The sequence below is a fragment of the Macaca fascicularis genome, chromosome 13, assembly GCF_037993035.2.
Source record: "Macaca fascicularis isolate 582-1 chromosome 13, T2T-MFA8v1.1".
In the NCBI taxonomy this organism is placed as follows: domain Eukaryota; kingdom Metazoa; phylum Chordata; class Mammalia; order Primates; family Cercopithecidae; genus Macaca; species Macaca fascicularis.
In genome coordinates, this window is record NC_088387.1 from 25,119,034 (window position 1) to 25,263,212 (window position 144,179).

A 144,179-nucleotide genomic window follows, 5' to 3' on the forward strand; every position below is an offset into this window, starting at 1 on the left:
ATAACAAAGAGAAAGAAGCTTTCTGAGAAACTTCTTTGTGTTCTCTGAAATCATCTAACAGAGTTACAGCTTCCCCTCAAGAAGCCTTTCACTAAGACAGTTCTTGTGGAATTGGTAAAGGGATATTTGGAAGCCCATAGAGGGCTATGGTGAAAAAGGAAATATCCTCAGATGAAATCTGGAAAGAATCTTTCTGAGAAACTGCTTAGTGTTCTGTTAATTCATCTCACAGAGTTACATCTGTATTTCGTGGATCTCTTTGCTAGCCTTATTTCTGTGGAATCTGAAAACAGATATTTCGGATCCCTTGTAAGACTATAGGGCCAAAGGAAATATCCTCCGATAACAAAGAGAAAGAAGCTGTCTGAGAAACTTCTTTGTGTTCTGTGAAATCATCTCACAGAGTTACAGCTTTCCCCTCAAGAAACCTTTCGCTAAGACAGTTCTTGTGGAATTGGCAAAATGATATTTGGAAGCCCATAGAGGGCTATGGTGAAAAAGAAAATATCCTCAGATGAAATATGGAAAGAAGCTTTCTGAGAAACTGCTTAGTGTTCTGTTAATTCATCTCACAGAGTTACATCTGTATTTCATGGATCTCTTTGCTAGCCTTATTTCTGTGGAATCTGAGAACAGATATTTCGGATCCCTTGGAAGACTATAGGGCCAAAGGAAATATCCTCCGATAACAAAGAGAAAGAAGATTTCTGAGAAACTTCTTTGTGTTCTGTGAAATCATCTCACAGAGTTACAGCTTTCCCCTCAAGAAGCCTTTCGCTAAGACAGTTCTTGTGGAATTGGCAAAGTGACATTTGGAAGCCCATAGAGGGCTATGGTGAAAAAGGAAATATCCTCAGAGGAAATCTGGAAAGAAGCTTTCTGAGAAACTGCTTAGTGTTCTGTTAATTCATCTCACAGAGTTACATCTCTATTTCTTGGATCTCTTTGCTCGCCTTATTTCTGTGGAATCTGAGACCAGATATTTCGGATCCCTTGGAAGACTATAGGGCCAAAGGAAATATCCTCCGATAACAAAGAGAAAGAAGCTTTCTGAGAAACTTCTTTGTGTTCTCTGAAATCATCTCACAGAGTTACAGCTTTCCCCTCAAGAAGCCTTTCGCTAAGACAGTTCTTGTGGAATTGGCAAAGGGATATTTGGAAGCCCATAGAGGGCTATGGTGAAAAAGGAAATATCCTCAGATGAAATCTGGAAAGAAGCTTTCTGAGAAACTGCTTAGTGTTCTGTTAATTCATCTCACAGAGTTACATCTGTATTTCGTGGATCTCTTTGCTAGCCTTATTTCTGTGGAATCTGAAAACAGATATTTCGGATCCCTTGTAAGACTATAGGGCCAAAGGAAATATCCTCCGATAACAAAGAGAAAGAAGCTTTCTGAGAAACTTCTTTGTGTTCTGTGAAATCATCTCACAGAGTTACAGCTTTCCCCTCAAGAAGCCTTTCGCTAAGACAGTTCTTGTGGAATTGGCAAAGTGATATTTGGAAGCCCATAGAGGGCAACGGTGAAAATGGAAATATCTACAGATGAAATCTGGAAAGAAGCTTTCTGAGAAACTGCTTAGTGTTCTGTTAATTCATCTCACAGAGGTACATCTGTATTTCGTGGATCTCTTTGCTAGCCTTATTTCTGTGGAATCTGAGAACAGATATTACGGATCCCTTGGAAGACTATAGGGCCAAAGGAAATATCCTCTGATAACAAAGAGAAAGAAGCTTTCTGATAAACTTCTTTGTGTTCTGTGAAATCATCTCACAGAGTCACAGCTTTCCCCTCAAGAAGCCTTTCGCTAAGACAGTTCCTGTGGAATTGGCAATGTGATATTTGGAAGCCCATAGAGGACAACGGTGAAAATGGAAATATCCTCAGATGAAATCTGGAAAGAAGCTTTCTGTGAAACTGCTTAGTGTTCTGTTAATTCATCTCACAGAGTTACATCTCTATTTCGTGGATCTCTTTGCTAGCCTTATTTCTGTGGAATCTGAGAACAGATATTTCGGATCCCTTGGAAGACTATAGGGCCAAAGGAAATATCCTCCGATAACAAAGAGAAAGAAGCTTTCTGAGAAACTTCTTTGTGTTCTGTGAAATCAACTCACAGAGTTACAGCTTTTCCCTCAAGAAGCCTTTCGATAAGACAGTTCTTGTGGCATTTGCAAAGTGATATTTGGAAGCCCATAGAGGGCTATGGTGAAAAAGGAAATATCCTCAGATGGAATCTGGAAAGAAGCTTTCTGAGAAACTGCTTAGTGTTCTGGTAATTCATCTCACAGAGTTACATCTGGATTTCTTGGATCTCTTTGCTAGCCTTATTTCTGTGGAATCTGAGAACAAATATTTCGGATCCCTTTGAAGACTATAGGGCCAAAGGAAATATCCTCCGATAACAAAGAGAAAGAAGCTTTATGAGAAACTTCTTTGTGTTCTGTGAAATCATCTCACAGAGTTACAGCTTTCCCCTCAAGAAGCCTTTCGCTAAGACAGTTCTTGTGGAATTGGCAAAGTGATATTTGGAAGCCCATAGAGGGCTATGGTGAAAAAGGAAATATCCTCAGAGGAAATCTGGAAAGAAGCTTTCTGAGAAACTGCTTAGTGTTCTGTTAATTCGTCTCACAGAGTTACATCTCTATTTCTTGGATCTCTTTGCTCGCCTTATTTCTGTGGAATCTGAGACCAGATATTTCGGATCCCTTGGAAGACTATAGGGCCAAAGGAAATATCCTCCGATAACAAAGAAAAAGAAGCTTTCTGAGAAACTTCTTTGTGTTCTCTGAAATCATCTATCAGAGTTACAGCTTTCCCCTCAAGAAGCCTTTCACTAAGACAGTTCTTGTGGAATTGGCAAAGGGATATTTGGAAGCCCATAGAGGGCTATGGTGAAAAAGGAAATATCCTCAGATGAAATCTGGAAAGAAGCTTTCTGAGAAACTGCTTAGTGTTCTGTTAATTCATCTCACAGAGTTACATCTGTATTTCGTGGATCTCTTTGCTAGCCTTATTTCTGTGGAATCTGAAAACAGATATTTCGGATCCCTTGTAAGACTATAGGGCCAAAGGAAATATCCTCCGATAACAAAGAGAAAGAAGCTTTCTGAGAAACTTCTCTGTGTTCTGTGAAATCATCTCACAGAGTTACAGCTTTCCCCTCAAGAAGCCTTTCGCTAACACAGTTCTTGTGGAATTGGCAAAGTGATATTTGGAAGCCCATAGAGGGCAACGGTGAAAATGGAAATATCTACAGATGAAATCTGGAAAGAAGCTTTCTGAGAAACTGCTTAGTGTTCTGTTAATTCATCTCACAGAGTTACATCTGTATTTCGTGGATCTCTTTGCTAGCCTTATTTCTGTGGAATCTGAGAACAGATATTACGGAATCCTTGGAAGACTATAGGGCCAAAGGAAATATCCTCCGATAACAAAGAGAAAGAAGCTTTCTGAGAAACTTCTTTGTGTTCTGTGAAATCATCTCACAGAGTCACAGCTTTCCCCTCAAGAAGCCTTTCGCTAAGACAGTTCCTGTGGAATTGGCAATGTGATATTTGGAAGCCCATAGAGGACAAAGGTGAAAATGGAAATATCTTCAGATGAAATCTGGAAAGAAGCTTTCTGTGAAACTGCTTAGTGTTCTGTTAATTCATCTCACAGAGTTACATCTGTATTTCGTGGATCTCTTTGCTAGCCTTATTTCTGTGGAATCTGAGAACAGATATTTCGGATCCCTTGTAAAACTATAGGGCCAAAGGAAATATCCTCCGATAACAAAGAGAAAGAAGCTTTCTGAGAAACTTCTTTGTGTTCTGTGAAATCATCTCACAGAGTTACAGCTTTCCCCTCAAGAAGCCTTTCGCTAAGACAGTTCTTGTGGAATTGGCAAAATGATATTTGGAAGCCCATAGAGGGCTATGGTGAAAAAGAAAATATCCTCAGATGAAATATGGAAAGAAGCTTTCTGAGAAACTGCTTAGTGTTCTGTTAATTCATCTCACAGAGTTACATCTGTATTTCGTGGATCTCTTTGCTAGCCTTATTTCTGTGGAATCTGAGAACAGATATTTCGGATCCCTTGGAAGACTATAGGGCCAAAGGAAATATCCTCCGATAAAAAAGAGAAAGAAGATTTCTGAGAAACTTCTTTGTGTTCTGTGAAATCATCTCACAGAGTTACAGCTTTCCCCTCAAGAAGCCTTTCGCTAAGACAGTTCTTGTGGAATTGGCAAAGTGACATTTGGAAGCCCATAGAGGGCTATGGTGAAAAAGGTAATATCCTCAGAGGAAATCTGGAAAGAAGCTTTCTGAGAAACTGCTTAGTGTTCTGTTAATTCATCTCACAGAGTTACATCTCTATTTCTTGGATCTCTTTGCTCGCCTTATTTCTGTGGAATCTGAGACCAGATATTCGGATCCCTTGGAAGACTATAGGGCCAAAGGAAATATCCTCCGATAACAAAGAGAAAGAAGCTTTCTGAGAAACTTCTTTGTGTTCTCTGAAATCATCTCACAGAGTTACAGCTTTCCCCTCAAGAAGCCTTTCGCTAAGACAGTTCTTGTGGAATTGGCAAAGGGATATTTGGAAGCCCATAGAGGGCTATGGTGAAAAAGGAAATATCCTCAGATGAAATCTGGAAAGAAGCTTTCTGAGAAACTGCTTAGTGTTCTGTTAATTCATCTCACAGAGTTACATCTGTATTTCGTGGATCTCTTTGCTAGCCTTATTTCTGTGGAATCTGAAAACAGATATTTCGGATCCCTTGTAAGACTATAGGGCCAAAGGAAATATCCTCCGATAACAAAGAGAAAGAAGCTTTCTGAGAAACTTCTTTGTCTTCTGTGAAATCATCTCACAGAGTTACAGCTTTCCCCTCAGGAAGCCTTTCGCTAAGACAGTTCTTGTGGAATTGGCAAAGTGATATTTGGAAGCCCATAGAGGGCAACGGTGAAAATGGAAATATCTACAGATGAAATCTGGAAAGAAGCTTTCTGAGAAACTGCTTAGTGTTCTGTTAATTCATCTCACAGAGTTACATCTGTATTTCGTGGATCTCTTTGCTAGCCTTATTTCTGTGGAATCTGAGAACAGATATTACGGATCCCTTGGAAGACTATAGGGCCAAAGGAAATATCCTCTGATAACAAAGAGAAAGAAGCTTTCTGATAAACTTCTTTGTGTTCTGTGAAATCATCTCACAGAGTCACAGCTTTCCCCTCAAGAAGCCTTTCGCTAAGACAGTTCCTGTGGAATTGGCAATGTGATATTTGGAAGCCCATAGAGGACAACGGTGAAAATGGAAATATCCTCAGATGAAATCTGGAAAGAAGCTTTCTGTGAAACTGCTTAGTGTTCTGTTAATTCATCTCACAGAGTTACATCTGTATTTCGTGGATCTCTTTGCTAGCCTTATTTCTGTGGAATCTGAGAACAGATATTTCGGATCCCTTGGAAGACTATAGGGCCAAAGGAAATATCCTCCGATAACAAAGAGAAAGAAGCTTTCTGAGAAACTTCTTTGTGTTCTGTGAAATCAACTCACAGAGTTACAGCTTTTCCCTCAAGAAGCCTTTCGATAAGACAGTTCTTGTGGAATTTGCAAAGTGATATTTGGAAGCCCATAGAGGGCTATGGTGAAAAAGGAAATATCCTCAGATGGAATCTGGAAAGAAGCTTTCTGAGAAACTGCTTAGTGTTCTGTTAATTCATCTCACAGAGTAACATCTGTATTTCTTGGATCTCTTTGCTAGCCTTATTTATGTGGAATCTGAGACCAGATATTACGGATCCCTTGGAAGACTATAGGGCCAAAGGAAATATCCTCTGATAACAAAGAGAAAGAAGCTTTCTGATAAACTTCTTTGTGTTCTGTGAAATCATCTCACAGAGTCACAGCTTTCCCCTCAAGAAGCCTTTCGCTAAGACAGTTCCTGTGGAATTGGCAATGTGTTATTTGGAAGCCCATAGAGGACAACGGTGAAAATGGAAATATCCTCAGATGAAATCTGGAAAGAAGCTTTCTGTGAAACGGCTTAGTGTTCTGTTAATTCATCTCACAGAGTTACATCTGTATTTCGTGGATCTCTTTGCTAGCCTTATTTCTGTGGAATCTGAGAACAGATATTTCGGATCCCTTGGAAGACTATAGGGCCAAAGGAAATATCCTCCGATAACAAAGAGAAAGAAGCTTTCTGAGAAACTTCTTTGTGTTCTGTGAAATCAACTCACAGAGTTACAGCTTTTCCCTCAAGAAGCCTTTCGCTAAGACAGTTCTTGTGGAATTGGCAAAGTGATATTTGGAAGCCCATAGAGGGCAACGGTGAAAATGGAAATATCTACAGATGAAATCTGGAAAGAAGCTTTCTGAGAAACTGCTTAGTGTTCTGTTAATTCATCTCACAGAGTTACATCTGTATTTCGTGGATCTCTTTGCTAGCCTTTTTTCTGTGGAATCTGAGAACAGATATTACGGATCCCTTGGAAGACTATAGGGCCAAAGGAAATATCCTCTGATAACAAAGAGAAAGAAGCTTTCTGATAAACTTCTTTGTGTTCTGTGAAATCATCTCACAGAGTCACAGCTTTCCCCTCAAGAAGCCTTTCGCTAAGACAGTTCCTGTGGAATTGGCAATGTGATATTTGGAAGCCCATAGAGGACAACGGTGAAAATGGAAATATCCTCAGATGAAATCTGGAAAGAAGCTTTCTGTGAAACTGCTTAGTGTTCTGTTAATTCATCTCACAGAGTTACATCTGTATTTCGTGGATCTCTTTGCTAGCCTTATTTCTGTGGAATCTGAGAACAGATATTTCGGATCCCTTGGAAGACTATAGGGCCAAAGGAAATATCCTCCGATAACAAAGAGAAAGAAGCTTTCTGAGAAACTTCTTTGTGTTCTGTGAAATCAACTCACAGAGTTACAGCTTTTCCCTCAAGAAGCCTTTCGCTAAGACAGTTCTTGTGGAATTGGCAAAGTGATATTTGGAAGCCCATAGAGGGCAACGGTGAAAATGGAAATATCTACAGATGAAATCTGGAAAGAAGCTTTCTGAGAAACTGCTTAGTGTTCTGTTAATTCATCTCACAGAGTTACATCTGTATTTCGTGGATCTCTTTGCTAGCCTTATTTCTGTGCAATCTGAGAACAGATATTACGGATCCCTTGGAAGACTATAGGGCCAAAGGAAATATCCTCTGATAACAAAGAGAAAGAAGCTTTCTGATAAACTTCTTTGTGTTCTGTGAAATCATCTCACAGAGTCACAGCTTTCCCCTCAAGAAGCCTTTCGCTAAGACAGTTCCTGTGGAATTGGCAATGTGATATTTGGAAGCCCATAGAGGACAACGGTGAAAATGGAAATATCCTCAGATGAAATCTGGAAAGAAGCTTTCTGTGAAACTGCTTAGTGTTCTGTTAATTCATCTCACAGAGTTACATCTCTATTTCGTGGATCTCTTTGCTAGCCTTATTTCTGTGGAATCTGAGAACAGATATTTCGGATCCCTTGGAAGACTATAGGGCCAAAGGAAATATCCTACGATAACAAAGAGAAAGAAGCTTTCTGAGAAACTTCTTTGTGTTCTGTGAAATCAACTCACAGAGTTACAGCTTTTCCCTCAAGAAGCCTTTCGATAAGACAGTTCTTGTGGAATTTGCAAAGTGATATTTGGAAGCCCATAGAGGGCTATGGTGAAAAAGGAAATATCCTCAGATGGAATCTGGAAAGAAGCTTTCTGAGAAACTGCTTAGTGTTCTGTTAATTCATCTCACAGAGTTACATCTGTATTTCTTGGATCTCTTTGCTAGCCTTATTTCTGTGGAATCTGAGAACAGATATTTCGGATCCCTTGGAAGACTATAGGGCCAAAGGAAATATCCTCCGATAACAAAGAGAAAGAAGCTTTCTGAGAAACTTCTTTGTGTTCTGTGAAATCATCTCACAGAGTTACAGCTTTCCCCTCAAGAAGCCTTTCGCTAAGACAGTTCTTGTGGAATTGGCAAAATGATATTTGGAAGCCCATAGAGGGCTATGGTGAAAAAGAAAATATCCTCAGATGAAATATGGAAAGAAGCTTTCTGAGAAACTGCTTAGTGTTCTGTTAATTCATCTCACAGAGTTACATCTGTATTTCGTGGATCTCTTTGCTAGCCTTATTTCTGTGGAATCTGAGAACAGATATTTCGGATCCCTTGGAAGACTATAGGGCCAAAGGAAATATCCTCCGATAACAAAGAGAAAGAAGATTTCTGAGAAACTTCTTTGTGTTCTGTGAAATCATCTCACAGAGTTACAGCTTTCCCCTCAAGAAGCCTTTCGCTAAGACAGTTCTTGTGGAATTGGCAAAGTGACATTTGGAAGCCCATAGAGGGCTATGGTGAAAAAGGAAATATCTTCAGAGGAAATCTGGAAAGAAGCTTTCTGAGAAACTACTTAGTGTTCTGTTAATTCATCTCACAGAGTTACATCTCTATTTCTTGGATCTCTTTGCTCGCCTTATTTCTGTGGAATCTGAGACCAGATATTTCGGATCCCTTGGAAGACTATAGGGCCAAAGGAAATATCCTCCGATAACAAAGAGAAAGAAGCTTTCTGAGAAACTTCTTTGTGTTCCCTGAAATCATCTCACAGAGTTACAGCTTTCCCCTCAAGAAGCCTTTCGGTAAGACAGTTCTTGTGGAATTGGCAAAGGGATATTTAGAAGCCCATAGAGGGCTATGGTGAAAAAGGAAATATCCTCAGATGAAATCTGGAAAGAAGCTTTCTGAGACTCTGATTAGTGTTCTGTTAATTCATCTCACAGAGTTACATCTGTATTTCGTGGATCTCTTTGCTAGCCTTATTTCTGTGGAATCTGAGAAGAGATATTTCGGAACCCTTGGAAGACTATAGGGCCAAAGGAAATATCCTCCGATAACAAAGAGAAAGAAGATTTCTGAGAAACTTCTTTGTGTTCTGTGAAATCATCTCACAGAGTTACAGCTTTCCCCTCAAGAAGCCTTTCGCTAAGATAGTTCTTGTGGAATTGGCAAAGTGACATTTGGAAGCCCATAGAGGGCTATGGTGAAAAAGGAAATATCCTCAGAGGAAATCTGGAAAGAAGCTTTCTGAGAAACTGCTTAGTGTTCTGTTAATTCATCTCACAGAGTTACATCTCTATTTCTTGGATCTCTTTGCTCGCCTTATTTCTGTGGAATCTGAGACCAGATATTTCGGATCCCTTGGAAGACTATAGGGCCAAAGGAAATATCCTCCGATAACAAAGAGAAAGAAGCTTTCTGAGAAACTTCTTTGTGTTCTCTGAAATCATCTCACAGAGTTACAGCTTTCCCCTCAAGAAGCCTTTCGCTAAGACAGTTCTTGTGGAATTGGCAAAGGGATATTTGGAAGCCCATAGAGGGCTATGGTGAAAAAGGAAATATCCTCAGATGAAATCTGGAAAGAAGCTTTCTGAGAAACTGCTTAGTGTTCTGTTAATTCATCTCACAGAGTTACATCTGTATTTCGTGGATCTCTTTGCTAGCCTTATTTCTGTGGAATCTGAAAACAGATATTTCGGATCCCTTGTAAGACTACAGGGCCAAAGGAAATATCCTCCGATAACAAAGAGAAAGAAGCTTTCTGAGAAACTTCTTTCTGTTCTGTGAAATCATCTCACAGAGTTACAGCTTTCCCCTCAAGAAGCCTTTCGCTAAGACAGTTCTTGTGGAATTGGCAAAGTGATATTTGGAAGCCCATAGAGGGCAACGGTGAAAATGGAAATATCTACAGATGAAATCTGGAAAGAAGCTTTCTGAGAAACTGCTTAGTGTTCTGTTAATTCATCTCACAGAGTTACATCTGTATTTCGTGGATCTCTTTGCTAGCCTTATTTCTGTGGAATCTGAGAACAGATATTTCCGATCCCTTGGAAGACTATAGGGCCAAAGGAAATATCCTCCGATAACAAAGAGAAAGAAGATTTCTGAGAAACTTCTTTGTGTTCTGTGAAATCATCTCACAGAGTTACAGTTTTTCCCTCAAGAAGCCTTTCGCTAAGACAGTTCTTGTGGAATTGGCAAAGTGATATTTGGAAGCCCATAGAGGGCTATGGTGAAAAAGGAAATATCCTCAGAGGAAATCTGGAAAGAAGCTTTCTGAGAAACTGCTTAGTGTTCTGTTAATTCATCTCACAGAGTTACATCTGTATTTCGTGGATCTCTTGGCTAGCCTTATTTCTGTGGAATCTGAGAAGAGATATTTCGGAACCCTTGGAAGACTATAGGGCCAAAGGAAATATCCTCCGATAACAAAGAGAAAGAAGCTTTCTGAGAAACTTCTTTGTGTTCTGTGAAATCATCTCACAGAGTTACAGCTTTCCCCTCAAGAAGCCTTTCGCTAAGACAGTTCTTGTGGAATTGGCAAAGTGATATTTGGAAGCTCATAGAGGGCTACGGTGAAAAAGGAAATATCCTCAGATGAAATCTGGAAAGAAGCTTTCTGAGAAACTGCTTAGTGTTCTGTTAATTCATCTCACAGAGTTACATCTGTATTTCGTGGATCTCTTTGCTAGCCTTATTTCTGTGGAATCTGAGAACAGATATTTCCGATCCCTTGGAAGACTATAGGGCCAAAGGAAATATCCTCCGATAACAAAGAGAAAGAAGATTTCTGAGAAACTTCTTTGTGTTCTGTGAAATCATCTCACAGAGTTACAGTTTTTCCCTCAAGAAGCCTTTCGCTAAGACAGTTCTTGTGGAATTGGCAAAGTGATATTTGGAAGCCCATAGAGGGCTATGGTGAAAAAGGAAATATCCTCAGAGGAAATCTGGAAAGAAGCTTTCTGAGAAACTGCTTAGTGTTCTGTTAATTCATCTCACAGAGTTACATCTCTATTTCGTGGATCTCTTGGCTAGCCTTATTTCTGTGGAATCTGAGACCAGATATTTAGGATCCCTTGGAAGATATAGGGCCAAAGGAAATATCCTCCGATAACAAAGAGAAAGAAGCTTTCTGAGAAACTTCTTTGTGTTCTGTGAAATCATCTCACAGAGTTACAGCTTTCCCCTCAAGAAGCCTTTCGCTAGGACAGTTCTTGTGGAATTTGCAAAGTGATATTTGGAAGCGCATAGAGGGCAATGGTGAAAAAGGAAATATCCTCAGATGGAATCTGGAAAGAAGCTTTCTGAGAAACTGCTTAGTGTTCTGGTAATTCATCTCACAGAGTTACATCTGTATTTCGTGGATCTCTTTGCTAGCCTTATTTCTGTGGAATCTTAGAACAAATATTTCGGATCCCTTGGAAGACTATAGGGCCAAAGGAAATATCCTCCGATAACAAAGAGAAAGAAGCTTTATGAGAAACTTCTTTGTGTTCTGTGAAATCATCTCACAGAGTTACAGCTTTCCCCTAAAGAAGCCTTTCGCTAAGACACTTCTTGTGGAATTGGCAAAGTGATAATTGGAAGCCCATAGAGGGCTATGGTGAAAATGGAAATAACCTCAGATGAAATCTGGAAAGAAGCTTTCTGAGAAACTGCTTAGTGTTCTGTTAATTCATCGCACAGAGTTACATCTGTATTTCGTGGATCTCTTTGCTAGCCTTATTTCTGTGGAATCTGACAACAGATATTTCGGATCACTTGGAAAACTATAGGGCCAAAGGAAATATCCTCCGATAACAAAGGGAAAGAAGGTTTCTGAGAAACTTCTTTGTGTTCTGTGAAATCATCTCACAGAGTTACAGCTTTCCCCTCAAGAAGCCTTTCGCTAAGACAGTTCTTGTGGAATTGGCAAAGTGATATTTGGAAGCCCATAGAGGGCTATGGTGAAAAAGGAAATATCCTCAGATGAAATCTGGAAAGAAGCTTTCTGAGAAACTGCTTAGTGTTCTGTTAATTCATCTCACAGAGTTACATCTGTATTTCGTGGATCTCTTTGCTAGCGTTATTTCTGTGGAATCTGAGGACAGATATTTCGGATCCCTTGGAAGACTATTGGGCCAAAGGAAATATCCTCCGATAACAAAGAGAAAGAATCTTTCTGAGAAACTTCTTTGTGTTCTGTGAAATCATCTCACAGAGTTACAGCTTTCCCCTCAAGAAGCCTTTCGCTAAGACAGTTCTTGTGGAATTGGCAAAGTGATATTCGGAAGCCCATAGAGGGCTATGGTGAAAATGGAAATATCCTCAGAGGAAATCTGGAAAGAAGCTTTCTGAGAAACTGCTTAGTGTTCTGTTAATTCATCTCACAGAGTTACATCTGTATTTCGTGGATCTCTTTGCTAGCCTTATTTCTGTGGAATCTGAAAAGAGATATTTCGGAACCCTTGGAAGACTATAGGGCCAAAGGAAATATCCTCCGATAACAAAGAGAAAGAAGCTTTCTGAGAAACTTCTTTGTGTTCTGTGAAATCATCTCACAGAGTTACAGCTTTCCCCTCAAGAAGCCTTTCGCTAAGACAGTTCTTGTGGAATTGGCAAAGTGATATTTGGAAGCCCATAGAGGTCTATGGTGAAAAAGGAAATATCCTCAGGTGAAATCTGGATAGAAGCTTTCTGAGAAACCGCTTAGTGTTTTGTTAATCATCTCACAGAGTTACATCTGTATTTCGTGGATCTCTTTGCTAGCCTTATTTCTGTGGAATCTGAGAACAGATATTTCGGATCCCTTGGAAGACTATAGGGCCAAAGGAAATATCTTCCGATAACAAAGAGAAAGAAGCTTTCTGAGAAACTTCTTTGTGTTCTGTGAAATCATCTCACAGAGTTACAGCATTCCCCTCAAGAAGCCTTACGCTAAGACAGTTCTTGTGGAATTGGCAAAGTGATATTTGGAAGCCCTTAGAGGGCTATGGTGAAAAAGGAAATATCCTCAGATGAGATCTGGAAAGAAGCTTTCTGAGAAACTGCTTAGTGTTCTGTTAATTTATCTCACAGAGTTACATCTGTATTTCGTGGATCTCTTTGCTAGCCTTATTTCTGTGGAATCTGAGAACAGATGTTTCGGATCCCTTGGAAGACTATAGGGCCAAAGGAAATATCCTCCGATAACAAAGAGAAAGAAGCTTTCTGAGAAACTTCTTTGTGTTCTGTGAAATCATCTCACAGAGTTACAGCTTTCCCCTCAAGATGCCTTTCGCTAAGACAGTTCTTGTGGAATTGGCATAGTGATATTTGGAAGCCCTTAGAGGGCTATGGTGAAAAAGGAAACATCCTCAGATGAAATATGGAAAGAAGCTTTCTGAGAAACTGCTTAGTGTTCTGTTAATTCATCTCACAGAGTTACATCTGTATTTCGTGGATCTCTTTGCTAGCCTTATTTCTGTGGAATCTGAGAACAGATATTTCGGATCTCTTGGAAGACTATAGGGCCAAAAGAAATATCCTCCGATAACAAAGAGAAAGAAGATTTCTGAGAAACTTCTTTGTGTTCTGTGAAATCATCTCACAGAGTTACAGCTTTCCCCTCAAGAAGCCTTTCGCTAAGACAGTTCTTGTGGAATTGGCAAAGTGATATTTGGAAGCCCATAGAGGGCAACGGTGAAAATGGAAATATCTACAGATGAAATCTGGAAAGAAGCTTTCTGAGAAACTGCTTAGTGTTCTGTTAATTCATCTCACAGAGTTACATCTGTATTTCGTGGATCTCTTTGCTAGCCTTATTTCTGTGGAATCTGAGAACAGATATTTCGGATCCCTTTGAAGACTATGGGCCAAAGGAAATATCCTCCGATAACAAAGAGAAAGAAGCTTTCTGAGAAACTTCTTTGTGTTCTGTGAAATCATCTCACAGAGTTACAGCTTTCCCCTCAAGAGCCTTTCGCTAAGACAGTTCTTGTGGAATTGGCAAAATGATATTTGGAAGCCCATAGAGGGCTATGGTGAAAAAGAAAATATCCTCAGATGAAATATGGAAAGAAGCTTTCTGAGAAACTGCTTAGTGTTCTGTTAATTCATCTCACAGAGTTACATCTGTATTTCGTGGATCTCTTTGCTAGCCTTATTTCTGTGGAATCTGAGAACAGACATTTCGGATCCCTTTGAAGACTATAGGGCCAAAGGAAATATCCTCCGATAACAAAGAGAAAGTAGATTTCTGAGAAACTTCTTTGTGTTCTGTGAAATCATCTCACAGAGTTACAGCTTTCCCCTCAAGAAGCCTTTCGCTAAGACAGTTCTTGTGGAATTGGCAAAGTGATATTTGGAAGCCCATAGAGGGCAACGGTGAAAATGGAAATATCTACAGATGAAATCTGGAAAGAAGCTTTCTGAGAAACTGCTTAGTGTTCTGTTAATTCGTCTCACAGAGTTACATCTGTATTTCGTGGATCTCTTTGCTAGACTTATTTCTGTGGAATCTGAGAACAGATATTACGGATCCCTTGGAAGACTATAGGGCCAAAGGAAATATCCTCCGATAACAAAGAGAAAGAAGCTTTCTGATAAACTTCTTTGTGTTCTGTGAAATCATCTCACAGAGTCACAGCTTTCCCCTCAAGAAGCCTTTCGCTAAGACAGTTCCTGTGGAATTGGCAATGTGATATTTGGAAGCCCATAGAGGACAACGGTGAAAATGGAAATATCCTCAGATGAAATCTGGAAAGAAGCTTTCTGTGAAACTGCTTAGTGTTCTGTTAATTCATCTCACAGAGTTACATCTGTATTTCGTGGATCTCTTTGCTAGCCTTATTTCTGTGGAATCTGAGAACAGATATTTCGGATCCCTTGGAAGACTATAGGGCCAAAGGAAATATCCTCCGATAACAAAGAGAAAGAAGCTTTCTGAGAAACTTCTTTGTGTTCTGTGAAATCAACTCACAGAGTTACAGCTTTTCCCTCAAGAAGCCTTTCGATAAGACAGTTCTTGTGGAATTTGCAAAGTGATATTTGGAAGCCCATAGAGGGCTATGGTGAAAAAGGAAATATCCTCAGATGGAATCTGGAAAGAAGCTTTCTGAGAAACTGCTTAGTGTTCTGGTAATTCATCTCACAGAGTTACATCTGTATTTCTTGGATCTCTTTGCTAGCCTTATTTCTGTGGAATCTGAGAACAAATATTTCGGATCCCTTTGAAGACTATAGGGCCAAAGGAAATATCCTCTGATAACAAATAGAAAGAAGCTTTATGAGAAACTTCTTTGTGTTCTGTGAAATCATCTCACAGAGTTACAGCTTTCCCCTCAAGAAGCCTTTCGCTAAGACAGTTCTTGTGGATTTGGCAAAGTGATAATTGGAAGCCCATAGAGGGCTATGGTGAAAAAGGAAATATCCTCAGATGAAATCTGGAAAGAAGCTTTCTGAGAAACTGCTTAGTGTTCTGTTAATTCATCTCACAGAGTTACATCTGTATTTCGTGGATCTCTTTGCTAGCCTTATTTCATTGGAATCTGAGAACAGATATTTCGGATCCCTTGGAAGACTATAGGGCCAAAGGAAATATCCTCCGATAACAAAGAGAAAGAAGCTTTCTGAGAAACTTCCTTGTGTTCTGTGAAATCATCTCACAGAGTTACAGCTTTCCCCTCAAGAAGCCTTTCGCTAAGACAGTTCTTGTGGAATTGGCAAAGTGATATTTGGAAGCCCATAGAGGGCTATGGTGAAAAAGGAAATATCCTCAGATGAAATATGGAAAGAAGCTTTCTGAGAAACTGCTTAGTGTTCTGTTAATTCATCTCACAGAGTTACATCTGTATTTCGTGGATCTCTTTGCTAGCCTTATTTCTGTGGAATCTGAAAACAGATATTTCGGATCCCTTGTAAGACTATAGGGCCAAAGGAAATATCCTCCGATAACAAAGAGAAAGAAGCTTTCTGAGAAACTTCTTTGTGTTCTGTGAAATCATCTCACAGAGTTACAGCTTTCCCCTCAAGAAGCCTTTCGCTAAGACAGTTCTTGTGGAATTGGCAAAGTGATATTTGGAAGCCCATAGAGGGCAACGGTGAAAATGGAAATATCTACAGATGAAATCTTGAAAGAAGCTTTCTGAGAAACTGCTTAGTGTTCTGTTAATTCATCTCACAGAGTTACATCTGTATTTCGTGGATCTCTTTGCTAGCCTTATTTCTGTGGAATCTGAGAACAGATATTACGGAATCCTTGGAAGACTATAGGGCCAAAGGAAATATCCTCTGATAACAAAGAGAAAGAAGCTTTCTGAGAAACTTCTTTGTGTTCTGTGAAATCATCTCACAGAGTCACAGCTTTCCCCTCAAGAAGCCTTTCGCTAAGACATTCCTGTGGAATTGGCAATGTGATATTTGGAAGCCCATAGAGGACAACGGTGAAAATGGAAATATCTTCAGATGAAATCTGGAAAGAAGCTTTCTGTGAAACTGCTTGGTGTTCTGTTAATTCATCTCACAGAGTTACATCTGTATTTCGTGGATCTCTTTGCTAGCCTTATTTCTGTGGAATCTGAGAACAGATATTTCGGATCCCTTGGAAGACTATAGGGCCAAAGGAAATATCCTCCGATAACAAAGAGAAAGAAGCTTTCTGAGAAACTTCTTTGTGTTCTGTGAAATCATCTCACAGAGTTACAGCTTTCCCCTCAAGAAGCCTTTCGCTAAGACAGTTCTTGTGGAATTGGCAAAATGATATTTGCAAGCCCATAGAGGGCTATGGTGAAAAAGAAAATATCCTCAGATGAAATATGGAAAGAAGCTTTCTGAGAAACTGCTTAGTGTTCTGTTAATTCATCTCACAGAGTTACATCTGTATTTCGTGGATCTCTTTGCTAGCCTTATTTCTGTGGAATCTGAGAACAGATATTTCGGATCCCTTGGAAGACTATAGGGCCAAAGGAAATATCCTCCGATAACAAAGAGAAAGAAGATTTCTGAGAAACTTCTTTGTGTTCTGTGAAATCATCTCACAGAGTTACAGCTTTCCCCTCAAGAAGCCTTTCGCTAAGACAGTTCTTGTGGAATTGGCAAAGTGACATTTGGAAGCCCATAGAGGGTTGTGGTGAAAAAGGAAATATCCTCATAGGAAATCTGGAAAGAAGCTTTCTGAGAAACTGCTTAGTGTTCTGTTAATTCATCTCACAGAGTTACATCTCTATTTCTTGGATCTCTTTGCTCGCCTTATTTCTGTGGAATCTGAGACCAGATATTTCGGATCCCTTGGAAGACTATAGGGCCAAAGGAAATATCCTCCGATAACAAAGAGAAAGAAGCTTTCTGAGAAACTTCTTTGTGTTCTCTGAAATCATCTCACAGAGTTACAGCTTTCCCCTCAAGAAGCCTTTCGCTAAGACAGTTCTTGTGGAATTGGCAAAGGGATATTTGGAAGCCCATAGAGGGCTATGGTGAAAAAGGAAATATCCTCAGATGAAATCTGGAAAGAAGCTTTCTGAGAAACTGCTTAGTGTTCTGTTAATTCATCTCACAGAGTTACATCTGTATTTCGTGGATCTCTTTGCTAGCCTTATTTCTGTGGAATCTGAAAACAGATATTTCGGATCCCTTGTAAGACTATAGGGCCAAAGGAAATATCCTCCGATAACAAAGAGAAAGAAGCTTTCTGAGAAACTTCTTTGTCTTCTGTGAAATCATCTCACAGAGTTACAGCTTTCCCCTCAAGAAGCCTTTCGCTAAGACAGTTCTTGTGGAATTGGCAAAGTGATATTTGGAAGCCCATAGAGGGCAACGGTGAAAATGGAAATATCTACAGATGAAATCTGGAAAGAAGCTTTCTGAGAAACTGCTTAGTGTTCTGTGAATTCGTCTCACAGAGTTACATCTGTATTTCGTGGATCTCTTTGCTAGCCTTATTTCTGTGGAATCTGAGAACAGATATTACGGATCCCTTGGAAGACTATAGGGCCAAAGGAAATATCCTCTGATAACAAAGAGAAAGAAGCTTTCTGATAAACTTCTTTGTGTTCTGTGAAATCATCTCACAGAGTCACAGCTTTCCCCTCAAGAAGCCTTTCGCTAAGACAGTTCCTGTGGAATTGGCAATGTGATATTTGGAAGCCCATAGAGGACAACGGTGAAAATGGAAATATCCTCAGATGAAATCTGGAAAGAAGCTTTCTGTGAAACTGCTTAGTGTTCTGTTAATTCATCTCACAGAGTTACATCTGTATTTCGTGGATCTCTTTGCTAGCCTTATTTCTGTGGAATCTGAGAACAGATATTTCGGATCCCTTGGAAGACTATAGGGCCAAAGGAAATATCCTCCGATAACAAAGAGAAAGAAGCTTTCTGAGAAACTTCTTTGTGTTCTGTGAAATCAACTCACAGAGTTACAGCTTTTCCCTCAAGAAGCCTTTCGATAAGACAGTTCTTGTGGAATTTGCAAAGTGATATTTGGAAGCCCATAGAGGGCTATGGTGAAAAAGGAAATATCCTCAGATGGAATCTGGAAAGAAGCTTTCTGAGAAACTGCTTAGTGTTCTGGTAATTCATCTCACAGAGTTACATCTGTATTTCTTGGATCTCTTTGCTAGCCTTATTTCTGTGGAATCTGAGAACAAATATTTCGGATCCCTTTGAAGACTATAGGGCCAAAGGAAATATCCTCCGATAACAAAGAGAAAGAAGCTTTATGAGAAACTTCTTTGTGTTCTGTGAAATCATCTCACAGAGTTACAGCTTTCCCCTCAAGAAGCCTTTCGCTAAGACAGTTCTTGTGGATTTGGCAAAGTGATAATTGGAAGCCCATAGAGGGCTATGGTGAAAAAGGAAATATCCTCAGATGAAATCTGGAAAGAAGCTTTCTGAGAAACTGCTTAGTGTTCTGTTAATTCATCTCACTGAGTTACATCTGTATTTCGTGGATCTCTTTGCTAGCCTTATTTCTGTGGAATCTGAGAACAGATATTTCGGATCCCTTGGAAGACTATAGGGCCAAAGGAAATATCCTCCGATAACAAAGAGAAAGAATCTTTCTGAGAAACTTCTTTGTGTTCTGTGAAATCATCTCACAGAGTTACAGCTTTCCCCTCAAGAAGCCTTTCGCTAAGACAGTTCTTGTGGAATTGGCAAAGTGATATTCGGAAGCCCATAGAGGGCTATGGTGAAAATGGAAATTTCCTCAGAGGATATCTGGAAAGAAACTTTCTGAGAAACTGCTTAGTGTTCTGTTAATTCATCTCACAGAGTTACATCTGTATTTCGTGGATCTCTTTGCTAGCCTTATTTCTGTGGAATCTGAGAAGAGATATTTCGGAACCCTTGGAAGACTATAGGGCCAAAGGAAATATCCTCCGATAACAAAGAGAAAGAAGCTTTCTGAGAAACTTCTTTGTGTTCTGTGAAATCATCTCACAGAGTCACAGCTTTCCCCTCAAGAAGCCTTTCGCTAAGACAGTTCTTGTGGAATTGGCAAAGTGATATTTGGAAGCCCATAGAGGTCTATGGTGAAAAAGGAAATATCCTCAGGGGAAATCTGGATAGAAGCTTTCTGAGAAACCGCTTAGTGTTTTGTTAATCATCTCACAGAGTTACATCTGTATTTCGTGGATCTCTTTGCTAGCCTTATTTCTGTGGAATCTGAGAACAGATATTTCGGATCCCTTGGAAGACAATAGGGCCAAAGGAAATATCTTCCGATAACAAAGAGAAAGAAGCTTTCTGAGAAACTTCTTTGTGTTCTGTGAAATCATCTCACAGAGTTACAGCTTTCCCCTCAAGAAGCCTTACGCTAAGACAGTTCTGGTGGAATTGGCAAAGTGATATTTGGAAGCCCTTAGAGGGCTACGGTGAAAAAGGAAATATCCTCAGATGAGATCTGGAAAGAAGCTTTCTGAGAAACTGCTTAGTGTTCTGTTAATTCATCTCACAGAGTTACATCTGTATTTCGTGGATCTCTTTGCTAGCCTTATTTCTTTGGAATCTGAGAACCGATATTTCGGATCCCTTGGAAGACTATAGGGCCAAAGGAAATATCCTCCGATAACAAAGAGAAAGAAGCTTTCTGAGAAACTTCTTTGTGTTCTGTGAAATCATCTCACAGAGTTACAGCTTTCCCCTCAAGAAGCCTTTCACTAAGACAGTTCTTGTGGAATTGGCAAAGTGATATTTGGAAGCCCATAGAGGGCTATGGTGAAAAAGGAAATATCCTCAGATGAAATATGGAAAGAAGCTTTCTGAGAAACTGCTTAGTGTTCTGTTAATTCATCTCACAGAGTTACATCTGTATTTCGTGGATCTCTTTGCTGGCCTTATTTCTGTGGAATCTGAAAACAGATATTTCGGATCCCTTGTAAGACTATAGGGCCAAAGGAAATATCCTCTGATAACAAAGAGAAAGAAGCTTTCTGAGAAACTTCTTTGTGTTCTGTGAAATCATCTCACAGAGTTACAGCTTTCCCCTCAAGAAGCCTTTCGCTAAGACAGTTCTTGTGGAATTGGCAAAGTGATATTTGGAAGCCCATAGAGGGCAACGGTGAAAATGGAAATATCTACAGATGAAATCTGGAAAGAAGCTTTCTGAGAAACTGCTTAGTGTTCTGTTAATTCGTCTCACAGAGTTACATCTGTATTTCGTGGATCTCTTTGCTAGCCTTATTTCTGTGGAATCTGAGAACAGATATTACGGAATCCTTGGAAGACTATAGGGCCAAAGGAAATATCCTCTGATAACAAAGAGAAAGAAGCTTTCTGAGAAACTTCTTTGTGTTCTGTGAAATCATCTCACAGAGTCACAGCTTTCCCCTCAAGAAGCCTTTCGCTAAGACAGTTCCTGTGGAATTGGCAATGTGATATTTGGAAGCCCATAGAGGACAACGGTGAAAATGGAAATATCTTCAGATGAAATCTGGAAAGAAGCTTTCTGTGAAACTGCTTGGTGTTCTGTTAATTCATCTCACAGAGTTACATCTGTATTTCGTGGATCTCTTTGCTAGCCTTATTTCTGTGGAATCTGAGAACAGATATTTCGGATCCCTTGGAAGACTATAGGGCCAAAGGAAATATCCTCCGATAACAAAGAGAAAGAAGCTTTCTGAGAAACTTCTTTGTGTTCTGTGAAATCATCTCACAGAGTTACAGCTTTCCCCTCAAGAAGCCTTTCGCTAAGACAGTTCTTGTGGAATTGGCAAAATGATATTTGCAAGCCCATAGAGGGCTATGGTGAAAAAGAAAATATCCTCAGATGAAATATGGAAAGAAGCTTTCTGAGAAACTGCTTAGTGTTCTGTTAATTTATCTCACAGAGTTACATCTGTATTTCGTGGATCTCTTTGCTAGCCTTATTTCTGTGGAATCTGAGAACAGATATTTCGGATCCCTTGGAAGACTATAGGGCCAAAGGAAATATCCTCCGATAACAAAGAGAAAGAAGATTTCTGAGAAACTTCTTTGTGTTCTGTGAAATCATCTCACAGAGTTACAGCTTTCCCCTCAAGAAGCCTTTCGCTAAGACAGTTCTTGTGGAATTGGCAAAGTGACATTTGGAAGCCCATAGAGGGCTGTGGTGAAAAAGGAAATATCCTCAGAGGAAATCTGGAAAGAAGCTTTCTGAGAAACTGCTTAGTGTTCTGTTAATTCATCTCACAGAGTTACATCTCTATTTCTTGGATCTCTTTGCTCGCCTTATTTCTGTGGAATCTGAGACCAGATATTTCGGATCCCTTGGAAGACTATAGGGCCAAAGGAAATATCCTCCGATAACAAAGAGAAAGAAGCTTTCTGAGAAACTTCTTTGTGTTCTCTGAAATCATCTCACAGAGTTACAGCTTTCCCCTCAAGAAGCCTTTCGCTAAGACAGTTCTTGTGGAATTGGCAAAGGGATATTTGGAAGCCCATAGAGGGCTATGGTGAAAAAGGAAATATCCTCAGATGAAATCTGGAAAGAAGCTTTCTGAGAAACTGCTTAGTGTTCTGTTAATTCATCTCACAGAGTTACATCTGTATTTCGTGGATCTCTTTGCTAGCCTTATTTCTGTGGAATCTGAAAACAGATATTTCGGATCCCTTGTAAGACTATAGGGCCAAAGGAAATATCCTCCGATAACAAAGAGAAAGAAGCTTTCTGAGAAACTTCTTTGTCTTCTGTGAAATCATCTCACAGAGTTACAGCTTTCCCCTCAAGAAGCCTTTCGCTAAGACAGTTCTTGTGGAATTGGCAAAGTGATATTTGGAAGCCCATAGAGGGCAACGGTGAAAATGGAAATATCTACAGATGAAATCTGGAAAGAAGCTTTCTGAGAAACTGCTTAGTGTTCTGTTAATTCGTCTCACAGAGTTACATCTGTATTTCGTGGATCTCTTTGCTAGCCTTATTTCTGTGGAATCTGAGAACAGATATTACGGATCCCTTGGAAGACTATAGGGCCAAAGGAAATATCCTCTGATAACAAAGAGAAAGAAGCTTTCTGATAAACTTCTTTGTGTTCTGTGAAATCATCTCACAGAGTCACAGCTTTCCCCTCAAGAAGCCTTTCGCTAAGACAGTTCCTGTGGAATTGGCAATGTGATATTTGGAAGCCCATAGAGGACAACGGTGAAAATGGAAATATCCTCAGATGAAATCTGGAAAGAAGCTTTCTGTGAAACTGCTTAGTGTTCTGTTAATTCATCTCACAGAGTTACATCTGTATTTCGTGGATCTCTTTGCTAGCCTTATTTCTGTGGAATCTGAGAACAGATATTTCGGATCCCTTGGAAGACTATAGGGCCAAAGGAAATATCCTCCGATAACAAAGAGAAAGAAGCTTTCTGAGAAACTTCTTTGTGTTCTGTGAAATCAACTCACAGAGTTACAGCTTTTCCCTCAAGAAGCCTTTCGATAAGACAGTTCTTGTGGAATTTGCAAAGTGATATTTGGAAGCCCATAGAGGGCTATGGTGAAAAAGGAAATATCCTCAGATGGAATCTGGAAAGAAGCTTTCTGAGAAACTGCTTAGTGTTCTGGTAATTCATCTCACAGAGTTACATCTGTATTTCTTGGATCTCTTTGCTAGCCTTATTTCTGTGGAATCTGAGAACAAATATTTCGGATCCCTTTGAAGACTATAGGGCCAAAGGAAATATCCTCCGATAACAAAGAGAAAGAAGCTTTATGAGAAACTTCTTTGTGTTCTGTGAAATCATCTCACAGAGTTACAGCTTTCCCCTCAAGAAGCCTTTCGCTAAGACAGTTCTTGTGGAATTGGCAAAGTGATATTCGGAAGCCCATAGAGGGCTATGGTGAAAATGGAAATTTCCTCAGAGGATATCTGGAAAGAAACTTTCTGAGAAACTGCTTAGTGTTCTGTTAATTCATCTCACAGAGTTACATCTGTATTTCGTGGATCTCTTTGCTAGCCTTATTTCTGTGGAATCTGAGAAGAGATATTTCGGAACCCTTGGAAGACTATAGGGCCAAAGGAAATATCCTCCGATAACAAAGAGAAAGAAGCTTTCTGAGAAACTTCTTTGTGTTCTGAGAAATCATCTCACAGAGTTACAGCTTTCCCCTCAAGAAGCCTTTCGCTAAGACAGTTCTTGTGGAATTGGCAAAGTGATATTTGGAAGCCCATAGAGGTCTATGGTGAAAAAGGAAATATCCTCAGGTGAAATCTGGATAGAAGCTTTCTGAGAAACCGCTTAGTGTTTTGTTAATCATCTCACAGAGTTACATCTGTATTTCGTGGATCTCTTTGCTAGCCTTATTTCTGTGGAATCTGAGAACAGATATTTCGGATCCCTTGGAAGACTATAGGGCCAAAGGAAATATCTTCCGATAACAAAGAGAAAGAAGCTTTCTGGGAAACTTCTTTGTGTTCTGTGAAATCATCTCACAGAGTTACAGCTTTCCCCTCAAGAAGCCTTACGCTAAGACAGTTCTTGTGGAATTGGCAAAGTGATATTTGGAAGCCCTTAGAGGGCTATGGTGAAAAAGGAAATATCCTCAGATGAGATCTGGAAAGAAGCTTTCTGAGAAACTGCTTAGTGTTCTGTTAATTCATCTCACAGAGTTACATCTGTATTTCGTGGATCTCTTTGCTAGCCTTATTTCTTTGGAATCTGAGAACAGATATTTCGGATCCCTTGGAAGACTATAGGGCCAAAGGAAATATCCTCCGATAACAAAGAGAAAGAAGCTTTCTGAGAAACTTCTTTGTGTTCTGTGAAATCATCTCACAGAGTTACAGCTTTCGCCTCAAGAAGCCTTTCGCTAAGACAGTTCTTGTGGAATTGGCAAAGTGATATTTGGAAGCCCATAGAGGGCTATGGTGAAAAAGGAAATATCCTCAGATGAAATCTGGAAAGAAGCTTTCTGAGAAACTGCTTAGTGTTCTGTTAATTCATCTCACAGAGTTACATCTGTATTTCGTGGATCTCTTTGCTAGCCTTATTTCTGTGGAATCTGAGAACAGATATTTCGGATCCCTTTGAAGACTATAGGGCCAAAGGAAATATCCTCCGATAACAAAGAGAAAGAAGCTTTCTGAGAAACTTCTTTGTTTTCTGTGAAATCATCTCACAGAGTTACAGCTTTCCCCTCAAGAAGCTTTTCGCTAAGACAGTTCTTGTGGAATTGGCAAAATGATATTTGGAAGCCCATAGAGTGCTATGGTGAAAAAGAAAATATCCTCAGATGAAATATGGAAGGAGGCTTTCTGAGAAACTGCTTAGTGTTCTGTTAATTCATCTCACAGAGTTACATCTGTATTTCGTGGATGTCTTTGCTAGCCTTATTTCTGTGGAATCTGAGAACAGATATTTCGGATCCCTTGGAAGACTATAGGGCCAAAGGAAATATCCTCCGATAACAAAGAGAAAGAAGATTTCTGAGAAACTTCTTTGTGTTCTGTGAAATCATCTCACAGAGTTACAGCTTTCCCCTCAAGAAGCCTTTCGCTAAGACAGTTCTTGTGGAATTGGCAAAGTGACATTTGGAAGCCCATAGAGGGCTATGGTGAAAAAGGAAATATCCTCAGAGGAAATCTGGAAAGAAGCTTTCTGAGAAACTGCTTAGTGTTCTGTTAATTCATCTCACAGAGTTACATCTATATTTCTTGGATCTCTTTGCTCGCCTTATTTCTGTGGAATCTGAGACCAGATATTTCGGATCCCTTGGAAGACTATAGGGCCAAAGGAAATATCCTCCGATAACAAAGAGAAGGAAGCTTTCTGAGAAACTTCTTTGTGTTCTCTGAAATCATCTCACAGAGTTACAGCTTTCCCTTCAAGAAGCCTTTCGCTAAGACAGTTCTTGTGGAATTGGCAAAGGGATATTTGGAAGCCCATAGAGGGCTATGGTGAAAAAGGAAATATCCTCAGATGAAATCTGGAAAGAAGCTTTCTGAGAAACTGCTTAGTGTTCTGTTAATTCATCTCACAGAGTTACATCTGTATTTCGTGGATCTCTTTGCTAGCCTTATTTCTGTGGAATCTGAAAACAGATATTTCGGATCCCGTGTAAGACTATAGGGCCAAAGGAAATATCCTCCGATAACAAAGAGAAAGAAGCTTTCTGAGAAACTTCTTTGTGTTCTGTGAAATCATCTCACAGAGTTACAGCTTTCCCCTCAAGAAGCCTTTCGCTAAGACAGTTCTTGTGGAATTGGCAAAGTGATATTTGGAAGCCCATAGAGGGCAACGGTGAAAATGGAAATATCTACAGATGAAATCTGGAAAGAAGCTTTCTGAGAAACTGCTTAGTGTTCTGTTAATTCATCTCACAGAGTTACATCTCTATTTCTTGGATCTCTTTGCTCGCCTTATTTCTGTGGAATCTGAGACCAGATATTTCGGATCCCTTGTAAGACTACAGGGCCAAAGGAAATATCCTCCGATAACAAAGAGAAAGAAGCTTTCTGAGAAACTTCTTTGTGTTCTGTGAAATCATCTCACAGAGTTACAGCTTTCCCCTCAAGAAGCCTTTCGCTAAGACAGTTCTTGTGGAATTGGCAAAGTGATATTTGGAAGCCCATAGAGGGCAACGGTGAAAATGGAAATATCTACAGATGAAATCTGGAAAGAGGCTTTCTGAGAAACTGCTTAGTGTTCTGTTAATTCATCTCACAGAGTTACATCTGTATTTCGTGGATCTCTTTGCTAGCCTTATTTCTGTGGAATCTGAGAACAGATATTTCGGATCCCTTGGAAGACTATAGGGCCAAAGGAAATATCCTCCGATAACAAAGAGAAAGAAGCTTTCTGAGAAACTTCTTTGTGTTCTGTGAAATCAACTCACAGAGTTACAGCTTTTCCCTCAAGAAGCCTTTCGATAAGACAGTTCTTGTGGAATTTGCAAAGTGATATTTGGAAGCCCATAGAGGGCTATGGTGAAAAAGGAAATATCCTCAGATGGAATCTGGAAAGAAGCTTTCTGAGAAACTGCTTAGTGTTCTGGTAATTCATCTCACAGAGTTACATCTGTATTTCTTGGATCTCTTTGCTAGCCTTATTTCTGTGGAATCTGAGAACAAATATTTCGGATCCCTTTGAAGACTATAGGGCCAAAGGAAATATCCTCCGATAACAAAGAGAAAGAAGCTTTATGAGAAACTTCTTTGTGTTCTGTGAAATCATCTCACAGAGTTACAGCTTTCCCCTCAAGAAGCCTTTCGCTAAGACAGTTCTTGTGGAATTGGCAAAGTGATATTCGGAAGCCCATAGAGGGCTATGGTGAAAATGGAAATTTCCTCAGAGGATATCTGGAAAGAAACTTTCTGAGAAACTGCTTAGTGTTCTGTTAATTCATCTCACAGAGTTACATCTGTATTTCGTGGATCTCTTTGCTAGCCTTATTTCTGTGGAATCTGAGAAGAGATATTTCGGAACCCTTGAAGACTATAGGGCCAAAGGAAATATCCTCCGATAACAAAGAGAAAGAAGCTTTCTGAGAAACTTCTTTGTGTTCTGTGAAATCATCTCACAGAGTTACAGCTTTCCCCTCAAGAAGCCTTTCGCTAAGACAGTTCTTGTGGAATTGGCAAAGTGATATTTGGAAGCCCATAGAGGTCTATGGTGAAAAAGGAAATATCCTCAGGTGAAATCTGGATAGAAGCTTTCTGAGAAACCGCTTAGTGTTTTGTTAATCATCTCACAGTGTTACATCTGTATTTCGTGGATCTCTTTGCTAGCCTTATTTCTGTGGAATCTGAGAACAGATATTTCGGATCCCTTGGAAGACTATAGGGCCAAAGGAAATATCTTCCGATAACAAAGAGAAAGAAGCTTTCTGGGAAACTTCTTTGTGTTCTGTGAAATCATCTCACAGAGTTACAGCTTTCCCCTCAAGAAGCCTTACGCTAAGACAGTTCTTGTGGAATTGGCAAAGTGATATTTGGAAGCCCTTAGAGGGCTATGGTGAAAAAGGAAATATCCTCAGATGAGATCTGGAAAGAAGCTTTCTGAGAAACTGCTTAGTGTTCTGTTAATTCATCTCACAGAGTTACATCTGTATTTCGTGGATCTCTTTGCTAGCCTTATTTCTGTGGAATCTGAGAACAGATATTTCGGATCCCTTTGAAGACTATAGGGCCAAAGGAAATATCCTCCGATAACAAAGAGAAAGAAGCTTTCTGAGAAACTTCTTTGTTTTCTGTGAAATCATCTCACAGAGTTACAGCTTTCCCCTCAAGAAGCCTTTCGCTAAGACAGTTCTTGTGGAATTGGCAAAATGATATTTGGAAGCCCATAGAGTGCTATGGTGAAAAAGAAAATATCCTCAGATGAAATATGGAAGGAGGCTTTCTGAGAAACTGCTTAGTGTTCTGTTAATTCATCTCACAGAGTTACATCTGTATTTCGTGGATGTCTTTGCTAGCCTTATTTCTGTGGAATCTGAGAACAGATATTTCGGATCCCTTGGAAGACTATAGGGCCAAGGGAAATATCCTCCGATAACAAAGAGAAAGAAGATTTCTGAGAAACTTCTTTGTGTTCTGTGAAATCATCTCACAGAGTTACAGCTTTCCCCTCAAGAAGCCTTTCGCTAAGACAGTTCTTGTGGAATTGGCAAAGTGACATTTGGAAGCCCATAGAGGGCTATGGTGAAAAAGGAAATATCCTCAGAGGAAATCTGGAAAGAAGCTTTCTGAGAAACTGCTTAGTGTTCTGTTAATTCATCTCACAGAGTTACATCTATATTTCTTGGATCTCTTTGCTCGCCTTATTTCTGTGGAATCTGAGACCAGATATTTCGGATCCCTTGGAAGACTATAGGGCCAAAGGAAATATCCTCCGATAACAAAGAGAAGGAAGCTTTCTGAGAAACTTCTTTGTGTTCTCTGAAATCATCTCACAGAGTTACAGCTTTCCCTTCAAGAAGCCTTTCGCTAAGACAGTTCTTGTGGAATTGGCAAAGGGATATTTGGAAGCCCATAGAAGGCTATGGTGAAAAAGGAAATATCCTCAGATGAAATCTGGAAAGAAGCTTTCTGAGAAACTGCTTAGTGTTCTGTTAATTCATCTCACAGAGTTACATCTGTATTTCGTGGATCTCTTTGCTAGCCTTATTTCTGTGGAATCTGAGAACAGATATTTCGGATCCCTTGGAAGACTATAGGGCCAAAGGAAATATCCTCCGATAACAAAGAGAAAGAAGCTTTCTGAGAAACTTCTTTGTGTTCTGTGAAATCAACTCACAGAGTTACAGCTTTTCCCTCAAGAAGCCTTTCGATAAGACAGTTCTTGTGGAATTTGCAAAGTGATATTTGGAAGCCCATAGAGGGCTATGGTGAAAAAGGAAATATCCTCAGATGGAATCTGGAAAGAAGCTTTCTGAGAAACTGCTTAGTGTTCTGGTAATTCATCTCACAGAGTTACATCTGTATTTCTTGGATCTCTTTGCTAGCCTTATTTCTGTGGAATCTGAGAACAAATATTTCGGATCCCTTTGAAGACTATAGGGCCAAAGGAAATATCCTCCGATAACAAAGAGAAAGAAGCTTTATGAGAAACTTCTTTGTGTTCTGTGAAATCATCTCACAGAGTTACAGCTTTCCCCTCAAGAAGCCTTTCGCTAAGACAGTTCTTGTGGAATTGGCAAAGTGATATTCGGAAGCCCATAGAGGGCTATGGTGAAAATGGAAATTTCCTCAGAGGATATCTGGAAAGAAACTTTCTAAGAAACTGCTTAGTGTTCTGTTAATTCATCTCACAGAGTTACATCTGTATTTCGTGGATCTCTTTGCTAGCCTTATTTCTGTGGAATCTGAGAAGAGATATTTCGGAACCCTTGAAGACTATAGGGCCAAAGGAAATATCCTCCGATAACAAAGAGAAAGAAGCTTTCTGAGAAACTTCTTTGTGTTCTGAGAAATCATCTCACAGAGTTACAGCTTTCCCCTCAAGAAGCCTTTCGCTAAGACAGTTCTTGTGGAATTGGCAAAGTGATATTTGGAAGCCCATAGAGGTCTATGGTGAAAAAGGAAATATCCTCAGGTGAAATCTGGATAGAAGCTTTCTGAGAAACCGCTTAGTGTTTTGTTAATCATCTCACAGAGTTACATCTGTATTTCGTGGATCTCTTTGCTAGCCTTATTTCTGTGGAATCTGAGAACAGATATTTCGGATCCCTTGGAAGACTATAGGGCCAAAGGAAATATCTTCCGATAACAAAGAGAAAGAAGCTTTCTGGGAAACTTCTTTGTGTTCTGTGAAATCATCTCACAGAGTTACAGCTTTCCCCTCAAGTAGCCTTTCGCTAAGACAGTTCTTGTGGAATTGGCAAAATGATATTTGGAAGCCCATAGAGTGCTATGGTGAAAAAGAAAATATCCTCAGATGAAATATGGAAGGAGGCTTTCTGAGAAACTGCTTAGTGTTCTGTTAATTCATCTCACAGAGTTACATCTGTATTTCGTGGATGTCTTTGCTAGCCTTATTTCTGTGGAATCTGAGAACAGATATTTCGGATCCCTTGGAAGACTATAGGGCCAAAGGAAATATCCTCCGATAACAAAGAGAAAGAAGATTTCTGAGAAACTTCTTTGTGTTCTGTGAAATCATCTCACAGAGTTACAGCTTTCCCCTCAAGAAGCCTTTCGCTAAGACAGTTCTTGTGGAATTGGCAAAGTGACATTTGGAAGCCCATAGAGGGCTATGGTGAAAAAGGAAATATCCTCAGAGGAAATCTGGAAAGAAGCTTTCTGAGAAACTGCTTAGTGTTCTGTTAATTCATCTCACAGAGTTACATCTATATTTCTTGGATCTCTTTGCTCGCCTTATTTCTGTGGAATCTGAGACCAGATATTTCGGATCCCTTGGAAGACTATAGGGCCAAAGGAAATATCCTCCGATAACAAAGAGAAGGAAGCTTTCTGAGAAACTTCTTTGTGTTCTCTGAAATCATCTCACAGAGTTACAGCTTTCCCTTCAAGAAGCCTTTCGCTAAGACAGTTCTTGTGGAATTGGCAAAGGGATATTTGGAAGCCCATAGAGGGCTATGGTGAAAAAGGAAATATCCTCAGATGAAATCTGGAAAGAAGCTTTCTGAGAAACTGCTTAGTGTTCTGTTAATTCATCTCACAGAGTTACATCTGTATTTCGTGGATCCCTTTGCTAGCCTTATTTCTGTGGAATCTGAAAACAGATATTTCGGATCCCGTGTAAGACTATAGGGCCAAAGGAAATATCCTCCGATAACAAAGAGAAAGAAGCTTTCTGAGAAACTTCTTTGTGTTCCGTGAAATCATCTCACAGAGTTACAGCTTTCCCCTCAAGAAGCCTTTCGCTAAGACAGTTCTTGTGGAATTGGCAAAGTGATATTTGGAAGCCCATAGAGGGCAACGGTGAAAATGGAAATATCTACAGATGAAATCTGGAAAGAAGCTTTCTGAGAAACTGCTTAGTGTTCTGTTAATTCATCTCACAGAGTTACATCTCTATTTCTTGGATCTCTTTGCTCGCCTTATTTCTGTGGAATCTGAGAACAGATATTTCGGATCCCTTGTAAGACTACAGGGCCAAAGGAAATATCCTCCGATAACAAAGAGAAAGAAGCTTTCTGAGAAACTTCTTTGTGTTCTGTGAAATCATCTCACAGAGTTACAGCTTTCCCCTCAAGAAGCCTTTCGCTAAGACAGTTCTTGTGGAATTGGCAAAGTGATATTTGGAAGCCCATAGAGGGCAACGGTGAAAATGGAAATATCTACAGATGAAATCTGGAAAGAGGCTTTCTGAGAAACTGCTTAGTGTTCTGTTAATTCATCTCACAGAGTTACATCTGTATTTCGTGGATTTCTTTGCTAGCCTTATTTCTGTGGAATCTGAGAACAGATATTTCGGATCCCTTGGAAGACTATAGGGCCAAAGGAAATATCCTCCGATAACAAAGAGAAAGAAGCTTTCTGAGAAACTTCTTTGTGTTCTGTGAAATCAACTCACAGAGTTACAGCTTTTCCCTCAAGAAGCCTTTCGATAAGACAGTTCTTGTGGAATTTGCAAAGTGATATTTGGAAGCCCATAGAGGGCTATGGTGAAAAAGGAAATATCCTCAGATGGAATCTGGAAAGAAGCTTTCTGAGAAACTGCTTAGTGTTCTGGTAATTCATCTCACAGAGTTACATCTGTATTTCTTGGATCTCTTTGCTAGCCTTATTTCTGTGGAATCTGAGAACAAATATTTCGGATCCCTTTGAAGACTATAGGGCCAAAGGAAATATCCTCCGATAACAAAGAGAAAGAAGCTTTATGAGAAACTTCTTTGTGTTCTGTGAAATCATCTCACAGAGTTACAGCTTTCCCCTCAAGAAGCCTTTCGCTAAGACAGTTCTTGTGGAATTGGCAAAGTGATATTCGGAAGCCCATAGAGGGCTATGGTGAAAATGGAAATTTCCTCAGAGGATATCTGGAAAGAAACTTTCTGAGAAACTGCTTAGTGTTCTGTTAATTCATCTCACAGAGTTACATCTGTATTTCGTGGATCTCTTTGCTAGCCTTATTTCTGTGGAATCTGAGAAGAGATATTTCGGAACCCTTGAAGACTATAGGGCCAAAGGAAATATCCTCCGATAACAAAGAGAAAGAAGCTTTCTGAGAAACTTCTTTGTGTTCTGAGAAATCATCTCACAGAGTTACAGCTTTCCCCTCAAGAAGCCTTTCGCTAAGACAGTTCTTGTGGAATTGGCAAAGTGATATTTGGAAGCCCATAGAGGTCTATGGTGAAAAAGGAAATATCCTCAGGTGAAATCTGGATAGAAGCTTTCTGAGAAACCGCTTAGTGTTTTGTTAATCATCTCACAGAGTTACATCTGTATTTCGTGGATCTCTTTGCTAGCCTTATTTCTGTGGAATCTGAGAACAGATATTTCGGATCCCTTGGAAGACTATAGGGCCAAAGGAAATATCTTCCGATAACAAAGAGAAAGAAGCTTTCTGGGAAACTTCTTTGTGTTCTGTGAAATCATCTCACAGAGTTACAGCTTTCCCCTCAAGAAGCCTTTCGCTAAGACAGTTCTTGTGGAATTGGCAAAGTGATATTTGGAAGCCCTTAGAGGGCTATGGTGAAAAAGGAAATATCCTCAGATGAGATCTGGAAAGAAGCTTTCTGAGAAACTGCTTAGTGTTCTGTTAATTCATCTCACAGAGTTACATCTGTATTTCGTGGATCTCTTTGCTAGCCTTATTTCTTTGGAATCTGAGAACAGATATTTCGGATCCCTTGGAAGACTATAGGGCCAAAGGAAATATCCTCCGATAACAAAGAGAAAGAAGCTTTCTGAGAAACTTCTTTGTGTTCTGTGAAATCATCTCACAGAGTTACAGCTTTCGCCTCAAGAAGCCTTTCGCTAAGACAGTTCTTGTGGAATTGGCAAAGTGATATTTGGAAGCCCATAGAGGGCTATGGTGAAAAAGGAAATATCCGCAGATGAAATCTGGAAAGAAGCTTTCTGAGAAACTGCTTAGTGTTCTGTTAATTCATCTCACAGAGTTACATCTGTATTTCGTGGATCTCTTTGCTAGCCTTATTTCTGTGGAATCTGAGAACAGATATTTCGGATCCCTTTGAAGACTATAGGGCCAAAGGAAATATCCTCCGATAACAAAGAGAAAGAAGCTTTCTGAGAAACTTCTTTGTTTTCTGTGAAATCATCTCACAGAGTTACAGCTTTCCCCTCAAGAAGCCTTTCGCTAAGACAGTTCTTGTGGAATTGGCAAAATGATATTTGGAAGCCCATAGAGTGCTATGGTGAAAAAGAAAATATCCTCAGATGAAATATGGAAGGAGGCTTTCTGAGAAACTGCTTAGTGTTCTGTTAATTCATCTCACAGAGTTACATCTGTATTTCGTGGATGTCTTTGCTAGCCTTATTTCTGTGGAATCTGAGAACAGATATTTCGGATCCCTTGGAAGACTATAGGGCCAAAGGAAATATCCTCCGATAACAAAGAGAAAGAAGATTTCTGAGAAACTTCTTTGTGTTCTGTGAAATCATCTCACAGAGTTACAGCTTTCCCCTCAAGAAGCCTTTCGCTAAGACAGTTCTTGTGGAATTGGCAAAGTGACATTTGGAAGCCCCTAGAGGGCTATGGTGAAAAAGGAAATATCCTCAGAGGAAATCTGGAAAGAAGCTTTCTGAGAAACTGCTTAGTGTTCTGTTAATTCATCTCACAGAGTTACATCTATATTTCTTGGATCTCTTTGCTCGCCTTATTTCTGTGGAATCTGAGACCAGATATTTCGGATCCCTTGGAAGACTATAGGGCCAAAGGAAATATCCTCCGATAACAAAGAGAAGGAAGCTTTCTGAGAAACTTCTTTGTGTTCTCTGAAATCATCTCACAGAGTTACAGCTTTCCCTTCAAGAAGCCTTTCGCTAAGACAGTTCTTGTGGAATTGGCAAAGGGATATTTGGAAGCCCATAGAGGGCTATGGTGAAAAAGGAAATATCCTCAGATGAAATCTGGAAAGAAGCTTTCTGAGAAACTGCTTAGTGTTCTGTTAATTCATCTCACAGAGTTACATCTGTATTTCGTGGATCTCTTTGCTAGCCTTATTTCTGTGGAATCTGAAAACAGATATTTCGGATCCCGTGTAAGACTATAGGGCCAAAGGAAATATCCTCCGATAACAAAGAGAAAGAAGCTTTCTGAGAAACTTCTTTGTGTTCTGTGAAATCATCTCACAGAGTTACAGCTTTCCCCTCAAGAAGCCTTTCGCTAAGACAGTTCTTGTGGAATTGGCAAAGTGATATTTGGAAGCCCATAGAGGGCAACGGTGAAAATGGAAATATCTACAGATGAAATCTGGAAAGAAGCTTTCTGAGAAACTGCTTAGTGTTCTGTTAATTCATCTCACAGAGTTACATCTGTATTTCGTGGATCTCTTTGCTAGCCTTATTTCTGTGGAATCTGAGAACAGATATTTCGGATCCCTTTGAAGACTATAGGGCCAAAGGAAATATCCTCCGATAACAAAGAGAAAGAAGCTTTCTGAGAAACTTCTTTGTTTTCTGTGAAATCATCTCACAGAGTTACAGCTTTCCCCTCAAGAAGCCTTTCGCTAAGACAGTTCTTGTGGAATTGGCAAAATGATATTTGGAAGCCCATAGAGTGCTATGGTGAAAAAGAAAATATCCTCAGATGAAATATGGAAGGAGGCTTTCTGAGAAACTGCTTAGTGTTCTGTTAATTCATCTCACAGAGTTACATCTGTATTTCGTGGATCTCTTTGCTAGCCTTATTTCTGTGGAATCTGAGAACAGATATTTCGGATCCCTTGGAAGACTATAGGGCCAAAGGAAATATCCTCCGATAACAAAGAGAAAGAAGATTTCTGAGAAACTTCTTTGTGTTCTGTGAAATCATCTCACAGAGTTACAGCTTTCCCCTCAAGAAGCCTTTCGCTAAGACAGTTCTTGTGGAATTGGCAAAGTGACATTTGGAAGCCCATAGAGGGCTATGGTGAAAAAGGAAATATCCTCAGAGGAAATCTGGAAAGAAACTTTCTGAGAAACTGCTTAGTGTTCTGTTAATTCATCTCACAGAGTTACATCTATATTTCTTGGATCTCTTTGCTCGCCTTATTTCTGTGGAATCTGAGACCAGATATTTCGGATCCCTTGGAAGACTATAGGGCCAAAGGAAATATCCTCCGATAACAAAGAGAAGGAAGCTTTCTGAGAAACTTCTTTGTGTTCTCTGAAATCATCTCACAGAGTTACAGCTTTCCCTTCAAGAAGCCTTTCGCTAAGACAGTTCTTGTGGAATTGGCAAAGGGATATTTGGAAGCCCATAGAGGGCTATGGTGAAAAAGGAAATATCCTCAGATGAAATCTGGAAAGAAGCTTTCTGAGAAACTGCTTAGTGTTCTGTTAATTCATCTCACAGAGTTACATCTGTATTTCGTGGATCTCTTTGCTAGCCTTATTTCTGTGGAATCTGAAAACAGATATTTCGGATCCCGTGTAAGACTATAGGGCCAAAGGAAATATCCTCCGATAACAAAGAGAAAGAAGCTTTCTGAGAAACTTCTTTGTGTTCTGTGAAATCATCTCACAGAGTTACAGCTTTCCCCTCAAGAAGCCTTTCGCTAAGACAGTTCTTGTGGAATTGGCAAAGTGATATTTGGAAGCCCATAGAGGGCAACGGTGAAAATGGAAATATCTACAGATGAAATCTGGAAAGAAGCTTTCTGAGAATCTGCTTAGTGTTCTGTTAATTCATCTCACAGAATTACATCTCTATTTCTTGGATCTCTTTGCTCGCCTTATTTCTGTGGAATCTGAGACCAGATATTTCGGATCCCTTGTAAGACTACAGGGCCAAAGGAAATATCCTCCGATAACAAAGAGAAAGAAGCTTTCTGAGAAACTTCTTTGTGTTCTGTGAAATCATCTCACAGAGTTACAGCTTTCCCCTCAAGAAGCCTTTCGCTAAGACAGTTCTTGTGGAATTGGCAAAGTGATATTTGGAAGCCCATAGAGGGCAACGGTGAAAATGGAAATATCTACAGATGAAATCTGGAAAGAAGCTTTCTGAGAAACTGCTTAGTGTTCTGTTAATTCATCTCACAGAGTTACATCTGTATTTCGTGGATCTCTTTGCTAGCCTTATTTCTGTGGAATCTGAGAACAGATATTACGGATCCCTTGGAAGACTATAGGGCCAAAGGAAATATCCTCTGATAACAAAGAGAAAGAAGCTTTCTGAGAAACTTCTTTGTGTTCTGTGAAATCATCTCACAGAGTTACAGCTTTCCCTCAAGAAGCCTTTCGCTAACACAGTTCTTTTGGAATTGGCAATGTGATATTTGGAAGCCCATACAGGACAACGGTGAAAATGAAAATATCTTCAGATGAAATCTGTAAAGAAGCTTTCTGTGAAACTGCTTAGTGTTCTGTTAATTCATCTCACAGAGTTACATCTGTATTTCGTGGATCTCTTTGCTAGCCTTATTTCTGTGGAATCTGAGAAGAGATATTTCGGAACCCTTGGAAGACTATAGGGCCAAAGGAAATATCCTCCGATAACAAAGAGAAATAAGCTTTCTGAGAAACTTCTTTGTTTTCTGTGAAATCATCTCACAGAGTTACAGCTTTCCCCTCAAGAAGCCTTTCGCTAAGACAGTTCTTGTGGAATTGGCAAAGTGATATTTGGAAGCCCATAGAGGGCTATGGTGAAAAAGGAAATATCCTCAGATGAAATCTGGAAAGAAGCTTTCTGAGAAACTGCTTAGTGTTCTGTTAATTCATCTCACAGAGTTACATCTGTATTTCGTGGATCTCTTTCCTAGCCTTATTTCTGTGGAATCTGAAAACAGATATTTCGGATCCCTTGTAAGAGTACAGGGCCAAAGGAAATATCCTCCGATATCAAAGAGAAAGAAGCTTTCTGAGAAACTTCTTTGTGTTCTGTGAAATCATCTCACAGAGATACAGCTTTCCCCTCAAGAAGCCTTTCGCTAAGACAGTTCTTGTGGAATTGGCAAAGTGATATTTGGAAGCCCATAGAGGGCAACGGTGAAAATGGAAATATCTACAGATGAAATCTGGAAAGAAGCTTTCTGAGAAATTGCTTAGTGTTCTGTTAATTCATCTCACAGAGTTACATCTGTATTTCGTGGATCTCTTTGCTAGCCTTATTTCTGTTGAATCTGAAAACAGATATTTCGGATCCCTTTGAAGACTATAGGGCCAAAGGAAATATCCTCCGATAAGAAAGAGAAAGAAGCTTTCTGAGAAACTTCTTTGTGTTCTGTGAAATCATCTCACAGAGTTACAGCTTTCCCCTCAAGAAGCCTTTCGCTAAGACAGTTCTTGTGGATTTGGCAAAGTGATATTTGGAAGCCCATAGAGGGCTACGGTGAAAAAGGAAATATCCTCAGATGAAATCAGGAAAGAAGCTTTCTGAGAAACTGCTTAGTGTTCTGTTAATTCATCTCACAGAGTTACATCTGTATTTCGTGGATCTCTTTGCTAGCCTTATTTCTGTGGAATCTGAGAACAGATATTTCGGATCCCTTTGAAGACTATAGGGCCAAAGGAAATATCCTCCGATAACAAAGAGAAAGAATCTTTCTGAGAAACTTCTTTGTGTTCTGTGAAATCATCTCACAGAGTTACAGCTTTCCCCTCAAGAAGCCTTTCGCTAAGACAGTTCTTGTGGAATTGGCAAAGTGATATTCGGAAGCCCATAGAGGGCTATGGTGAAAATGGAAATTTCCTCAGAGGAAATCTGGAAAGAAGCTTTCTGAGAAACTGCTTAGTGTTCTGTTAATTCATCTCACAGAGTTACATCTGTATTTCGTGGATCTCTTTGCTAGCCTTATTTCTGTGGAATCTGAGAAGAGATAATTCGGAACCCTTGGAAGACTATAGGGCCAAAGGAAATATCCTCCGATAACAAAGAGAAAGAAGCTTTCTGAGAAACTTCTTTGTGTTCTGTGAAATCATCTCACAGAGTTACAGCTTTCCCCTCAAGAAGCCTTTCGCTAAGACAGTTCTTGTGGAATTGGCAAAGTGATATTTGGAAGCCCATAGAGGGCTACGGTGAAAAAGGAAATATCCTCAGGTGAAATCTGGATAGAAGCTTTCTGAGAAACCGCTTAGTGTTTTGTTAATCATCTCACAGAGTTACATCTGTATTTCGTGGATCTCTTTGCTAGCCTTATTTCTGTGGAATCTGAGAACAGATATTTCGGATCCCTTGGAAGACTATAGGGCCAAAGGAAATATCTTCCGATAACAAAGAGAAAGAAGCTTTCTGAGAAACTTCTTTGTGTTCTGTGAAATCATCTCACAGAGTTACAGCTTTCCCCTCAAGATGCCTTACGCTAAGACAGTTCTTGTGGAATTGGCAAAGTGATATTTGGAAGCCCTTAGAGGGCTATGGTGAAAAAGGAAATATCCTCAGATGAGATCTGGAAAGAAGCTTTCTGAGAAACTGCTTAGTGTTCTGTTAATTTATCTCACAGAGTTACATCTGTATTTCGTGGATCTCTTTGCTAGCCTTATTTCTGTGGAATCTGAGAACAGATGTTTCGGATCCCTTGGAAGACTATAGGGCCAAAGGAAATATCCTCCGATAACAAAGAGAAAGAAGCTTTCTGAGAAACTTCTTTGTGTTCTGTGAAATCATCTCACAGAGTTACAGCTTTCCCCTCAAGAAGCCTTTCGCTAAGACAGTTCTTGTGGAATTGGCAAAGTGATATTTGGAAGCCCATAGAGGGCTATGGTGAAAAAGGAAATATCCTCAGATGAAATCTGGAAAGAAGCTTTCTGAGAAACTGCTTAGTGTTCTGTTAATTCATCTCACAGAGTTACATCTGTATTTCGTGGATCTCTTTGCTAGCCTTATTTCTGTGGAATCTGAGAACAGATATTTCGGATCCCTTGGAAGACTATAGGGCCAAAAGAAATATCCTCCGATAACAAAGAGAAAGAAGATTTCTGAGAAACTTCTTTGTGTTCTGTGAAATCATCTCACAGAGTTACAGCTTTCCCCTCAAGAAGCCTTTCGCTAAGACAGTTCTTGTGGAATTGGCAAAGTGACATTTGGAAGCCCCTAGAGGGCTATGGTGAAAAAGGAAATATCCTCAGAGGAAATTTGGAAAGAAGCTTTCTGAGAAACTGCTTAGTGTTCTGTTAATTCATCTCACAGAGTTACATCTGTATTTCGTGGATCTCTTTGCTAGCCTTATTTCTGTGGAATCTGAGAACAGATATTTCGGATCCCTTGGAAGACTATAGGGCCAAAGGAAATATCCTCCGATAACAAAGAGAAAGAAGATTTCTGAGAAACTTCTTTGTGTTCTGTGAAATCATCTCACAGAGTTACAGCTTTCCCCTCAGGAAGCCTTTCGCTAAGACAGTTCTTGTGGAATTGGCAAAGTGACATTTGGAAGCCCATAGAGGGCTATGGTGAAAAAGGAAATATCCTCAGAGGAAATCTGGAAAGAAGCTTTCTGAGAAACTGCTTAGTGTTCTGTTAATTCATCTCACAGAGTTACATCTCTATTTCTTGGATCTCTTTGCTCGCCTTATTTCTGTGGAATCTGAGAACAGATATTTTGGATCCCTTGGAAGACTATAGGGCCAAAGGAAATATCCTCCGATAACAAAGAGAAAGAAGCTTTCTGAGAAACTTCTTTGTGTTCTCTGAAATCATCTCACAGAGTTACAGCTTTCCCCTCAAGAAGCCTTTCGCTAAGACAGTTCTTGTGGATTTCGCAAAGTGATATTTGGAAGCCCATAGAGGGCTATGGTGAAAAAGGAAATATCCTCAGATGAAATCTGGAAAGAAGCTTTCTGAGAAACTGCTTAGTGTTCTGTTAATTCATCTCACAGAGTTACATCTGTATTTCGTGGATCTCTTTGCTAGCCTTATTTCTGTGGAATCTGAGAACAGATATTTCGGATCCCTTGGAAAACTATATGGCCAAAGGAAATATACTCCGATAACAAAGAGAAAGAATCTTTCTGAGAAACTTCTTTGTGTTCTGTGAAATCATCTCACAGAGTTACAGCTTTCCCCTCAAGAAGCCTTTCGCTAAGACAGTTCTTGTGGAATTGGCAAAGTGATATTCGGAAGCCCATAGAGGGCTATGGTGAAAATGGAAATTTCCTCAGAGGAAATCTGGAAAGAAGCTTTCTGAGAAACTGCTTAGTGTTCTGTTAATTCATCTCACAGAGTTACATCTGTATTTCGTGGATCTCTTTGCTAGCCTTATTTCTGTGGAATCTGAGAAGAGATATTTCGGAACCCTTGGAAGTCAATAGGGCCAAAGGAAATATCCTCCGATAACAAAGAGAAAGAAGCTTTCTGAGAAATTTCTTTGTGTTCTCTGAAATCATCACACAGAGTTACAGCTTTCCCCTCAAGAAGCCTTTCGCTAAGACAGTTCTTGTGGAATTGGCAAAGTGATATTTGGAAGCCCATAGAGGTCTATGGTGAAAAAGGAAATATCCTCAGATGAGAACTGGAAAGAAGCTTTCTGAGAAACTGCTTAGTGTTCTGTTAATTTATCTCACAGAGTTACATCTGTATTTCGTGGATCTCTTTGCTAGCCTTATTTCTGTGGAATCTGAGAACAGATATTTCGGTTCCCTTGGAAGACTATAGGGCCAAAGGAAATATCCTCCGATAACAAAGAGAAAGAAGCTTTCTGAGAAACTTCTTTGTGTTCTGTGAAATCATCTCACAGAGTTACAGCTTTCCCCTCAAGAAGCCTTTCGCTAAGACAGTTCTTGTGGAATTGGCAAAGTGATATTTGGAAGCCCATAGAGGGCTATGGTGAAAAAGGAAATATCCTCAGAAGAAATATGGAAAGAAGGTTTCTGAGAAAGTGCTTAGTGTTATGTTAATTCATCTCACAGAGTTACATCTGTATTTCGTGGATCTCTTTGCTAGCCTTATTTCTGTGGAATCTGAGAACAGATATTTCGGATCCCTTGGAAGACTATAGGGCCAAAAGAAATATCCTCCGACAACAAAGAGAAAGAAGATTTCTGAAAAACTTCTTTGTGTTCTGTGAAATCATCTCACAGAGTTACAGCTTTCCCCTCAAGAAGCCTTTCGCTAAGACAGTTATTGTGGAATTGGCAAAGTGACATTTGGAAGCCCATAGAGGGCTATGGTGAAAAAGGAAATATCCTCAGAGGAAATCTGGAAAGAAGCTTTCTGAGAAACTGCTTAGTGTTCTGTTAATTCATCTCACAGAGTTACATCTCTATTTCTTGGATCTCTTTGCTCGCCTTATTTCTGTGGAATCTGAGACCAGATATTTCGGATCCCTTGGAAGACTATAGGGCCAAAGGAAATATCCTCCCATAACAAAGAGAAAGAAGCTTTCTGAGAAACTTCTTTGTGTTCTCTGAAATCATCTCACAGAGTTACAGCTTTCCCCTCAAGAAGCCTTTCGCTAAGACAGTTCTTGTGGAATTGGCAAAGGGATATTTGGAAGCCCATAGAGGGCTATGGTGAAAAAGGAAATATCCTCAGATGAAATCTGGAAAGAAGCTTTCTGAGAAACTGCTTAGTGTTCTGTTAATTCATCTCACAGAGTTACATCTGTATTTCGTGGATCTCTTTCCTAGCCTTATTTCTGTGGAATCTGAAAACAGATATTTCGGATCCCTTGTAAGACTACAGGGCCAAAGGAAATATCCTCTGATAACAAAGAGAAAGAAGCTTTCTGAGAAACTTCTTTCTGTTCTGTGAAATCATCTCACAGAGTTACAGCTTTCCCCTCAAAAAGCCTTTCGCTAAGACAGTTCTTGTGGAATTGGCAAAGTGATACTTGGAAGCCCATAGAGGGCAACGGTGAAAATGGAAATATCTACAGATGAAATCTGGAAAGAAGCTTTCTGAGAAACTGCTTAGTGTTCTGTTAATTCATCTCACAGAGTTACATCTGTATTTCGTGGATCTCTTTGCTAGCCTTATTTCTGTGGAATCTGAGAACAGATATTTCGGATCCCTTGGAAGACTGTAGGGACAAAGGAAATATCCTCCGATAACAAAGAGAAAAAAGATTTCTGAGAAACTTCTTTGTGTTCTGTGAAATCATCTCACAGAGTTACAGCTTTCCCCTCAAGAAGCCTTTCGCTAAGACAGTTCTTGTGGAATTGGCAAAGTGACATTTGGAAGCCCATAGAGGGCTATGGTGAAAAAGGAAATATCCTCAGAGGAAATCTGGAAAGAAGCTTTCTGAGAAACTGCTTAGTGTTCTGTTAATTCATCTCACAGAGTTACATCTCTATTTCTTGGATCTCTTTGCTCGCCTTATTTCTGTGGAATCTGAGACCAGATATTTCGGATCCCTTGGAAGACTATAGGGCCAAAAGAAATATCCTCCGATAACAAAGAGAAAGAAGCTTTCTAAGAAACTTCTTTGTGTTCTCTGAAATCATCTCACAGAGTTACAGCTTTCCCCTCAAGAAGCCTTTCGCTAAGACAGTTCTTGTGGAATTGGCAAAGGGATATTTGGAAGCCCATAGAGGGCTATGGTGAAAAAGGAAATATCCTCAGATGAAATCTGGAAAGAAGCTTTCTGAGAAACTGCTTAGTGTTCTGTTAATTCATCTCACAGAGTTACATCTGTATTTCGTGGATCTCTTGCTAGTCTTATTTCTGTGGAATCTGAAAACAGATATTTCGGATCCCTTGTAAGACTATAGGGCCAAAGGAAATATCCTCCGATAACAAAGAGAAAGAAGCTTTCTGAGAAACTTCTTTGTGTTCTGTGAAATCATCTCACAGAGTTACAGCTTTCCCCTCAAGAAGCCTTTCGCTAAGACAGTTCTTGTGGAATTGGCAAAATGATATTTGGAAGCCCATAGAGTGCTACGATGAAAAAGAAAATATCCTCAGATGAAATATGGAAAGAAGCTTTCTGAGAAACTGCTTAGTGTTCTCTTAATTCATCTCACAGAGTTACATCTGTATTTCGTGGATCTCTTTGCTAGCCTTATTTCTGTGGAATCTGAGAACAGATATTTCGGATCCCTTGGAAGACTATAGGGCCAAAGGAAATATCCTCCGATAACAAAGAGAAAGAAGATTTCTGAGAAACTTCTTTGTGTTCTGTGAAATCATCTCACAGAGTTACAGCTTTCCCCTCAAGAAGCCTTTCGCTAAGACAGTTCTTGTGGAATTGGCAAAGTGATATTTGGAAGCCCATAGAGGGCTACGGTGAAAAAGGAAATATCCTCAGAGGAAATCTGGAAAGAAGGTTTCTGAGAAACTGCTTAGTGTTCTGTTAATTCATCTCACAGAGTTACATCTCTATTTCTTGGATCTCTTTGCTCGCCTTATTTCTGTGGAATCTGAGACCAGATATTTCGGATCCCTTGGAAGACTATAGGGCCAAAGGAAATATCTTCCGATAACAAAGAGAAAGAAGCTTTCTGAGAAACTTCTTTGTGTTCTCTGAAATCATCTCACAGAGTTACAGCTTTCCACTCAAGAAGCCTTTCGCTAAGACAGTTCTTGTGGAATTGGCAAAGCGATATTTGGAAGCCCATAGAGGGCTATGGTGAAAAAGGAAATATCCTCAGATGAAATCTGGAAAGAAGCTTTCTGAGAAAATGCTTAGTGTTCTGTTAATTCATCTCACAGAGTTACATCTGTATTTCGTGGATCTCTTTGCTAGCCTTATTTCTGTGGAATCTGAAAACAGATATTTCGGATCCCTTGTAAGGCTACAGGGCCAAAGGAAATATCCTCCGATAAAAAAGAGAAAGAAGCTTTCTGAGAAACTTCTTTCTGTTCTGTGAAATCATCTCACAGAGTTACAGCTTTCCCCTCAAGAAGCCTTTCGCTAAGACAGTTCTTCTGGAATTGGCAAAGTGATACTTGGAAGCCCATAGAGGGCAACGGTGAAAATGGAAATATCTACAGATGAAATCTGGAAAGAAGCTTTCTGAGAAACTGCTTAGTGTTCTGTTAATTCATCTCACAGAGTTACATCTGTATTTCGTGGATCTCTTTGCTAGCCTTATTTCTGTGGAATCGGAGAACAGATATTTCGGATCCCTTGGAAGACTGTAGGGCCAAAGGAAATATCCTCCGATAACAAAGAGAAAAAAGATTTCTGAGAAACTTCTTTGTGTTCTGTGAAATCATCTCACAGAGTTACAGCTTTCCCCTCAAGAAGCCTTTCGCTAAGACAGTTCTTGTGGAATTGGCAAAGTGACATTTGGAAGCCCATAGAGGGCTATGGTGAAAAAGGAAATATCCTCAGAGGAAATCTGGAAAGAAGCTTTCTGAGAAACTGCTTAGTGTTCTGTTAATTCATCTCACAGAGTTACATCTCTATTTCTTGGATCTCTTTGCTCGCCTTATTTCTGTGGAATCTGATACCAGATATTTCGGATCCCTTGGAAGACTATAGGGCCAAAGGAAATATCCTCCGATAACAAAGAGAAAGAAGCTTTCTGAGAAACTTCTTTGGTTCTCTGAAATCATCTCACAGAGTTACAGCTTTCCTCTCAAGAAGCCTTTCGCTAAGACAGTTCTTGTGGAATTGGCAAAGGGATATTTGGAAGCCCATAGAGGGCTATGGTGAAAAAGGAAATATCCTCAGATGAAATCTGGAAAGAAGCTTTCTGAGAAACTGCTTAGTGTTCTGTTAATTCATCTCACAGAGTTACATCTGTATTTCGTGGATCTCTTGCTAGCCTTATTTCTGTGGAATCTGAAAACAGATATTTCGGATCCCTTGTAAGACTATAGGGCCAAAGGAAATATCCTCCGAAAACAAAGAGAAAGAAGCTTTCTGAGAAACTTCTTTGTGTTCTGTGAAATCATCTCACAGAGTTACAGCTTTCCCCTCAAGAAGCCTTTCGCTAAGACAGTTCTTGTGGAATTGGCAAAGTGATATTTGGAAGCCCATAGAGGTATATGGTGAAAAAGGAAATATCCTCAGGTGAAATCTGGATAGAAGCTTTCTGAGAAACCGCTTAGTGTTTTGTTAATCATCTCACAGAGTTACATCTGTATTTCGTGGATCTCTTTGCTAGCCTTATTTCTGTGGAATCTGAGAACAGATATTTCGGATCCCTTGGAAGACTATAGGGCCAAAGGAAATATCTTCCGATAACAAAGAGAAAGAAGCTTTCTGAGAAACTTCTTTGTGTTCTGTGAAATCATCTCACAGAGTTACAGCTTTCCCCTCAAGATGCCTTACGCTAAGACAGTTCTTGTGGAATTGGCAAAGTGATATTTGGAAGCCCTTAGAGGGCTATGGTGAAAAAGGAAATATCCTCAGATGAGATCTGGAAAGAAGCTTTCTGAGAAACTGCTTAGTGTTCTGTTAATTTATCTCACAGAGTTACATCTGTATTTCGTGGATCTCTTTGCTAGCCTTATTTCTGTGGAATCTGAGAACAGATGTTTCGGATCCCTTGGAAGACTATAGGGCCAAAGGAAATATCCTCCGATAACAAAGAGAAAGAAGCTTTCTGAGAAACTTCTTTGTGTTCTGTGAAATCATCTCACAGAGTTACAGCTTTCCCCTCAAGAAGCCTTTCGCTAAGACAGTTCTTGTGGAATTGGCAAAGTGATATTTGGAAGCCCATAGAGGGCTATGGTGAAAAAGGAAATATCCTCAGATGAAATCTGGAAAGAAGCTTTCTGAGAAACTGCTTAGTGTTCTGTTAATTCATCTCACAGAGTTACATCTGTATTTCGTGGATCTCTTTGCTAGCCTTATTTCTGTGGAATCTGAGAACAGATATTTCGGATCCCTTGGAAGACTATAGGGCCAAAAGAAATATCCTCCGATAACAAAGAGAAAGAAGATTTCTGAGAAACTTCTTTGTGTTCTGTGAAATCATCTCACAGAGTTACAGCTTTCCCCTCAAGAAGCCTTTCGCTAAGACAGTTCTTGTGGAATTGGCAAAGTGACATTTGGAAGCCCCTAGAGGGCTATGGTGAAAAAGGAAATATCCTCAGAGGAAATTTGGAAAGAAGCTTTCTGAGAAACTGCTTAGTGTTCTGTTAATTCATCTCACAGAGTTACATCTGTATTTCGTGGATCTCTTTGCTAGCCTTATTTCTGTGGAATCTGAGAACAGATATTTCGGATCCCTTGGAAGACTATAGGGCCAAAGGAAATATCCTCCGATAACAAAGAGAAAGAAGATTTCTGAGAAACTTCTTTGTGTTCTGTGAAATCATCTCACAGAGTTACAGCTTTCCCCTCAGGAAGCCTTTCGCTAAGACAGTTCTTGTGGAATTGGCAAAGTGACATTTGGAAGCCCATAGAGGGCTATGGTGAAAAAGGAAATATCCTCAGAGGAAATCTGGAAAGAAGCTTTCTGAGAAACTGCTTAGTGTTCTGTTAATTCATCTCACAGAGTTACATCTCTATTTCTTGGATCTCTTTGCTCGCCTTATTTCTGTGGAATCTGAGAACAGATATTTCGGATCCCTTGGAAGACTATAGGGCCAAAGGAAATATCCTCCGATAACAAAGAGAAAGAAGCTTTCTGAGAAACTTCTTTGTGTTCTCTGAAATCATCTCACAGAGTTACAGCTTTCCCCTCAAGAAGCCTTTCGCTAAGACAGTTCTTGTGGAATTGGCAAAGGGATATTTGGAAGCCCATAGAGGGCAACGGTGAAAATGGAAATATCTACAGATGAAATCTGGAAATAAGCTTTCTGAGAAACTGCTTAGTGTTCTGTTAATTCATCTCACAGAGTTACATCTGTATTTCGTGGATCTCTTTGCTAGCCTTATTTCTGTGGAATCTGAGAACAGATATTACGGATCCCTTGGAAGACTATAGGGCCAAAGGAAATATCCTCTGATAACAAAGAGAAAGAAGCTTTCTGAGAAACTTCTTTGTGTTCTCTGAAATCATCTCACAGAGTCACAGCTTTCCCCTCAAGAAGCCTTTCGCTAAGACAGTTCCTGTGGAATTGGCAATGTGATATTTGGAAGCCCATAGAGGACAACGGTGAAAATGGAAATATCCTCAGATGAAATCTGGAAAGAAGCTTTCTGTGAAACTGCTTAGTGTTCTGTTAATTCATCTCACAGAGTTACATCTGTGTTTCGTGGATCTCTTTGCTAGCCATATTTCTGTGGAATCTGATAACAGATATTTCGGATCCCTTGGAAGACTATAGGGCCAAAGGAAATATCCTCCGATAACAAAGAGAAAGAAGCTTTATGAGAAACTTCTTTGTGTTCTGTGAAATCATCTCACAGAGTTACAGCTTTCCCCTCAAGAAGCCTTTCGCTAAGACAGTTCTTGTGGATTTCGCAAAGTGATATTTGGAAGCCCATAGAGGGCTATGGTGAAAAAGGAAATATCCTCAGATGAAATCTGGAAAGAAGCTTTCTGAGAAACTGCTTAGTGTTCTGTTAATTCATCTCACAGAGTTACATCTGTATTTCGTGGATCTCTTTGCTAGCCTTATTTCTGTGGAATCTGAGAACAGATATTTCGGATCCCTTGGAAAACTATATGGCCAAAGGAAATATCCTCCGATAACAAAGAGAAAGAATCTTTCTGAGAAACTTCTTTGTGTTTTGTGAAATCATCTCACAGAGTTACAGCTTTCCCCTCAAGAAGCCTTTCGCTAAGACAGTTCTTGTGGAATTGGCAAAGTGATATTCGGAAGCCCATAGAGGGCTATGGTGAAAATGGAAATTTCCTCAGAGGAAATCTGGAAAGAAGCTTTCTGAGAAACTGCTTAGTGTTCTGTTAATTCATCTCACAGAGTTACATCTGTATTTCGTGGATCTCTTTGCTAGCCTTATTTCTGTGGAATCTGAGAAGAGATATTTCGGAACCCTTGGAAGTCAATAGGGCCAAAGGAAATATCCTCCGATAACAAAGAGAAAGAAGCTTTCTGAGAAACTTCTTTGTGTTCTCTGAAATCATCACACAGAGTTACAGCTTTCCCCTCAAGAAGCCTTTCGCTAAGACAGTTCTTGTGGAATTGGCAAAGTGATATTTGGAAGCCCTTAGAGGTCTATGGTGAAAAAGGAAATATCCTCAGATGAGAACTGGAAAGAAGCTTTCTGAGAAACTGCTTAGTGTTCTGTTAATTTATCTCACAGAGTTACATCTGTATTTCGTGGATCTCTTTGCTAGCCTTATTTCTGTGGAATCTGAGAACAGATATTTCGGTTCCCTTGGAAGACTATAGGGCCAAAGGAAATATCCTCCGATAACAAAGAGAAAGAAGCTTTCTGAGAAACTTCTTTGTGTTCTGTGAAATCATCTCACAGAGTTACAGCTTTCCCCTCAAGAAGCCTTTCGCTAAGACAGTTCTTGTGGAATTGGCAAAGTGATATTTGGAAGCCCATAGAGGGCTATGGTGAAAAAGGAAATATCCTCAGAAGAAATATGGAAAGAAGGTTTCTGAGAAACTGCTTAGTGTTATGTTAATTCATCTCACAGAGTTACATCTGTATTTCGTGGATCTCTTTGCTAGCCTTATTTCTGTGGAATCTGAGAACAGATATTTCGGATCCCTTGGAAGACTATAGGGCCAAAAGAAATATCCTCCGACAACAAAGAGAAAGAAGATTTCTGAAAAACTTCTTTGTGTTCTGTGAAATCATCTCACAGAGTTACAGCTTTCCCCTCAAGAAGCCTTTCGCTAAGACAGTTATTGTGGAATTGGCAAAGTGACATTTGGAAGCCCATAGAGGGCTATGGTGAAAAAGGAAATATCCTCAGAGGAAATCTGGAAAGAAGCTTTCTGAGAAACTGCTTAGTGTTCTGTTAATTCATCTCACAGAGTTACATCTCTATTTCTTGGATCTCTTTGCTCGCCTTATTTCTGTGGAATCTGAGACCAGATATTTCGGATCCCTTGGAAGACTATAGGGCCAAAGGAAATATCCTCCCATAACAAAGAGAAAGAAGCATTCTGAGAAACTTCTTTGTGTTCTCTGAAATCATCTCACAGAGTTACAGCTTTCCCCTCAAGAAGCCTTTCGCTAAGACAGTTCTTGTGGAATTGGCAAAGGGATATTTGGAAGCCCATAGAGGGCTATGGTGAAAAAGGAAATATCCTCAGATGAAATCTGGAAAGAAGCTTTCTGAGAAACTGCTTAGTGTTCTGTTAATTCATCTCACAGAGTTACATCTGTATTTCGTGGATCTCTTTCCTAGCCTTATTTCTGTGGAATCTGAAAACAGATATTTCGGATCCCTTGTAAGACTACAGGGCCAAAGGAAATATCCTCTGATAACAAAGAGAAAGAAGCTTTCTGAGAAACTTCTTTCTGTTCTGTGAAATCATCTCACAGAGTTACAGCTTTCCCCTCAAAAAGCCTTTCGCTAAGACAGTTCTTGTGGAATTGGCAAAGTGATACTTGGAAGCCCATAGAGGGCAACGGTGAAAATGGAAATATCTACAGATGAAATCTGGAAAGAAGCTTTCTGAGAAACTGCTTAGTGTTCTGTTAATTCATCTCACAGAGTTACATCTGTATTTCGTGGATCTCTTTGCTAGCCTTATTTCTGTGGAATCTGAGAACAGATATTTCGGATCCCTTGGAAGACTGTAGGGACAAAGGAAATATCCTCCGATAACAAAGAGAAAAAAGATTTCTGAGAAACTTCTTTGTGTTCTGTGAAATCATCTCACAGAGTTACAGCTTTCCCCTCAAGAAGCCTTTCGCTAAGACAGTTCTTGTGGAATTGGCAAAGTGACATTTGGAAGCCCATAGAGGGCTATGGTGAAAAAGGAAATATCCTCAGAGGAATTCTGGAAAGAAGCTTTCTGAGAAACTGCTTAGTGTTCTGTTAATTCATCTCACAGAGTTACATCTCTATTTCTTGGATCTCTTTGCTCGCCTTATTTCTGTGGAATCTGAGACCAGATATTTCGGATCCCTTGGAAGACTATAGGGCCAAAAGAAATATCCTCCGATAACAAAGAGAAAGAAGCTTTCTAAGAAACTTCTTTGTGTTCTCTGAAATCATCTCACAGAGTTACAGCTTTCCCCTCAAGAAGCCTTTCGCTAAGACAGTTCTTGTGGAATTGGCAAAGTGATATTTGGAAGCCCATAGAGGGCTACGGTGAAAAAGGAAATATCCTCAGAGGAAATCTGGAAAGAAGGTTTCTGAGAAACTGCTTAGTGTTCTGTTAATTCATCTCACAGAGTTACATCTCTATTTCTTGGATCTCTTTGCTCGCCTTATTTCTGTGGAATCTGAGACCAGATATTTCGGATCCCTTGGAAGACTATAGGGCCAAAGGAAATATCCTCCGATAACAAAGAGAAAGAAGCTTTCTGAGAAACTTCTTTGTGTTCTCTGAAATCATCTCACAGAGTTACAGCTTTCCACTCAAGAAGCCTTTCGCTAAGACAGTTCTTGTGGAATTGGCAAAGCGATATTTGGAAGCCCATAGAGGGCTATGGTGAAAAAGGAAATATCCTCAGATGAAATCTGGAAAGAAGCTTTCTGAGAAAATGCTTAGTGTTCTGTTAATTCATCTCACAGAGTTACATCTGTATTTCGTGGATCTCTTTGCTAGCCTTATTTCTGTGGAATCTGAAAACAGATATTTCGGATCCCTTGTAAGGCTACAGGGCCAAAGGAAATATCCTCCGATAAAAAAGAGAAAGAAGCTTTCTGAGAAACTTCTTTCTGTTCTGTGAAATCATCTCACAGAGTTACAGCTTTCCCCTCAAGAAGCCTTTCGCTAAGACAGTTCTTCTGGAATTGGCAAAGTGATACTTGGAAGCCCATAGAGGGCAACGGTGAAAATGGAAATATCTACAGATGAAATCTGGAAAGAAGCTTTCTGAGAAACTGCTTAGTGTTCTGTTAATTCATCTCACAGATTTACATCTGTATTTCGTGGATCTCTTTGCTAGCCTTATTTCTGTGGAATCTGAGAACAGATATTTCGGATCCCTTGGAAGACTGTAGGGCCAAAGGAAATATCCTCCGATAACAAAGAGAAAAAAGATTTCTGAGAAACTTCTTTGTGTTCTGTGAAATCATCTCACAGAGTTACAGCTTTCCCCTCAAGAAGCCTTTCGCTAAGACAGTTCTTGTGGAATTGGCAAAGTGACATTTGGAAGCCCATAGAGGGCTATGGTGAAAAAGGAAATATCCTCAGAGGAAATCTGGAAAGAAGCTTTCTGAGAAACTGCTTAGTGTTCTGTTAATTCATCTCACAGAGTTACATCTCTATTTCTTGGATCTCTTTGCTCGCCTTATTTCTGTGGAATCTGATACCAGATATTTCGGATCCCTTGGAAGACTATAGGGCCAAAGGAAATATCCTCCGATAACAAAGAGAAAGAAGCTTTCTGAGAAACTTCTTTGTGTTCTCTGAAATCATCTCACAGAGTTACAGCTTTCCCCTCAAGAAGCCTTTCGCTAAGACAGTTCTTGTGGAATTGGCAAAGGGATATTTGGAAGCCCATAGAGGGCTATGGTGAAAAAGGAAATATCCTCAGATGAAATCTGGAAAGAAGCTTTCTGAGAAACTGCTTAGTGTTCTGTTAATTCATCTCACAGAGTTACATCTGTATTTCGTGGATCTCTTGCTAGCCTTATTTCTGTGGAATCTGAAAACAGATATTTCGGATCCCTTGTAAGACTATAGGGCCAAAGGAAATATCCTCCGATAACAAAGAGAAAGAAGCTTTCTGAGAAACTTCTTTGTGTTCTGTGAAATCATCTCACAGAGTTACAGCTTTCCCCTCAAGAAGCCTTTCGCTAAGACAGTTCTTGTGGAATTGGCAAAGTGATATTTGGAAGCCCTTAGATTGCTAGGGTGAAAAAGGAAATATCCTCAGAGGAAATCTGGAAAGAAGCTTTCTGAGAAACTGCTTAGTGTTCTGTTAATTCATCTATCAGAGTTACATCTGTATTTCGCGGATCTCTTTGCTAGCCTTATTTCTGTGGAATTTGAGAACAGATATTTCGGATCCTTTGGAAGACTATAGGGCCTAAGGAAATATCCTCCGATAACAAAGAGAAAGAAGCTTTCTGAGAAACTTCTTTGTGTTTTGTGAAATCATTTCACAGAGTTACAGCTTTCCCCTCAAGAAGCCTTTCGCTAAGACAGTTCTTGTGGAATTGGCAAAGTGATATTCGGAAGCCCATAGAGGGCTATGATGAAAAAGGAAATATGCTCAGATGAAATCTGGAAAGAAGCTTTCTGAGAAACTGCTTAGTGTACTGTTAATTCATCTCACAGAGTTACATCTGTATTTCGTGGATCTCTTTGCTAGCCTTATTTCTGTGGAATCTGAGAACAGATATTTCGGATCCCTTGGAAGACTATAGGGCCAAAGGAAATATCCTCAGATAACAAAGAGAAAGAAGCTTTCTGAGAAAGTTCTTTGTGTTCTGTGAAATCATCTCACAAAGTTACAGCTTTCCCCTCAAGAAGCCTTTCGCTAAAACAGTTCTTGTGGAATTGGCAAATTGATATTTGGAAGCCCATAGAGGGCTATGGTGAAAAAGGAAATATCCTCAGATGAAATCTGGAAAGAAGCTTTCTGAGAAACTGCTTAGTGTTCTGTTAATTCATCTCACAGAGTTACATCTGTATTTCGTGGATCTCTTTGCTAGCCTTATTTCTGTGTAATCTGAGAACAGATATTTCGGATCCTTTTGAAGACTATAGGGCCAAAGGAAATATCCTCCGATAACAAAGAGAAAGAAGATTTCTGAGAAACTTCTTTGTGTTCTGTGAAATCATCTCACAGAGTTACAGCTTTCCCCTCAAGAAGCCTTTCGCTAAGACAGTTCTTGTGGAATTGGCAAAGTGATATTTGGAAGCCCATAGAGGGCTATGGTGAAAAAGGAAATATCCTCAGATGAAATCTGGAAAGAAGCTTTCTGAGAAACTCCTTAGTATTCTGTTAATTCATCTCACAGCGTTACATCTGTATTTCGTGGATGTCTTTGCTAGCTTTATTTCTGTTTAATCTGAGAACAGATATTTCGGATCCCTTGGAAGACTATAGGGACAAAGGAAATATCCTCCGATAACAAAGAGAAAGAAGCTCTGAGAAACTTCTTTGTGTTCTGTGAAATCAACACACAGAGTTACAGCTTTCCCCTCAAGAAGCCTTTCGCTAAGACAGTTCTTGTGGAATTGGCAAAGTGATATTTGGAAGCCCATAGAGGGCTATGGTGAAAAAGGAAATATCCTCAGAGGAAATCTGGAAAGAAGCTTTCTGAGAAACTGCTTAGTGCTCTGTTAATTCATCTCACAGAGCTACATCTGTGTTTCGTGGATCTCTTTGCTAGCCTTATTTCTGTGGAATCTGAAAACAGATATTTCGGATCCCTTGGAAGACTATAGGGCCAAAGGAAATATCCTCCGATAACAAAGAGAAAGAAGCTTTCTGAGAAACTTCTTTGTGTTCTGTGGAATCACCTCACAGAGTTACAGCTTTCCCCTCAAGAAGCCTTTCACTAGGACAGTTCTTGTGGAATTGGCAAAGTGATATTTGGAAGCCCATAGAGGGCTATGGTGAAAAAGGAAATATCCTCAGATGAAATCTGGAAAGAAGCTTTCTGAGAAACTGCTTAGTGTTCTGTTAATTCATCTCACAGAGTTACATCTGTATTTCGTGGATCTCTTTGCTAGCCTTATTTCTGTGGAGTCTGAGAACAGATATTTTGGATCCCATTGAAGACAATAGGGCCAAAGGAAATATCCTCCGATAACAAAGAGAAAGAAGCTTTCTGAGAAACTTCTTTGTGTTCTGTGAAATCATCTCAGAGAGTTACAGCTTTTCCCTCAAGAAGCCTTTCGCTAAGACAGTTCTTGTGGAATTGGCAAAGTGATATTTGGAAGCCCATAGAGGGCTATGGTGAAAAAGGAAATATCCTCAGAAGAAATATGGAAAGAAGCTTTCTGAGAAACTGCTTAGTGTTCTGTTAATTCAACTCACAGAGTTACATCTGTATTTCGTGGATCTCTTTGCTAGCCTTATTTCTGTGGAATCTGAGAACAGATATTTCGGATCCCTTGTAAGACTATAGGGCCAAAGGAAATATCCTCCGATAAAAAAGAGAAAGAAGCTTTCTGAGAAACTTCTTTGTGTTCTGTGGAATCACCTCACAGAGTTACAGCTTTCCCCTTAAGAAGCCTTTCACTAGGACAGTTCTTGTGGAATTGGCAAAGTGATATTTGGAAGCCCATAGAGGGCTATGGTGAAAAAGGAAATATCCTCAGATGAAATCTGGAAAGAAGCTTTCTGAGAAACTGCTTAGTGTTCTGTTAATTCATCTCACAGAGTTACATCTGTATTTCGTGGATCTCTTTCCTAGCCTTATTTCTGTGGAATCTGAGAACAGATATTTCGGATCCCTTTGAAGACAATAGGGCCAAAGGAAATATCCTCCGATAACAAAGAGAAAGAAGCTTTCTGAGAAACTTCTTTGTGTTCTGTGAAATCATCTCAGAGAGTTACAGTTTTCCCCCAAGAAGCCTTTAGATAAGACAGTTCTTGTGGAATTGGCAAAGTGATATTTGGAAGCCCATAGTGGGCTATGGTGAAAAAGGAAATATCCTCAGATGAAATATGGAAAGAAGCTTTCTGAGAAACTGCTTAGTGTTCTGTTAATTCAACTCACAGAGTTACATCTGTATTTCGTGGATCTCTTTGCTAGCCTTATTTCTGTGGAATCTGAGAACAGATATTTCGGATCCCTTGGAAGACTATAGGGCCAAAGGAAATATCCTCCGATAACAAAGAGAAAGAAGATTTCTGAGAAACTTCTTTGTGTTCTGTGAAATCATCTCACAGAGTTACAGCTTTCCCCTCAAGAAGCCTTTCGCTAAGACAGTTCTTGTGGAATAGGCAAAGTGATATTTGGAAGCCCATAGAGGGCTATGGTGAAAAAGGAAATATCCTCAGAGGAAATCTGGAAAGCTTTCTGAGAAACTGCTTAGTGTTCTGTTAATTCATCTCACAGAGTTACATCTCTATTTCGTGGATCTCTTTGCTAGCCTTATTTCTGTGGAATCTGAGACCAGATATTTCGGATCCCTTGGAAGACTATAGGGCCAAAGGAAATATCCTCTGATAACAAAGAGAAAGAAGCTTTCTGAGAAAGTTCTTTGTGTTCTCTGAAATCATCTCACAGAGTTACAGCTTTCCCCTCAAGAAGCCTTTCGCTAAGACAGTTCTTGTGGAATTGGCAAGGTGATATTTGGAAGCCCATAGAGGGCTATGGTGAAAAAGGAAATATCCTCAGATGAAATCTGGAAAGAAGCTTTCTGAGAAACTGCTTAGTGTTCTGTTAATTCATCTCACAGAGTTACATCTGTATTTCGTGGATCTCTTTCCTAGCCTTATTTCTGTGGAATCTGAAAACAGATATTTCGGATCCCTTGTAAGACTACAGGGCCAAAGGAAATATCCTCTGATAACAAAGAGAAAGAAGCTTTCTGAGAAACTTCTTTCTGTTCTGTGAAATCATCTCACAGAGTTACAGCTTTCCCCTCAAAAAGCCTTTCGCTAAGACAGTTCTTGTGGAATTGGCAAAGTGATACTTGGAAGCCCATAGAGGGCAACGGTGAAAATGGAAATATCTACAGATGAAATCTGGAAAGAAGCTTTCTGAGAAACTGCTTAGTGTTCTGTTAATTCATCTCACAGAGTTACATCTGTATTTCGTGGATCTCTTTGCTAGCCTTATTTCTGTGGAATCTGAGAACAGATATTTCGGATCCCTTGGAAGACTGTAGGGACAAAGGAAATATCCTCCGATAACAAAGAGAAAAAAGATTTCTGAGAAACTTCTTTGTGTTCTGTGAAATCATCTCACAGAGTTACAGCTTTCCCCTCAAGAAGCCTTTCGCTAAGACAGTTCTTGTGGAATTGGCAAAGTGACATTTGGAAGCCCATAGAGGGCTATGGTGAAAAAGGAAATATCCTCAGAGGAAATCTGGAAAGAAGCTTTCTGAGAAACTGCTTAGTGTTCTGTTAATTCATCTCACAGAGTTACATCTCTATTTCTTGGATCTCTTTGCTCGCCTTATTTCTGTGGAATCTGAGACCAGATATTTCGGATCCCTTGGAAGACTATAGGGCCAAAAGAAATATCCTCCGATAACAAAGAGAAAGAAGCTTTCTAAGAAACTTCTTTGTGTTCTCTGAAATCATCTCACAGAGTTACAGCTTTCCCCTCAAGAAGCCTTTCGCTAAGACAGTTCTTGTGGAATTGGCAAAGGGATATTTGGAAGCCCATAGAGGGCTATGGTGAAAAAGGAAATATCCTCAGATGAAATCTGGAAAGAAGCTTTCTGAGAAACTGCTTAGTGTTCTGTTAATTCATCTCACAGAGTTACATCTGTATTTCGTGGATCTCTTGCTAGTCTTATTTCTGTGGAATCTGAAAACAGATATTTCGGATCCCTTGTAAGACTATAGGGCCAAAGGAAATATCCTCCGATAACAAAGAGAAAGAAGCTTTCTGAGAAACTTCTTTGTGTTCTGTGTAATCATCTCACAGAGTTACAGCTTTCCCCTCAAGAAGCCTTTCGCTAAGACAGTTCTTGTGGAATTGGCAAAATGATATTTGGAAGCCCATAGAGTGCTACGATGAAAAAGAAAATATCCTCAGATGAAATATGGAAAGAAGCTTTCTGAGAAACTGCTTAGTGTTCTCTTAATTCATCTCACAGAGTTACATCTGTATTTCGTGGATCTCTTTGCTAGCCTTATTTCTGTGGAATCTGAGAACAGATATTTCGGATCCCTTGGAAGACTATAGGGCCAAAGGAAATATCCTCCGATAACAAAGAGAAAGAAGATTTCTGAGAAACTTCTTTGTGTTCTGTGAAATCATCTCACAGAGTTACAGCTTTCCCCTCAAGAAGCCTTTCGCTAAGACAGTTCTTGTGGAATTGGCAAAGTGATATTTGGAAGCCCATAGAGGGCTACGGTGAAAAAGGAAATATCCTCAGAGGAAATCTGGAAAGAAGGTTTCTGAGAAACTGCTTAGTGTTCTGTTAATTCATCTCACAGAGTTACATCTCTATTTCTTGGATCTCTTTGCTCGCCTTATTTCTGTGGAATCTGAGACCAGATATTTCGGATCCCTTGGAAGACTATAGGGCCAAAGGAAATATCCTCCGATAACAAAGAGAAAGAAGCTTTCTGAGAAACTTCTTTGTGTTCTCTGAAATCATCTCACAGAGTTACAGCTTTCCACTCAAGAAGCCTTTCGCTAAGACAGTTCTTGTGGAATTGGCAAAGCGATATTTGGAAGCCCATAGAGGGCTATGGTGAAAAAGGAAATATCCTCAGATGAAATCTGGAAAGAAGCTTTCTGAGAAAATGCTTAGTGTTCTGTTAATTCATCTCACAGAGTTACATCTGTATTTCGTGGATCTCTTTGCTAGCCTTATTTCTGTGGAATCTGAAAACAGATATTTCGGATCCCTTGTAAGGCTACAGGGCCAAAGGAAATATCCTCCGATAAAAAAGAGAAAGAAGCTTTCTGAGAAACTTCTTTCTGTTCTGTGAAATCATCTCACAGAGTTACAGCTTTCCCCTCAAGAAGCCTTTCGCTAAGACAGTTCTTCTGGAATTGGCAAAGTGATACTTGGAAGCCCATAGAGGGCAACGGTGAAAATGGAAATATCTACAGATGAAATCTGGAAAGAAGCTTTCTGAGAAACTGCTTAGTGTTCTGTTAATTCATCTCACAGATTTACATCTGTATTTCGTGGATCTCTTTGCTAGCCTTATTTCTGTGGAATCTGAGAACAGATATTTCGGATCCCTTGGAAGACTATAGGGCCAAAGGAAATATCCTCCGATAACAAAGAGAAAGAAGCTTTCTGAGAAACTTCTTTGTGTTCTCTGAAATCATCTCACAGAGTTACAGCTTTCCCCTCAAGAAGCCTTTCGCTAAGACAGTTCTTGTGGAATTGGCAAAGGGATATTTGGAAGCCCATAGAGGGCTATGGTGAAAAAGGAAATATCCTCAGATGAAATCTGGAAAGAAGCTTTCTGAGAAACTGCTTAGTGTTCTGTTAATTCATCTCACAGAGTTACATCTGTATTTCGTGGATCTCTTGCTAGCCTTATTTCTGTGGAATCTGAAAACAGATATTTCGGATCCCTTGTAAGACTATAGGGCCAAAGGAAATATCCTCCGATAACAAAGAGAAAGAAGCTTTCTGAGAAACTTCTTTGTGTTCTGTGAAATCATCTCACAGAGTTACAGCTTTCCCCTCAAGAAGCCTTTCGCTAAGACAGTTCTTGTGGAATTGGCAAAGTGATATTTGGAAGCCCTTAGATTGCTAGGGTGAAAAAGGAAATATCCTCAGAGGAAATCTGGAAAGAAGCTTTCTGAGAAACTGCTTAGTGTTCTGTTAATTCATCTCACAGAGTTACATCTGTATTTCGTGGATCTCTTTGCTAGCCTTATTTCTGTGGAATCTGAGAACAGATATAACGGATCCCTTGGAAGACTATAGGGCCAAAGGAAATATCCTACGATAACAAAGAGAAAGAAGCTTTCTGAGAAACTTCTTTGTGTTCTGTGAAATCATCTCACAGAGTTACAGCTTTCCCCTCAAGAAGCCTTACCCTAAGACAGTTCTTGTGGAATTGGCAAAGTGATATTTGGAAGCCCATAGAGGGCTATGGTGAAAAAGGAAATATCCTCAGAGGAAATCTGGAAAGAAGCTTTCTGAGAAACTGCTTAGTGTTCTGTTAATTCATCTATCAGAGTTACATCTGTATTTCGCGGATCTCTTTGCTAGCCTTATTTCTGTGGAATTTGAGAACAGATATTTCGGATCCTTTGGAAGACTATAGGGCCTAAGGAAATATCCTCCGATAACAAAGAGAAAGAAGCTTTCTGAGAAACTTCTTTGTGTTTTGTGAAATCATTTCACAGAGTTACAGCTTTCCCCTCAAGAAGCCTTTCGCTAAGACAGTTCTTGTGGAATTGGCAAAGTGATATTCGGAAGCCCATAGAGGGCTATGATGAAAAAGGAAATATGCTCAGATGAAATCTGGAAAGAAGCTTTCTGAGAAACTGCTTAGTGTACTGTTAATTCATCTCACAGAGTTACATCTGTATTTCGTGGATCTCTTTGCTAGCCTTATTTCTGTGGAATCTGAGAACAGATATTTCGGATCCCTTGGAAGACTATAGGGCCAAAGGAAATATCCTCAGATAACAAAGAGAAAGAAGCTTTCTGAGAAAGTTCTTTGTGTTCTGTGAAATCATCTCACAAAGTTACAGCTTTCCCCTCAAGAAGCCTTTCGCTAAAACAGTTCTTGTGGAATTGGCAAATTGATATTTGGAAGCCCATAGAGGGCTATGGTGAAAAAGGAAATATCCTCAGATGAAATCTGGAAAGAAGCTTTCTGAGAAACTGCTTAGTGTTCTGTTAATTCATCTCACAGAGTTACATCTGTATTTCGTGGATCTCTTTGCTAGCCTTATTTCTGTGTAATCTGAGAACAGATATTTCGGATCCTTTTGAAGACTATAGGGCCAAAGGAAATATCCTCCGATAACAAAGAGAAAGAAGATTTCTGAGAAACTTCTTTGTGTTCTGTGAAATCATCTCACAGAGTTACAGCTTTCCCCTCAAGAAGCCTTTCGCTAAGACAGTTCTTGTGGAATTGGCAAAGTGATATTTGGAAGCCCATAGAGGGCTATGGTGAAAAAGGAAATATCCTCAGATGAAATCTGGAAAGAAGCTTTCTGAGAAACTCCTTAGTATTCTGTTAATTCATCTCACAGCGTTACATCTGTATTTCGTGGATGTCTTTGCTAGCTTTATTTCTGTTTAATCTGAGAACAGATATTTCGGATCCCTTGGAAGACTATAGGGCCAAAGGAAATATCCTCCGATAACAAAGAGAAAGAAGCTCTGAGAAACTTCTTTGTGTTCTGTGAAATCAACTCACAGAGTTACAGCTTTCCCCTCAAGAAGCCTTTCGCTAAGACAGTTCTTGTGGAATTGGCAAAGTGATATTTGGAAGCCCATAGAGGGCTATGGTGAAAAAGGAAATATCCTCAGAGGAAATCTGGAAAGAAGCTTTCTGAGAAACTGCTTAGTGCTCTGTTAATTCATCTCACAGAGTTACATCTGTGTTTCGTGGATCTCTTTGCTAGCCTTATTTCTGTGGAATCTGAAAACAGATATTTCGGATCCCTTGGAAGACTATAGGGCCAAAGGAAATATCCTCCGATAACAAAGAGAAAGAAGCTTTCTGAGAAACTTCTTTGTGTTCTGTGGAATCACCTCACAGAGTTACAGCTTTCCCCTCAAGAAGCCTTTCACTAGGACAGTTCTTGTGGAATTGGCAAAGTGATATTTGGAAGCCCATAGAGGGCTATGGTGAAAAAGGAAATATCCTCAGATGAAATCTGGAAAGAAGCTTTCTGAGAAACTGCTTAGTGTTCTGTTAATTCATCTCACAGAGTTACATCTGTATTTCGTGGATCTCTTTGCTAGCCTTATTTCTGTGGAATCTGAGAACAGATATTTTGGATCCCTTTGAAGACAATAGGGCCAAAGGAAATATCCTCCGATAACAAAGAGAAAGAAGCTTTCTGAGAAACTTCTTTGTGTTCTGTGAAATCATCTCAGAGAGTTACAGCTTTTCCCTCAAGAAGCCTTTCGCTAAGACAGTTCTTGTGGAATTGGCAAAGTGATATTTGGAAGCCCATAGAGGGCTATGGTGAAAAAGGAAATATCCTCAGAAGAAATATGGAAAGAAGCTTTCTGAGAAACTGCTTAGTGTTCTTTTAATTCAACTCACAGAGTTACATCTGTATTTCGTGGATCTCTTTGCTAGCCTTATTTCTGTGGAATCTGAGAACAGATATTTCGGATCCCTTGTAAGACTATAGGGCCAAAGGAAATATCCTCCGATAAAAAAGAGAAAGAAGCTTTCTGAGAAACTTCTTTGTGTTCTGTGGAATCAACTCACAGAGTTACAGCTTTCCCCTTAAGAAGCCTTTCACTAGGACAGTTCTTGTGGAATTGGCAAAGTGATATTTGGAAGCCCATAGAGGGCTATGGTGAAAAAGGAAATATCCTCAGATGAAATCTGGAAAGAAGCTTTCTGAGAAACTGCTTAGTGTTCTGTTAATTCATCTCACAGAGTTACATCTGTATTTCGTGGATCTCTTTCCTAGCCTTATTTCTGTGGAATCTGAGAACAGATATTTCGGATCCCTTTGAAGACAATAGGGCCAAAGGAAATATCCTCCGATAACAAAGAGAAAGAAGCTTTCTGAGAAACTTCTTTGTGTTCTGTGAAATCATCTCAGAGAGTTACAGCTTTTCCCCCAAGAAGCCTTTAGATAAGACAGTTCTTGTGGAATTGGCAAAGTGATATTTGGAAGCCCATAGTGGGCTATGGTGAAAAAGGAAATATCCTCAGATGAAATATGGAAAGAAGCTTTCTGAGAAACTGCTTAGTGTTCTGTTAATTCAACTCACAGAGTTACATCTGTATTTCGTGGATCTCTTTGCTAGCCTTATTTCTGTGGAATCTGAGAACAGATATTTCGGATCCCTTGGAAGACTATAGGGCCAAAGGAAATATCCTCCGATAACAAAGAGAAAGAAGATTTCTGAGAAACTTCTTTGTGTTCTGTGAAATCATCTCACAGAGTTACAGCTTTCCCCTCAAGAAGCCTTTCGCTAAGACAGTTCTTGTGGAATAGGCAAAGTGATATTTGGAAGCCCATAGAGGGCTATGGTGAAAAAGGAAATATCCTCAGAGGAAATCTGGAAAGCTTTCTGAGAAACTGCTTAGTGTTCTGTTAATTCATCTCACAGAGTTACATCTCTATTTCGTGGATCTCTTTGCTAGCCTTATTTCTGTGGAATCTGAGACCAGATATTTCGGATCCCTTGGAAGACTATAGGGCCAAAGGAAATATCCTCTGATAACAAAGAGAAAGAAGCTTTCTGAGAAACTTCTTTGTGTTCTCTGAAATCATCTCACAGAGTTACAGCTTTCCCCTCAAGAAGCCTTTCGCTAAGACAGTTCTTGTGGAATTGGCAAGGTGATATTTGGAAGCCCATAGAGGGCTATGGTGGAAAAGGAAATATCCTCAGATGAAATCTGGAAAGAAGCTTTCTGAGAAACTGCTTAGTGCTCTGTTAATTCATCTCACAGAGTTACATCTGTGTTTCGTGGATCTCTTTGCTAGCCTTATTTCTGTGGAATCTGAAAACAGATATTTCGGATCCCTTGGAAGACTATAGGGCCAAAGGAAATATCCTCCGATAACAAAGAGAAAGAAGCTTTCTGAGAAACTTCTTTGTCTTCTGTGAAATCATCTCACAGAGTTACAGCTTTCCCCTCAAGAAGCCTTTCGCTAAGACAGTTCTTGTGGAATTGGCAAAGTCATATTTGGAAGTCCATAGAGGGCTATGGTGAAAATGGAAATATCCTCAGATGAAATCTGGAAAGAAGCTTTCTGAGAAACTGCTTAGTGTTCTGTTAATTCATCTCACAGAGTTACATCTGTATTTCGTGGATCTCTTTGCTAGCCTTATTTCTGTGGAATCTGAGAACAGATATTTCGGATCACTTGGAAAACTATAGGGCCAAAGGAAATATCCTCCGATAACAAAAGGAAGGAAGCTTTCTGAGAAACTTCTTTGTGTTCTGTGAAATCATCTCACAGAGTTACAGCTTTCCCCTCAAGAAGCCTTTCGCTAAGACAGTTCTTGTGGAATTGGCAAAGTGATATTTGGAAGCCCATAGAGGGCTATGGTGAAAAAGGAAATATCCTCAGATGAAATCTGGAAAGAAGCTTTCTGAGAAACTGCTTAGTGTTCTGTTCATTCATCTCACAGAGTTACATCTGTATTTCGTGGATCTCTTTGCTAGCCTTATTTCTGTGGAATCTGAGAACAGATATTTCGGATCCCTTGGAAAACTATAGGGCCAAAGGAAATATCCTCCGATAACAAAGGGAAAGAAGCTTTCTGAGAAACTTCTTTGTGTTCTGTGTAATCATATCACAGAGTTACAGCTTTCCCCTCAAGAAGCCTTTCGCTAAGACAATTCTTGGGGAATTGGCAAAGTGATATATGGAAGCACATAGAGGGCTCTGGTGAAAAAGGAAATATCCTCAGATGAAATCTGGAAAGAAGCTCTCTGGGAAACTGCTTTGTGTTCTGTTAATTCGTCTTACAGAGTTACATGTGTATATCGTGGATCTCTTTGCTAGCCTCATATCTGTGGAATCGGAGATCAGATATTTCGGATCCCTTGGAAGACTATAGGGCCAAAGGAAATATCCTCCGATAACAAAGAGAAAGAAGCTTTGTGAGAAACTTCTTTGTGTTCTGTGAAATCATCTCACAGAGTTACAGCTTTCCCCTCAAGAAGCCTCTCGCTAAGACAGTTCTTGTGGAATTGGCAAAGTGATATTTGGAAGCCCATAGAGGGCTATGGTGAAAAAGGAAATATCCTCAGATGAAATCTGGAAAGAAGCTTTCTGAGAAACTGCTTAGTGTTCTTTTAATTCACCTCACAGAGTTACATCTGTATTTCGTGGATCTCTTTGCTAGCCTTATTTCTGTGGAATCTGAGAACAGATATTTCGGATCCCTTGGAAGACTATAGGGCCAAAGGAAATATCCTCCGATAACAAAGAGAAAGAAGCTTTCTGAGAAACTTCTTTGTGTTCTGTGAAATCATCTCACAGAGTTACAGCTTTCCCCTCAAGAAGCCTTTCGCTAAGACAGTTCTTGTGGAATTGGCAAAGTGATATTTGGAAGCCCAAAGAGGGCTATGCTGAAAATGGAAATATCCTCAGATGAAATCTGGAAAGAAGCTTTCTGAGAAACTGCTTAGTGTTCTGTTAATTCATCTCACAGAGTTACATCTGTATTTCGTGGATCTCTTTGCTAGCCTTATTTCTGTGGAATCTGAGAACAGATATTTCGGATCACTTGGAAAACTATAGGGCCAAAGGAAATATCCTCCGATAACAAAGGGAAAGAAGCTTTCTGAGAAACTTCTTTGTGTTCTGTGAAATCATCTCACAGAGTTACAGCTTTCCCCTCAAGAAGCCTTTCGCTAAGACAATTCTTGGGGAATTGGCAAAGTGATATATGGAAGCACATAGAGGGCTCTGGTGAAAAAGGAAATATCCTCAGGTGAAATCTGGAAAGAAGCTTTCTGAGAAACTGCTTAGTGCTCTGTTAATCATCTCACAGAGTTACATCTGTATTTCGTGGATCTCTTTGCTAGCCTTATTTCTGTGGAATCTGAGAACAGATATTTCGGATCCCTTGGAAGACTATAGGGCCAAAGAAAATATCCTCCGATAACAAGGAGAAAGAAGCTTTCTGAGAAACTTCTTTGTGTTCTGTGAAATCATCTCACAGAGTTACAGCTTTCCCCTCAAGAAGCCTTTCGCTAAGACAGTTCTTGTGGAATTGGCAAAGTGATATTTGGAAGCCCATAGAGGGCTAAGGTGAAAAAGGAAATATCCTCAGATGAAATCTGGAAAGAAGCTTTCTGAGAAACTGCTTAGTGTTCTGTTAATCCATCTCACAGAGTTACATCTGTATGTCGTGGATCTCTTTGCTAGCCTTATTTCTGTGGAATCTGAGAACAGATATTTCGGATCCCTTGGAAGACTATAGGGCCAAAGGAAATATCCTCCGATAACAAAGAGAAAGAAGCTTTCTGAGAAACTTCTTTGTGTTCTGTGGAATCACCTCACAGAGTTACAGCTTTCCCCTCAAGAAGCCTTTCACTAGGACAGTTCTTGTGGAATTGGCAAAGTGATATTTGGAAGCCCATAGAGGGCTATGGTGAAAAAGGAAATATCCTCAGATGAAATCTGGAAAGAAGCTTTCTGAGAAACTGCTTAGTGTTCTGTTAATTCATCTCACAGAGTTACATCTGTATTTCGTGAATCTCTTTGCTAGCCTTATTTCTGTGGAATCTGAGAACAGATATTTTGGATCCCTTTGAAGACAATAGGGCCAAAGGAAATATCCTCCGATAACAAAGAGAAAGAAGCTTTCTGAGAAACTTCTTTGTGTTCTGTGAAATCATCTCAGAGAGTTACAGCTTTTCCCTCAAGAAGCCTTTCGCTAAGACAGTTCTTGTGGAATTGGCAAAGTGATATTTGGAAGCCCATAGAGGGCTATGGTGAAAAAGGAAATATCCTCAGAAGAAATATGGAAAGAAGCTTTTTGAGAAACTGCTTAGTGTTCTGTTAATTCAACTCACAGAGTTACATCTGTATTTCGTGGATCTCTTTGCTAGCCTTATTTCTGTGGAATCTGAGAACAGATATTTCGGATCCCTTGTAAGACTATAGGGCCAAAGGAAATATCCTCCGATAACAAAGAGAAAGAAGCTTTCTGAGAAACTTCTTTGTGTTCTGTGGAATAACCTCACGGAGTTACAGCTTTCCCCTTAAGAAGCCTTTCACTAGGACAGTTCTTGTGGAATTGGCAAAGTGATATTTGGAAGCCCATAGAGGGCTATGGTGAAAAAGGAAATATCCTCAGATGAAATATGGAAAGAAGCTTTCTGAGAAACTGCTTAGTGTTCTGTTAATTCATCTCACAGAGTTACATCTGTATTTCCTGGATCTCTTTCCTAGCCTTATTTCTGTGGAATCTGAGAACAGATATTTCGGATCCCTTTGAAGACAATAGGGCCAAAGGAAATATCCTCCGATAACAAAGAGAAAGAAGCTTTCTGAGAAACTTCTTTGTGTTCTGTGAAATCATCTCAGAGAGTTACAGCTTTTCCCTCAAGAAGCCTTTAGCTAAGACAGTTCTTGTGGAATTGGCAAAGTGATATTTGGAAGCCCATAGAGGGCTACGGTGAAAAAGGAAATATCCTCAGATGAAATATGGAAAGAAGCTTTCTGAGAAACTGCTTAGTGTTCTGTTAATTCAACTCACAGAGTTACATCTGTATTTCGTGGATCTCTTTGCTAGCCTTATTTCTGTGGAATCTGAGAACAGATATTTTGGATCCCTTGGAAGACTATAGGGCCAAAGGAAATATCCTCCGATAACAAAGAGAAAGAAGATTTCTGAGAAACTTCTTTGTGTTCTGTGAAATCATCTCACAGAGTTACAGCTTTCCCCTCAAGAAGCCTTTCGCTAAGACAGTTCTTGTGGAATAGGCAAAGTGATATTTGGAAGCCCATAAAGGGCTATGGTGAAAAAGGAAATATCCTCAGAGGAAATCTGGAAAGCTTTCTGAGAAACTGCTTAGTGTTCTGTTAATTCATCTCACAGAGTTACATCTCTATTTCGTGGATCTCTTTGCTAGCCTTATTTCTGTGGAATCTGAGACCAGATATTTCGGATCCCTTGGAAGACTATAGGGCCAAAGGAAATATCCTCTGATAACAAAGAGAAAGAAGCTTTCTGAGAAACTTCTTTGTGTTCTCTGAAATCATCTCACAGAGTTACAGCTTTCCCCTCAAGCAGCCTTTCGCTAAGACAGTTCTTGTGGAATTGGCAAGGTGATATTTGGAAGCCCATAGAGGGCTATGGTGAAAAAGGAAATATCCTCAGATGAAATCTGGAAAGAAGCTTTCTGAGAAACTGCTTAGTGCTCTGTTAATTCATCTCACAGAGTTACATCTGTGTTTCGTGGATCTCTTTGCTAGCCTTATTTCTGTGGAATCTGAAAACAGATATTTCGGATCCCTTGGAAGACTATAGGGCCAAAGGAAATATCCTCCGATAACAAAGAGAAAGAAGCTTTCTGAGAAACTTCTTTGTGTTCTGTGAAATCATCTCACAGAGTTACAGCTTTCCCCTCAAGAAGCCTTTCGCTAAGACAGTTCTTGTGGAATTGGCAAAGTCATATTTGGAAGTCCATAGAGGGCTATGGTGAAAATGGAAATATCCTCAGATGAAATCTGGAAAGAAGCTTTCTGAGAAACTGCTTAGTGTTGTGTTAATTCATCTCACAGTGTTACATCTGTATTTCGTGGATCTCTTTGCTAGCCTTATTTCTGTGGAATCTGAGAACAGATATTTCGGATCACTTGGAAAACTATAGGGCCAAAGGAAATATCCTCCGATAACAAAAGGAAGGAAGCTTTCTGAGAAACTTCTTTGTGTTCTGTGAAATCATCTCACAGAGTTACAGCTTTCCCCTCAAGAAGCCTTTCGCTAAGACAGTTCTTGTGGAATTGGCAAAGTGATATTTGGAAGCCCATAGAGGGCTATGGTGAAAAAGGAAATATCCTCAGATGAAATCTGGAAAGAAGCTTTCTGAGAAACTGCTTAGTGTTCTGTTCATTCATCTCACAGAGTTACATCTGTATTTCGTGCATCTCTTTGCTAGCCTTATTTCTGTGGAATCTGAGAACAGATATTTCGGATCCCTTGGAAAACTATAGGGCCAAAGGAAATATCCTCCGATAACAAAGGGAAAGAAGCTTTCAGAGAAACTTCTTTGTGTTCTGTGAAATCATATCACAGAGTTACAGCTTTCCCCTCAAGAAGCCTTTCGCTAAGACAATTCTTGGGGAATTGGCAAAGTGATATATGGAAGCACATAGAGGGCTCTGGTGAAAAAGGAAATATCCTCAGATGAAATCTGGAAAGAAGCTCTCTGGGAAACTGCTTTGTGTTCTGTTAATTCGTCTTACAGAGTTACATGAGTATATCGTGGATCTCTTTGCTAGCCTCATATCTGTGGAATCGGAGATCAGATATTTCGGATCCCTTGGAAGACTATAGGGCCAAAGGAAATATCCTCCGATAACAAAGAGAAAGAAGCTTTGTGAGAAACTTCTTTGTGTTCTGTGAAATCATCTCACAGAGTTACAGCTTTCCCCTCAAGAAGCATCTCGCTAAGACAGTTCTTGTGGAATTGGCAAAGTGATATTTGGAAGCCCATAGAGGGCTATGGTGAAAAAGGAAATATCCTCAGATGAAATCTGGAAAGAAGCTTTCTGAGAAACTGCTTAGTGTTCTTTTAATTCACCTCACAGAGTTACATCTGTATTTCGTGGATCTCTTTGCTAGCCTTATTTCTGTGGAATCTGAGAACAGATATTTCGGATCCCTTGGAAGACTATAGGGCCAAAGGAAATATCCTCCGATAACAAAGAGAAAGAAGCTTTCTGAGAAACTTCTTTGTGTCTGTGAAATCATCTCACAGAGTTACAGCTTTCCCCTCAAGAAGCCTTTCGCTAAGACAGTTCTTGTGGAATTGGCAAAGTGATATTTGGAAGCCCAAAGAGGGCTATGCTGAAAATGGAAATATCCTCAGATGAAATCTGGAAAGAAGCTTTCTGAGAAACTGCTTAGTGTTCTGTTAATTCATCTCACAGAGTTACATCTGTATTTCGTGGATCTCTTTGCTAGCCTTATTTCTGTGGAATATGAGAACAGATATTTCGGATCACTTGGAAAACTATAGGGCCAAACTAAATATCCTCCGATAACAAAGGGAAAGAAGCTTTCTGAGAAACTTCTTTGTGTTCTGTGAAATCATCTCACAGAGTTACAGCTTTCCCCTCAAGAAGCCTTTCGCTAAGACAATTCTTGGGGAATTGGCAAAGTGATATATGGAAGCACATAGAGGGCTCTGGTGAAAAAGGAAATATCCTCAGGTGAAATCTGGAAAGAAGCTTTCTGAGAAACTGCTTAGTGCTCTGTTAATCATCTCACAGAGTTACATCTGTATTTCGTGGATCTCTTTGCTAGCCTTATTTCTGTGGAATCTGAGAACAGATATTTCGGATCCCTTGGAAGACTATAGAGCCAAAGAAAATATCCTCCGATAACAAGGAGAAAGAAGCTTTCTGAGAAACTTCTTTGTGTTCTGTGAAATCATCTCACAGAGTTACAGGTTTCCCCTCAAGTAGCCTTTCGCTAAGACAGTTCTTGTGGAATTGGCAAAGTGATATTTGGAAGCCCATAGAGGGCTAAGGTGAAAAAGGAAATATCCTCAGATGAAATCTGGAAAGAAGCTTTCTGAGAAACTGCTTAGTGTTCTGTTAATCCATCTCACAGAGTTACATCTGTATTTCGTGGATCTCTTTGCTAGCCTTATTTCTGTGGAATCTGAGAACAGATATTTCGGATCCCTTGGAAGACTATAGGGCCAAAGGAAATATCCTCCGATAACAAAGAGAAAGAAGCTTTCTGAGAAACTTCTTTGTGTTCTGTGGAATCACCTCACAGAGTTACAGCTTTCCCCTCAAGAAGCCTTTCACTAGGACAGTTCTTGTGGAATTGGCAAAGTGATATTTGGAAGCCCATAGAGGGCTATGGTGAAAAAGGAAATATCCTCAGATGAAATCTGGAAAGAAGCTTTCTGAGAAACTGCTTAGTGTTCTGTTAATTCATCTCACAGAGTTACATCTGTATTTCGTGAATCTCTTTGCTAGCTTTATTTCTGTGGAATCTGAGAACAGATATTTTGGATCCCTTTGAAGACAATAGGGCCAAAGGAAATATCCTCCGATAACAAAGAGAAAGAAGCTTTCTGAGAAACTTCTTTGTGTTCTGTGAAATCATCTCAGAGAGTTACAGCTTTTCCCTCAAGAAGCCTTTCGCTAAGACAGTTCTTGTGGAATTGGCAAAGTGATATTTGGAAGCCCATAGAGGGCTATTGTGAAAAAGGAAATATCCTCAGAAGAAATATGGAAAGAAGCTTTCTGAGAAACTGCTTAGTGTTCTGTTAATTCAACTCACAGAGTTACATCTGTATTTCGTGGATCTCTTTGCTAGCCTTATTTCTGTGGAATCTGGGAAGAGATATTTCGGATCCCTTGTAAGACTATAGGGCCAAAGGAAATATCCTCCGATAACAAAGAGAAAGAAGCTTTCTGAGAAACTTCTTTGTGTTCTGTGGAATCACCTCACAGAGTTACAGCTTTCCCCTTAAGAAGCCTTTCACTAGGACAGTTCTTGTGGAATTGGCAAAGTGATATTTGGAAGCCCATAGAGGGCTATGGTGAAAAAGGAAATATCCTCAGATGAAATCTGGAAAGAAGCTTTCTGAGAAACTGCTTAGTGTTCTTTTAATTCACCTCACAGAGTTACATCTGTATTTCGTCGATCTCTTTGCTAGCCTTATTTCTGTGGAATCTGAGAACAGATATTTCGGATCCCTTGGAAGACTATAGGGCCAAAGGAAATATCCTCCGATAACAAAGAGAAAGAAGCTTTCTGAGAAACTTCTTTGTGTTCTGTGAAATCATCTCACAGAGTTACAGCTTTCCCCTCAAGAAGCCTTTCGCTAAGACAGTTCTTGTGGAATTGGCAAAGTGATATTTGGAAGCCCAAAGAGGGCTATGCTGAAAATGGAAATATCCTCAGATGAAATCTGGAAAGAAGCTTTCTGAGAAACTGCTTAGTGTTCTGTTAATTCATCTCACAGAGTTACATCTGTATTTCGTGGATCTCTTTGCTAGCCTTATTTCTGTGGAATATGAGAACAGAAATTTCGGATCACTTATAAAACTATAGGGCCAAAGGAAATATCCTCCGATAACAAAGGGAAAGAAGCTTTCTGAGAAACTTCTTTGTGTTCTGTGAAATCATCTCGCAGAGTTACAGCTTTCCCCTCAAGAAGCCTTTCGCTAAGACAATTCTTGGGGAATTGGCAAAGTGATATATGGAAGCCCATAGAGGGCTGTGGTGAAAAAGGAAATATCCTCAGGTGAAATCTGGAAAGAAGCTTTCTGAGAAACTGCTTAGTGCTCTGTTAATCATCTCACAGAGTTACATCTGTATTTCGTGGATCTCTTTGCTAGCCTTATTTCTGTGGAATCTGAGAACAGATATTTCGGATCCCTTGGAAGACTATAGGGCCAAAGGAAATATCCTCCGATAACAAGGAGAAAGAAGGTTTCTGAGAAACTTCTTTGTGTTCTGTGAAATCATCTCACAGAGTTACAGCTTTCCCCTCAAGAAGCCTTTCGCTAAGACAGTTCTTGTGGAATTGGCAAAGTGATATTTGGAAGTCCATAGAGGGCTATGGTGAAAATGGAAATATCCTCAGATGAAATCTGGAAAGAAGCTTTCTGAGAAACTGCTTAGTGTTCTGTTAATTCATCTCACAGAGTTACATCTGTATTTCGTGGATCTCTTTGCTAGCCTTATTTCTGTGGAATCTGAGAACAGATATTTCGGATCACTTGGAAAACTGTAGGGCCAAAGGAAATATCCTCCGATAACAAAAGGAAGGAAGCTTTCTGAGAAACTTCTTTGTGTTCTGTGAAATCATCTCACAGAGTTACAGCTTTCCCCTCAAGAAGCCTTTCGCTAAGACAGTTCTTGTGGAATTGGCAAAGTGATATTTGGAAGCCCATAGAGGGCTATGGTGAAAAAGGAAATATCCTCAGATGAAATCTGGAAAGAAGCTTTCTGAGAAACTGCTTAGTGTTCTGTTCATTCATCTCACAGAGTTACATCTGTATTTCGTGGATCTCTTTGCTAGCCTTATTTCTGTGGAATTTGAGAACAGATATTTCGGATCCCTTGGAAGACTATAGGGCCAAAGGAAATATCCTCCGATAACAAAGAGAAAGAAGATTTCTGAGAAACTTCTTTGTGTTCTGTGAAATCATCTCACAGAGTTACATTTTTCCCCTCAAGAAGCCTTTCGCTAAGACAGTTCTTGTGGAATTGGCAAAGTGATATTTGGAAGCCCATAGAGGGCTAGGGTGAAAAAGGAAATATCCTCAGAGGAAATCTGGAAAGAAGCTTTCTGAGAAACTGCTTAGTGTTCTGTTAATTCATCTCACAGAGTTACATCTTTATTTCGTGGATCTCTTTGCTAGCCTTATTTCTGTGGAATCTGAGAACAGATATTACGGATCCCTTGGAAGACTATAGGGCCAAAGGAAATATCCTCCGATAACAAAGAGAAAGAATCTTTCTAAGAAACTTCTTTGTGTTCTGTGAAATCATCTCACAGAGTTACAGTTTTCCCCTCAAGAAGCCTTTCGCTAAGACAGTTCTTGTGGAATTGGCAAAGTGATATTTGGAAGCCCATAGAGGGCTAGGGTGAAAAAGGAAATATCCTCAGAGGAAATCTGGAAAGAAGCTTTCTGAGAAACTGCTTAGTGTTCTGTTCATTCATCTCACAGAGTTACATCTGTATTTCGTGGATCTCTTTGCTAGCCTTATTTCTGTGGAATCTGAGAACAGATATTTCGGATCACTTGGAAAACTGTAGGGCCAAAGGAAATATCCTCCGATAACAAAAGGAAGGAAGCTTTCTGAGAAACTTCTTTGTGTTCTGTGAAATCATCTCACAGAGTTACAGTTTTCCCCTCAAGAAGCCTTTCGCTAAGACAGTTCTTGTGGAATTGGCAAAGTGATATTTGGAAGCCCATAGAGGGCTATGGTGAAAAAGGAAATATCCTCAGATGAAATCTGGAAAGAAGCTTTCTGAGAAACTGCTTAGTGTTCTGTTCATTCATCTCACAGAGTTACATCTGTATTTCGTGGATCTCTTTGCTAGCCTTATTTCTGTGGAATTTGAGAACAGATATTTCGGATCCCTTGGAAGACTATAGGGCCAAAGGAAATATCCTCCGATAACAAAGAGAAAGAAGATTTCTGAGAAACTTCTTTGTGTTCTGTGAAATCATCTCACAGAGTTACATTTTTCCCCTCAAGAAGCCTTTCGCTAAGACAGTTCTTGTGGAATTGGCAAAGTGATATTTGGAAGCCCATAGAGGGCTAGGGTGAAAAAGGAAATATCCTCAGAGGAAATCTGGAAAGAAGCTTTCTGAGAAACTGCTTAGTGTTCTGTTAATTCATCTCACAGAGTTACATCTTTATTTCGTGGATCTCTTTGCTAGCCTTATTTCTGTGGAATCTGAGAACAGATATTTCGGATCCCTTGGAAGACTATAGGGCCAAAGGAAATATCCTCCGATAACAAAGAGAAAGAAGCTTTCTGAGAAACTTCTTTGTGTACTGTGAAATCATCTGACAGAGTTACAGCGCTCCCCTCAAGAAGCCTTTCGCTAAGAGAGTTCTTGTGGAATTGGCAAAGTGATATTTGGAAGCCCATAGACGGCTATGTTGAAAAAGGAAATATCCTCAGATGAAATCTGGAAAGAAGCTTTCTGAGAAACTGCTTAGTGTTCTGTTAATTGATCTAACAGAGTTACGTCTGTATTTCGTGAATCTCTTTGCTAGCCTTATTTCTGTGGAATCTGAGAACAGATATTTCGGATCCCTTGGAAGACTATAGGGCGAAAGGAAATATCCTCCGATAACAAAGAGAAAGAAGCTTTCTGAGAAATTTCTTTGTGTTCTGTGAAATCATCTCACAGAGTTACAGCTTTCCCCTCAAGAAGCCTTTCGCTAAGACAGTTCTTGTGGAATTGGCAAAGTGATATTTGGAAGCCCATAGAGGGCTACGGTGAAAAAGGAAATATCCTCAGATGAAATCTGGAAAGAAGCTTTCTGAGAAACTGCTTAGTGTTCTGTTAATTCATCTCACAGAGTTTTATCTGTATTTCGTGGATCTCTTACTAGCCCTATTTCTGTGGAATCTGACAACACATATTTCGGATCCCTTGGAAGAATATAGGGCCAAAGGAAATAGCCTCCGATAACAAAGAGAAAGAAGCTTTCTGAGAAACTTCTTTGTGTTCTGTGAAATCATCTCACAGAGTTACAGCTTTCCCCTGAAGAGGCCTTTCGCTAAGAGAGTTCTTGTGGAATTGGCAAAGTGATATTTGGAAGCCCATAGAGGGCTACGGTGAAAAAGGAAATATAGTCAGATGAAATCTGGAAAGAAGCTCTCTGAGAAACTGCTTAGTGTTCTGTTAATTCATCTCACGGAGTTACATCTGTATTTCGTGGATCTCTTTGCTAGCCTTATTTCTGTGGAATCTGAGAACAGATATTTCGGATCCCTTGGAAGACTCTAGGGCCAAAGAAAATATCCTCCGATAACAAAGAGAAAGAAACTTTCTGAGCAACTTCTTTGTGTTCTGTGAAATCATCTCACAGAGTTACAGATTTCGCCTCAAGAAGCCTTTCGCTAAGACAGTTCTTGTGGAATTGGCAAAGTGATATTTGGAAGCCCATAGAGGGCTATGGTGAAAAAGGAAATATCCTCAGATGAAATCTGGAAAGAAGCTTTCTGAGAAACTGCTTAGTGTTCTGTTAATTCATCTCACAGAGTTACATCTGTATTTCGTGGATCTCTTTGCTAGCCTTATTTCTGTGGAATCTGAGAACAGATATTTCGGATCCCTTGAAAGACTATAGGGCCAAAGGAAATATCCTCCGATAACAAAGAGAAAGAAGTTTTCTGGGAAACTTCTTTGTGTTCTGTGAAATCATCTCACAGAGTTACAGCTTTCCCCTCAAGAAGCCTTTCGCTAAGACAGTTCTTGTGGAATTGGCAAAGTGATATTTGGAAGCCCATAGAGGGCTATGGTGAAAAAGGAAATATCCTCAGATGAAATCTGAAAAAAGCTTTCTGAGAAACTGCTTAGTGTTCTGTTAATTCATCTCACGGAGTTACATCTGTATTTCGTGGATCTCTTTGCTAGCCTTACTTCTGTGGAATCTGAGAACAGATATTTCGGATCCCTTGGAACACTATAGGGCCAAAGGAAATATCCTCCGATAACAAAGAGAAAGAAGCTTTCTGAGAAATTTCTTTGTGTTCTGTGAAATCATCTCACAGAGTTACAGCTTTCCCCTCAAGAAGCCTTTCGCTAAGACAGTTCTTGTGGAATTGGCAAAGTGATATTTGGAAGCCCATAGAGGGCTACGGTGAAAAAGGAAATATCCTCAGATGAAATCTGGAAAGAAGCTTTCTGAGAAACTGCTTAGTGTTCTGTTAATTCATCTCACAGAGTTTTATCTGTATTTCGTGGATCTCTTACTAGCCCTATTTCTGTGGAATCTGACAACACATATTTCGGATCCCTTGGAAGAATATAGGGCCAAAGGAAATAGCCTCCGATAACAAAGAGAAAGAAGCTTTCTGAGAAACTTCTTTGTGTTCTGTGAAATCATCTCACAGAGTTACAGCTTTCCCCTGAAGAGGCCTTTCGCTAAGAGAGTTCTTGTGGAATTGGCAAAGTGATATTTGGAAGCCCATAGAGGGCTACGGTGAAAAAGGAAATATAGTCAGATGAAATCTGGAAAGAAGCTTTCTGAGAAACTGCTTAGTGTTCTGTTAATTCATCTCACAGAGTTACATCTGTATTTCGTGGGTTTCTTTGCTAGCCTTATTTCTGTGGAATCTGAGAACAGATATTTCGGATCCCTTTGAAGACTATAGGGCCAAAGGAAATATCCTCCGATAACAAAGAGAAAGAAGCTTTCTGATAAACTTCTTTGTGTTCTGTGAAATCATCTCACAGAGTTACAGCTTTCCCCTGAAGAAGCCTTTCGCTAAGACAGTTCTTGTGGAATTGGCAAAGTGATATTTGGACGCCCATAGAGGGCTGTGGTGAAAAAGGAAATATCCTCAGATGAAATCTGGAAAGAAGCTTTCTGAGAAACTGCTTAGTGTTCTGTTAATTCATCTCACAGAGATACATCTGTATTTCGTGGATCTCTTTGCTAGCCTTTTTTCTGTGGAATCTGACAACAGATATTTCGGATCCCTTGGAAGACTATTGGGCCAAAGGAAATATCCTCCGATAACAAAGAGAAAGAAACTTTCTGAGAAACTTCTTTGTGTTCTGTGAAATCATCTCACAGAGTTACACCTTTCCCCTCAAGAAGATTTTTGCTAAGACAGTTCTTGTGGAATTGGCAAAGTGATATTTGGAAGCCCATTGATGGCTATGGTGAAAAAGGAAATGTCCTCAGATGAAATCTGGAAAGAAGCTTTCTGAGAAAATACTTAGTGTTCTGATAATTCATCTCACAGAGTTACATCTGTATTTCATGAATCTCTTTACTAGCCTTATTTCTGTGGAATCTGAGAAGAGATATTTCGGATCCCTTGGAAGACTTTAGGGCCAAAGGAAATATCCTCCAATAACAAAGAGAAAGAAGCTTTCTGAGAAACTTCTTTGTGTTCTGTGAAATCATCTCACAGAGTTACAGGTTTCCCCTCAAGAAGCCTTTCGCTAAGACAGTTCTTGTGGAATTGGCAAAGTGATATTTGGAAGCCCATAGAGGGCTACGGAGAAAAAGAAAATATCCTCAGATGAAATCTGGAAAGAAGCTTTCTGAGAAACTGCTTAGTGTTCCGTTAATTCATCTCACAGAGTTACATCTGTATTTCGTGGATCTCTTTGCTAGCCTTATTTCTGTGGAATCTGAGAACGGATATTTCGGATCCCTTGGAAGACTATAGGGCCAAAGGAAATATCCTCCGATAACAAAGAGAAAGAAGCTTTCTGAGAAACTTCTTTGTGTTCTGTGAAATCATCTCACAGAGTTACAGCCTTCCCCTCAAGAAGCCTTTCGCTAAGACAGTTCTTGTGGAATTCGCAAAGTGATATTTGGAAGCCCATAGAGGGCTGTGATTAAAATGGAAACATCCTCAGATGAAATCTGGAAAGAAGCTTTCTGAGAAACTACTTAGTGTTCCGTTAATTCATCTCACAGAGTTACATCTGTATTTCGTGGATCTCTTTGCTAGTCTTATTTCTGTGGAATCTGAGAACAGATATTTCGGATCCCTTGGAAGACTATAGGGCCAAAGGAAATATCCTCCGATAACAAAGAGAAAGAATCCTTCTGAGAAACTTCTTTGTGTTCTGTGAAATCATCTCACCGAGTTACAGCTTTCCCCTCAAGAGGCCTTTCGGTAAGAGAGTTCTTATGGAATTGGCAAAGTGATATTTGGAAGCCCATAGAGGGCTACGGTGAAAAAGAAAATATCCTCAGATGAAATCTGGAAAGAAGCTTTCTGAGAAACTGCTTAGTGTTCTGTTAATTCATCTCACAGAGTTACATCTGTATTTCGTGGATCTCTTTGCTAGCCTTATTTCTGTGGAATCTGAGAACAGATATTTCGGATCCCTTGGAAGACTATAGGGCCAAAGGAAATATCCTCCGATAACAAAGAGAAAGAAGCTTTCTGAGAAACTTCTTTGTGTTCTGTGAAATCATCTCACAGAGTTACAGCCTTCCCCTCAAGAAGCCTTTCGCTAAGACAGTTCTTGTGGAATTCGCAAAGTGATATTTGGAAGCCCTTAGAGGGCTGTGATTAAAATGGAAATATCCTCAGATGAAATCTGGAAAGAAGCTTTCTGAGAAACTGCTTAGTGTTCTGTTAATTCATCTCACAGAGTTACATCTGTATTTCGTGGATGTCTTTGCTAGCCTTATTTCTGTGGAATCTGAGAACAGATATTTCGGATCTCTTGGAAGTCTATAGGGCCAAAGGAAATATCCTCCGATAACAAAGAGAAAGAAGCTTTCTGAGAAACTTCTTTGTGTTCTGTGAAATCATGTGACAGAGTTACAGCGTTCCCCTCAAGAAGCCTTTCGCTAAGAGAGTTCTTGTGGAATTGGCAAAGTGATATTTGTACGCCCATAGAGGGCTATGGTGAAAAAGGAAATATCCTCAGATGAAATCTGGAAAGAAGCTTTCTGAGAAACTGCTTAGTGTTCTGTTAATTCATCTCACAGAGTTACATCTGTATTTCGTGAATCTCTTTGCTAGCCTTATTTCTGTGGAATCTGAGAACAGATATTTCGGATCCCTTGCAACACTATAGGGCCAAAGGAAATATCCTCCGATAACAAAGAGAAAGAAGCTTTCTGAGAAATTTCTTTGTGTTCTGTGAAATCATCTCACAGAGTTACAGCTTTCCCCTCAAAAAGCCTTTCGCTAAGACAGTTCTTGTGGAATTGGCAAAGTGATATTTGGAAGCCCATAGAGGGCTACGGTGAAAAAGGAAATATCCTCAGAGGAAATCTGGAAAGAAGCTTTCTGAGAAACTGCTTAGTGTTCTGTTAATTCATCTCACAGAGTTACATCTGTATTTCGTGGATCTCTTTGCTAGCCCTATTTCTGTGGAATCTGACAACAGATATTTCGGATCCCTTGGAAGACTATAGGGCCAAAGGAAATATCCTCCGATAACAAAGAGAAAGAAGCTTCCTGAGAAACTTCTTTGTGTTCTGTGAAATCATCTCACAGAGTTACAGCTTTCCCCTCAAGAGGCCTTTCGCTAAGACAGTTCTTGTGGAATTGGCAAAGTGATATTTGGAAGCCCATAGAGGGCTACGGTGAAAAAGGAAATATAGTCAGATGAAATCTGGAAAGAAGCTCTCTGAGAAACTGCTTAGTGTTCTGTTAATTCATCTCACAGAGTTACATCTGTATTTCGTGGATCTCTTTGCTAGCCTTATTTCTGTGGAATCTGAGAACAGATATTTCGGATGCCTTGGAAGAATATAGGGCCAAAGGAAAAATCCTCCGATAACAAAGAGAAAGAAGCTTTCTGAGAAACTTCTTTGTGTTCTGTGAAATCATCTCACAGAGTTACAGCTTTCCCCTCAAGAAGACTTTCACTAAGACAGTTCTTGTGGAATTGGCAAAGTGATATTTGGAAGCCCATAGAGGGCTATGGTGAAAAAGGAAATATCCTCAGATGAAATCTGGAAAGAAGCTTTCTGAGAAACTGAGTAGTGTTCTGTTAATTCATCTCACAGAGTTACATCTGTATTTCGTGGGTCTCTTTGCTAGCCTTATTTCTGTGGAATCTGAGAACAGATATTTCGGATCCCTTTGAAGACTATAGGGCCAAAGGAAATATCCTCCGATAACAAAGAGAAAGAAGCTTTCTGAGAAACTTCTTTGTGTTCTGTGAAATCATCTCACAGAGTTACACCTTTCCCCTCAAGAAGATTTTTGCTAAGACAGTTCTTGTGGAATTGGCAAAGTGATATTTGGAAGCCCATTGATGGCTATGGTGAAAAAGGAAATATCCTCAGATGAAATCTGGAAAGAAGCTTTCTGAGAAAATACTTAGTGTTCTGATAATTCATCTCACAGAGTTACATCTGTATTTCATGAATCTCTTTACTAGCCTTATTTCTGTGGAATCTGAGAAGAGATATTTCGGATCCCTTGGAAGACTATAGGGCCAAAGGAAATATCCTCCGATAACAAAGAGAAAGAAGCTTTCTGAGAAACTTCTTTGTGTTCTGTGAAATCATCTAACAGAGTTACAGGTTTCCCCTCAAGAAGCCTTTCGCTAAGACAGTTCTTGTGGAATTGGCAAAGTGATATTTGGAAGCCCATAGAGGGCTACGGAGAAAAAGAAAATATCCTCAGATGAAATCTGGAAAGAAGCTTTCTGAGAAACTGCTTAGTGTTCCGTTAATTCATCTCACAGAGTTACATCTGTATTTCGTGGATCTCTTTGCTAGCCTTATTTCTGTGGAATCTGAGAACGGATATTTCGGATCCCTTGGAAGACTATAGGGCCAAAGGATATATCCTCCGATAACAAAGAGAAAGAAGCTTTCTGAGAAACTTCTTTGTGTTCTGTGAAATCATCTCACAGAGTTGCAGCCTTCCCCTCAAGAAGCCTTTCGCTAAGACAGTTCTTGTGGAATTCGCAAAGTGATATTTGGAAGCCCATAGAGGGCTGTGATTAAAATGGAAACATCCTCAGATGAAATCTGGAAAGAAGCTTTCTGAGAAACTACTTAGTGTTCCGTTAATTCATCTCACAGAGTTACATCTGTATTTCGTGGATCTCTTTGCTAGTCTTATTTCTGTGGAATCTGAGAACAGATATTTCGGATCCCTTGGAAGACTATAGGGCCAAAGGAAATATCCTCCGATAACAAAGAGAAAGAATCCTTCTGAGAAACTTCTTTGTGTTCTGTGAAATCATCTCACCGAGTTACAGCTTTCCCCTCAAGAGGCCTTTCGGTAAGAGAGTTCTTATGGAATTGGCAAAGTGATATTTGGAAGCCCATAGAGGGCTACGGTGAAAAAGAAAATATCCTCAGATGAAATCTGGAAAGAAGCTTTCTGAGAAACTGCTTAGTGTTCTGTTAATTCATCTCACAGAGTTACATCTGTATTTCGTGGATCTCTTTGCTAGCCTTATTTCTGTGGAATCTGAGAACAGATATTTCGGATCCCTTGGAAGACTATAGGGCCAAAGGAAATATCCTCCGATAACAAAGAGAAAGAAGCTTTCTGAGAAACTTCTTTGTGTTCTGTGAAATCATCTCACAGAGTTACAGCCTTCCCCTCAAGAAGCCTTTCGCTAAGACAGTTCTTGTGGAATTCGCAAAGTGATATTTGGAAGCCCTTAGAGGGCTGTGATTAAAATGGAAATATCCTCAGATGAAATCTGGAAAGAAGCTTTCTGAGAAACTGCTTAGTGTTCTGTTAATTCATCTCACAGAGTTACATCTGTATTTCGTGGATCTCTTTGCTAGCCTTATTTCTGTGGAATCTGACAACAGATATTTCGGATCCCATGGAAGACTATAGGGCCAAAGGAAATATCCTCCGATAATAAAGAGAAAGAAGCTTTCTGAGAAATTTCTTTGTGTTCTGTGAAATCATCTCACAGAGTTACAGCTTTCCCCTCAAGAAGCCTTTCGCTAAGACAGATCTTGTGGAATTGGCAAAGTGATATTTGAACGCCCTTAGAGGGCTATGGTGAAAAAGGAAATATCCGCAGATGAAATCTGGAAAGAAGCTTTATGAGAAACTGCTTAGTGTTCTGTTAATTCATCTCACATAGTTACATCTGTATTTCGTGGATCTCTTTGCTAGCCTTATTTCTGTGGAATCTGAGAACAGATATTTCGGATCCCTTGGAAGACTATAGGGCCAAAGGAAATATCCTCTGATAACAAAGAGAAAGAAGCTTTCTGAGAAACTTCTTTGTGTTCTGTGAAATCATCTCACAGAGTTACAGCCTTCCCCTCAAGAAGCCTTTCGCTAAGACAGTTCTTGTGGAATTGGCAAAGTGATATTTGGAAGCCCATAGAGGGCTATGGTGAAAAAGGAAATATCCTCAGATGAAATCTGGAAAGAAGCTTTCTGAGAAACTGATTAGTGTTCTGTTAATTCATCTCACAGAGTTACATCTGTATTTCGTGGATCTCTTTGCTAGCCTTATTTTTGTGGAATCTGAGAACAGATATTTCGGATCCCTTTGAAGACTATAAGGCCAAAGGAAATATGCTCCGATAACAAAGAGAAAGAAGCTTTCTGAGAAACTTCTTTGTGTTCTGTGAAATCATCTCACAGAGTTACAGCTTTCCCCTCAAGAAGCCTTTCGCTAAGACAGTTCTTGTGGAATTGGCAAAGTGATATTTGAACGCCCTTAGAGGGCTATGGTGAAAAAGGAAATATCCGCAGATGAAATCTGGAAAGAAGCTTTCTGAGAAACTGCTTAGTGTTCTGTTAATTCATCTCACAGAGTTACATCTGTATTTCGTGGATCTCTTTGCTAGCCTTATTTCTGTGGAATCTGAGAACAGATATTTCGGATCCCTTGGAAGACTATAGGGCCAAAGGAAATATCCTCTGATAACAAAGAGAAAGAAGCTTTCTGAGAAACTTCTTTGTGTTCTGTGAAATCATCTCACAGAGTTACAGCCTTCCCCTCAAGAAGCCTTTCGCTAAGACAGTTCTTGTGGAATTGGCAAAGTGATATTTGGAAGCCCATAGAGGGCTATGGTGAAAAAGGAAATATCCTCAGATGAAATCTGGAAAGAAGCTTTCTGAGAAACTGCTTAGTGTTCTGTTAATTCATCTCAGAGAGTTACATCTGTATTTCGTGGATCTCTTTGCTAGCCTTATTTCTGTGGAATCTGAGAACAGATATTTCGGATCCCTTTGAAGACTATAGGGCCAAAGGAAATATCCTCCAATAACAAAGAGAAAGAAGCTTTCTGAGAAATTTCTTTGTGATCTGTGAAATCATCTCACAGAGTTACAGCTTTCCCCTCAAGAAGCCTTTCGCTAAGACAGTTCTTGTGGAATTGGCAAAGTGATATTTGAACGCCCTTAGAGGGCTATGGTGAAAAAGGAAATATCCGCAGATGAAATCTGGAAAGAAGCTTTCTGAGAAACTGCTTAGTGTTCTGTTAATTCATCTCACAGAGTTACATCTGTATTTCCTGGATCTCTTTGCTAGCCTTATTTCTGTGAAATCTGACAACAGATATTTCGGATCCCATGGAAGACTATAGGGCCAAAGGAAATATCCTCCGATAACAAAGAGAAAGAAGCTTTCTGAGAAATTTCTTTGTGTTCTGTGAAATCATCTCACAGAGTTACAGCTTTCCCCTCAAGAAGCCTTTCGATAAGACAGATCTTGTGGAATTGGCAAAGTGATATTTGAACGCCCTTAGAGGGCTATGGTGAAAAAGGAAATATCCGCAGATGAAATCTGGAAAGAAGCTTTCTGAGAAACTGCTTAGTGTTCTGTTAATTCATCTCACAGAGTTACATCTGTATTTCGTGGATCTCTTTGCTAGCCTTATTTCTGTGGAATCTGAGAACAGATATTTCGGATCCCTTGGAAGACTATAGGGCCAAAGGAAATATCCTCCGATAACAAAGAGAAAGAAGCTTTCTGAGAAACTTCTTTGTGTTCTGTGAAATCATCTCACAGAGTTACAGCTTTCCCCTAAAGAGGCCTTTCTCTAAGAGAGTTCTTATGGAATTGGCAAAGTGATATTTGGAAGCCCATAGATGGCTACAGTGAAAAAGAAAATATCCTCAGATGAAATCTGGAAAGAAGCTTTCTGACAAACTGCTTAGTGTTCTGTTAATTCATCTCACAGAGTTACATCTGTATTTCGTGGATCTCTTTGCTAGCCTTATTTCTGTGGAATCTGAGAACAGATATTTCGGATCGCTTGGAAGACTATAGGGCCAAAGGAAATATCCTCCGATAACAAAGAGAAAGAAGCTTTCTGAGAAACTTCTTTGTGTTCTGTGAAATCATCTCATAGAGTTACAGCCTTCCCCTCAAGAAGCCTTTCGCTAAGACAGTTCTTGTGGAATTCGCAAAGTGATATTTGGAAGCCCTTAGAGGGCTGTGATTAAAATGGAAATATCCTCTGATGAAATCTGGAAAGAAGCTTTCTGAGAAACTGCTTAGTGTTCCGTTAATTCACTCAAAGAGTTACATCTGTATTTCGTGGATCTCTTTGCTAGCCTTATTTCTGTGGAATCTGAGAACAGATATTTCGGATCCCTTGGAAGACTATAGGGCCAAAGGAAATATCCTCCGATAACAAAGAGAAAGAAGCTATCTGAGAAACTTCTTTGTGTTCTGTGAAATCATCTCACAGAGTTACAGCTTTCCCCTCAAGAGGCCTTTCTCTAAGAGAGTTCTTATGGAATTGGCAAAGTGATATTTGGAAGCCCATAGAGGGCTACGGTGAAAAAGAAAATATCCTCAGATGAAATCTGGAAAGAAGCTTTCTGACAAACTGCTTAGTGTTCTGTTAATTCATCTCACAGAGTTACATGTGTATTTCGTGGATCTCTTTGCTAGCCTTATTTCTGTGGAATCTGAGAACAGATATTTCGGATCGCTTGGAAGACTATAGGGCCAAAGGAAATATCCTCCGATAACAAAGAGAAAGAAGCTTTCTGAGAAACTTCTTTGTGTTCTGTGAAATCATCTCATAGAGTTACAGCCTTCCCCTCAAGAAGCCTTTCGCTAAGACAGTTCTTGTGGAATTCGCAAAGTGATATTTGGAAGCCCTTAGAGGGCTGTGATTAAAATGGAAATATCCTCTGATGAAATCTGGAAAGAAGCTTTCTGAGAAACTGCTTAGTGTTCCGTTAATTCACTCAAAGAGTTACATCTGTATTTCGTGGATCTCTTTGCTAGCCTTATTTCTGTGGAATCTGAGAACAGATATTTCGGATCCCTTGGAAGACTATAGGGCCAAAGGAAATATCCTCCGATAACAAAGAGAAAGAAGCTATCTGAGAAACTTCTTTGTGTTCTGTGAAATCATCTCACAGAGTTACAGCTTTCCCCTCAAGAGGCCTTTCTCTAAGAGAGTTCTTATGGAATTGGCAAAGTGATATTTGGAAGCCCATAGAGGGCTACGGTGAAAAAGAAAATATCCTCAGATGAAATCTGGAAAGAAGCTTTCTGACAAACTGCTTAGTGTTCTGTTAATTCATCTCACAGAGTTACATGTGTATTTCGTGGATCACTTTGCTAGCCTTATTTCTGTGGAATCTGAGAACAGATATTTCGGATCGCTTGGAAGACTATAGGGCCAAAAGAAATATCCTCCGATAACAAAGAGAAAGAAGCTTTCTGATAAATTTCTTTGTGTTCTGTGAAATCATCTCACAGAGTTACAGCTTTCCCCTCAAGAAGCCTTTCGCTAAGACAGATCTTGTGTAATTGGCAAAGTGATATTTGAACGCCCTTAGAGGGCTATGGTGAAAAAGGAAATATCCGCAGATGAAATCTGGAAAGAAGCTTTCTGAGAAACTGCTTAGTGTTCTGTTAATTCATCTCACAGAGTTACATCTGTATTTCGTGGATCTCTTTGCTAGCCTTATTTCTGTGGAATCTGAGAACAGATATTTCGGATCCCTTGGAAGACTATAGGGCCAAAGGAAATATCCTCTGATAACAAAGAGAAAGAAGCTTTCTGAGAAACTTCTTTGTGTTCTGTGAAATCATCTCACAGAGTTACAGCCTTCCCCTCAAGAAGCCTTTCGCTAAGACAGTTCTTGTGGAATTGGCAAAGTGATATTTGGAAGCCCATAGAGGGCTATGGTGAAAAAGGAAATATCCTCAGATGAAATCTGGAAAGAAGCTTTCTGAGAAACTGATTAGTGTTCTGTTAATTCATCTCACAGAGTTACATCTGTATTTCGTGGATCTCTTTGCTAGCCTTATTTTTGTGGAATCTGAGAACAGATATTTCGGATCCCTTTGAAGACTATAAGGCCAAAGGAAATATGCTCCGATAACAAAGAGAAAGAAGCTTTCTGAGAAACTTCTTTGTGTTCTGTGAAATCATCTCACAGAGTTACAGCTTTCCCCTCAAGAAGCCTTTCGCTAAGACAGTTCTTGTGGAATTGGCAAAGTGATATTTGAACGCCCTTAGAGGGCTATGGTGAAAAAGGAAATATCCGCAGATGAAATCTGGAAAGAAGCTTTCTGAGAAACTGCTTAGTGTTCTGTTAGTTCATCTCACAGAGTTACATCTGTATTTCGTGGATCTCTTTGCTAGCCTTATTTCTGTGGAATCTGAGAACAGATATTTCGGATCCCTTGGAAGACTATAGGGCCAAAGGAAATATCCTCTGATAACAAAGAGAAAGAAGCTTTCTGAGAAACTTCTTTGTGTTCTGTGAAATCATCTCACAGAGTTACAGCCTTCCCCTCAAGAAGCCTTTCGCTAAGACAGTTCTGGTGGAATTGGCAAAGTGATATTTGGAAGCCCATAGAGGGCTATGGTGAAAAAGGAAATATCCTCAGATGAAATCTGGAAAGAAGCTTTCTGAGAAACTGCTTAGTGTTCTGTTAATTCATCTCACAGAGTTACATCTGTATTTCGTGGATCTCTTTGCTAGCCTTATTTCTGTGGAATCTGAGAACAGATATTTCGGATCCCTTTGAAGACTATAGGGCCAAAGGAAATATCCTCCAATAACAAAGAGAAAGAAGCTTTCTGAGAAATTTCTTTGTGATCTGTGAAATCATCTCACAGAGTTACAGCTTTCCCCTCAAGAAGCCTTTCGCTAAGACAGTTCTTGTGGAATTGGCAAAGTGATATTTGAACGCCCTTAGAGGGCTATGGTGAAAAAGGAAATATCCGCAGATGAAATCTGGAAAGAAGCTTTCTGAGAAACTGCTTAGTGTTCTGTTAATTCATCTCACAGAGTTACATCTGTATTTCCTGGATCTCTTTGCTAGCCTTATTTCTGTGAAATCTGACAACAGATATTTCGGATCCCATGGAAGACTATAGGGCCAAAGGAAATATCCTCCGATAACAAAGAGAAAGAAGCTTTCTGAGAAATTTCTTTGTGTTCTGTGAAATCATCTCACAGAGTTACAGCTTTCCCCTAAAGAAGCCTTTCGATAAGACAGATCTTGTGGAATTGGCAAAGTGATATTTGAACGCCCTTAGAGGGCTATGGTGAAAAAGGAAATATCCGCAGATGAAATCTGGAAAGAAGCTTTCTGAGAAACTGCTTAGTGTTCTGTTAATTCATCTCACAGAGTTACATCTGTATTTCGTGGATCTCTTTGCTAGCCTTATTTCTGTGGAATCTGAGAACAGATATTTCGGATCCCTTGGAAGATTATAGGGCCAAAGGAAATATCCTCCGATAACAAAGAGAAAGAAGCTTTCTGAGAAACTTCTTTGTGTTCTGTGAAATCATCTCACAGAGTTACAGCCTTCCCCTCAAGAAGCCTTTCGCTAAGACAGTTCTTGTGGAATTCGCAAAGTGATATTTGGAAGCCCATAGAGGGCTGTGATTAAAATGGAAACATCCTCAGATGAAATCTGGAAAGAAGCTTTCTGAGAAACTACTTAGTGTTCCGTTAATTCATCTCACAGAGTTACATCTGTATTTCGTGGATCTCTTTGCTAGTCTTATTTCTGTGGAATCTGAGAACAGATATTTCGGATCCCTTGGAAGACTATAGGGCCAAAGGAAATATCCTCCGATAACAAAGAGAAAGAATCCTTCTGAGAAACTTCTTTGTGTTCTGAGAAATCATCTCACAAAGTTACAGCCTTCCCCTCAAGAAGGCTTTCGCTAAGACAGTTCTTGTGGATTTCGCAAAGTGATATTTGGAAGCCCTTAGAGGGCTATGGTGAAAAAGGAAATATCCTCAGTTGAAATCTGGAAAGAAGCTTCCTGAGAAACTGATTAGTGTTCTGTTAATTCATCTCACAGAGTTACATCTGTATTTCGTGGATCTCTTTGCTAGCCTTATTTCTGTGGAATCTGAGAACAGATATTTCGGATCCCTTTGAAGACTATAAGGCCAAAGGAAATATCCTCCGATAACAAAGAGAAAGAAGCTTTCTGAGAAACTTCTTTGTGTTCTGTGAAATCATCTCACAGAGTTACAGGTTTCCCCTCAAGAAGCCTTTCGCTAAGACAGTTCTTGTGTAATTGGTAAAGTGATATTTGGAAGCCCATAGAGGGCTATGGTGAAAAAGGAAATATCCTCAGATGAAATCTGGAAAGAAGCTTTCTGAGAAACTGCTTAGTGTTCTGTTAATTCATCTCACAGAGTTACATCTGTATTTCGTGGATCTCTTTGCTAGCCTTATTTCTGTGGAATCTGAGAACAGATATTTCGGATCTCTTGGAAGTCTATAGGGCCAAAGGAAATATCCTCCGATAACAAAGAGAAAGAAGCTTTCTGAGAAACTTCTTTGTGTTCTGTGAAATCATGTGACAGAGTTACAGCGTTCCCCTCAAGAAGCCTTTCGCTAAAAGAGTTCTTGTGGAATTGGCAAAGTGATATTTGTACGCCCATAGAGGGCTATGGTGAAAAAGGAAATATCCTCAGATGAAATCTGGAAAGAAGCTTTCTGAGAAACTGCTTAGTGTTCTGTTAATTCATCTCACAGAGTTACATGTGTATTTCGTGAATCTCTTTGCTAGCCTTATTTCTGTGGAATCTGAGAACAGATATTTCGGATCCCTTGCAACACTATAGGGCCAAAGGAAATATCCTCCGATAACAAAGAGAAAGAAGCTTTCTGAGAAATTTCTTTGTGTTCTGTGAAATCATCTCACAGAGTTACAGCTTTCCCCTCAAGAAGCCTTTCGCTAAGACAGTTCTTGTGGAATTGGCAAAGTGATATTTGGAAGCCCATAGAGGGCTACGGTGAAAAAGGAAATATCCTCGGAGGAAATCTGGAAAGAAGCTTTCTGAGAAACTGCTTAGTGTTCTGTTAATTCATCTCACAGAGTTACATCTGTATTTCGTGGATCTCTTTGCTAGCCCTATTTCTGTGGAATCTGACAACAGATATTTCGGATCCCTTGGAAGACTATAGGGCCAAAGGAAATATCCTCCGATAACAAAGAGAAAGAAGCTTTCTGAGAAACTTCTTTGTGTTCTGTGAAATCATCTCACAGAGTTACAGCTTTCCCCTCAAGAGGCCTTTCGCTAAGACAGTTCTTGTGGAATTGGCAAAGTGATATTTGGAAGCCCATAGAGGGCTACGGTGAAAAAGGAAATATAGTCAGATGAAATCTGGAAAGAAGCTCTCTGAGAAACTGCTTAGTGTTCTGTTAATTCATCTCACAGAGTTACATCTGTATTTCGTGGATCTCTTTGCTAGCCTTATTTCTGTGGAATCTGAGAACAGATATTTCGGATGCCTTGGAAGAATATAGGGCCTAAGGAAAAATCCTCCGATAACAAAGAGAAAGAAGCTTTCTGAGAAACTTCTTTGTGTACTGTGAAATCATCTCACAGAGTTACAGCTTTCCCCTCAAGAAGACTTTCACTAAGACAGTTCTTGTGGAATTGGCAAAGTGATATTTGGAAGCCCATAGAGGGCTATGGTGAAAAAGGAAATATCCTCAGATGAAATCTGGAAAGAAGCTTTCTGAGAAACTGAGTAGTGTTCTCTTAATTCATCTCACAGAGTTACATCTGTATTTCGTGGGTCTCTTTGCTAGCCTTATTTCTGTGGAATCTGAGAACAGATATTTCGGATCCCTTTGAAGACTATAGGGCCAAAGGAAATATCCTCCGATAACAAAGAGAAAGAAGCTTTCTGAGAAACTTCTTTGTGTTCTGTGAAATCATCTCACAGAGTTACACCTTTCCCCTCAAGAAGATTTTTACTAAGACAGTTCTTGTGGAATTGGCAAAGTGATATTTGGAAGCCCATTGATGGCTATGGTGAAAAAGGAAATATCCTCAGATGAAATCTGGAAAGAAGCTTTCTGAGAAAATACTTAGTGTTCTGATAATTCATCTCACAGAGTTACATCTGTATTTCATGAATCTCCTTACTAGCCTTATTTCTGTGGAATCTGAGAAGAGATATTTCGGATCCCTTGGAAGACTATAGGGCCAAAGGAAATATCCTCCGATAACAAAGAGAAAGAAGCTTTCTGAGAAACTTCTTTGTGTTCTGTGAAATCATCTCACAGAGTTACAGGTTTCCCCTCAAGAAGCCTTTCGCTAAGACAGTTCTTGTGGAATTGGCAAAGTGATATTTGGAAGCCCATAGAGGGCTACGGAGAAAAAGAAAATATCCTCAGATGAAATCTGGAAAGAAGCTTTCTGAGAAACTGCTTAGTGTTCCGCTAATTCATCTCACAGAGTTACATCTGTATTTCGTGGATCTCTTTGCTAGCCTTATTTCTGTGGAATCTGAGAACGGATATTTCGGATCCCTTGGAAGACTATAGGGCCAAAGGAAATATCCTCCGATAACAAAGAGAAAGAAGCTTTCTGAGAAACTTCTTTGTGTTCTGTGAAATCATCTCACAGAGTTACAGCCTTCCCCTCAAGAAGCCTTTCGCTAAGACAGTTCTTGTGGAATTCGCAAAGTGATATTTGGAAGCCCATAGAGGGCTGTGATTAAAATGGAAACATCCTCAGATGAAATCTGGAAAGAAGCTTTCTGAGAAACTACTTAGTGTTCCGTTAATTCATCTCACAGATTTACATCTGTATTTCGTGGATCTCTTTGCTAGTCTTATTTCTGTGGAATCTGAGAACAGATATTTCGGATCCCTTGGAAGACTATAGGGCCAAAGGAAATATCCTCCGATAACAAAGAGAAAGAATCCTTCTGAGAAACTTCTTTGTGTTCTGTGAAATCATCTCACCGAGTTACAGCTTTCCCCTCAAGAGGCCTTTCGGTAAGAGAGTTCTTATGGAATTGGCAAAGTGATATTTGGAAGCCCATAGAGGGCTACGGTGAAAAAGAAAATATCCTCAGATGAAATCTTTAAAGAAACTTTCTGAGAAACTGCTTAGTGTTCTGTTAATTCATCTCACAGAGTTACATCTGTATTTCGTGGATCTCTTTGCTAGCCTTATTTCTGTGGAATCTGAGAACAGATATTTCGGATCCCTTGGAAGACTATAGGGCCAAAGGAAATATCCTCCGATAACAAAGAGAAAGAAGCTTTCTGAGAAACTTCTTTGTGTTCTGTGAAATCATCTCACAGAGTTACAGCCTTCCCCTCAAGAAGCCTTTCGCTAAGACAGTTCTTGTGGAATTCGCAAAGTGATATTTGGAAGCCCTTAGAGGGCTGTGATTAAAATGGAAATATCCTCAGATGAAATCTGGAAAGAAGCTTTCTGAGAAACTGCTTAGTGTTCTGTTAATTCATCTCACAGAGTTACATCTGTATTTCGTGGATCTCTTTGCTAGCCTTATTTCTGTGGAATCTGACAACAGATATTTCGGATCCCATGGAAGACTATAGGGCCAAAGGAAATATCCTCCGATAACAAAGAGAAAGAAGCTTTCTGAGAAATTTCTTTGTGTTCTGTGAAATCATCTCACAGGGTTACAGCTTTCCCCTCAAGAAGCCTTTCGCTAAGACAGATCTTGTGGAATTGGCAAAGTGATATTTGAACGCCCTTAGAGGGCTATGGTGAAAAAGGAAATATCCGCAGATGAAATCTGGAAAGAAGCTTTATGAGAAACTGCTTAGTGTTCTGTTAATTCATCTCACATAGTTACATCTGTATTTCGTGGATCTCTTTGCTAGCCTTATTTCTGTGGAATCTGAGAACAGATATTTCGGATCCCATGGAAGACCATAGGGCCAAAGGAAATATCCTCTGATAACAAAGAGAAAGAAGCTTTCTGAGAAACTTCTTTGTGTTCTGTGAAATCATCTCACAGAGTTACAGCCTTCCCCTCAAGAAGCCTTTCGCTAAGACAGTTCTTGTGGAATTGGCAAAGTGATATTTGGAAGCCCATAGAGGGCTATGGTGAAAAAGGAAATATCCTCAGATGAAATCTGGAAAGAAGCTTTCTGAGAAACTGATTAGTGTTCTGTTAATTCATCTCACAGAGTTACATCTGTATTTCGTGGATCTCTTTGCTAGCCTTATTTTTGTGGAATCTGAGAACAGATATTTCGGATCCCTTTGAAGACTATAAGGCCAAAGGAAATATGCTCCGATAACAAAGAGAAAGAAGCTTTCTGAGAAACTACTTTGTGTTCCGTGAAATCATCTCACAGAGTTACAGCTTTCCCCTCAAGAAGCCTTTCGCTAAGACAGTTCTTGTGGAATTGGCAAAGTGATATTTGAACGCCCTTAGAGGGCTATGGTGAAAAAGGAAATATCCGCAGATGAAATCTGGAAAGAAGCTTTCTGAGAAACTGCTTAGTGTTCTGTTAATTCATCTCACAGAGTTACATCTGTATTTCGTGGATCTCTTTGCTAGCCTTATTTCTGTGGAATCTGAGAACAGATATTTCGGATCCCTTGGAAGACTATAGGGCCAAAGGAAATATCCTCTGATAACAAAGAGAAAGAAGCTTTCTGAGAAACTTCTTTGTGTTCTGTGAAATCATCTCACAGAGTTACAGCCTTCCCCTCAAGAAGCCTTTCGCTAAGACAGTTCTTGTGGAATTGGCAAAGTGATATTTGAACGCCCTTAGAGGGCTATGGTGAAAAAGGAAATATCCTCTGATGAAATCTGGAAAGAAGCTTTCTGAGAAACTGCTTAGTGTTCTGTTAATTCATCTCACAGAGTTACATCTGTATTTCCTGGATCTCTTTGCTAGCCTTATTTCTGTGAAATCTGACAACAGATATTTCGGATCCCATGGAAGACTATAGGGCCAAAGGAAATATCCTCCGATAACAAAGAGAAAGAAGCTTTCTGAGAAATTTCTTTGTGTTCTGTGAAATCATCTCACAGAGTTACAGCTTTACCCTCAAGAAGCCTTTCGATAAGACAGATCTTGTGGAATTGGCAAAGTGATATTTCAACGCCCTTAGAGGGCTATGGTGAAAAAGGAAATATCCGCAGATGAAATCTGGAAAGAAGCTTTCTGAGAAACTGCTTAGTGTTCTGTTAATTCATCTCACAGAGTTACATCTGTATTTCGTGGATCTCTTTGCTAGCCTTATTTCTGTGGAATCTGAGAACAGATATTTCGGATCCCTTGGAAGACTATAGGGCCAAAGGAAATATCCTCCGATAACAAAGAGAAAGAAGCTTTCTGAGAAACTTCTTTGTGTTCTGTGAAATCATCTCACAGAGTTACAGCTTTCCCCTAAAGAGGCCTTTCTCTAAGAGAGTTCTTATGGAATTGGCAAAGTGATATTTGGAAGCCCATAGATGGCTACGGTGAAAAAGAAAATATCCTCAGATGAAATCTGGAAAGAAGCTTTCTGACAATCTGCTTAGTTTTCTGTTATCATCTCACAGAGTTACATCTGTATTTCGTGGATCTCTTTGCTAGCCTTATTTCTGTGGAATCTGAGAACAGATATTTCGGATCGCTTGGAAGACTATAGGGCCAAAGGAAATATCCTCCGATAACAAAGAGAAAGAAGCTTTCTGAGAAACTTCTTTGTGTTCTGTGAAATCATCTCACAGAGTTACAGCCTTCCCCTCAAGAAGCCTTTCGCTAAGACAGTTCTTGTGGAATTCGCAAAGTGATATTTGGAAGCCCATAGAGGGCTGTGATTAAAATGGAAACATCCTCAGATGAAATCTGGAAAGAAGCTTTCTGAGAAACTGCTTAGTGTTCCGTTAATTCATCTCACAGAGTTACATCTGTATTTCGTGGATCTCTTTGCTAGCCTTATTTCTGTGGAATCTGAGAACAGATATTTCGGATCCCTTGGAAGACTATAGGGCCAAAGGAAATATCCTCCAATAACAAAGAGAAAGAAGCTTTCTGAGAAACATCTTTGTGTTCTGTAAAATCATCTCACAGAGTTACAGCTTTCCCCTCAAGAAGACTTTGGCTAAGACAGTTCTTGTGGAATTGGCAAAGTGATATTTGGAAGCCCATAGAGGGCTATGTTAAAAAAGGAAATATCCTCAGATGAAATCTGGAAAGAAGCTTTCTGAGAAACTGCTTAGTGTTCTGTTAATTCACTCACAGAGTTATATCTGTATTTCGTGGATCTCTTTGCTAGCCTTATTTCTGTGGAATCTGAGAACAGATATTTCGGATCCCTTGGAAGAATATAGGGCCAAAGGAAATATCCTCTGATAACAAAGAGAAAGAAGCTTTCTGAGTAACTTCTTTGTGTTCTGGGAAATCATCTCACAGAGTTACAGCTTTCCCCTTAAGAAGCCTTTCGCTAAGACAGTTCTTGTGGAATTGGCAAAGTGATATTTGAACGCCCATATAGGGCTATGGTGAAAAAGGAAATAACCGCAGATGAAATCTGCAAAGAAGCTTTCTGAGAAACTGCTTAGTGTTCTGTTAATTCATCTCACAAAGTAACATCTGTATTTCGTGGATCTCTTTGCTAGCCTTATTTCTGTGGAATCTGAGAACAGATATTTCGGATCCCTTGGAAGACTATAGGGCCAAAGGAAATATCCTCCGATAACAAAGAGAAAGAAGCTTTCTGAGAAACTTCTTTGTGTTCAGTGAAATCATCTCATAGAGTTACAGCCTTCCCCTCAAGAAGCCTTTCGCTAAGACAGTTCTTGTGGAATTCGCAAAGTGATATTTGGAAGCCCTTAGAGGGCTGTGATTAAAATGGAAATATCCTCTGATGAAATCTGGAAAGAAGCTTTCTGAGAAACTGCTTAGTGTTCCGTTAATTCACTCAAAGAGTTACATCTGTATTTCGTGGATCTCTTTGCTAGCCTTATTTCTGTGGAATCTGAGAACAGATATTTCGGATCCCTTGGAAGACTATAGGGCCAAAGGAAATATCCTCCGATAACAAAGAGAAAGAAGCTATCTGAGAAACTTCTTTGTGTTCTGTGAAATCATCTCACAGAGTTACAGCTTTCCCCTCAAGAGGCCTTTCTCTAAGAGAGTTCTTATGGAATTGGCAAAGTGATATTTGGAAGCCCATAGAGGGCTACGGTGAAAAAGAAAATATCCTCAGATGAAATCTGGAAAGAAGCTTTCTGACAAACTGCTTAGTGTTCTGTTAAATCATCTCACAGAGTTACATGTGTATTTCGTGGATCACTTTGCTAGCCTTATTTCTGTGGAATCTGAGAACAGATATTTCGGATCGCTTGGAAGACTATAGGGCCAAAAGAAATATCCTCCGATAACAAAGAGAAAGAAGCTTTCTGATAAATTTCTTTGTGTTCTGTGAAATCATCTCACAGAGTTACAGCTTTCCCCTCAAGAAGCCTTTCACTAAGACAGATCTTGTGTAATTGGCAAAGTGATATTTGAACGCCCTTAGAGGGCTATGGTGAAAAAGGAAATATCCGCAGATGAAATCTGGAAAGAAGCTTTCTGAGAAACTGCTTAGTGTTCTGTTAATTCATCTCACAGAGTTACATCTGTATTTCGTGGATCTCTTTGCTAGCCTTATTTCTGTGGAATCTGACAACAGATATTTCGGATCCCATGGAAGACTATAGGGCCAAAGGAAATATCCTCCGATAACAAAGAGAAAGAAGCTTTCTGAGAAATTTCTTTGTGTTCTGTGAAATCATCTCACAGAGTTACAGCTTTCCCCTCAAGAAGCCTTTCGCTAAGACAGATCTTGTGGAATTGGCAAAGTGATATTTGAACGCCCTTAGAGGGCTATGGTGAAAAAGGAAATATCCGCAGATGAAATCTGGAAAGAAGCTTTCTGAGAAACTGCTTAGTGTTCTGTTAATTCATCTCACAGAGTTACATCTGTATTTCGTGGATCTCTTTGCTAGCCTTATTTCTGTGGAATCTGAGAACAGATATTTCGGATCCCTTGGAAGACTATAGGGCCAAAGGAAATATCCTCTGATAACAAAGAGAAAGAAGCTTTCTGAGAAACTTCTTTGTGTTCTGTGAAATCATCTCACAGAGTTACAGCCTTCCCCTCAAGAAGCCTTTCGCTAAGACAGTTGTTGTGGAATTGGCAAAGTGATATTTGGAAGCCCATAGAGGGCTATGGTGATAAAGGAAATATCCTCAGATGAAATCTGGAAAGAAGCTTTTTGAGAAACTGATTAGTGTTCTGTTAATTCATCTCACAGAGTTACATCTGTATTTCGTGGATCTCTTTGCTAGCCTTATTTCTGTGGAATCTGAGAACAGATATTTCGGATCCCTTTGAAGACTATAGGGCCAAAGGAAATATCCTCCAATAACAAAGAGAAAGAAGCTTTCTGAGAAATTTCTTTGTGATCTGTGAAATCATCTCACAGAGTTACAGCTTTCCCCTCAAGAAGCCTTTCGCTAAGACAGTTCTTGTGGAATTGGCAAAGTGATATTTGTACGCCCTTAGAGGGCTATGGTGAAAAAGGAAATATCCGCAGATGAAATCTGGAAAGAAGCTTTCTGAGAAACTGCTTAGTGTTCTGTTAATTCATCTCACAGAGTTACATCTGTATTTCCTGGATCTCTTTGCTAGCCTTATTTCAGTGAAATCTGACAACAGATATTTCGGCTCCCATGGAAGACTATAGGGCCAAAGGAAATATCCTCCGATAACAAAGAGAAAGAAGCTTTCTGAGAAATTTCTTTGTGTTCTGTGAAATCATCTCACAGAGTTACAGCTTTCCCCTCAAGAAGCCTTTCGCTAAGACAGATCTTGTGGAATTGGCAAAGTGATATTTGAACGCCCTTAGAGGGCTATGGTGAAAAAGGAAATATCCGCAGATGAAATCTGGAAAGAAGCTTTCTGAGAAACTGCTTAGTGTTCTGTTAATTCATCTCACAGAGTTACATCTGTATTTCGTGGATCTCTTTGCTAGCCTTATTTCTGTGGAATCTGAGAACAGATATTTCGGATCCCTTGGAAGACTATAGGGCCAAAGGAAATATCCTCCGTTAACAAAGAGAAAGAAGCTTTCTGAGAAACTTCTTTGTGTTCTGTGAAATCATCTCACAGAGTTACAGCTTTCCCCTAAAGAGGCCTTTCTCTAAGAGAGTTCTTATGGAATTGGCAAAGTGATATTTGGAAGCCCATAGATGGCTACGGTGAAAAAGAAAATATCCTCAGATGAAATCTGGAAAGAACCTTTCTGACAAACTGCTTAGTGTTCTGTTAATTCATCTCACAGAGTTACATCTGTATTTCGTGGATCTCTTTGCTAGCCTTATTTCTGTGGAATCTGAGAACAGATATTTCGGATCGCTTGGAAGACTATAGGGCCAAAGGAAATATCCTCCGATAACAAAGAGAAAGAAGCTTTCTGAGAAACTTCTTTGTGTTCTGTGAAATCATCTCACAGAGTTACAGCCTTCCCCTCAAGAAGCCTTTCGCTAAGACAGTTCTTGTGGAATTCGCAAAGTTATATTTGGAAGCCCATAGAGGGCTCTGATTAAAATGGAAACATCCTCAGATGAAATCTGGAAAGAAGCTTTCTGAGAAACTGCTTAGTGTTCTGTTAATTCATCTTACAGAGTTACATCTGTATTTCGTGGATCTCTTTGCTAGCCTTATTTCTGTGGAATCTGAGATCAGATATTTCGGATCCCTTGGAAGACTATAGGGCCAAAGGAAATATCCTCCGATAACAAAGAGAAAGAAGCTTTCTGAGAAACTTCTTCGTGTTCTGTGAAACCATCTCACAGAATTACAGGTTTCCCCTCAAGAAGCCTTTCGCTAAGACAGTTCTTGTGGATTTGGCAAAGTGATATTTGGAAGCCCATAGAGGGCTACGGAGAAAAAGAAAATATCCTCAGATGAAATTTGGAAAGAAGCTTTCTGAGAAACTGCTTAGTGTTCCGTTAATTCATCTCACAGAGTTACATCTGTATTTCGTGGATATCTTTGCTAGCCTTATTTCTGTGGAATCTGAGAACAGATATTTCGGATCCCTTGGAAGACTATAGGGCCAAAGGAAATATCCTCCAATAACAAAGAGAAAGAAGCTTTCTGAGAAACTTCTTTGTGTTCTGTAAAATCATCTCACAGAGTTACAGCTTTCCCCTCAAGAAGACTTTGGCTAAGACAGTTCTTATGGAATTGGCAAAGTGATATTTGGAAGCCCATAGAGGGCTATGTTAAAAAAGGAAATATCCTCAGATGAAATCTGGAAAGAAGCTTTCTGAGAAACTGCTTAGTGTTCTGTTAATTCACTCACAGAGTTATATCTGTATTCGTGGATCTCTTTGCTAGCCTTATTTCTGTGGAATCTGAGAACAGATATTTCGGATCCCTTGGAAGACTATAGGGCCAAAGGAAATATCCTCTGATAACAAAGAGAAAGAAGCTTTCTGAGTAACTTCTTTGTGTTCTGAAAAATCATCTCACAGAGTTACAGCTTTCCCCTCAAGAAGCCTTTCGCTAAGACAGTTCTTGTGGAATTGGCAAAGTGATATTTGGAAGCCCATAGAGGGCTATGGTGAAAAAGGAAATATCCTCAGATGAAATCTGGAAAGAAGCTTTCTGAGAAACTGCTTAGTGTTCTGTTAATTCATCTCACAGAGTTACATGTGTATTTCGTGGATCTCTTTGCTAGCCTTATTTCTGTGGAATCTGAGAACAGATATTTCGGATCCCATGGAAGACTATAGGGCCAAAGGAAATATCCTCCGATAACAAAGAGAAAGAAGCTTTCTGATAAATTTCTTTGTGTTCTGTGAAATCATCTCACAGAGTTACAGCTTTCCCCTCAAGAAGCCTTTCGCTAAGACAGTTCTTGTGGAATTGGCAAAGTGATATTTGAACGCCCATATAGGGCTATGGTGAAAAAGGAAATATCCGCAGATGAAATCTGCAAAGAAGCTTTCTGAGAAACTGCTTAGTGTTCTGTTAATTCATCTCACAATGTTACATCTGTATTTCGTGGATCTCTTTGCTAGCCTTATTTCTGTGGAATCTGAGAACAGATATTTCGGATCCCTTGGAAAACTATAGGGCCAAAGGAAATATCCTCCGATAACAAAGAGAAAGAAGCTTTCTGAGAAACTTCTTTGTGTTCTCTGAAATCATCTCATAGAGTTACAGCCTTCCCCTCAAGAAGCCTTTCGCTAAGACGGTTCTTGTGGAATTCGCAAAGTTATATTTGGAAACCCTTAGAGGGCTGTGATTAAAATGGAAATATCCTCAGATGAAATCTGGAAAGAAGCTTTCTGAGAAACTGCTTAGTGTTCCGTTAATTCACTCAAAGAGTTACATCTGTATTTCGTGGATCTCTTTGCTAGCCTTATTTCTGTGGAATCTGAGAACAGATATTTCGGATCCCTTGGAAGACTATAGGGCCAAAGGAAATATCCTCCGATAACAAAGAGAAAGAAGCTTTCTGAGAAACTTCTTTGTGTTCTGTGAAATCATCTCACAGAGTTACAGCTTTCCCCTCAAGAGGCCTTTCTCTAAGAGAGTTCTTATGGAATTGGCAAAGTGATATTTGGAAGCCCATAGAGGGCTACGATGAAAAAGAAAATATCCTCAGATGAAATCTGGAAAGAAGCTTTCTGACAAACTGCTTAGTGTTCTGTTAATTCATCTCACAGAGTTACATCTGTATTTCGTGGATCTCTTTGCTAGCCTTATTTCTGTGGAATCTGAGAACAGATATTTCGGATCGCTTGGAAGACTATAGTGCCAAAGGAAATATCCTCCGATAACAAAGAGAAAGAAGCTTTCTGATAAATTTCTTTGTGTTCTGTGAAATCATCTCACAGAGTTACAGCTTTCCCCTCAAGAAGCCTTTCGCTAAGACAGATCTTGTGGAATTGGCAAAGTGATATTTGAACGCCCTTAGAGGGCTATGGTGAAAAAGGAAATATCCTCAGATGAAATCTGGAAAGAAGCTTTCTGAGAAACTGCTTAGTGTTCTGTTAATTCATCTCACAGAGTTACATCTGTATTTCGTGGATCTCTTTGCTAGCCTTATTTCTGTGGAATCTGAGAACAGATATTTCGGATCCCTTGGAAGACTATAGGGCCAAAGGAAATATCCTCCGATAACAAAGAGAAAGAAGCTTTCTGAGAAACTTCTTTGTGTTCTGTGAAATCATCTCACAGAGTTACAGCTTTCCCCTCAAGAGGCCTTTCTCTAAGAGAGTTCTTATGGAATTGGCAAAGTGATATTTGGAAGCCCATAGAGGGCTACGGTGAAAAAGAAAATATCCTCAGATGAAATCTGGAAAGAAGCTTTCTGACAAACTGCTTAGTGTTCTGTTAATTCATCTCACAGAGTTACATCTGTATTTCGTGGATCTCTTTGCAAGCCTTATTTCTGTGGAATCTGAGAACAGATATTTCGGATCGCTTGGAAGACTATAGGGCCAAAGGAAATATCCTCCGATAACAAAGAGAAAGAAGCTTTCTGAGAAACTTCTTTGTGTTCTGTGAAATCATCTCACAGAGTTACAGCCTTCCCCTCAAGAAGCCTTTCGCTAAGACAGTTCTTGTGGAATTCGCAAAGTGATATTTGGAAGCCCATAGAGGGCTCTGATTAAAATGGAAACATCCTCAGATGAAATCTGGAAAGAAGCTTTCTGAGAAACTGCTTAGTGTTCTGTTAATTCATCTTACAGAGTTACATCTGTATTTCGTGGATCTCTTTGCTAGCCTTATTTCTGTGGAATCTGAGAACAGATATTTCGGATCCCTTGGAAGACTATAGGGCCAAAGGAAAAATCCTCCGATAACAAAGAGAAAGAAGCTTTCTGAGAAACTTCTTTGTGTTCTGTGAAATCATCTCACAGAGTTACAGGTTTCCCCTCAAGAAGCCTTTCGCTAAGACAGTTCTTGTGGAATTGGCAAAGTGATATTTGGAAGCCCAAAGAGGGCTACGGAGAAAAAGAAAATATCCTCAGATGAAATCTGGAAAGAAGCTTTCTGAGAAACTGCTTAGTGTTCTCTTAATTCATCTCACCGAGTTACATCTGTATTTCGTGGATCTCTTTGCTAGCCTTATTTCTGTGGAATCTGAGAACAGATATTTCGGATCCCTTTGAAGACTATAAGGCCAAAGGAAATATCCTCCGATAACAAAGAGAAAGAAGCTTTCTGAGAAACTTCTTTGTGTTCTGTGAAATCATCTCACAGAGTTACAGGTTTCCCCTCAAGAAGCCTTTCGCTAAGACAGTTCTTGTGTAATTGGTAAAGTGATATTTGGAAGCCCATAGAGGGCTATGGTGAAAAAGGAAATATCCTCAGATGAAATCTGGAAAGAAGCTTTCTAAGAAACTGCTTAGTGTTCTGTTAATTCATCTCACAGAGTTACATCTGTATTTCTTGGATCTCTTTGCTAGCCTTATTTCTGTGGAATCTGACAACAGATATTTCGGATCCCATGGAAGACTATAGGGCCAAAGGAAATATCCTACGATAACAAAGAGAAAGAAGCTTTCTGAGAAATTTCTTTGTGTTCTGTGAACTCATCTCACAGAGTTACAGCTTTCCCCTCAAGAAGCCTTTCGCTAAGACAGATCTTGTGGAATTGGCAAAGTGAAATTTGAACGCCCTTAGAGGGCTATGGTGAAAAAGGAAATATCCGCAGATGAAATCTGGAAAGAAGCTTTCTGAGAAACTGCTTAGTGTTCTGTTAATTCATCTCACAGAGTTACATCTGTATTTCGTGGATCTCTTTGCTAGACTTATTTCTGTGGAATCTGAGAACAGATATTTCGGATCCCTTGGAAGACTATAGGGCCAAAGGAAATATCCTCCGATAACAAAGAGAAAGAAGCTTTCTGAGAAACTTCTTTGTGTTCTGTGAAATCATCTCATAGAGTTACAGCCTTCCCCTCAAGAAGCCTTTCGCTAAGACAGTTCTTGTGGAATTCGCAAAGTGATATTTGGAAGCCCTAAGAGGGCTGTGATTAAAATGGAAATATCCTCTGATGAAATCTGGAAAGAAGCTTTCTGAGAAACTGCTTAGTGTTCCGTTAATTCACTCAAAGAGTTACATCTGTATTTCGTGGATCTCTTTGCTAGCCTTATTTCTGTGGAATCTGAGAACAGATATTTCGGATCCCTTGGAAGACTATAGGGCCAAAGGAAATATCCTCCGATAACAAAGAGAAAGAAGCTATCTGAGAAACTTCTTTGTGTTCTGTGAAATCATCTCACAGAGTTACAGCTTTCCCCTCAAGAGGCCTTTCTCTAAGAGAGTTCTTATGGAATTGGCAAAGTGATATTTGGAAGCCCATAGAGGGCTACGGTGAAAAAGAAAATATCCTCAGATGAAACCTGGAAAGAAGCTTTCTGACAAACTGCTTAGTGTTCTGTTAATTCATCTCACAGAGTTACATGTGTATTTCGTGGATCACTTTGCTAGCCTTATTTCTGTGGAATCTGAGAACAGATATTTCGGATCGCTTGGAAGACTATAGGGCCAAAAGAAATATCCTCCGATAACAAAGAGAAAGAAGCTTTCTGATAAATTTCTTTGTGTTCTGTGAAATCATCTCACAGAGTTACAGCTTTCCCCTCAAGAAGCCTTTCGCTAAGACAGATCTTGTGTAATTGGCAAAGTGATATTTGAACGCCCTTAGAGGGCTATGGTGAAAAAGGAAATATCCGCAGATGAAATCTGGAAAGAAGCTTTCTGAGAAACTGCTTAGTGTTCTGTTAATTCATCTCACAGAGTTACATCTGTATTTCGTGGATCTCTTTGCTAGCCTTATTTCTGTGGAATCTGACAACAGATATTTCGGATCCCATGGAAGACTATAGGGCCAAAGGAAATATCCTCCGATAACAAAGAGAAAGAAGCTTTCTGAGAAATTTCTTTGTGTTCTGTGAAATCATCTCACAGAGTTACAGCCTTCCCCTCAAGAAGCCTTTCGCTAAGACAGTTGTTGTGGAATTGGCAAAGTGATATTTGGAAGCCCATAGAGGGCTATGATGATAAAGGAAATATCCTCAGATGAAATCTGGAAAGAAGCTTTCTGAGAAACTGCTTAGTGTTCTGTTAATTCATCTCACAGAGTTACATCTGTATTTCCTGGATCTCTTTGCTAGCCTTATTTCAGTGAAATCTGACAACAGATATTTCGGCTCCCATGGAAGACTATAGGGCCAAAGGAAATATCCTCCGATAACAAAGAGAAAGAAGCTTTCTGAGAAATTTCTTTGTGTTCTGTGAAATCATCTCACAGAGTTACAGCTTTCCCCTCAAGAAGCCTTTCGCTAAGACAGATCTTGTGGAATTGGCAAAGTGATATTTGAACGCCCTTAGAGGGCTATGGTGAAAAAGGAAATATCGGCAGATGAAATCTGGAAAGAAGCTTTCTGAGAAACTGCTTAGTGTTCTGTTAATTCATCTCACAGAGTTACATCTGTATTTCGTGGATCTCTTTGCTAGCCTTATTTCTGTGGAATCTGAGAACAGATATTTCGGATCCCTTGGAAGACTATAGGGCCAAAGGAAATATCCTCCGATAACAAAGAGAAAGAAGCTTTCTGAGAAACTTCTTTGTGTTCTGTGAAATCATCTCACAGAGTTACAGCTTTCCCCTAAAGAGGCCTTTCTCTAAGAGAGTTCTTATGGAATTGGCAAAGTGATATTTGGAAGCCCATAGATGGCTACGGTGAAAAAGAAAATATCCTCAGATGAAATCTGGAAAGAACCTTTCTGACAAACTGCTTAGTGTTCTGTTAATTCATCTCACAGAGTTACATCTGTATTTCGTGGATCTCTTTGCTAGAATTATTTCTGTGGAATCTGAGAACAGATATTTCGGATCGCTTGGAAGACTATAGGGCCAAAGGAAATATCCTCCGATAACAAAGAGAAAGAAGCTTTCTGAGAAACTTCTTTGTGTTCTGTGAAATCATCTCACAGAGTTACAGCCTTCCCCGCAAGAAGCCTTTCGCTAAGACAGTTCTTGTGGAATTCGCAAAGTTATATTTGGAAGCCCATAGAGGGCTCTGATTAAAATGGAAACATCCTCAGATGAAATCTGGAAAGAAGCTTTCTGAGAAACTGCTTAGTGTTCTGTTAATTCATCTTACAGAGTTACATCTGTATTTCGTGGATCTCTTTGCTAGCCTTATTTCTGTGGAATCTGAGATCAGATATTTCGGATCCCTTGGAAGACTATAGGGCCAAAGGAAATATCCTCCGATAACAAAGAGAAAGAAGCTTTCTGAGAAACTTCTTCGTGTTCTGTGAAACCATCTCACAGAGTTACAGGTTTCCCCTCAAGAAGCCTTTCGCTAAGACAGTTCTTGTGGAATTGGCAAAGTGATATTTGGAAGCCCATAGAGGGCTACGGAGAAAAAGAAAATATCCTCAGATGAAATTTGGAAAGAAGCTTTCTGAGAAACTGCTTAGTGTTCCGTTAATTCATCTCACAGAGTTACATCTGTATTTCGTGGATATCTTTGCTAGCCTTATTTCTGTGGAATCTGAGAACAGATATTTCGGATCCCTTGGAAGACTATAGGGCCAAAGGAAATATCCTCCAATAACAAAGAGAAAGAAGCTTTCTGAGAAACTTCTTTGTGTTCTGTAAAATCATCTCACAGAGTTACAGCTTTCCCCTCAAGAAGACTTTGGCTAAGACAGTTCTTGTGGAATTGGCAAAGTGATATTTGGAAGCCCATAGAGGGCTATGTTAAAAAAGGAAATATCCTCAGATGAAATCTGGAAAGAAGCTTTCTGAGAAACTGCTTAGTGTTCTGTTAATTCACTCACAGAGTTATATCTGTATTTCGTGGATCTCTTTGCTAGCCTTATTTCTGTGTAATCTGAGAACAGATATTTCGGATCCCTTGGAAGACTATAGGGCCAAAGGAAATATCCTCTGATAACAAAGAGAAAGAAGCTTTCTGAGTAACTTCTTTGTGTTCTGTGAAATCATCTCACAGAGTTACAGCTTTCCCCTCAAGAAGCCTTTCGCTAAGACAGTTCTTGTGGAATTGGCAAAGTGATATTTGGAAGCCCATAGAGGGCTATGGTGAAAAAGGAAATATCCTCAGATGAAATCTGGAAAGAAGCTTTCTGAGAAACTGATTAGTGTTCTGTTAATTCATCTCACAGAGTTACATCTGTATTTCGTGGATCTCTTTGCTAGCCTTATTTCTGTGGAATCTGAGAACAGATATTTCGGATCCCATGGAAGACTATAGGGCCAAAGGAAATATCCTCCGATAACAAAGAGAAAGAAGCTTTCTGAGAAATTTCTTTGTGTTCTGTGAAATCATCTCACAGAGTTACAGCTTTCCCCTCAAGAAGCCTTTCGCTAAGATAGTTCTTGTGGAATTGGCAAAGTGATATTTGAACGCCCATATAGGGCTATGGTGAAAAAGGAAATATCCGCAGATGAAATCTGCAAAGAAGCTTTCTGAGAAACTGCTTAGTGTTCTGTTAATTCATCTCACAATGTTACATCTGTATTTCGTGGATCTCTTTGCTAGCCTTATTTCTGTGGAATCTGAGAACAGATATTTCGGATCCCTTGGAAGACTATAGGGCCAAAGGAAATATCCTCCGATAACAAAGAGAAAGAAGCTTTCTGAGAAACTTCTTTGTGTTCTGTGAAATCATCTCATAGAGTTACAGCCTTCCCCTCAAGAAGCCTTTCGCTAAGACGGTTCTTGTGGAATTCGCAAAGTTATATTTGGAAGCCCTTAGAGGTCTGTGATTAAAATGGAAATATCCTCAGATGAAATCTGGAAAGAAGCTTTCTGAGAAACTGCTTAGTTTTCCGTTAATTCACTCAAAGAGTTACATCTGTATTTCGTGGATCTCTTTGCTAGCCTTATTTCTTTGGAATCTGAGAACAGATATTTCGGATCCCTTGGAAGACTATAGGGCCAAAGGAAATATCCTCCGATAACAAAGAGAAAGAAGCTTTCTGAGAAACTTCTTTGTGTTCTGTGAAATCATCTCACAGAGTTACAGCTTTCCCCTCAAGAGGCCTTTCTCTAAGAGAGTTCTTATGGAATTGGCAAAGTGATATTTGGAAGCCCATAGAGGGCTACGGTGAAAAAGAAAATATCCTCAGACGAAATCTGGAAAGAAGCTTTCTGACAAACTGCTTAGTGTTCAGTTAATTCATCTCACAGAGTTACATCTGTATTTCGTGGATCTCTTTGCTAGCCTTATTTCTGTGGAATCTGAGAACAGATATTTCGGATCGCTTGGAAGACTATAGTGCCAAAGGAAATATCCTCCGATAACAAAGAGAAAGAAGCTTTCTGATAAATTTCTTTGTGTTCTGTGAAATCATCTCACAGAGTTACAGCTTTCCCCTCAAGAAGCCTTTCGCTAAGACAGATCTTGTGGAATTGGCAAAGTGATATTTGAACGCCCTTAGAGGGCTATGGTAAAAAAGGAAATATCCTCAGATGAAATCTGGAAAGAAGCTTTCTGAGAAACTACTTAGTGTTCTGTTAATTCATCTCACAGAGTTACATCTGTATTTCGTGGATCTCTTTGCTAGCCTTATTTCTGTGGAATCTGAGAACAGATATTTCGGATCCCTTGGAAGACTATAGGGCCAAAGGAAATATCCTCCGATAACAAAGAGAAAGAAGCTTTCTGAGAAACTTCTTTGTGTTCTGTGAAATCATCTCACAGAGTTACAGCTTTCCCCTAAAGAGGCCTTTCTCTAAGAGAGTTCTTATGGAATTGGCAAAGTGATATTTGGAAGCCCATAGATGGCTACGGTGAAAAAGAAAATATCCTCAGATGAAATCTGGAAAGAACCTTTCTGACAAACTGCTTAGTGTTCTGTTAATTCATCTCACAGAGTTACATCTGTATTTCGTGGATCTCTTTGCTAGCCTTATTTCTGTGGAATCTGAGAACAGATATTTCGGATCGCTTGGAAGACTATAGGGCCAAAGGAAATATCCTCCGATAACAAAGAGAAAGAAGCTTTCTGAGAAACTTCTTTGTGTTCTGTGAAATCATCTCACAGAGTTACAGCCTTCCCCTCAAGAAGCCTTTCGCTAAGACAGTTCTTGTGGAATTCGCAAAGTTATATTTGGAAGCCCATAGAGGGCTCTGATTAAAATGGAAACATCCTCAGATGAAATCTGGAAAGAAGCTTTCTGAGAAACTGCTTAGTGTTCTGTTAATTCTTCTTACAGAGTTACATCTGTATTTCGTGGATCTCTTTGCTAGCCTTATTTCTGTGGAATCTGAGAACAGATATTTCGGATCGCTTGGAAGACTATAGGGCCAAAGGAAATATCCTCCGATAACAAAGAGAAAGAAGCTTTCTGAGAAACTTCTTTGTGTTCTGTGAAATCATCTCACAGAGTTACAGCCTTCCCCTCAAGAAGCCTTTCGCTAAGACAGTTCTTGTGGAATTCGCAAAGTTATATTTGGAAGCCCATAGAGGGCTCTGATTAAAATGGAAACATCCTCAGATGAAATCTGGAAAGAAGCTTTCTGAGAAACTGCTTAGTGTTCTGTTAATTCTTCTTACAGAGTTACATCTGTATTTCGTGGATCTCTTTGCTAGCCTTATTTCTGTGGAATCTGAGATCAGATATTTCGGATCCCTTGGAAGACTATAGGGCCAAAGGAAATATCCTCCGATAACAAAGAGAAAGAAGCTTTCTGAGAAACTTCTTCGTGTTCTGTGAAACCATCTCACAGAGTTACAGGTTTCCCCTCAAGAAGCCTTTCGCTAAGACAGTTCTTGTGGAATTGGCAAAGTGATATTTGGAAGCCCATAGAGGGCTACGGAGAAAAAGAAAATATCCTCAGATGAAATTTGGAAAGAAGCTTTCTGAGAAACTGCTTAGTGTTCCGTTAATTCATCTCACAGAGTTACATCTGTATTTCGTGGATATCTTTGCTAGCCTTATTTCTGTGGAATCTGAGAACAGATATTTCGGATCCCTTGGAAGACTATAGGGCCAAAGGAAATATCCTCCAATAACAAAGAGAAAGAAGCTTTCTGAGAAACTTCTTTGTGTTCTGTAAAATCATCTCACAGATTTACAGCTTTCCCCTCAAGAAGACTTTGGCTAAGACAGTTCTTGTGGAATTGGCAAAGTGATATTTGGAAGCCCATAGAGGGCTATGGTGAAAAAGGAAATATCCTCAGATGAAATCTGGAAAGAAGCTTTCTGAGAAACTGCTTAGTGTTCTGTTAATTCATCTCACAATGTTACATCTGTATTTCGTGGATCTCTTTGCTAGCCTTATTTCTGTCGAATCTGAGAACAGATATTTCGGATCCCTTGGAAGACTATAGGGCCAAAGGAAATATCCTCCGATAACAAAGAGAAAGAAGCTTTCTGAGAAACTTCTTTGTGTTCTGTGAAATCATCTCATAGAGTTACAGCCTTCCCCTCAAGAAGCCTTTCGCTAAGACGGTTCTTGTGGAATTCGCAAAGTTATATTTGGAAGCCCTTAGAGGGCTGTGATTAAAATGGAAATATCCTCAGATGAAATCTGGAAAGAAGCTTTCTGAGAAACTGCTTAGTGTTCCGTTAATTCACTCAAAGAGTTACATCTGTATTTCGTGGATCTCTTTGCTAGCCTTATTTCTGTGGAATCTGAGAACAGATATTTCGGATCCCTTTGAAGACTATAAGGCCAAAGGAAATATCCTCCGATAACAAAGAGAAAGAAGCTTTCTGAGAAACTTCTTTGTGTTCTGTGAAATCATCTCACAGAGTTACAGGTTTCCCCTCAAGAAGCCTTTCGCTAAGACAGTTCTTGTGTAATTGGTAAAGTGATATTTGGAAGCCCATAGAGGGCTATGGTGAAAAAGGAAATATCATCAGATGAAATCTGGAAAGAAGCTTTCTAAGAATCTGCTTAGTGTTCTGTTAATTCATCTCACAGAGTTACATCTGTATTTCGTGGATCTTTTTGCTAGCCTTATTTCTGTGGAATCTGACAACAGATATTTCGGATCCCTTGGAAGACTATAGGGCCAAAGGAAATATCCTCTGATAACTAAGAGAAAGAAGCTTTCTGAGAAACTTCTTTGTGTTCTGTGAAATCATCTCACAGAGTTACAGCCTTCCCCTCAAGAAGCCTTTCGCTAAGACAGTTCTTGTGGAATTGGCAAAGTGATATTTGGAAGCCCATAGAGGGCTATGGTGAAAAAGGAAATATCCTCAGATGAAATCTGGAAAGAAGCTTTCTGAGAAACTGATTAGTGTTCTGTTAATTCATCTCACAGTGTTACATCTGTATTTCGTGGATCTCTTTGCTAGCCTTATTTCTGTGGAATCTGAGAACAGATATTTCGGATCCCTTTGAAGACTATAGGGCCAAAGGAAATATCCTCCGATAACAAAGAGAAAGAAGCTTTCTGAGAAATTTCTTTGTGTTCTGTGAAATCATCTCACAGAGTTACAGCTTTCCCCTCAAGAAGCCTTTCGCTATGACAGTTCTTGTGGAATTGGCAAAGTGATATTTGAACGCCCTTAGAGGGCTATGGTGAAAAAGGAAATATCCGCAGATGAAATCTGGAAAGAAGCTTTCTGAGAAACTGCTTAGTGTTCTGTTAATTCATCTCACAGAGTTACATCTGTATTTCGTGGATCTCTTTGCTAGCCTTATTTCTGTGGAATCTGACAACAGATATTTCGGATCCCATGGAAGACTATAGGGCCAAAGGAAATATCCTCCGATAACAAAGAGAAAGAAGCTTTCTGAGAAACTTCTTTGTGTTCTGTGAAATCATCTCACAGAGTTACAGCTTTCCCCTCAAGAAGCCTTTCGCTAAGACAGATCTTGTGGAATTGGCAAAGTGATATTTGAACGCCCTTAGAGGGCTATGGTGAAAAAGGAAATATCCGCAGATGAAATCTGGAAAGAAGCTTTCTGAGAAACTGCTTAGTGTTCTGTTAATTCATCTCACAGAGTTACATCTGTATTTCCTGGATCTCTTTGCTAGCCTTATTTCTGTGGAATCTGAGAACAGATATTTCGGATCCCTTGGAAGACTATAGGGCCAAAGGAAATATCCTCTGATAACAAAGAGAAAGAAGCTTTCTGAGAAACTTCTTTGTGTTCTGTGAAATCATCTCACAGAGTTACAGCCTTCCCCTCAAGAAGCCTTTCGCTAAGAAAGTTCTTGTGGAATTGGCAAAGTGATGTTTGGAAGCCCATAGAGGGCTATGGTGAAAAAGGAAATATCCTCAGATGAAATCTGGAAAGAAGCTTTCTGAGAAACTGATTAGTGTTCTGTTAATTCATCTCACAGAGTTACATCTGTATTTCGTGGATCTCTTTGCTAGCCTTATTTCTGTGGAATCTGAGAACAGATATTTCGGATCCCTTTGAAGACTATAGGGCCAAAGGAAATATCCTCCAATAACAAAGAGAAAGAAGCTTTCTGAGAAATTTCTTTGTGATCTGTGAAATCATCTCACAGAGTTACAGCCTTCCCCTCAAGAAGCCTTTCGCTAAGACAGTTCTTGTGGAATTGGCAAAGTGATATTTGAACGCCCTTAGAGGGCTATGGTGAAAAAGGAAATATCCGCAGATGACATCTGGAAAGAAGCTTTCTGATAAACTGCTTAGTGTTCTGTTAATTCATCTCACAGAGTTACATCTGTATTTCCTGGATCTCTTTGCTAGCCTTATTTCTGTGAAATCTGACATCAGATATTTCGGATCCCATGGAAAACTATAGGGCCAAAGGAAATATCCTCCGATAACAAAGAGAAAGAAGCTTTCTGAGAAATTTCTTGGTGTTCTGTGTAATCATCTCACAGAGTTACAGCTTTCCCCTCAAGAAGCCTTTCGCTAAGACAGATCTTGTGGAATTGGGAAAGTGATATTTGAACGCCCTTAGAGGGCTATGGTGAAAAAGGAAATATCCGCAGATGAAATCTGGAAAGAAGCTTTCTGAGAAACTGCTTAGTGTTCTGTTAATTCATCTCACAGAGTTACATCTGTATTTCGTGGATCTCTTTGCTAGCCTTATTTCTGTGGAATCTGAGAACAGATATTTCGGATCCCTTGGAAGACTATAGGGCCAAAGGAAATATCCTCCGATAACAAAGAGAAAGAAGCTTTCTGAGAAACTTCTTTGTGTTCTGTGAAATCATCTCACAGAGTTACAGCTTTCCCCTCAAGAGGCCTTTCTCTAAGAGAGTTCTTATGCAATTGGCAAAGTGATATTTGGAAGCCCATAGAGGGCTACGGTGAAAAAGAAAATATCCTCAGATGAAATCTGGAAAGAAGCTTTCTGACAAACTGCTTAGTGTTCTGTTAATTCATCTCACAGAGTTACATCTGTATTTCGTGGATCTCTTTGCTAGCCTTATTTCTGTGGAATCTGAGAACAGATATTTCGGATTGCTTGGAAGACTATAGGGCCAAAGGAAATATCCTCCGATAACAAAGAGAAAGAAGCTTTCTGAGAAACTTCTTTGTGTTCTGTGAAATCATCTCACAGAGTTACAGCCTTCCCCTCAAGAAGCCTTTCGCTAAGACAGTTCTTGTGGATTTCGCAAAGTGATATTTGGAAGCCCATAGAGGGCTCTGATTAAAATGGAAACATCCTCAGATGAAATCTGGAAAGAAGCTTTCTGAGAAACTGCTTAGTGTTCTGTTAATTCATCTTACAGAGTTACATCTGTATTTCCTGGATCTCTTTGCTAGCCTTATTTCTGTGGAATCTGAGAACAGATATTTCGGATCCCTTGGAAGACTATAGGGCCAAAGGAAATATCCTCCGATAACAAAGAGAAAGAAGCTTTCTGAGAAACTTCTTTGTGTTCTGTGAAATCATCTCACAGAGTTACAGGTTTCCCCTCAAGAAGCCTTTCGCTAAGACAGTTCTTGTGGAATTTGCAAAGTTATATTTGGAAGCCCAAAGAGGGCTACGGAGAAAAAGAAAATATCCTCAGATGAAATCTGGAAAGAAGCTTCCTGAGAAACTGCTTAGTGTTCTCTTAATTCATCTCACCGAGTTACATCTGTATTTCGTGGATCTCTTTGCTAGCCTTATTTCTGTGGAATCTGACAACAGATATTTCGGATCCCTTGGAAGACTATAGGGCCAAAGGAAATATCCTCTGATAACTAAGAGAAAGAAGCTTTCTGAGAAACTTCTTTGTGTTCTGTGAAATCATCTCACAGAGTTACAGCCTTCCCCTCAAGAAGCCTTTCGCTAAGACAGTTCTTGTGGAATTGGCAAAGTGATATTTGGAAGCCCATAGAGGGCTATGGTGAAAAAGGAAATATCCTCAGATGAAATCTGGAAAGAAGCTTTCTGAGAAACTGATTAGTGTTCTGTTAATTCATCTCACAGTGTTACATCTGTATTTCGTGGATCTCTTTGCTAGCCTTATTTCTGTGGAATCTGAGAACAGATATTTCGGATCCCTTTGAAGACTATAGGGCCAAAGGAAATATCCTCCGATAACAAAGAGAAAGAAGCTTTCTGAGAAATTTCTTTGTGTTCTGTGAAATCATCTCACAGAGTTACAGCTTTCCCCTCAAGAAGCCTTTCGCTATGACAGTTCTTGTGGAATTGGCAAAGTGATATTTGAACGCCCTTAGAGGGCTATGGTGAAAAAGGAAATATCCGCAGATGAAATCTGGAAAGAAGCTTTCTGAGAAACTGCTTAGTGTTCTGTTAATTCATCTCACAGAGTTACATCTGTATTTCGTGGATCTCTTTGCTAGCCTTATTTCTGTGGAATCTGACAACAGATATTTCGGATCCCATGGAAGACTATAGGGCCAAAGGAAATATCCTCCGATAACAAAGAGAAAGAAGCTTTCTGAGAAACTTCTTTGTGTTCTGTGAAATCATCTCACAGAGTTACAGCTTTCCCCTCAAGAAGCCTTTCGCTAAGACAGATCTTGTGGAATTGGCAAAGTGATATTTGAACGCCCTTAGAGGGCTATGGTGAAAAAGGAAATATCCGCAGATGAAATCTGGAAAGAAGCTTTCTGAGAAACTGCTTAGTGTTCTGTTAATTCATCTCACAGAGTTACATCTGTATTTCCTGGATCTCTTTGCTAGCCTTATTTCTGTGGAATCTGAGAACAGATATTTCGGATCCCTTGGAAGACTATAGGGCCAAAGGAAATATCCTCTGATAACAAAGAGAAAGAAGCTTTCTGAGAAACTTCTTTGTGTTCTGTGAAATCATCTCACAGAGTTACAGCCTTCCCCTCAAGAAGCCTTTCGCTAAGAAAGTTCTTGTGGAATTGGCAAAGTGATGTTTGGAAGCCCATAGAGGGCTATGGTGAAAAAGGAAATATCCTCAGATGAAATCTGGAAAGAAGCTTTCTGAGAAACTGATTAGTGTTCTGTTAATTCATCTCACAGAGTTACATCTGTATTTCGTGGATCTCTTTGCTAGCCTTATTTCTGTGGAATCTGAGAACAGATATTTCGGATCCCTTTGAAGACTATAGGGCCAAAGGAAATATCCTCCAATAACAAAGAGAAAGAAGCTTTCTGAGAAATTTCTTTGTGATCTGTGAAATCATCTCACAGAGTTACAGCCTTCCCCTCAAGAAGCCTTTCGCTAAGACAGTTCTTGTGGAATTGGCAAAGTGATATTTGAACGCCCTTAGAGGGCTATGGTGAAAAAGGAAATATCCGCAGATGACATCTGGAAAGAAGCTTTCTGATAAACTGCTTAGTGTTCTGTTAATTCATCTCACAGAGTTACATCTGTATTTCCTGGATCTCTTTGCTAGCCTTATTTCTGTGAAATCTGACATCAGATATTTCGGATCCCATGGAAAACTATAGGGCCAAAGGAAATATCCTCCGATAACAAAGAGAAAGAAGCTTTCTGAGAAATTTCTTGGTGTTCTGTGTAATCATCTCACAGAGTTACAGCTTTCCCCTCAAGAAGCCTTTCGCTAAGACAGATCTTGTGGAATTGGGAAAGTGATATTTGAACGCCCTTAGAGGGCTATGGTGAAAAAGGAAATATCCGCAGATGAAATCTGGAAAGAAGCTTTCTGAGAAACTGCTTAGTGTTCTGTTAATTCATCTCACAGAGTTACATCTGTATTTCGTGGATCTCTTTGCTAGCCTTATTTCTGTGGAATCTGAGAACAGATATTTCGGATCCCTTGGAAGACTATAGGGCCAAAGGAAATATCCTCCGATAACAAAGAGAAAGAAGCTTTCTGAGAAACTTCTTTGTGTTCTGTGAAATCATCTCACAGAGTTACAGCTTTCCCCTCAAGAGGCCTTTCTCTAAGAGAGTTCTTATGCAATTGGCAAAGTGATATTTGGAAGCCCATAGAGGGCTACGGTGAAAAAGAAAATATCCTCAGATGAAATCTGGAAAGAAGCTTTCTGACAAACTGCTTAGTGTTCTGTTAATTCATCTCACAGAGTTACATCTGTATTTCGTGGATCTCTTTGCTAGCCTTATTTCTGTGGAATCTGAGAACAGATATTTCGGATTGCTTGGAAGACTATAGGGCCAAAGGAAATATCCTCCGATAACAAAGAGAAAGAAGCTTTCTGAGAAACTTCTTTGTGTTCTGTGAAATCATCTCACAGAGTTACAGCCTTCCCCTCAAGAAGCCTTTCGCTAAGACAGTTCTTGTGGATTTCGCAAAGTGATATTTGGAAGCCCATAGAGGGCTCTGATTAAAATGGAAACATCCTCAGATGAAATCTGGAAAGAAGCTTTCTGAGAAACTGCTTAGTGTTCTGTTAATTCATCTTACAGAGTTACATCTGTATTTCCTGGATCTCTTTGCTAGCCTTATTTCTGTGGAATCTGAGAACAGATATTTCGGATCCCTTGGAAGACTATAGGGCCAAAGGAAATATCCTCCGATAACAAAGAGAAAGAAGCTTTCTGAGAAACTTCTTTGTGTTCTGTGAAATCATCTCACAGAGTTACAGGTTTCCCCTCAAGAAGCCTTTCGCTAAGACAGTTCTTGTGGAATTTGCAAAGTTATATTTGGAAGCCCAAAGAGGGCTACGGAGAAAAAGAAAATATCCTCAGATGAAATCTGGAAAGAAGCTTCCTGAGAAACTGCTTAGTGTTCTCTTAATTCATCTCACCGAGTTACATCTGTATTTCGTGGATCTCTTTGCTAGCCTTATTTCTGTGGAATCTGAGAACAGATATTTCGGATCCCTTTGAAGACTATAAGGCCAAAGGAAATATCCTCCGATAACAAAGAGAAAGAAGCTTTCTGAGAAACTTCTTTGTGTTCTGTGAAATCATCTCACAGAGTTACAGCTTTCCCCTCAAGAAGCCTTTCGCTAAGACAGTTCTTGTGTAATTGGTAAAGTGATATTTGGAAGCCCATAGAGGGCTATGGTGAAAAAGGAAATATCCTCAGATGAAATCTGGAAAGAAGCTTTCTAAGAATCTGCTTAGTGATCTGTTAATTCATCTCACAGAGTTACATCTGTATTTCGTGGATCTCTTTGCTAGCCTTATTTCTGTGGAATCTGACACCAGATATTTCGGATCCCATGGAAGACTATAGGGCCAAAGGAAATATCCTCCGATAACAAAGAGAAAGAAGCTTTCTGAGAAGTTTCTTTGTGTTCTGTGAAATCATCTCACAGAGTTACAGCTTTCCCCTCAAGAAGCCTTTCGCTAAGACAGTTCTTGTGGAATTGGCAAAGTGATATTTGGAAGCCCATAGAGGTCTATGTTGAAAAAGGAAATATCCTCAGATGAAATCTGGAAAGAAGCTTTCTAGAAACTGCTTAGTGTTCTGTTAATTCACTCACAGAGTTACATCTGTACTTCGGGGATCTCTTTGCTAGCCTTATTTCTGTGGAATCTGAGAACAGATATTTCGGATCCCTTGGAAGACTATAGGGCCAAAGGAAATATCCTCTGATAACTAAGAGAAAGAAGCTTTCTGAGAAACTTCTTTGTGTTCTGTGAAATCATCTCACAGAGTTACAGCCTTCCCCTCAAGAAGCCTTTCGCTAAGACAGTTCTTGTGGAATTGGCAAAGTGATATTTGGAAGCCCATAGAGGGCTATGGTGAAAAAGGAAATATCCTCAGATGAAATCTGGAAAGAAGCTTTCTGAGAAACTGATTAGTGTTCTGTTAATTCATCTCACAGTGTTACATCTGTATTTCGTGGATCTCTTTGCTAGCCTTATTTCTGTGGAATCTGAGAACAGATATTTCGGATCCCTTTGAAGACTCTAGGGCCAAAGGAAATATCCTCCGATAACAAAGAGAAAGAAGCTTTCTGAGAAATTTCTTTGTGTTCTGTGAAATCATCTCAGAGAGTTACAGCTTTCCACACAAGAAGCCTTTCGCTATGACAGTTCTTGTGGAATTGGCAAAGTGATATTAGAACGCCCTTAGAGGGCTATGGTGAAAAAGGAAATATCCGCAGATGAAATCTGGAAAGAAGCTTTCTGAGAAACTGCTTAGTGTTCTGTTAATTCATCTCACAGAGTTACATCTGTATTTCGTGGATCTCTTTGCTAGCCTTATTTCTGTGGAATCTGACAACAGATATTTCGGATCCCATGGAAGACTATAGGGCCAAAGGAAATATCCTCCGATAACAAAGAGAAAGAAGCTTTCTGAGAAACTTCTTTGTGTTCTGTGAAATCATCTCACAGAGTTACAGCTTTCCCCTCAAGAAGCCTTTCGATAAGACAGATCTTGTGGAATTGGCAAAGTGATATTTGAACGCCCTTAGAGGGCTATGGTGAAAAAGGAAATATCCGCAGATGAAATCTGGAAAGAAGCTTTCTGAGAAACTGCTTAGTGTTCTGTTAATTCATCTCACAGAGTTACATCTGTATTTCGTGGATCTCTTTGCTAGCCTTATTTCTGTGGAATCTGAGAACAGATATTTCGGATCCCTTGGAAGACTATAGGGCCAAAGGAAATATCCTCTGATAACAAAGAGAAAGAAGCTTTCTGAGAAACTTCTTTGTGTTCTGTGAAATCATCTCACAGAGTTACAGCCTTCCCCTCAAGAAGCCTTTCGCTAAGAAAGTTCTTGTGGAATTGGCGAAGTGATATTTGGAAGCTCATAGAGGGCTATGGTGAAAAAGGAAATATCCTCAGATGAAATCTGGAAAGAAGCTTTCTGAGAAACTGATTAGTGTTCTGTTAATTCATCTCACAGAGTTACATCTGTATTTCGTGGATCTCTTTGCTAGCCTTATTTCTGTGGAATCTGAGAACAGATATTTCGGATCCCTTTGAAGACTATAGGGCCAAAGGAAATATCCTCCAATAACAAAGAGAAAGAAGCTTTCTGAGAAATTTCTTTGTGATCTGTGAAATCATCTCACAGAGTTACAGCTTTCCCCTCAAGAAGCCTTTCGCTAAGACAGTTCTTGTGGAATTGGCAAAGTGATATTTGAACGCCCTTAGAGGGCTATGGTGAAAAAGGAAATATCCGCAGATGAAATCTGGAAAGAAGCTTTCTGATAAACTGCTTAGTGTTCTGTTAATTCATCTCACAGAGTTACATCTGTATTTCCTGGATCTCCTTGCTAGCCTTATTTCTGTGAAATCTGACAACAGATATTTCGGATCCCATGGAAGACTATAGGGCCAAAGGAAATATCCTCCGATAACAAAGAGAAAGAAGCTTTCTGAGAAATTTCTTGGTGTTCTGTGAAATCATCTCACAGAGTTACAGCTTTCCCCTCAAGAAGGCTTTCGCTAAGACAGATCTTGTGGAATTGGCAAAGTGATATTTGAACGCCCTTAGAGGGCTATGGTGAAAAAGGAAATATCCGCAGATGAAATCTGGAAAGAAGCTTTCTGAGAAACTGCTTAGTGTTCTGTTAATTCATCTCACAGAGTTACATCTGTATTTCGTGGATCTCTTTGCTAGCCTTATTTCTGTGGAATCTGAGAACAGATATTTCGGATCCCTTGGAAGACTATAGGGCCAAAGGAAATATCCTCCGATAACAAAGAGAAAGAAGCTTTCTGAGAAACTTCTTTGTGTTCTGTGAAATCATCTCACAGAGTTACAGCTTTCCCCTCAAGAGGCCTTTCTCTAAGAGAGTTCTTATGGAATTGGCAAAGTGATATATGGAAGCCCATAGAGGGCTACGGTGAAAAAGAAAATATCCTCAGATGAAATCTGGAAAGAAGCTTTCTGACAAACTGCTTAGTGTTCTGTTAATTCATCTCACAGAGTTACATCTGTATTTCGTGGATCTCTTTGCTAGCCTTATTTCTGTGGAATCTGAGAACAGATATTTCGGATTGCTTGGAAGACTATAGGGCCAAAGGAAATATCCTCCGATAACAAAGAGAAAGAAGCTTTCTGAGAAACTTCTTTGTGTTCTGTGAAATCATCTCACAGAGTTACAGCCTTCCCCTCAAGAAGCCTTTCGCTAAGACAGTTCTTGTGGATTTCGCAAAGTGATATTTGGAAGCCCATAGAGGGCTCTGATTAAAATGGAAACATCCTCAGATGAAATCTGGAAAGAAGCTTTCTGAGAAACTGCTTAGTGTTCTGTTAATTCATCTTACAGAGTTACATCTGTATTTCGTGGATCTCTTTGCTAGCCTTATTTCTGTGGAATCTGAGAACAGATATTTCGGATCCCTTGGAAGACTATAGGGCCAAAGGAAATATCCTCCGATAACAAAGAGAAAGAAGCTTTCTGAGAAACTTCTTTGTGTTCTGTGAAATCATCTCACAGAGTTACAGGTTTCCCCTCAAGAAGCCTTTCGCTAAGACAGTTCTTGTGGAATTGGCAAAGTGATATTTGGAAGCCCAAAGAGGGCTACGGAGAAAAAGAAAATATCCTCAGATGAAATCTGGAAAGAAGCTTTCTGAGAAACTGCTTAGTGTTCTCTTAATTCATCTCACCGAGTTACATCTGTATTTCGTGGATCTCTTTGCTAGCCTTATTTCTGTGGAATCTGAGAACAGATATTTCGGATCCCATGGAAGACTATAGGGCCAAAGGAAATATCCTCCGATAACAAAGAGAAAGAAGCTTTCTGAGAAGTTTCTTTGTGTTCTGTGAAATCATCTCACAGAGTTACAGCTTTCCCCTCAAGAAGCCTTTCGCTAAGACAGTTCTTGTGGAATTGGCAAAGTGATATTTGGAAGCCCATAGAGGTCTAGGTTGAAAAAGGAAATATCCTCAGATGAAATATGGAAAGAAGCTTTCTAGAAACTGCTTAGTGTTCTGTTAATTCACTCACAGAGTTACATCTGTACTTCGGGGATCTCTTTGCTAGCCTTATTTCTGTGGAATCTGAGAACAGATATTTCGGATCCCTTGGAAGACTATAGGGCCAAAGGAAATATCCTCTGATAACTAAGAGAAAGAAGCTTTCTGAGAAACTTCTTTGTGTTCTGTGAAATCATCTCACAGAGTTACAGCCTTCCCCTCAAGAAGCCTTTCGCTAAGACAGTTCTTGTGGAATTGGCAAAGTGATATTTGCAAGCCCATAGAGGGCTATGGTGAAAAAGGAAATATCCTCAGATGAAATCTGGAAAGAAGCTTTCTGAGAAACTGATTAGTGTTCTGTTAATTCATCTCACAGTGTTACATCTGTATTTCGTGGATCTCTTTGCTAGCCTTATTTCTGTGGAATCTGAGAACAGATATTTCGGATCCCTTTGAAGACTATAGGGCCAAAGGAATATCCTCCGATAACAAAGAGAAAGAAGCTTTCTGAGAAATTTCTTTGTGTTCTGTGAAATCATCTCGCAGAGTTACAGCTTTCCCCTCAAGAAGCCTTTCGCTATGACAGTTCTTGTGGAATTGGCAAAGTGATATTTGAACGACCTTAGAGGGCTATGGTGAAAAAGGAAATATCCGCAGATGAAATCTGGAAAGAAGCTTTCTGAGAAACTGCTTAGTGTTCTGTTAATTCATCTCACAGAGTTACATCTGTATTTCGTGGATCTCTTTGCTAGCCTTATTTCTGTGGAATCTGAGAACAGATATTTCGGATCCCATGGAAGACTATAGGGCCAAAGGAAATATCCTCCGATAACAAAGAGAAAGAAGCTTTCTGAGAAACTTCTTTGTGTTCTGTGAAATCATCTCACAGAGTTACAGCCTTCCCCTCAAGAAGCCTTTCGCTAAGACAGTTCTTGTGGAATTCGCAAAGTTATATTTGGAAGCCCATAGAGGGCTCTGATTAAAATGGAAACATCCTCAGATGAAATCTGGAAAGAAGCTTTCTGAGAAACTGCTTAGTGTTCTGTTAATTCATCTTACAGAGTTACATCTGTATTTCGTGGATCTCTTTGCTAGCCTTATTTCTGTGGAATCTGAGATCAGATATTTCGGATCCCTTGGAAGACTATAGGGCCAAAGGAAATATCCTCCGATAACAAAGAGAAAGAAGCTTTCTGAGAAACTTCTTCGTGTTCTGTGAAACCATCTCACAGAGTTACAGGTTTCCCCTCAAGAAGCCTTTCGCTAAGACAGTTCTTGTGGAATTGGCAAAGTGATATTTGGAAGCCCATAGAGGGCTACGGAGAAAAAGAAAATATCCTCAGATGAAATTTGGAAAGAAGCTTTCTGAGAAACTGCTTAGTGTTCCGTTAATTCATCTCACAGAGTTACATCTGTATTTCGTGGATATCTTTGCTAGCCTTATTTCTGTGGAATCTGAGAACAGATATTTCGGATCCCTTGGAAGACTATAGGGCCAAAGGAAATATCCTCCAATAACAAAGAGAAAGAAGCTTTCTGAGAAACTTCTTTGTGTTCTGTAAAATCATCTCACAGAGTTACAGCTTTCCCCTCAAGAAGACTTTGGCTAAGACAGTTCTTGTGGAATTGGCAAAGTGATATTTGGAAGCCCATAGAGGGCTATGGTGAAAAAGGAAATATCCTCAGATGAAATCTGGAAAGAAGCTTTCTGAGAAACTGCTTAGTGTTCTGTTAATTCATCTCACAATGTTACATCTGTATTTCGTGGATCTCTTTGCTAGCCTTATTTCTGTGGAATCTGAGAACAGATATTTCGGATCCCTTGGAAGACTATAGGGCCAAAGGAAATATCCTCCGATAACAAAGAGAAAGAAGCTTTCTGAGAAACTTCTTTGTGTTCTGTGAAATCATCTCACAGAGTTACAGGTTTCCCCTCAAGAAGCCTTTCGCTAAGACAGTTCTTGTGGAATTGGCAAAGTGATATTTGGAAGCCCAAAGAGGGCTACGGAGAAAAAGAAAATATCCTCAGATGAAATCTGGAAAGAAGCTTTCTGAGAAACTGCTTAGTGTTCTCTTAATACATCTCACCGAGTTACATCTGTATTTCGTGGATCTCTTTGCTAGCCTTATTTCTGTGGAATCTGAGAACAGATATTTCGGATCCCTTTGAAGACTATAAGGCCAAAGGAAATATCCTCCGATAACAAAGAGAAAGAAGCTTTCTGAGAAACTTCTTTGTGTTCTGTGAAATCATCTCACAGAGTTACAGGTTTCCCCTCAAGAAGCCTTTCGCTAAGACAGTTCTTGTGTAATTGGTAAAGTGATATTTGGAAGCCCATAGAGGGCTATGGTGAAAAAGGAAATATCCTCAGATGAAATCTGGAAAGAAGCTTTCTAAGAATCTGCTTAGTGTTCTGTTAATTCATCTCACAGAGTTACATCTGTATTTCGTGGATCTTTTTGCTAGCCTTATTTCTGTGGAATCTGACAACAGATATTTCGGATCCTATGGAAGACTATAGGGCCAAAGGAAATATCCTCCGATAACAAAGAGAAAGAAGCTTTCTGAGAAGTTTCTTTGTGTTCTGTGAAATCATCTCACAGAGTTACAGCTTTCCCCTCAAGAAGCCTTTCGCTAAGACAGTTCTTGTGTAATTGGTAAAGTGATATTTGGAAGCCCATAGAGGGCTATGGTGAAAAAGGAAATATCCTCAGATGAAATCTGGAAAGAAGCTTTCTGAGAAACTGATTAGTGTTCTGTTAATTCATCTCACAGTGTTACATCTGTATTTCGTGGATCTCTTTGCTAGCCTTATTTCTGTGGAATCTGAGAACAGATATTTCGGATCCCTTTGAAGACTATAGGGCCAAAGGAAATATCCTCCGATAACAAAGAGAAAGAAGCTTTCTGAGAAATTTCTTTGTGTTCTGTGAAATCATCTCACAGAGTTACAGCTTTCCCCTCAAGAAGCCTTTCGCTATGACAGTTCTTGTGGAATTGGCAAAGTGATATTTGAACGCCCTTAGAGGGCTATGGTGAAAAAGGAAATATCCGCAGATGAAATCTGGAAAGAAGCTTTCTGAGAAACTGCTTAGTGTTCTGTTAATTCATCTCACAGAGTTACATCTGTATTTCGTGGATCTCTTTGCTAGCCTTATTTCTGTGGAATCTGACAACAGATATTTCGGATCCCATGGAAGACTATAGGGCCAAAGGAAATATCCTCCGATAACAAAGAGAAAGAAGCTTTCTGAGAAACTTCTTTGTGTTCTGTGAAATCATCTCACAGAGTTACAGCTTTCCCCTCAAGAAGCCTTTCGCTAAGACAGATCTTGTGGAATTGGCAAAGTGATATTTGAACGCCCTTAGAGGGCTATGGTGAAAAAGGAAATATCCGCAGATGAAATCTGGAAAGAAGCTTTCTGAGAAACTGCTTAGTGTTCTGTTAATTCATCTCACAGAGTTACATCTGTATTTCCTGGATCTCTTTGCTAGCCTTATTTCTGTGGAATCTGACAACAGATATTTCGGATCCCTTGGAAGACTATAGGGCCAAAGGAAATATCCTCTGATAACAAAGAGAAAGAAGCTTTCTGAGAAACTTCTTTGTGTTCTGTGAAATCATCTCACAGAGTTACAGCCTTCCCCTCAAGAAGCCTTTCGCTAAGAAAGTTCTTGTGGAATTGGCAAAGTGATGTTTCGAAGCCCATAGAGGGCTATGGTGAAAAAGGAAATATCCTCAGATGAAATCTGGAAAGAAGCTTTCTGAGAAACTGATTAGTGTTCTGTTAATTCATCTCACAGAGTTACATCAGTATTTCGTGGATCTCTTTGCTAGCCTTATTTCTGTGGAATCTGAGAACAGATATTTCGGATCCCTTTGAAGACTATAGGGCCAAAGGAAATATCCTCCAATAACAAAGAGAAAGAAGCTTTCTGAGAAATTTCTTTGTGATCTGTGAAATCATCTCACAGAGTTACAGCCTTCCCCTCAAGAAGCCTTTCGCTAAGACAGTTCTTGTGGAATTGGCAAAGTGATATTGGAACGCCCTTAGAGGGCTATGGTGAAAAAGGAAATATCCGCAGATGAAATCTGGAAAGAAGCTTTCTGATAAACTGCTTAGTGTTCTGTTAATTCATCTCACAGAGTTACATCTGTATTTCCTGGATCTCTTTGCTAGCCTTATTTCTGTGAAATCTGACATCAGATATTTCGGATCCCATGGAAGACTATAGGGCCAAAGGAAATATCCTCCGATAACAAAGAGAAAGAAGCTTTCTGAGAAATTTCTTGGTGTTCTGTGAAATCATCTCACAGAGTTACAGCTTTCCCCTCAAGAAGCCTTTCGCTAAGACAGATCTTGTGGAATTGGCAAAGTGATATTTGAACGCCCTTAGAGGGCTATGGTGAAAAAGGAAATATCCGCAGATGAAATCTGGAAAGAAGCTTTCTGAGAAACTGCTTAGTGTTCTGTTAATTCATCTCACAGAGTTACATCTGTATTTCGTGGATCTCTTTGCTAGCCTTATTTCTGTGGAATCTGAGAACAGATATTTCGGATCCCTTGGAAGACTATAGGGCCAAAGGAAATATCCTCCAATAACAAAGAGAAAGAAGCTTTCTGAGAAACTTCTTTGTGTTCTGTGAAATCATCTCACAGAGTTACAGCTTTCCCCTCAAGAGGCCTTTCTCTAAGAGAGTTCTTATGGAATTGGCAAAGTGATATTTGGAAGCCCATAGAGGGCTACGGTGAAAAAGAAAATATCCTCCGATGAAATCTGGAAAGAAGCTTTCTGACAAACTGCTTAGTGTTCTGTTAATTCATCTCACAGAGTTACATCTGTATTTCGTGGATCTCTTTGCTAGCCTTATTTCTGTGGAATCTGAGAACAGATATTTCGGATTGCTTGGAAGACTATAGGGCCAAAGGAAATATCCTCCGATAACAAAGAGAAAGAAGCTTTCTGAGAAACTTCTTTGTGTTCTGTGAAATCATCTCACAGAGTTACAGCCTTCCCCTCAAGAAGCCTTTCGCTAAGACAGTTCTTGTGGATTTCGCAAAGTGATATTTGGAAGCCCATAGAGGGCTCTGATTAAAATGGAAACATCCTCAGATGAAATCTGGAAAGAAGCTTTCTGAGAAACTGCTTAGTGTTCTGTTAATTCATCTTACAGAGTTACATCTGTATTTCGTGGATCTCTTTGCTAGCCTTATTTCTGTGGAATCTGAGAACAGATATTTCGGATCCCTTGGAAGACTATAGGGCCAAAGGAAATATCCTCCGATAACAAAGAGAAAGAAGCTTTCTGAGAAACTTCTTTGTGTTCTGTGAAATCATCTCACAGAGTTACAGGTTTCCCCTCAAGAAGCCTTTCGCTAAGACAGTTCTTGTGGAATTGGAAAAAGTGATATTTGGAAGCCCAAAGAGGGCTACGGAGAAAAAGAAAATATCCTCAGATGAAATCTGGAAAGAAGCTTCCTGAGAAACTGCTTAGTGTTCTCTTAATTCATCTCACCGAGTTACATCTGTATTTCGTGGATCTCTTTGCTAGCCTTATTTCTGTGGAATCTGAGAACAGATATTTCGGATCCCTTTGAAGACTATAAGGCCAAAGGAAATATCCTCCGATAACAAAGAGAAAGAAGCTTTCTGAGAAACTTCTTTGTGTTCTGTGAAATCATCTCACAGAGTTACAGGTTTCCCCTCAAGAAGCCTTTCGCTAAGACAGTTCTTGTGTAATTGGTAAAGTGATATTTGGAAGCCCATAGAGGGCTATGGTGAAAAAGGAAATATGCTCAGATGAAATCTGGAAAGAAGCTTTCTAAGAATCTGCTTAGTGATCTGTTAATTCATCTCACAGAGTTACATCTGTATTTCGTGGATCTCTTTGCTAGCCTTATTTCTGTGGAATCTGACAACAGATATTTCGGATCCCATGGAAGACTATAGGGCCAAAGGAAATATCCTCCGATAACAAAGAGAAAGAAGCTTTCTGAGAAGTTTCTTTGTGTTCTGTGAAATCATCTCACAGAGTTACAGCTTTCCCCTCAAGAAGCCTTTCGCTAAGACAGTTCTTGTGGAATTGGCAAAGTGATATTTGGAAGCCCATAGAGGTCTATGTTGAAAAAGGAAATATCCTCAGATGAAATCTGGAAAGAAGCTTTCTAGAAACTGCTTAGTGTTCTGTTAATTCACTCACAGAGTTACATCTGTACTTCGGGGATCTCTTTGCTAGCCTTATTTCTGGGGAATCTGAGAACAGATATTTCGGATCCCTTGGAAGACTATAGGGCCAAAGGAAATATCCTCTGATAACTAAGAGAAAGAAGCTTTCTGAGAAACTTCTTTGTGTTCTGTGAAATCATCTCACAGAGTTACAGCCTTCCCCTCAAGAAGCCTTTCGCTAAGACAGTTCTTGTGGAATTGGCAAAGTGATATTTGGAAGCCCATAGAGGGCTATGGTGAAAAAGGAAATATCCTCACATGAAATCTGGAAAGAAGCTTTCTGAGAAACTGATTAGTGTTCTGTTAATTCATCTCACAGTGTTACATCTGTATTTCGTGGATCTCTTTGCTAGCCTTATTTCTGTGGAATCTGAGAACAGATATTTCGGATCCCTTTGAAGACTATAGGGCCAAAGGAAATATCCTCCGATAACAAAGAGAAAGAAGCTTTCTGAGAAATTTCTTTGTGTTCTGTGAAATCATCTCAGAGAGTTACAGCTTTCCACACAAGAAGCCTTTCGCTATGACAGTTCTTGTGGAATTGGCAAAGTGATATTAGAACGCCCTTAGAGGGCTATGGTGAAAAAGGAAATATCCGCAGATGAAATCTGGAAAGAAGCTTTCTGAGAAACTGCTTAGTGTTCTGTTAATTCATCTCACAGAGTTACATCTGTATTTCGTGGATCTCTTTGCTAGCCTTATTTCTGTGGAATCTGACAACAGATATTTCGGATCCCATGGAAGACTATAGGGCCAAAGGAAATATCCTCCGATAACAAAGAGAAAGAAGCTTTCTGAGAAACTTCTTTGTGTTCTGTGAAATCATCTCACAGAGTTACAGCTTTCCCCTCAAGAAGCCTTTCGCTATGACAGTTCTTGTGGAATTGGCAAAGTGATATTTGAACGCCCTTAGAGGGCTATGGTGAAAAAGGAAATATCCGCAGATGAAATCTGGAAAGAAGCTTTCTGAGAAACTGCTTAGTGTTCTGTTAATTCATCTCACAGAGTTACATCTGTATTTCGTGGATCTCTTTGCTAGCCTTATTTCTGTGGAATCTGACAACAGATATTTCGGATCCCATGGAAGACTATAGGGCCAAAGGAAATATCCTCCGATAACAAAGAGAAAGAAGCTTTCTGAGAAACTTCTTTGTGTTCTGTGAAATCATCTCACAGAGTTACAGCTTTCCCCTCAAGAAGCCTTTCGCTAAGACAGATCTTGTGGAATTGGCAAAGTGATATTTGAACGCCCTTAGAGGGCTATGGTGAAAAAGGAAATATCCGCAGATGAAATCTGGAAAGAAGCTTTCTGAGAAACTGCTTAGTGTTCTGTTAATTCATCTCACAGAGTTACATCTGTATTTCCTGGATCTCTTTGCTAGCCTTATTTCTGTGGAATCTGACAACAGATATTTCGGATCCCTTGGAAGACTATAGGGCCAAAGGAAATATCCTCTGATAACAAAGAGAAAGAAGCTTTCTGAGAAACTTCTTTGTGTTCTGTGAAATCATCTCACAGAGTTACAGCCTTCCCCTGAAGAAGCCTTTCGCTAAGAAAGTTCTTGTGGAATTGGCAAAGTGATGTTTGGAAGCCCATAGAGGGCTATGGTGAAAAAGGAAATATCCTCAGATGAAATCTGGAAAGAAGCTTTCTGAGAAACTGATTAGTGTTCTGTTAATTCATCTCACAGAGTTACATCTGTATTTCATGGATCTCTTTGCTAGCCTTATTTCTGTGGAATCTGAGAACAGATATTTCGGATCCCTTTGAAGACTATAGGGCCAAAGGAAATATCCTCCGATCACAAAGAGAAAGAAGCTTTCTGAGAAATTTCTTTGTGATCTGTGAAATCATCTCACAGAGTTACAGCCTTCCCCTCAAGAAGCCTTTCGCTAAGACAGTTCTTGTGGAATTGGCAAAGTGATATTTGAACGCCCTTAGAGGGCTATGGTGAAAAAGGAAATATCCGCAGATGAAATCTGGAAAGAAGCTTTCTGATAAACTGCTTAGTGTTCTGTTAATTCATCTCACAGAGTTACATCTGTATTTCCTGGATCTCTTTGCTAGCCTTATTTCTGTGAAATCTGACATCAGATATTTCGCATCCCATGGAAGACTATAGGGCCAAAGGAAATATCCTCCGATAACAAAGAGAAAGAAGCTTTCTGAGAAATTTCTTGGTGTTCTGTGAAATCATCTCACAGAGTTACAGCTTTCCCCTCAAGAAGCCTTTCGCTAAGACAGATCTTGTGGAATTGGCAAAGTGATATTTGAACGCCCTTAGAGGGCTATAGTGAAAAAGGAAATATCCGCAGATGAAATCTGGAAAGAAGCTTTCTGAGAAACTGCTTAGTGTTCTGTTAATTCATCTCACAGAGTTACATCTGTATTTCGTGGATCTCTTTGCTAGCCTTATTTCTGTGGAATCTGAGAACAGATATTTCGGATCCCTTGGAAGACTATAGGGCCAAAGGAAATATCCTCCAATAACAAAGAGAAAGAAGCTTTCTGAGAAACTTCTTTGTGTTCTGTGAAATCATCTCACAGAGTTACAGCTTTCTCCTCAAGAGGCCTTTCTCTAAGAGAGTTCTTATGGAATTGGCAAAGTGATATTTGGAAGCCCATAGAGGGCTACGGTGAAAAAGAAAATATCCTCAGATGAAATCTGGAAAGAAGCTTTCTGACAAACTGCTTAGTGTTCTGTTAATTCATCTCACAGAGTTACATCTGTATTTCGTGGATCTCTTTGCTAGCCTTATTTCTGTGGAATCTGAGAACAGATATTTCGGATTGCTTGGAAGACTATAGGGCCAAAGGAAATATCCTCCGATAACAAAGAGAAAGAAGCTTTCTGAGAAACTTCTTTGTGTTCTGTGAAATCATCTCACAGAGTTACAGCCTTCCCCTCAAGAAGCCTTTCGCTAAGACAGTTCTTGTGGATTTCGCAAAGTGATATTTGGAAGCCCATAGAGGGCTCTGATTAAAATGGAATCATCCTCAGATGAAATCTGGAAAGAAGCTTTCTGAGAAACTGCTTAGTGTTCTGTTAATTCATCTTACAGAGTTACATCTGTATTTCGTGGATCTCTTTGCTAGCCTTATTTCTGTGGAATCTGAGAACAGATATTTCGGATCCCTTGGAAGACTATAGGGCCAAAGGAAATATCCTCCGATAACAAAGAGAAAGAAGCTTTCTGAGAAACTTCTTTGTGTTCTGTGAAATCATCTCACAGAGTTACAGGTTTCCCCTCAAGAAGCCTTTCGCTAAGACAGTTCTTGTGGAATTGGCAAAGTGATATTTGGAAGCCCAAAGAGGGCTACGGAGAAAAAGAAAATATCCTCAGATGAAATCTGGAAAGAAGCTTCCTGAGAAACTGCTTAGTGTTCTCTTAATTCATCTCACCGAGTTACATCTGTATTTCGTGGATCTCTTTGCTAGCCTTATTTCTGTGGAATCTGAGAACAGATATTTCGGATCCCTTTGAAGACTATAAGGCCAAAGGAAATATCCTCCGATAACAAAGAGAAAGAAGCTTTCTGAGAAACTTCTTTGTGTTCTGTGAAATCATCTCACAGAATTACAGCTTTCCCCTCAAGAAGCCTTTCGCTAAGACAGTTCTTGTGTAATTGGTAAAGTGATATTTGGAAGCCCATAGAGGGCTATGGTGAAAAAGGAAATATGCTCAGATGAAATCTGGAAAGAAGCTTTCTAAGAATCTGCTTAGTGATCTGTTAATTCATCTCACAGAGTTACATCTGTATTTCGTGGATCTCTTTGCTAGCCTTATTTCTGTGGAATCTGACAACAGATATTTCGGATCCCATGGAAGACTATAGGGCCAAAGGAAATATCCTCCGATAACAAAGAGAAAGAAGCTTTCTGCGAAGTTTCTTTGTGTTCTGTGAAATCATCTCACAGAGTTACAGCTTTCCCCTCAAGAAGCCTTTCGCTAAGACAGTTCTTGTGGAATTGGCAAAGTGATATTTGGAAGCCCATAGAGGTCTATGTTGAAAAAGGAAATATCCTCAGATGAAATCTGGAAAGAAGCTTTCTAGAAACTGCTTAGTGTTCTGTTAATTCACTCACAGAGTTACATCTGTACTTCGGGGATCTCTTTGCTAGCCTTATTTCTGTGGAATCTGAGAACAGATATTTCGGATCCCTTGGAAGACTATAGGGCCAAAGGAAATATCCTCTGATAACTAAGAGAAAGAAGCTTTCTGAGAAACTTCTTTGTGTTCTGTGAAATCATCTCACAGAGTTACAGCCTTCCCCTCAAGAAGCCTTTCGCTAAGACAGTTCTTGTGGAATTGGCAAAGTGATATTTGGAAGCCCATAGAGGGCTATGGTGAAAAAGGAAATATCCTCAGATGAAATCTGGAAAGAAGCTTTCTGAGAAACTGATTAGTGTTCTGTTAATTCATCTCACAGTGTTACATCTGTATTTCGTGGATCTCTTTGCTAGCCTTATTTCTGTGGAATCTGAGAACAGATATTTCGGATCCCTTTGAAGACTATAGGGCTAAAGGAAATATCCTCCGATAACAAAGAGAAAGAAGCTTTCTGAGAAATTTCTTTGTGTTCTGTGAAATCATCTCAGAGAGTTACAGCTTTCCACACAAGAAGCCTTTCGCTATGACAGTTCTTGTGGAATTGGCAAAGTGATATTAGAACGCCCTTAGAGGGCTATGGTGAAAAAGGAAATATCCGCAGATGAAATCTGGAAAGAAGGTTTCTGAGAAACTGCTTAGTGTTCTGTTAATTCATCTCACAGAGTTACATCTGTATTTCGTGGATCTCTTTGCTAGCCTTATTTCTGTGGAATCTGACAACAGATATTTCGGATCCCATGGAAGACTATAGGGCCAAAGGAAATATCCTCCGATAACAAAGAGAAAGAAGCTTTCTGAGAAACTTCTTTGTGTTCTGTGAAATCATCTCACAGAGTTACAGCTTTCCCCTCAAGAAGCCTTTCGCTAAGACAGATCTTGTGGAATTGGCAAAGTGATATTTGAACGCCCTTAGAGGGCTATGGTGAAAAAGGAAATATCCGCAGATGAAATCTGGAAAGAAGCTTTCTGAGAAACTGCTTAGTGTTCTGTTAATTCATCTCACAGAGTTACATCTGTATTTCGTGGATCTCTTTGCTAGCCTTATTTCTGTGGAATCTGAGAACAGATATTTCGGATCCCTTGGAAGACTATAGGGCCAAAGGAAATATCCTCTGATAACAAAGAGAAAGAAGCTTTCTGAGAAACTTCTTTGTGTTCTGTGAAATCATCTCACAGAGTTACAGCCTTCCCCTCAAGAAGCCTTTCGCTAAGAAAGTTCTTGTGGAATTGGCGAAGTGATATTTGGAAGCACATAGAGGGCTATGGTGAAAAAGGAAATATCCTCAGATGAAATCTGGAAAGAAGCTTTCTGAGAAACTGATTAGTGTTCTGTTAATTCATCTCACAGAGTTACATCTGTATTTCGTGGATCTCTTTGCTAGCCTTATTTCTGTGGAATCTGAGAACAGATATTTCGGATCCCTTTGAAGACTATAGGGCCAAAGGAAATATCCTCCAATAACAAAGAGAAAGAAGCTTTCTGAGAAATTTCTTTGTGATCTGTGAAATCATCTCACAGAGTTACAGCTTTCCCCTCAAGAAGCCTTTCGCTAAGACAGTTCTTGTGGAATTGGCAAAGTGATATTTGAACGCCCTTAGAGGGCTATGGTGAAAAAGGAAATATCCGCAGATGAAATCTGGAAAGAAGCTTTCTGATAAACTGCTTAGTGTTCTGTTAATTCATCTCACAGAGTTACATCTGTATTTCCTGGATCTCCTTGCTAGCCTTATTTCTGTGAAATCTGACAGCAGATATTTCGGATCCCATGGAAGACTATAGGGCCAAAGGAAATATCCTCCGATAACAAAGAGAAAGAAGCTTTCTGAGAAATTTCTTGGTGTTCTGTGAAATCATCTCACAGAGTTACAGCTTTCCCCTCAAGAAGCCTTTCGCTAAGACAGATCTTGTGGAATTGGCAAAGTGATATTTGAACGCCCTTAGAGGGCTATGGTGAAAAAGGAAATATCCGCAGATGAAATCTGGAAAGAAGCTTTCTGAGAAACTGCTTAGTGTTCTGTTAATTCATCTCACAGAGTTACATCTGTATTTCGTGGATCTCTTTGCTAGCCTTATTTCTGTGGAATCTGAGAACAGATATTTCGGATCCCTTGGAAGACTATAGGGCCAAAGGAAATATCCTCCGATAACAAAGAGAAAGAAGCTTTCTGAGAAATTTCTTTGTGTTCTGTGAAATCATCTCACAGAGTTACAGCTTTCCCCTAAAGAGGCCTTTCTCTAAGAGAGTTCTTATGGAATTGGCAAAGTGATATATGGAAGCCCATAGAGGGCTACGGTGAAAAAGAAAATATCCTCAGATGAAATCTGGAAAGAAGCTTTCTGACAAACTGCTTAGTGTTCTGTTAATTCATCTCACAGAGTTACATCTGTATTTCGTGGATCTCTTTGCTAGCCTTATTTCTGTGGAATCTGAGAACAGATATTTCGGATTGCTTGGAAGACTATAGGGCCAAAGGAAATATCCTCCGATAACAAAGAGAAAGAAGCTTTCTGAGAAACTTCTTTGTGTTCTGTGAAATCATCTCACAGAGTTACAGCCTTCCCCTCAAGAAGCCTTTCGCTAAGACAGTTCTTGTGGATTTCGCAAAGTGATATTTGGAAGCCCATAGAGGGCTCTGATTAAAATGGAAACATCCTCAGATGAAATCTGGAAAGAAGCTTTCTGAGAAACTGCTTAGTGTTCTGTTAATTCATCTTACAGAGTTACATCTGTATTTCGTGGATCTCTTTGCTAGCCTTATTTCTGTGGAATCTGAGAACAGATATTTCGGATCCCTTGGAAGACTATAGGGCCAAAGGAAATATCCTCCGATAACAAAGAGAAAGAAGCTTTCTGAGAAACTTCTTTGTGTTCTGTGAAATCATCTCACAGAGTTACAGGTTTCCCCTCAAGAAGCCTTTCGCTAAGACAGTTCTTGTGGAATTGGCAAAGTGATATTTGGAAGCCCAAAGAGGGCTACGGAGAAAAAGAAAATATCCTCAGATGAAATCTGGAAAGAAGCTTTCTGAGAAACTGCTTAGTGTTCTCTTAATTCATCTCACCGAGTTACATCTGTATTTCGTGGATCTCTTTGCTAGCCTTATTTCTGTGGAATCTGAGAACAGATATTTCGGATCCCATGGAAGACTATAGGGCCAAAGGAAATATCCTCCGATAACAAAGAGAAAGAAGCTTTCTGAGAAGTTTCTTTGTGTTCTGTGAAATCATCTCACAGAGTTACAGCTTTCCCCTCAAGAAGCCTTTCGCCAAGACAGTTCTTGTGGAATTGGCAAAGTGATATTTGGAAGCCCATAGAGGTCTATGTTGAAAAAGGAAATATCCTCAGATGAAATATGGAAAGAAGCTTTCTAGAAACTGCTTAGTGTTCTGTTAATTCACTCACAGAGTTACATCTGTACTTCGGGGATCTCTTTGCTAGCCTTATTTCTGTGGAATCTGAGAACAGATATTTCGGATCCCTTGGAAGACTATAGGGCCAAAGGAAATATCCTCTGATAACTAAGAGAAAGAAGCTTTCTGAGAAACTTCTTTGTGTTCTGTGAAATCATCTCACAGAGTTACAGCCTTCCCCTCAAGAAGCCTTTCGCTAAGACAGTTCTTGTGGAATTGGCGAAGTGATATTTGCAAGCCCATAGAGGGCTATGGTGAAAAAGGAAATATCCTCAGATGAAATCTGGAAAGAAGCTTTCTGAGAAACTGATTAGTGTTCTGTTAATTCATCTCACAGTGTTACATCTGTATTTCGTGGATCTCTTTGCTAGCCTTATTTCTGTGGAATCTGAGAACAGATATTTCGGATCCCTTTGAAGACTATAGGGCCAAAGGAATATCCTCCGATAACAAAGAGAAAGAAGCTTTCTGAGAAATTTCTTTGTGTTCTGTGAAATCATCTCACAGAGTTACAGCTTTCCCCTCAAGAAGCCCTTCGCTATGACAGTTCTTGTGGAATTGGCAAAGTGATATTTGAACGCCCTTAGAGGGCTATGGTGAAAAAGGAAATATCCGCAGATGAAATCTGGAAAGAAGCTTTCTGAGAAACTGCTTAGTGTTCTGTTAATTCATCTCACAGAGTTACATCTGTATTTCGTGGATCTCTTTGCTAGCCTTATTTCTGTGGAATCTGACAACAGATATTTCGGATCCCATGGAAGACTATAGGGCCAAAGGAAATATCCTCCGATAAGAAAGAGAAAGAAGCTTTCTGAGAAACTTCTTTGTGTTCTGTGAAATCATCTCACAGAGTTACAGCCTTCCCCTCAAGAAGCCTTTCGCTAAGAAAGTTCTTGTGGAATTGGCGAAGTGATATTTGGAAGCCCATAGAGGGCTATGGTGAAAAAGGAAATATCCTCAGATGAAATCTGGAAAGAAGCTTTCTGAGAAACTGATTAGTGTTCTGTTAATTCATCTCACAGAGTTACATCTGTATTTCGTGGATCTCTTTGCTAGCCTTATTTCTGTGGAATCTGAGAACAGATATTTCGGATCCCTTTGAAGACTATAGGGCCAAAGGAAATATCCTCCAATAACAAAGAGAAAGAAGCTTTCTGAGAAATTTCTTTGTGATCTGTGAAATCATCTCACAGAGCTACAGCTTTCCCCTCAAGAAGCCTTTCGCTAAGACAGTTCTTGTGGAATTGGCAAAGTGATATTTGAACGCCCTTAGTGGGCTATGGTGAAAAAGGAAATATCCGCAGATGAAATCTGGAAAGAAGCTTTCTGAAAAACTGCTTAGTGTTCTGTTAATTCATCTCACAGAGTTACATCTGTATTTCCTGGATCTCTTTGCTAGCCTTATTTCTGTGAAATCTGACAACAGATATTTCGGATCCCATGGAAGACTATAGGGCCAAAGGAAATATCCTCCGATAACAAAGAGAAAGAAGCTTTCTGAGAAATTTCTTGGTGTTCTGTGAAATCATCTCACAGAGTTACAGCTTTCCCCTCAAGAAGCCTTTCGCTAAGACAGATCTCGTGGAATTGGCAAAGTGATATTTGAACGCCCTTAGAGGGCTATGGTGAAAAAGGAAATATCCGCAGATGAAATCTGGAAAGAAGCTTTCTGAGAAACTGCTTAGTGTTCTGTTAATTCATCTCACAGAGTTACATCTGTATTTCGTGGATCTCTTTGCAAGCCTTATTTCTGTGGAATCTGAGAACAGATATTTCGGATCCCTTGGAAGACTATAGGGCCAAAGGAAATATCCTCCGATAACAAAGAGAAAGAAGCTTTCTGAGAAACTTCTTTGTGTTCTGTGAAATCATCTCACAGAGTTACAGCTTTCCCCTAAAGAGGCCTTTCTCTAAGAGAGTTCTTATGGAATTGGCAAAGTGATATTTGGAAGCCCTTAGAGGGCTACGGTGAAAAAGAAAATATCCTCAGATGAAATCTGGAAAGAAGCTTTCTGAGAAACTGCTTAGTGTTCTGTTAATTCATCTCACAGAGTTACATCTGTATTTCGTGGATCTCTTTGCTAGCCTTATTTCTGTGGAATCTGAGAACAGATATTTCGGATCGCTTGGAAGACTATAGGGCCAAAGGAAATATCCTCCGATAACAAAGAGAAAGAAGCTTTCTGAGAAACTTCTTTGTGTTCTGTGAAGTCATCTCACAGAGTTACAGCCTTCCCCTCAAGAAGCCTTTCGCTAAGACAGTTCTTGTGGAATTCGCAAAGTGATATTTGGAAGCCCATAGAGGGCTCTGATTAAAATGGAAACATCCTCAGATGAAATCTGGAAAGAAGCTTTCTGAGAAACTGCTTAGTGTTCTGTTAATTCATCTTACCGAGTTACATCTGTATTTCGTGGATCTCTTTGCTAGCCTTATTTCTGTGGAATCTGAGAACAGATATTTCGGATCCCTTGGAAGACTATAGGGCCAAAGGAAATATCCTCCGATAACAAAGAGAAAGAAGCTTTCTGAGAAACTTCTTCGTGTTCTGTGAAATCATCTGACAGAGTTACAGGTTTCCCCTCAAAAAGCCTTTCGCTAAGACAGTTCCTTTGGAATTGGCAAAGTGATATTTGGAAGCCCATAGAGGGCTACGGAGAAAAAGAAAATATCCTCAGATGAAATCTGGAAAGAAGCTTTCTGAGAAACTGCTTAGTGTTCCGTTAATTCATCTCACAGAGTTACATCTGTATTTCGTGGATATCTTTGCTAGCCTTACTTCTGTGGAATCTGAGAACAGATATTTCGGATCCCTTGGAAGACTATAGGGCCAAAGGAAATATCCTCCGATAACAAAGAGAAAGAAGCTTTCTGAGAAACTTCTTTGTGTTCTGTAAAATCATCTCACAGAGTTACAGCTTTCCCCTCAAGAAGACTTTGGCTAAGACAGTTCTTGTGGAATTGGCAAAGTGATATTTGGAAGCCCATAGAGGGCTATGGTGAAAAAGGAAATATCCTCAGATGAAATCTGGAAAGAAGCTTTCTGAGAAACTGATTAGTGTTCTGTTAATTCATCTCACAGAGTTACATCTGTATTTCGTGGATCTCTTTGCTAGCCTTATTTCTGTGGAATCTGAGAACAGATATTTCGGATCCCTTTGAAGACTATAGGGCCAAAGGAAATATCCTCCGATAACAAAGAGAAAGAAGCTTTCTGAGAAACTTCTTTGTGTTCTGTGAAATCATCTCACAGAGTTACAGCTTTCCCCTCAAGAAGCCTTTCGCTAAGACAGTTCTTGTGGAATTCGCAAAGTGATATTTGGAAGCCTATAGAGGGCTATGGTGAAAAAGGAAATATCCTCAGATGAAACATGGAAAGAAGCTTTCTGAGAAACTGCTTAGTGTTCTGTTAATTCATCTCACAGAGTTACATCTGTATTTCGTGGATCTCTTTGCTATCCTTATTTCTGTGGAATGTGAAAACAGATATTTCGGATCCCATGGAAGACTATAGGGCCAAAGGAAATATCTTCCGATAACAAAGAGAAAGAAGCTTTCTGAGAAATTTCTTTGTGTTCTGTGAAATCATCTCAGAGAGTTACAGCTTTCCCCTCAAGAAGCCTTTCGCTAAGACAGTTCTTGTGGAATTGGCAAAGTGATATTTGAACGCCCATAGAGGGCTATGGTGAAAAAGGAAATATCCGCAGATGAAATCTGCAAAGAAGCTTTCTGAGAAACTGCTTAGTGTTCTGTTAATTCATCTCACAAAGTTACATCTGTATTTCGTGGATCTCTTTGCTAGCCTTATTTCTGTGGAATCTGAGAACAGATATTTCGGATCCCTTGGAAGACTATAGGGCCAAAGGAAATATCCTCCGATAACAAAGAGAAAGAAGCTTTCTGAGAAACTTCTTCGTGTTCTGTGAAATCATCTCACAGAGTTACAGATTTCCCCTCAAGAAGCCTTTCGCTAAGACAATTCTTTTGGAATTGGCAAAGTGATATTTGGAAGCCCATAGAGGGCTACGGAGAAAAAGAAAATATCCTCAGATGAAATCTTGAAAGAAGCTTTCTGAGAAACTGCTTAGTGTTCCGTTAATTCATCTCACAGAGTTACATCTGTATTTCGTGGATATCTTTGCTAGCCTTATTTCTGTGGAATCTGAGAACAGATATTTCGGATCCCTTGGAAGACTATAGGGCCAAAGGAAATATCCTCCGATAACAAAGAGAAAGAAGCTTTCTGAGAAACTTCTTTGTGTTCTGTAAAATCATCTCACAGAGTTACAGCTTTCCCCTCAAGAAGACTTTGGCTAAGACAGTTCTTGTGGAATTGGCAAAGTGATATTTGGAAGCCCATAGAGGGCTATGGTGAAAAAGGAAATATCCTCAGATGAAATCTGGAAAGAAGCTTTCTGAGAAACTGATTAGTGTTCTGATAATTCATCTCACAGAGTTACATCTGTATTTCGTGGATCTCTTTGCTAGCCTTATTTCTGTGGAATCTGAGAACAGATATTTCGGATCCCTTGGAAGACTATAGGGCCAAAGGAAATATCCTCCGATAACAAAGAGAAAGAAGCTTTCTGAGAAACTTCTTTGTGTTCTGTGAAATCATCTCACAGAGTTACAGCTTTCCCCTCAAGAAGCCTTTCGCTAAGACAGTTCTTGTGGAATTCGCAAAGTGATATTTGGAAGCCTATAGAGGGCTATGGTGAAAAAGGAAATATCCTCAGATGAAACATGGAAAGAAGCTTTCTGAGAAACTGCTTAGTGTTCTGTTAATTCATCTCACAGAGTTACATCTGTATTTCGTGGATCTCTTTGCTATCCTTATTTCTGTGGAATGTGAAAACAGATATTTCGGATCCCATGGAAGACTATAGGGCCAAAGGAAATATCCTCCGATAACAAAGAGAAAGAAGCTTTCTGAGAAATTTCTTTGTGTTCTGTGAAATCATCTCATAGAGTTACAGCCTTCCCCTCAAGAAGCCTTTCGCTAAGACAGTTCTTGTGGAATTCGCAAAGTGATATTTGGAAGCCCTTAGAGGGCTGTGATTAAAATGGAAATATCCTCAGATGAAATCTGGAAAGAAGCTTTCTGAGAAACTGCTTGGTGTTCCGTTAATTCATCTCACAGAGTTACATCTGTATTTCGTGGATCTCTTTGCTAGCCTTATTTCTGTGGAATCTGAGAACAGATATTTCGGATCCCTTGGAAGACTATAGGGCCAAAGGAAATATCCTCCAATAACAAAGAGAAAGAAGCTTTCTGAGAAACTTCTTTGTGTTCTGTAAAATCATCTCACAGAGTTACAGCTTTCCCCTCAAGAAGCCTTTGGCTAAGACAGTTCTTGTGGAATTGGCAAAGTGATATTTGGAAGCCCATAGAGGGCTATGTTGAAAAAGGAATTATCCTCAGATGAAATCTGGAAAGAAGCTTTCTGAGAAACTGCTTAGGGTTCTGTTAATTCACTCACAGAGTTACATCTGTATTTCGTGGATCTCTTTGCTAGCCTTATTTCTGTGGAATCTGAGAACAGATATTTCGGATCCCTTGGAAGACTATAGGGCCAAAGGAAATATCCTCTGATAACAAAGAGAAAGAAGCTTTCTGAGAAACTTCTTTGTGTTCTGTGAAATCATCTCACAGAGTTACAGCTTTCCCCTCAAGAAGCCTTTCGTAAGACAGTTCTTGTGGAATTGGCAAAGTGATATTTGGAAGCCCATAGAGGGCAACGGTGAAAATGGAAATATCCTCAGATGAAATCTGGAAAGAAGCTTTCTGAGAAACTGATTAGTGTTCTGTTAATTCATCTCACAGAGTTACATCTGTATTTCGTGGATCTCTTTGCTAGCCTTATATCTGTGGAATCTGAGAAAAGATATTTCGGATCCCTTTGAAGACTATAGGGCAAAGGAAATATCCTCCGATAACAAAGAGAAAGAAGCTTTCTGAGAAACTTCTTTGTGTTCTGTGAAATCATCTCACAGAGTTACAGCTTTCCCCTCTAGAAGCCTTTCGCTAAGACAGATCTTGTGGAATTGGCAAAGTGATATTTGAACGCCCTTAGAGGGCTATGGTGAAAAAGGAAATATCCGCAGATGAAATCTGGAAAGAAGCTTTCTGAGAAACTGCTTAGTGTTCTTTTAACCATCTCACAGAGTTACATCTGTATTTCGTGGATCTCTTTGCTAGCCTTATTTCTGTGGAATCTGAGAACAGATATTTCGGATCCCTTGGAAGACTATAGGGCCAAAGGAAATATCCTCCGATAACAAAGAGAAAGAAGCTTTCTGAGAAACTTCTTTGTGTTCTGTGAAATCATCTCACAGAGTTACAGCTTTCCCCTCAAGAGGCCTTTCTCTAAGAGAGTTCTTATGGAATTGGAAAAGTGATATTTGGAAGCCCATAGAGGGCTACGGTGAAAAAGAAAATATCCTCAGATGAAATCTGGAAAGAAGCTTTCTGACAAACTGCTTAGTGTTCTGTTAATTCATCTCACAGAGTTACATCTGTATTTCGTGGATCTCTTTGCTAGCCTTATTTCTGTGGAATCTGAGAACAGATATTTCGGATCGCTTGGAAGACTATAGGGCCAAAGGAACTATCCTCCGATAACAAAGAGAAAGAAGCTTTCTGAGAAACTTCTTTGTGTTCTGTGAAATCATCTCACAGAGTTACAGCCTTCCCCTCAAGAAGCCTTTCGCTAAGACAGTTCTTGTGGAATTCGCAAAGTGATATTTGGAAGCCCATAGAGGGCTGTGATTAAAATGGAAACATCCTCAAATGAAATCTGGAAAGAAGCTTTCTGAGAAACTACTTAGTGTTCCGTTAATTCATCTCACAGAGTTACATCTGTATTTCGTGGATCTCTTTGCTAGTCTTATTTCTGTGGAATCTGAGAACAGATATTTCGGATCCCTTGGAAGACTATAGGGCCAAAGGAAATATCCTCCGATAACAAAGAGAAAGAAGCTTTCTGAGAAACTTCTTTGTGTTCTGTGAAATCATCTCACAGAGTTACAGCCTTCCCCTCAAGAAGCCTTTCGCTAAGACAGTTCTTGTGGAATTCGCAAAGTGATATTTGGAAGCCCTTAGAGGGCTGTGATTAAAATGGAAATATCCTCAGATGAAATCTGGAAAGAAGCTTTCTGAGAAACTGCTTAGTGTTCTGTTAATTCATCTCACAGAGTTTCATCTGTATTTCGTGGATCTCTTTGCTAGCCTTATTTCTGTGGAATCTGAGAACAGATATTTCGGATCCCTTGGAAGACTATAGGGCCAAAGGAAATATCCTCCGATAACAAAGAGAAAGAAGCTTTCTGAGAAACTTCTTCGTGTTCTGTGAAATCATCTCACAGAGTTACAGGTTTCCCCTCAAGAAGCCTTTCGCTAAGACAGTTCTTTTGGAATTGGCAAAGTGATATTTGGAAGCCCATAGAGGGCTACGGAGAAAAAGAAAATATCCTCAGATGAAATCTGGAAAGAAGCTTTCTGAGAAACTGCTTAGTGTTCCGTTAATTCATCTCACAGAGTTACATCTGTATTTCGTGGATATCTTTGCTAGCCTTATTTCTGTGGAATCTGAGAACAGATATTTCGGATCCCTTGGAAGACTATAGGGCCAAAGGAAATATCCTCCGATAACAAAGAGAAAGAAGCTTTCTGAGAAACTTCTTTGTGTTCTGTAAAATCATCTCACAGAGTTGCAGCTTTCCCCTCAAGAAGACTTTGGCTAAGACAGTTCTTGTGGAATTGGCAAAGTGATATTTGGAAGCCCATAGAGGGCTATGGTGAAAAAGGAAATATCCTCAGATGAAATCTGGAAAGAAGCTTTCTGAGAAACTGATTAGTGTTCTGTTAATTCATCTCACAGAGTTACATCTGTATTTCGTGGATCTCTTTGCTAGCCTTATTTCTGTGGAATCTGAGAACAGATATTTCGGATCCCTTTGAAGACTATAGGGCCAAAGGAAATATCCTCCGATAACAAAGAGAAAGAAGCTTTCTGAGAAATTTCTTTGTGTTCTGTGAAATCATCTCACAGAGTTACAGCTTTCCCCTCAAGAAGCCTTTCGCTAAGACAGTTCTTGTGGAATTGGCAAAGTGATATTTGATCGCCCTTAGAGGGCTATGGTGAAAAAGGAAATATCCGCAGATGAAATCTGGAAAGAAGCTTTCTGAGAAACTGCTTAGTGTTCTGTTAATTCATCTCACAGAGTTACATCTGTATTTCGTGGATCTCTTTGCTAGCCTTATTTCTGTGGAATCTGAGAACAGATATTTCGGATCTCTTGGAAGACTATAGGGCCAAAGGAAATATCCTCCGATAACAAAGAGAAAGAAGCTTTCTGAGAAACTTCTTTGTGTTCTGTGAAATCATCTCACAGAGTTACAGCTTTCCCCTCAAGAGGCCTTTCGCTAAGACAGTTCTTATGGAATTGGCAAAGTGATATTTGGAAGCCCATAGAGGGCTACGGTGAAAAAGAAAATATCCTCAGATGAAATCTGGAAAGAAGCTTTCTGAGAAACTGCTTAGTGTTCTGTTAATTCATCTCACAGAGTTACATCTGTATTTCGTGGATCTCTTTGCTAGCCTTATTTCTGTGGAATCTGAGAACAGATATTTCGGATCCCTTGGAAGACTATAGGGCCAAAGGAAATATCCTCCGATAACAAAGAGAAAGAAGGTTTCTGAGAAACTTCTTTGTGTTCTGTGAAATCATCTCACAGAGTTACAGCCTTCCCCTCAAGAAGCCTTTCGCTAAGACAGTTCTTGTGGAATTCGCAAAGTGATATTTGAACGCCCTTAGAGGGCTATGGTGAAAAAGGAAATATCCGCAGATGAAATCTGGAAAGAAGCTTTCTGAGAAACTGCTTAGTGTTCTTTTAACCATCTCACAGAGTTACATCTGTATTTCGGGGATCTCTTTGCTAGCCTTATTTCTGTGGAATCTGAGAACAGATATTTCGGATCCCTTGGATGACTATAGGGCCAAAGGAAATATCCTCCGATAACAAAGAGAAAGAAGCTTTCTGAGAAACTTCTTTGTGTTCTGTGAAATCATCTCACAGAGTTACAGCTTTCCCCTCAAGAGGCCTTTCTCTAAGAGAGTTCTTATGGAATTGGAAAAGTGATATTTGGAAGCCCATAGAGGGCTACGGTGAAAAAGAAAATATCCTCAGATGAAATCTGGAAAGAAGCTTTCTGACAAACTGCTTAGTGTTCTGTTAATTCATCTCACAGAGTTACATCTGTATTTCGTGGATCTCTTTGCTAGCCTTATTTCTGTGGAATCTGAGAACAGATATTTCGGATCGCTTGGAAGACTATAGGGCCAAAGGAACTATCCTCCGATAACAAAGAGAAAGAAGCTTTCTGAGAAACTTCTTTGTGTTCTGTGAAATCATCTCACAGAGTTACAGCCTTCCCCTCAAGAAGCCTTTCGCTAAGACAGTTCTTGTGGAATTCGCAAAGTGATATTTGGAAGCCCATAGAGGGCTGTGATTAAAATGGAAACATCCTCAAATGAAATCTGGAAAGAAGCTTTCTGAGAAACTACTTAGTGTTCCGTTAATTCATCTCACAGAGTTACATCTGTATTTCGTGGATCTCTTTGCTAGTCTTATTTCTGTGGAATCTGAGAACAGATATTTCGGATCCCTTGGAAGACTATAGGGCCAAAGGAAATATCCTCCGATAACAAAGAGAAAGAAGCTTTCTGAGAAACTTCTTTGTGTTCTGTGAAATCATCTCACAGAGTTACAGCCTTCCCCTCAATAAGCCTTTCGCTAAGACAGTTCTTGTGGAATTCGCAAAGTGATATTTGGAAGCCTATAGAGGGCTATGGTGAAAAAGGAAATATCCTCAGATGAAATCTGGAAAGAAGCTTTCTGAGAAACTGATTAGTGTTCTGTTAATTCATCTCACAGAGTTATATCTGTATTTCGTGGATCTCTTTGCTAGCCTTATTTCTGTGGAATATGAGAACAGATATTTCGGATCCATTTGAAGACTATAAGGCCAAAGGAAATATCCTCCGATAACAAAGAGAAAGAAGCTTTCTGAGAAACTTCTTTGGTTCTGTGAAATCATCTCACAGAGTTACAGCTTTCCCCTCAAGAAGCCTTTCGCTAAGACAGTTCTTGTGGAATTGGCAAAGTGATATTTGATCGCCCTTAGAGGGCTATGGTGAAAAAGGAAATATCCGCAGATGAAATCTGGAAAGAAGCTTTCTGAGAAACTGCTTAGTGTTCTGTTAATTCATCTCACAGAGTTACATCTGTATTTCGTGGATCTCTTTGCTAGCCTTATTTCTGTGGAATCTGAGAACAGATATTTCGGATCTCTTGGAAGATTATAGGGCCAAAGGAAATATCCTCCGATAACAAAGAGAAAGAAGCTTTCTGAGAAACTTCTTTGTGTTCTGTGAAATCATCTCACAGAGTTACAGCTTTCCCCTCAAGAGGCCTTTCGCTAAGAGAGTTCTTATGGAATTGGCAAAGTGATATTTGGAAGCCCATAGAGGGCTACGGTGAAAAAGAAAATATCCTCAGATGAAATCTGGAAAGAAGCTTTCTGAGAAACTGCTTAGTGTTCTGTTAATTCATCTCACAGAGTTACATCTGTATTTCGTGGATCTCTTTGCTAGCCTTATTTCTCTGGAATCTGAGAACAGATATTTCGGATTGCTTGGAAGACTATAGGGCCAAAGGAAATATCCTCCGATAACAAAGAGAATGAAGCTTTCTGAGAAATTTCTTTGTGTTCTGTGAGATCATCTCACAGAGTTACAGCTTTCCCCTCAAGAAGCCTTTCGCTAAGACAGTTCTTGTGGAATTGGCAAAGTGATATTTGATCGCCCTTAGAGGGCTATGGTGAAAAAGGAAATATCCGCAGATGAAATCTGGAAAGAAGCTTTCTGAGAAACTGCTTAGTGTTCTGTTAATTCATCTCACAGAGTTACATCTGTATTTCGTGGATCTCTTTGCTAGCCTTATTTCTGTGGAATCTGAGAACAGATATTTCGGATCTCTTGGAAGACTATAGGGCCAAAGGAAATATCCTCCGATAACAAAGAGAAAGAAGCTTTCTGAGAAACTTCTTTGTGTTCTGTGAAATCATCTCACAGAGTTACAGCTTTCCCCTCAAGAGGCCTTTCGCTAAGAGAGTTCTTATGGAATTGGCAAAGTGATATTTGGAAGCCCATAGAGGGCTACGGTGAAAAAGAAAATATCCTCAGATGAAATCTGGAAAGAAGCTTTCTGAGAAACTGCTTAGTGTTCTGTTAATTCATCTCACAGAGTTACATCTGTATTTCGTGGATCTCTTTGCTAGCCTTATTTCTGTGGAATCTGAGAACAGATATTTCGGATCCCTTGGAAGACTATAGGGCCAAAGGAAATATCCTCCGATAACAAAGAGAAAGAAGGTTTCTGAGAAACTTCTTTGTGTTCTGTGAAATCATCTCACAGAGTTACAGCTTTCCCCTCAAGAAGCCTTTCGCTAAGACAGATCTTGTGGAATTGGCAAAGTGATATTTGAACGCCCTTAGAGGGCTATGGTGAAAAAGGAAATATCCGCAGATGAAATCTGGAAAGAAGCTTTCTGAGAAAGTGCTTAGTGTTCTTTTAACCATCTCACAGAGTTACATCTGTATTTCGTGGATCACTTTGCTAGCCTTATTTCTGTGGAATCTGAGAACAGATATTTCGGATCCCTTGGATGACTATAGGGCCAAAGGAAATATCCTCCGATAACAAAGAGAAAGAAGCTTTCTGAGAAACTTCTTTGTGTTCTGTGAAATCATCTCACAGAGTTACAGCTTTCCCCTCAAGAGGCCTTTCTCTAAGAGAGTTCTTATGGAATTGGAAAAGTGATATTTGGAAGCCCATAGAGGGCTACGGTGAAAAAGAAAATATCCTCAGATGAAATCTGGAAAGAAGCTTTCTGACAAACTGCTTAGTGTTCTGTTAATTCATCTCACAGAGTTACATCTGTATTTCGTGGATCTCTTTGCTAGCCTCATTTCTGTGGAATCTGAGAACAGATATTTCGGATTGCTTGGAAGACTATAGGGCCAAAGGAACTATCCTCTGATAACAAAGAGAAAGAAGCTTTCTGAGAAACTTCTTTGTGTTCTGTGAAATCATCTCACAGAGTTACAGCCTTCCCCTCAAGAAGCCTTTCGCTAAGACAGTTCTTGTGGAATTCGCAAAGTGATATTTGGAAGCCCATAGAGGGCTGTGATTAAAATGGAAACATCCTCAAATGAAATCTGGAAAGAAGCTTTCTGAGAAACTACTTAGTGTTCCGTTAATTCATCTCACAGAGTTACATCTGTATTTCGTGGATCTCTTTGCTAGTCTTATTTCTGTGGAATCTGAGAACAGATATTTCGGATCCCTTGGAAGACTATAGGGCCAAAGGAAATATCCTCCGATAACAAAGAGAAAGAAGCTTTCTGAGAAACTTCTTTGTGTTCTGTGAAATCATCTCACAGAGTTACAGCCTTCCCCTCAAGAAGCCTTTCGCTAAGACAGTTCTTGTGGAATTCGCAAAGTGATATTTGGAAGCCCTTAGAGGGCTGTGATTAAAATGGAAATATCCTCAGATGAAATCTGGAAAGAAGCTTTC